We start from the raw sequence: 136450 nt of genomic DNA, 5'->3' as shown, positions 1-136450 counted from the left end.
TTATGTGTCGTAAAAGCGACTCATAACACATCCGCTGTAGTGTTATGTGTCGCTTTTGCGACTCACAAACACTGTTAACGGCGACGGCTCTGGGACTTACTGAATCGGATTGAACTGGATCGAGTTGGGTATCGTTTTTTTCAGCAGATTCAGAGCTTTCTCCTGATGTCTGTTTCTATTCGCTTTTCATTTTAGTTCCGAAAATATTGTAGCAGACAGCTGACTTCCGTATTTGTAAACAGCTTGGTTAACCTCGCACCGATGACTGATGTGTTTTATTACGTTTATAATTTTTTGAGTTTTTAAAAATCAAAAGTAGTGATATACGTGGTGCATTATAAGAAGATTTAAGTGATTTTGAAGGGCTGGTTGATGATCCTGAAGAAGTAGGTAGTGATATTGATGTAAATTATCAGCCAGATTCCTAGCTATGGTTAGGCTATGCATTCTTAGCTAAACGCTATGTACCGAAATCTGTTTTTTTGCCCATAACTTATTTATTTGCAAACCTACTTCCTTATATTATTATATTTTTGGAATCCTCATAAAATTCTGAACAAAGTGGTTATTTTAAAATATTTGTAGAACTATAAATTATAACAATTTATTGAGCGCAAACATAAATTTTTTTCATTTATTTTATAATTTTTGAGAAATATTAACCCCACAAAAATTGTTGAACATTTTTTTGTAATGTTTTTTATGTTACATTGAAGCCCATAATTTTCCAAACAAAATGATATATAAAACAGTATAGGTACTTTACATTGTATTTAAGTTTCTAAGATACATTTTAATAATACCCTGCGATTGCGCAATAAATGGGCGAACATTAAGACCAAAACTAGAGATACTTGGAGGGTTAAATTCGTAATTTTAACCTTCGCTTTACAGCCACTTAGGATTCTCTCCGACAAAAACTGATTGCATTTTCGGATTAAGCGTGAAAAAAATTGTAGGTAGACATCTAATACCCCCGCCGCAGCAAACCTGCAGACTAAGCGAATTTCCATTTGACTGATTGGATTTACACTGAAATGTCTACTTAAAAATATAACATTTTATTCTCTATTTAAATAGAATTAGTTTAACTAGTACTTAGGTTTGCTGCATCAGGGAGAGTAAAACTGTTTTTTTTTTTGTAAAACGTTAATAGTTAGTAAGAAATAAAAACATTTTCCAAATTTGATCAAAATATGTTCATAAACAAGCAAACTACAACAATTTACTTATTCTCTATAAGAATAACATGGGAATTTTAAATTTACAATTTTTTGGAATTTTCTCCGTAACCATTAGGCGCATAATAACGCTTCAATATACTAAATTATTTGTTTTTTTAAGCTCTACAAAATGGTTTGGAAAGAAATTGCTAAATTTTATGTTTTTTGGGTCAAAAATGGGAAAAACCTATTTTTATCCCATAAAACCCCCCGTAAACCCCCGTTCCCATGGTCCGATCATGCTGGATCGCGAACTCGTTCGAATAAACGTAGGTTTACACGTTTGTACCAAATTTCATCAAAATCGGATCATTTTTGCTCGAGTTATCGTGCTGACGGACACATATATATATATATATATAAATATATAAATATATAAATATATAAATATATAAATATATAAATATATAAATATATATATATATATGAATTTGAACGGATGGTGTTTTTGGCCTCTAGGAACCTCAAAATGAAAAAAAAAATCGGTCCCGCGTCCAGGTCTTACCATGAGTACTACGGTAATAGCTTATTCCCTATATGGGAAATTCGCTAAAAATTACATCTTAGGTATCTTATCTCATTGTAGACATATTAAATAATTGCCTTTAAAGGATGTACTTTTACGCCTTTTAGTTTTGAAGAAAATTCAAATCAGAAAATGTAGGTACCTAGGTGAATTCTCTCTAATGTTCTCTCTAGGCTACATCCGGACGTGTACAGTCACCCTTAAATAACTGTTGTGTAGCACTTGGTTTATCTTACATTTAATATTAGAAAAACTTGCTAATATTGTATTGAATTAGGCCTATATATTTGTGTATTAAGAGCGCAAAAGTACGTCATTGCTGCTTGAGAAAACTGTACATGGCCGCATGAAGCTTTAGCTCATAGCTGAATGTGGCCATATATTTCGAGAGCAGCAATGACTATTTGTGCTTGTAATACACACAAGATTTTCCTACCACCATAATTAACTCATCATAACACACAGATTGGGTACACTTCCATATCTGTTGGCACAAACAACCGAATGAGTAATATTGATTAAGCATATTCAATTGTTTAATTTGATATATCGTTTGGTTAGTTAGGTTAGGTTAATCTTACCTAACTAACCAAACAATATGAGGTTAAGGGTGTAGCATAGAGCACAATGGCCTAGATTTTTTAGGATTTTTTGAGAGGATAGCAGGCTTACCTGAATGGGAAAGAGTCCAAACTGGCACAGGAAACACAAAACAAAACTTTACACTATATACACAAAACATTCTAATGTTTTGTGTATATAGTGTAAAGTTTTGTTTTGTGTTTCCTGTGCCAGTTTGGACTCTTTCCCATTCAGGTAAGCCTGCTATCCTCTCAAAAAATCCTAAAAAATAACCAAACAATATATCGAATAATTGATATATTAATCGATATTTTAATTCGGTTGTTTGTGCCAACAGATATGGAAGTGTACCCCACAGATTCACTTTTTAGTTGTAGCCTAGGCCTATATATTTTTGCGTAAACTGTTTACAGGTGTGGCAATATGATAATTTCAATGCATTGGTTGGAAAATATATTTTAGGTTATGCCAAATTATAGGCTAGATAAGTCTAAAAGGCTAAATATTTTTTTATAATAATTTAAAATAACGTATTGTCTAGGAATTTGCATTGTAAGTTAAAAGTAGGTTAATTGTTGATTTGATTTCAGTGCTGATGAGAACATCAAACGTATTCACACCTTGGAATTTTTACGTCGGCCATTTCTGAAGGAAGAGTTTATGCATCAATATGTGAATAGAGTTAAGTCCCATCAACTTGATGACAATTCACCTGAAGTGAAAAGTAAGTCCATCAAGTAGAAAAACCTACTAACCTAGGCCATTATTTTGCCATCCCAGTTTCAAGAGCTTGAATTCAGTTGTATTATATATACGTTTGTTGTTGCCTGGAGTTCTTGTAGGTAAAATATTTACATCACCCCATACATCAAGCCACCTTGCGTGACATCTAAGGTGTTTTCTTTATCACTAATCACTAATCCTACAGTCTAAAAGTTACTGTAGGCTATTTAGAAAAATATTAACTTGCACACCGTCTCACTAGTATTAACTTAAGGTTAGGTTGATTGGACAACACGATGACGGATATGCAGCGGAGTCATGTCCTCCGAGTTTTATTTCTTGGACTAGGGCTGTTGGAATTTGAATTTGGGCCATTCTTTGTTTCAGGGTAGTTTGGACTTTTTTGGTTTATGGTAGGGCAGTCTTTTTTCAGTTGATTTGTAATTCTTAAATAACAAATTATTATTTGATAAATTAGAATGAAAAAAAAATGGGGATAAGTTAACGATGGAATGACAAGAATAACTTATATAGGCCTATGGTTAAAATTATGAAATAAATAAACCATGAAAAAATCATCAGGCGGCATAATCAAGTTAAACGTATCAACAAAAAAAGTAGGCTTTTACCTTCTCAGCACCAAATTTGTAACTGTTGTTACGGCCGTTTCGGCATCACAATGCCAGCATCAGACATGTAAATCTCGGCAGAAGCAGTGTCGTTGAAGTTAAAACAGATAACTCAATCGAATATTTAAATTATAGGCCTAATTAAAAATTACTAAAGCGGACAAGCCTTGTTACACACATACTGGTTGACATTGTCACGATCCAAGCAAAAGGCTAACCGATGGACCTACATCGTCACGGTGTAGTGGCATTAAGTTAGCAGCTGAGCTTTATCCTCCTGGCTTCGATTTCCTTCTCTGATTAAAAATGCTATTGAATATAAAGTGTGACATTTGTACCTACTTTAGTTTATCATTGAATGGGAATATTCCTTACATAAATAGTTTTTCTATTGTAAGTTAGTTGTATACCTCCAGGCCTTTTGTTTTTCTTTTTAGTTACCAATCTATCGATCTGTTACTGTTATAACCATTTTGCTACAAGTTACTGAGCTTTGTGTTTAAATAAGACCTGTTATGTGGAGTTTTTATTTAATTCTGAAAAACTGCTTCAGTTGCCAAGATAACTGTGAAAATAAGGAATCTTCAGATTCACATGGCCCAGTTTCCAAGAGATATAAAAAGTAAAGTATGTTTAAAAGAATTCATCGACAGAAGGCATAAACTGTTGGAGCAACTCAAACATCAAGACTACAAGAAGTACGAATGGATTCTGGACAAACTTGATTTGGAGCACAAAGTGTACAAGTAAGTCTTTTCCTGCAAAAGGCCCATTTTTATATTATTTTCTTGTATCAAAACAGAGTTACCGGTACATTCATGTCAGTATTGACTTTTAGAGGATAACTTTTGTTTGAGGTTCCAGGATATAGATTCCTTACATGATCCATGCCTTATAAAACTAAATAAAACGATCTTTTACAATTTTACCTAACTAAAACCGATATAAAAGTGATCGTGGAGAGAAGACATTTTTGTCTATAAACTTATTACACCTCCGTTCAGACCTCAAAGTTCTAATTATATTTTAATTTTAGTTTATTGACTCATCCTAAGTTTGTTTGCTGTTTGTTTGCCTAAGTGTTCATAGTCCACTAGTTACACAAATTACTATATTATATTGGTATGAATATTGATGGAACAGCTGATATTCAAATAAATTGCTCAACAATGCCATAAAAACTATATACAAAGTATATTAGGCCTAATAAAAAATATATTTCGCTATTTTAAAATAAAACGCTTTGTGGTTTTATGCATCTTGATGAAAAGTATCGTTCACTGTTCGACTCTTCCTATTTCAAGACTAGTAGTGAGATTTTCTAACACAAAAATCTGTTCAAAGGTTTGGCGCCGAAAAGCGTGTGGAGCGGAAGGAATCCCTACGCAGATTGACAGCATTGTACATTGAAAAAGTGAAGGTCGTACGTTTACAAGAATATAAGGAACTGCTAGAGTCTCAACAGGAGGGATTCCTGAAGGAGAAATTGGAGAAGCTTATCTGGATGAAAAAAACAGAAGCCGAGTGTGGTGCGGAACAAACTGTAACAGACGAGGATATTGAATCTGTGCGCAAACAGTTGCAGGAACTGCAAGTGGTCAAACCTAAAGAAATTATGGAATAAATATGTGTACATTGGTTAAACTATTTTTACACTAATTTCTTACTCTCTCACTAAATTAAACTTCTTACTTTTTGAAGTTGTGAACGCGATTGAGAAATTTTTTAATCTAGGACTAGAAAAAGGAGTAGGATTTTTTAGCTTTGTTGATACAAGCTGTTGATTAACTATAGTTCGGCCGCTTAGAAAGCGACCTCCTCCAGCATTGGTTAAGCATTAGCGCGCAGGTTGTTTTCTAAGCGGCCGAACCATAGGATGATGTTTAAAGCTGAAATAACAGCTGAGTCTAATCTGAAGCACAAATAAAAAACTGACTTTATTTTTATTTGAAGGCTAATTTAAGCTTCTTTTTAGCATCATCGGGTACCAATAAGTTATATAATGCAATAAATAATTTGAAGTAAATCAGTTTGATTTTTAAAATTGAAAACGGACTCAAAACGCATAATAAACATTTAGTGAAGAACTGTCTTTAGTAAACATATTAGGGTTAAAATGAGAGTTGGTAAAGATTTGTCGTTTTTGACGATAGAGAAATGCACTGTGCACCATGCAGTGAGCCGTTGGGGGCTAGTGATTTTTACTTTCTCCCCCAATACATAGGAAATGCAGAAAGTATTATTTTCGTCAGGATTTTCGAGTTTGGGTTTTGGGCCCCCCTGAACCAACAAACATTTATGTTTTTTTCCCATCTAAAACACACAACTTTTACCGTTTTTGAGCTATAAACAAAATACCAAGTAACATAGTATAAACCGTAAAAGTTGTACATTATATTATTAATTTGAACGAGTCAATTAATATATCAGATTGTAATTTTATTATTAACTAGCTGTAACCCGCGGGCTTTGCCCCGTTTAACTTCTTAATTTTCAAGATTATCTCGTTCGCATGGCTCAATCACGTCCTGGTTGAAGTTTGTTCGCTACGCTCACTCACCTTTAGGTTGGAGCTCGTTCGCTACGCTCACTCACCTTTAGCTTGGACAGGGTGTCCACATTCTGGAAAGTCAGGGATAGTCATGGAAAGTCATGGAAAAAAATTCTGGTCATTGAAAGTCATGGAAATAGGTAAAAGGTCATGGAAAGTCATGGAAATTCCCCATGATGGATGATTTGAGGGAACTATTCAATGCTCTAGTCCGCCGTAACTCCGACTACTGTAGCATTTTTCAGGATTTTTCACAAATTTTCGACGATTCAATTTATTTCAGTTGTATTATTTTATGATTTTTGAGTTTGTATTAGTTCATTGTTGTACCATTGTACTCCATTGTTGTTTGTTAATACATATTTCAGTAGTTTCTGCGATATCTAGGCAGTTTTATTTGTGTGTGTATGTTATATTATAATTTGAGTAAAGTTCGTGAGTCATGGAAATCGATGGTAAACGGTCATGGATAGTCATGGAAAGTCATGGAGCTCGTTCGCTACGCTAACTCGCCTCCAGGTTTAAGTTCGTTCGCTACGCTCACTCACCTTTTGGTTGCAAATTAGCTGTTGTCATAAATGTAAAAGAAATAATAGTGCTGCACCCTGTTGTTAATCCTTGTAACTTTAATGCTATTGAACATCATAGAACAGAACCAACTTGTTTAATTGAAACAGCGGTTAAGATTCAATAATTCCATTCCTCATAAGGTTAACATGGGAAACTCCAGAGCCACTGGGCGGAGCCAGAAAGGATTTTTGAAATAAGAATATGCCTATATGTTAATCGGGAATGTGAGCTATCATCATGCCAAATTTCAGCCCAATCCGACCAGTATTTTTCGCGTTCACCTGTCACAAACATACATCCATACATCCAAACTTTCTCATTTATAATATTAGTAGGATGTAAATATTGAACTAGGGTGTCCAAGGAAGCATCACTAACAGGATTGTAAAAAGGCGCCGTGCGAGACCAGCCCAGTAATGGCCCTGCAGGTTAGTTGGGGCTGCCTCAAAATAAGGTGGTGAGGAGTATAGACCTATTAGATTGGCAGTTTCTCTATCACATTTTCAAGACGAAACATCAGTCTTATGATGGAACAGTAGTGCTGCCACAAATTAACTGATTTTTGGCATTTAGAACAAACATCGCACCAATGTCAAGTTAAAGTATCTCACTTCAATTCTCCTTCACAACTCGTCTTGATATTGTCAAGGTTCTCCTCACTAGGGATGTTGCGATACTATCGATACCAATAGGTATCGATACTTTTATTGCGATACTGCTGGTATCGGTTGTTCCAATATTTACTTGGTTCATTTTGTTTGAGTTAAGGCTCCGAATCACTGATCAATACATGTACTGGTGAAATTACCTGCTGTCAAGTGATCCTTTTGACCTTGAAAGGCGACCGGTTTTGATCCTCATGGGATCATCTTCAGGCGGACGTCTTCATCGTCTTTTCGTTCTTGCAAACTCATCGTTAAAAAAAAAAACATTGAGATTTACAGTTTTTAACATTTAAAACACTTAACACAAAACACAAAAAATGGCCAATAACTATTATGGTACCGATCGGTGTTGTGGCGGGCGACACAGAAGTTGAGTCTAGACTGCTGTCCAGTCTAGACTGAGATAGAAACCTCTAGTTTGCGTTGTTAGTTTTCTTTTACCAGGACCTTAAAAATGAGGGGTCACTCGATGGGGCTTATCATTTAAAGCTTTTGAGTTTCCCCCAAAATCCCCCATTTTGGGTTTGGGAACCAAGTGGCTATTAGGCTTAAAAAGTACGTCATAACATGCCGAAATAGGTGTGTAGAGTTAAGTTTTCCTAGTGTGAGCAGTTACAAAATTTACAGGGGGTCTCCAGACTTGGAAAGCTGTAAGTTAAATTTAACTTCTGATAATTTCAATTGGCTGCTATTTTATACTGGATTGAGATAGAGACCTCTAATTTGCGTTGTTTGTTTTCTTTTACCAGGACCTTCAAAATGAGGGGTCTTTCCATTAGAAATTTTTGAGTTTCCCTTTCCCTCAAAATCCCCCATTTTGGGGATGTACACCAAGTGGAGGTTAAGCCCAAAAAGTACTTCATAACATGCCATATAGGTGTGCTGAGTTTAGTTTTTCTAGTATGGGCCGTTAAAAAAAAATAACAGGCGGTCTCCACACTTTTTACTAACTCTGTATATAGTAAGTAGTCAACGGTAAAACTTAAGGGTTTGGTTGCAGAGTTATTTTTATTACAAGTCAATGTTAACAACGTTGTGTTAGGCAGATAATATGAAAACATAGACTATTTTACATACAATAAACTAAAAAGAGGGCACTTAAAAAGTTATTTAAGTATTTTTTTTCAATTTAGGCTGATGGTAAACACTACTACTAAAGTTACTACTTTTTCCTGTCGTTTCAAGACAGATATCCCACATTACCGACACTCTCGATATTTTTAGTTGTCTTATTTCAATGTCGACCTTTTGGGATGTCCATAATCTGGACCAGTAACCAAGCTTTCGTAAATAGAAAAATACCATTAGCTGCTTCCAAACAAAACAGCTGTTACAACCACGGCCCTCTTTAACTACAGGCCGCGGCCTGGTAGAATCGGCAACGTCGCAAAGTGGTGTTGTTTAGTGACAGACGTCCCGGATCCATAAGATACCATGGCAGACAGGCGACATCAGCTCATTACTTCGCACTTTATTGATTTAAATTTATGAACTTAAATTTATAAAAATATTGAAAATAAAACATACAGAATTGAAACCCGAAACATGAATTAAAAATCTATATCTGTACATTTTATGCGGGGTGAATATTTTCATAGTCCAGTAACCAATCTTTCAAATACAAAAATACCATTAGCTGCTTCCAAACAAAACAGCTCTTATAACACCACTAACCACTTGCGACGTTGCCACTTCGAAGGCCACGACCTGGAGTTAAAGGTGACCGCGGTTCATCCGTTGCCAACCTTTGGCTTAGGACATTGATTGATGGGCCCAAGCAGAGAAGAGTCACCTGAACCTGAAAAAGGTTTTTATGAAATGGAAGCATTTCATAAAAACCTTTTTTGTTAGTAAGAAACATTGATGTAGTTGTGGTATATCGGTGAGCTTGTAAATTATTTCTAAAAATAGTTATTTGTGTAACTAGTGGTGAAAGTGGCACTTTGCTGCACACGAGAGCAATGTTTACGCACGAGCCGCAGGCGAGTGCGGAATGATCTCGAGTGCAGCAAAGGCCTTTTTCACTCGTGTTACACATTATATTTTTCTTACAGTCACTATAAAGGATATTCATAATTAATCTTTCAAACACTATACAACACGTTTTTAGGTTCAGCTGGCAACACAAATCCTAGAGAAATTAGTACCCGCGGTCCGTATCACTCCGCTATTTTTCCTCGGCAAGAAATGTGCTCCGCGTTTTGAGAATATAGTTCCGTATGTTTTTGTAATTTGAAGTGGTTTCCACGCCTAAAAAAATGCTTTAAAGGTATTTTCTTGTTTATTAAGATCGTAGGAATGTTTTAAAAACGTTTAAAAGAAAAGTCCAGAAAGTTCAGAAATACCGAAACTATAAACACGAAATGACAGGTTAAATCGTAGTTATAATAGTCAATCAGCTGCTCATAGTATTCAGTATTATTATCTTTAAGTGTTGCCAACCTATTTCCAAGCGTACACGGATTACGTGCATAGTAGAACCACACGATCGTGAAGACAGCTATCGCCAGCTAACGGCGGGCGGAGAATTCCATACCCCCACCACCCATTCTGTGTACAGTCTAATAAAACGGAAATAGACCTCAAATTTATTAAAAATTTTAAAACCTTTTTTTAACAATATAACACATAATGTAGCGTTTTCCAGCACATATTAACGATTTAAATGGGGGAAATACTTAAATGCATAACAAATAAAAAAAATATATAAATAAAATGTTAGTTATTTTGAGCTAGAAGTCCAGCTAACGAATTGGCGCTTAGCATACAGACAACCTTCGACGGATAATAAAATTATGTTCCTTATCAATTCCCAAACTTTTTATTGCTGAAATTACTAGAGGTAAATGTAACCTTAAAGTGGACACATGTTAAAAGAAAATAAAAATGGTGGAAATTAGGTTAAAGTTCCCCTAACCATTTACTTACCATTCAATCTGTAGAACTCACTCAACTTCGACGGATAATAAAACTATGTTCCTTATCAATTCCCAAACTTTTTATTGCTAAAATTATTTGAGGTACATGTAATCTAAAAGTGTACATATGTTATAAGAAAATAAAAGTGGTGGAAAATAGGTTAAAGTTACCCTAAACATTTCCATACCGCGTACGCTGAAAAATCCAGTCAACTTTCGACGGATAATAAAATTATGTTCCTTATCAATTCCCAAACTTTTTATTGCTGAAATTATTTGAGGTACATGTAACCTAAAAGTGTACATATGTTATAACAAAATAAAGGTGGTGGAAAATAGGTTAAAGTTACCCTAACCATTTCCATACCGCGTACGCTGAAAAATCCAGTCAACTTTCGACGGATAATAAAATTATGTTCCTTATCAATTCCCAAACTTTTTATTGCTGGAATTAGTTGAAGTACATGTAACCTAAAAGTGTACATATGTTATAACAAAATAAAAGTGGTGGAAAATAGGTTAAAGTTACCCTAATCATTTATATACCGCTCACTCTGGAAAAACGAGAAAACTTTCGACGGATAATAAAATTATGTTACATATCAATTCCCAAACTTTTTATTGCTGAAATTACTAGAGGTACATGTAACCTTAAAGTGGACATATGTTAAAAGAAAATAAAAGTGGTGGAAAATAGGTTAAAGTTCACCTAATCATTTCCATACCGCGTACGCTGAAAAATCCAGTCAACTTTCGACGGATAATAAAATTATGTTCCTTATCAATTCCCAAACTTTTTATTGCTGAAATTAGTTGAGTTACATGTAATCTAAAAGTGTACATATGTTATAACAAAATAAAAGTGGTGGAAAATAGGTTAAAGTTACCCTAACCATTTCCATACCGCGTACGCTGAAAAATCCAGACAACTTTCGACGGATAATAAAATTATGTTCCTTATCAATTCCCAAACTTTTTATTGCTGAAATTACTAGAGGTACATGTAACCTTAAAGTGGACATATGTTAAAAGAAAATAAAAGTGGTGGAAAATAGGTTAAAGTTCACCTAATCATTTCCATACCGCGTACGCTTAAAAATAAAGTCAACTTTCGACGGATAATAAAATTATGTTACATATCAATTCCCAAACTTTTTATTGCTGAAATTAGTTGAGGTACATGTAATCTAAAAGTGTCCACATGTTATAACAAAATAAAAGTGGTGGAAAATAGGTTAAAGTTCACCTAATCATTTCCATACCGCGTACGCTGAAAAATCCAGACAACTTTCGACGGATAATAAAATTATGTTCCTTATCAATTCCCAAACTTTTTATTGCTGAAATTAGTTGAGTTACATGTAATCTAAAAGTGTACATATGTTATAAGAAAATAAAAGTGGTGGAAAATAGGTTAAAGTTACCCTAACCATTTCCATACCGCGTACGCTGAAAAATCCAGACAACTTTCGACGGATAATAAAATTATATTCCTTATCAATTCCCAAACTTTTTATTGCTGAAATTACTAGAGGTACATGTAACCTTAAAGTGGACATATGTTAAAAGAAAATAAAAGTGGTGGAAAATAGGTTAAAGTTCACCTAATCATTTCCATACCGCGTACGCTTAAAAATAAAGTCAACTTTCGACGGATAATAAAATTATGTTACATATCAATTCCCAAACTTTTTATTGCTGAAATTAGTTGAGGTACATGTAATCTAAAAGTGTACACATGTTATAACAAAATAAAAGTGGTGGAAAATAGGTTAAAGTTCACCTAATCATTTCCATACCGCGTACGCTGAAAAATCCAGACAACTTTCGACGGATAATAAAATTATGTTCCTTATCAATTCCCAAACTTTTTATTGCTGAAATTAGTTGAGTTACATGTAATCTAAAAGTGTACATATGTTATAAGAAAATAAAAGTGGTGGAAAATAGGTTAAAGTTACCCTAACCATTTCCATACCGCGTACGCTGAAAAATCCAGACAACTTTCGACGGATAATAAAATTATATTCCTTATCAATTCCCAAACTTTTTATTGCTGAAATTACTAGAGGTACATGTAACCTTAAAGTGGACATATGTTAAAAGAAAATAAAAGTGGTGGAAAATAGGTTAAAGTTCACCTAATCATTTCCATACCGCGTACGCTTAAAAATAAAGTCAACTTTCGACGGATAATAAAATTATGTTACAAATCAATTCCCAAACTTTTTATTGCTGAAATTAGTTGAGGTACATGTAATCTAAAAGTGTACATATGTTATAACAAAATAAAAGTGGTGGAAAATAGGTTAAAGTTCACCTAATCATTTCCATACCGCGTACGCTTAAAAAAAAGTCAACTTTCGACGGATAATAAAATTATGTTCCTTATCAATTCCCAAACTTTTTATTGCTGAAATTAGTTGAGGTACATGTAACCTAAAAGTGTACATATGTTATAACAAAATAAAAGTGGTGGAAAATAGGTTAAAGTTACCCTAACCATTTCCATACCGCGTACGCTGAAAAATCCAGACAACTTTCGACGGATAATAAAATTATGTTCCTTATCAATTCCCAAACTTTTTATTGCTGAAATTAGTAGAGGTACATGTAATCTAAAAGTGTACATATGTTATAACAAAATAAAAGTGGTGGAAAATAGGTTAAAGTTACCCTAACCATTTCCATACCGCGTACGCTGAAAAATCCAGACAACTTTCGACGGATAATAAAATTATGTTCCTTATCAATTCCCAAAATTTTTATTGCTGAAATTAGTAGAGGTACATGTAATCTAAAAGTGTACATATGTTATAACAAAATAAAAGTGGTGGAAAATAGGTTAAAGTTCCCCTAACCATTTACTTACCATTCAATCTGTAGAACTCACTCAACTTTCGACGGATAATAAAATAATGTTCCTTATCAATTCCCAAACTTTTTATTGCTGAAATTGGTTGAGGTACATGTAACCTAAAAGTGTACATATGTTATAACAAAATAAAAGTGGTGGAAAATAGGTTAAAGTTACCCTAACCATTTCCATACCGCGTACGCTGAAAAATCCAGACAACTTTCGACGGATAATATAATAATGTTCCTTATCAATTCCCAAAATTTTTATTGCTGAAATTAGTAGAGGTACATGTAATCTAAAAGTGTACATATGTTATAACAAAATAAAAGTGGTGGAAAATAGGTTAAAGTTCCCCTAACCATTTACTTACCATTCAATCTGTAGAACTCACTCAACTTTCGACGGATAATAAAATAATGTTCCTTATCAATTCCCAAACTTTTTATTGCTGAAATTACTAGAGGTACATGTAACCTTAAAGTGGACATATGTTAAAAGAAAATAAAAGTGGTGGAAAATAGGTTAAAGTTCACCTAATCATTTCCATACCGCGTACGCTTAAAAATAAAGTCAACTTTCGACGGATAATAAAATTATGTTACATATCAATTCCCAAACTTTTTATTGCTGAAATTAGTTGAGGTACATGTAATCTAAAAGTGTACACATGTTATAACAAAATAAAAGTGGTGGAAAATAGGTTAAAGTTCACCTAATCATTTCCATACCGCGTACGCTGAAAAATCCAGACAACTTTCGACGGATAATAAAATTATGTTCCTTATCAATTCCCAAACTTTTTATTGCTGAAATTAGTTGAGTTACATGTAATCTAAAAGTGTACATATGTTATAAGAAAATAAAAGTGGTGGAAAATAGGTTAAAGTTACCCTAACCATTTCCATACCGCGTACGCTGAAAAATCCAGACAACTTTCGACGGATAATAAAATTATATTCCTTATCAATTCCCAAACTTTTTATTGCTGAAATTACTAGAGGTACATGTAACCTTAAAGTGGACATATGTTAAAAGAAAATAAAAGTGGTGGAAAATAGGTTAAAGTTCACCTAATCATTTCCATACCGCGTACGCTTAAAAATAAAGTCAACTTTCGACGGATAATAAAATTATGTTACAAATCAATTCCCAAACTTTTTATTGCTGAAATTAGTTGAGGTACATGTAATCTAAAAGTGTACATATGTTATAACAAAATAAAAGTGGTGGAAAATAGGTTAAAGTTCACCTAATCATTTCCATACCGCGTACGCTTAAAAAAAAGTCAACTTTCGACGGATAATAAAATTATGTTCCTTATCAATTCCCAAACTTTTTATTGCTGAAATTAGTTGAGGTACATGTAACCTAAAAGTGTACATATGTTATAACAAAATAAAAGTGGTGGAAAATAGGTTAAAGTTACCCTAACCATTTCCATACCGCGTACGCTGAAAAATCCAGACAACTTTCGACGGATAATAAAATTATGTTCCTTATCAATTCCCAAACTTTTTATTGCTGAAATTAGTAGAGGTACATGTAATCTAAAAGTGTACATATGTTATAACAAAATAAAAGTGGTGGAAAATAGGTTAAAGTTACCCTAACCATTTCCATACCGCGTACGCTGAAAAATCCAGACAACTTTCGACGGATAATAAAATTATGTTCCTTATCAATTCCCAAAATTTTTATTGCTGAAATTAGTAGAGGTACATGTAATCTAAAAGTGTACATATGTTATAACATAATAAAAGTGGTGGAAAATAGGTTAAAGTTCCCCTAACCATTTACTTACCATTCAATCTGTAGAACTCACTCAACTTTCGACGGATAATAAAATAATGTTCCTTATCAATTCCCAAACTTTTTATTGCTGAAATTGGTTGAGGTACATGTAACCTAAAAGTGTACATATGTTATAACAAAATAAAAGTGGTGGAAAATAGGTTAAAGTTACCCTAACCATTTCCATACCGCGTACGCTGAAAAATCCAGACAACTTTCGACGGATAATATAATAATGTTCCTTATCAATTCCCAAACTTTTTATTGCTGAAATTAGTTGAGGTACATGTAACCTAAAAGTGTACATATGTTATAACAAAATAAAAGTGGTGGAAAATAGGTTAAAGTTCACCTAATCATTTCCATACCGCGTACGCTTAAAAATAAAGTCAACTTTCGACGGATAACAAAATTATGTTCCTTATCAATTCCCAAACTTTTTATTGCTGAAATTACTAGAGGTACATGTAACCTTAAAGTGGACATATGTTATAACAAAATAAAAGTGGTGGAAAATAGGTTAAAGTTACCCTAACCATTTCCATACCGCGTACGCTTAAAAAAAAAGTTAACATTCGACGGATAACAAAATTATGTTCCTTATCAATTCCCAAACTTTTTATTGCTGAAATTAGTTGAGGTACATGTAACCTAAAAGTGTACATATGTTATAACAAAATAAAAGTGGTGGAAAATAGGTTAAAGTTACCCTAACCATTTCCATACCGCGTACGCTGAAAAATCCAGACAACTTTCGACGGATAATAAAATTATGTTCCTTATCAATTCCCAAACTTTTTATTGCTGAAATTACTAGAGGTACATGTAACCTTAAAGTGGACATATGTTATAACAAAATAAAAGTGGTGGAAAATAGGTTAAAGTTACCCTAACCATTTCCATACCGCGTACGCTTAAAAAAAAAGTTAACTTTCGACGGATAACAAAATTATGTTCCTTATCAATTCCCAAACTTTTTATTGCTGAAATTAGTTGAGGTACATGTAACCTAAAAGTGTACATATGTTATAACAAAATAAAAGTGGTGGAAAATAGGTTAAAGTTACCCTAACCATTTCCATACCGCGTACGCTGAAAAATCCAGACAACTTTCGACGGATAATAAAATTATGTTCCTTATCAATTCCCAAACTTTTTATTGCTGAAATTAGTAGAGGTACATGTAATCTAAAAGTGTACATATGTTATAACAAAATAAAAGTGGTGGAAAATAGGTTAAAGTTACCCTAACCATTTCCATACCGCGTACGCTGAAAAATCCAGACAACTTTCGACGGATAATAAAATTATGTTCCTTATCAATTCCCAAACTTTTTATTGCTGAAATTAGTAGAGGTACATGTAATCTAAAAGTGTACATATGTTATAACAAAATAAAAGTGGTGGAAAATAGGTTAAAGTTCCCCTAACCATTTCCATACCGCGTACGCTGAAAAATCCAGACAACATTCGACGGATAATAAAATTATATTCCTTATCAATTCCCAAACTTTTTATTGCTGAAATTACTAGAGGTACATGTAACCTTAAAGTGGACATATGTTAAAAGAAAATAAAAGTGGTGGAAAATAGGTTAAAGTTCACCTAATCATTTCCATACCGCGTACGCTTAAAAATAAAGTCAACTTTCGACGGAGAATAAAGTTATGTTCCTTATCAATTCCCAAACTTTTTATTGCTGAAATTACTAGAGGTACATGTAACCTTAAAGTGGACATATGTTATAACAAAATAAAAGTGGTGGAAAATAGGTTAAAGTTACCCTAATCATTTATATACCGCTCACTCTGGAAAAACGAGAAAACTTTCGACGGATAATAAAATTATGTTACATATCAATTCCCAAACTTTTTATTGCTGAAATTACTAGAGGTACATGTAATCTAAAAGTGTACATATGTTATAACAAAATAAAAGTGGTGGAAAATAGGTTAAAGTTCACCTAATCATTTCCATACCGCGTACGCTTAAAAAAAAGTCAACTTTCGACGGATAACAAAATTATGTTCCTTATCAATTCCCAAACTTTTTATTGCTGAAATTACTAAAAGGTACATGCAACCTTAAAGTGGACTTATGTTATAACAAAATAAAAGTGGTGGAAAATAGGTTAAATATACCCTCACCATTTACATACCGCGTACGCTGAAAAATCCAGACAACTTTCGACGGATAATAAAATTATGTTACATATCAATTCCCAAACTTTTTATTGCTGAAATTAGTTGAGGTACATGTAATCTAAAAGTGTACACATGTTATAACAAAATAAAAGTGGTGGAAAATAGGTTAAAGTTCACCTAATCATTTCCATACCGCGTACGCTGAAAAATCCAGTCAACTTTCGACGGATAATAAAATTATGTTCCTTATCAATTCCCAAACTTTTTATTGCTGAAATTAGTAGAGGTACATGTAACCTTAAAGTGGACATATGTTAAAAGAAAATAAAAGTGGTGGAAAATAGGTTAAAGTTACCCTAACCATTTCCATACTGCGTACGCTGAAAAATCCAGTCAACTTTCGACGGATAATAAAATTATGTTCCCTATCAATTCCCAAACTTTTTATTGCTGAAATTAGTAGAGGTACATGTAACCTTAAAGTGGACATATGTATTTAAAAAAAATGTGGTGGAAAATGATCAAAACTTACTTGAACCATCGATACACCACTTAATCAGTTATTCGAACAGGCAGTTTTTGACGGGGTGGGGACCGCGATCTGTTTGTTAAAATAATTAACACGACAGAACCCTGCATTACAGCCCAAATACAATTATGAATAATAGGAAAAAATTGTATAGTTAAAATTGAAAATTTTTGTTTATTAGGCTGTTATTTTATAAAGAAACTTTGATCAAATTTAAAATTCTGACAAATGAAATAAGGAAAATTGTACAGACAATTGTATTTGAGCTGCCCTCTGCATTGTACACAAAGGAAAATTATTTACAACTACACACACACACATACAGCTTCACTTCGTTTTTGTAAGTAACCTGTAACAAAATAAACTATTTGTTGCCTACAAATCGACCTACAGCAGACAATTGAAACCACCTGAAAGTGCTTCTATGGTTAGCTTAACTCCATAATGGAAATATGGGCATTTGAAGGCCTGCATTACGGACGCCGGGTTTTACCCAGCTCTGTAATCAATACAAAGGGAGTATGTTTAATATCTATGCCAGTACTGATCGATGTCTTGTGGCCGAATACTCCGTTTTGCCAGCCATCAAACACCTTGCCATCATCACCACAGGCCATCACCACACAGCCATCACCACAGGCTTGCCTATGATGTAGGTCTCCCAAGTGCCGTCATCGCTCACAGCATACAATGCTTAGTCCCTGAGAGACAAAGCTAGCCATAGTGCACCTTTAATAATTTAAACTGGCCTGAGTTTATCAAAATAGTACAGTAAATATACAGTTTAGTAATAAGAAGGGGAAAACATTTAGGTACCTTATACACATTAAATAATATTTACTATATTTAGATGTGCTGGTTATGGGTTTCTGGCTCTGACACGAACATTGACTCGATGTAATAATTTACAAACTGGAAAAAGAGTAAAAAAAGTGTTCCAGACATTTTCGAAAGGTTATAAAACATTTTAAAGGCAGTAAACATTGCTTTACTGCTATAAACATAAACAACACATTTACAAGATGGCATTTGTAACAACATTGGTTATGACGGAAAATAGAAGACCATCAGCATCGCTACAGCCCGGTTGCTTGGATGCATCAAGTCTGCGAACCCTACATAATCTTGATCCAAACCAATGAGTTGTACAAACAACTTTTTATATTTACTTGACATACTTATAAATAGTTCCAACTACGAAAATTCTTATCCAAGGTTGCTAAGATTACAAAAAATGCAAGAATACGTCGTACTTAATCTTCTGAGCCGTTCGTAGGTCTGTGACGTTTCCATGCAGAGATAATGAATCCATCTTCCACATTTACAACATTGGCACCACTGATGTCGACGTTGGTCTGAACCATTTCCGCAGGCAAGACAAAGATCTGTAACAGGCAGCGATAATCTGAGGCATCGAAGTTGAAGGTGTTTCCTAAATTCCGAGCTGTCAAATTCCAATTCTATATCTTCAATCTTATTTTTTCCACTGAGAATTGATATGTAAAAAACGACGAACACTCCACAGCTGTTACTATCAATTTGCTTCGGATATCTTATGTTAACAAACTTCATCTCTTCGACGTTGATGGTTTCTTTTTTGGACAGCCGGTATCTTACTCTCAGAAATTCTTTGATTTTGTCGCATTTTTTCTCGTTCTCTAAACAGTTGTCATTCATAGGATCGAGATGAGTGAAAGTCTTATCCTTCATATCTATAACATATAAACTAAAATGATTGCCTAGATTGTAAGGTACAAATATCAATTTCATTTTCTTGAATTCCGTTGTGATAGGTTTGAAGACCGGTGTATACCTTGGTCTTCCTTCTTGAAGGGCGAACGTGGCTTCCCCAACGGCAAAACAAAACTGTCCATCTTTTACATATGTTGCGTTGCAAAAATCTACGATTGTCGAAGTCAACCAGTTGCTGTCTGTCAGGGAAGCAAAATCTTTTTGAGATATCTTATCCAAAAACTTTCCCATATTTTTGTTTCTAAAAAAAGCTACTGTAAATCTCTCTAGACTGGCCTTGTCCTTTAAAGCTAAATTCGTTGCGTCTGGTGTGTAATATGAGGGTATGTCAATCAATCCATTTTGTAATGCCGGGTGAAAGAAACTCTTTTCTGGATCTTCAAGTACCTTCGAACATATTTTCCTGAACTCTTCAATATTAGTTTCATCGATGGTATCATGGCATTTCAATCCTTTTTCAACAACTTTCATCATATAATAAAGGACAAATATTCCGCAGTTATAATTGTCAGATTGCTTTTGATATTTGATTGTCTCTGATCCATCCGTCCATTCAGTCAAATCAATTTTCTCTTGTATTCCTGTTATGGCATTGATGCTGTCTAGAAATTTTAAAACTTTTTCAAGAAGATGCTCATTTTTACCTGCATTCTTAAGGGAATTGAAATCAAAGACTATTTTATTTTTCAAATCTGCAACCAAAACACACCAGTGCGAGTCAGTGTGCATTGACGTAGAATATGGCATTAACAAATATTGACTCTTAACAAATTCTTCAATGTTCAGGAAGCTTGCCTCATAAATTTCTTCTTCTTTTAAGATTCTTGTTCCGATATCAAAAGTAACATAAAAATAGGTCCAATTAGCCTTCAGCCTCAACAAATGTTCTGCAACGGCGTCAATTGCTGCTCCTGTTACCCAATTTCTTTCTCGAAGAGATTCGTAGTCCTCAAGTTGAAGATCAATTTTCAGTGGTCCATATGTGTTTACTTTAATAGTTTTTCTGTCGGATTCGTTCTTTTTAGCCTTTTTACTCTCTTTAATGCATTCGAGTTCTATTTTTCTTTTCTTTATTGTTTGATCTTTCTGGTCGTTTTTTATTTCATGTTCAGTATTATTTTCCCCTGGTTCTACTGGCAACAGTTCATTAGAATATTCTGTTGGAATGTTTTCTACATATCCTTCTCTTGTTGTAGTTTGATTTAAATTGTCACTATGTTCCTGTTTTGCTTGTTGCATGTTCTTGTCTTTCGAAAATTCGGGAAGATTCTTTTGAAAGTACGCCTTCTTCTTCATATGCCTTTTCATCCATTTTTCTTCCACATTTTCATCCCTTCCACTTATTATAGAACTTTTGTCGTCAGCATCATTTACAATATTCTTGCCGCATTTCTTGACTGCTTTTTGTTGCATGCTGCGGTCGGTATGTCCAAGTATATTTCTTTGCAAATTGACTTGATCCTATCTGTCAGCCTTTCTATGAATCGTCCTACTTTCATATGTGTCAACCTATCTAGTACACTTTCTTTTACTAATTTGAACCATCCTTCGACCGGAGCATTGCTAAATCTGGTCTCAATATTCTTTTCCTTAGACGAATGACGAATCAAAAAACCTGACCACAAGGGTGCATACGGCATGTATTTGGTCAGAAACAGATCCCAGAATTTTGTGTTGTATAACACATTGTTTTCAACTCCATCTCTTTCCACCGGACCTTTAATTCCTTTGGGATACGCAGTTTCACAATCAGCTACTAAATTCTTTTTGTCAAATTCATCCTCAATGTTTTTCCCAATTCCGTAAAATGGACTTGATTTGTACACGATCTTTTTCTCGTTTGTTCCTACATTTGACTCATCGATTTTTTCTGCAAGTCCTTCAACAATTTCTACAGCCAACATATCTTCTTCAAACATTACTTTTGCTTTAACCAGTTCAATGTTTCTTGCCTTGCTCTTCGCAATTGTTACCAATGCTTTTACTTTCATTTTGAATTCTTCAAACGTTTTGCAGTTGATCAATGATGCAATACAACACAAGTAAAATTTCTTAGCCTCTTTGTCCATTCCAATTCTTGAAAAATCTCCGGCTGCCATATGCATAAAATGACTGCAGCAAAGGTGAACGGTTACGATTCCCTTAATTTGATATTCCGTTTTTGTGCACAATCTAAACATCTTGATGAGATATGACAGTACTGACATTCTGTTCCATGCTAGGATAACTGCAGGTAAAAGGGCTGTACTAAAGTCTGTGACGATGTGGCTAAAAATCCGCTTGCTCCCAAAGTTCTTTTTTTGAAACTGCACAAACTGAATGAAAAAAGATGTAATAGATGCGACGTCATGCTGACAGCTTATGAAGTCCATGACAGGTAAACGTTTTCCTCCAACGTTAACGCATCCAGAATAATAGTATACCGTCTTCTTGTCTCCCTTCAAAGGTCTAACAACTGATCCTGTGCTATCAATATGTAGAATGCATGTCTTGCCTCTTTTCCCGAGGGAGTGCAGTAGAGTTTTCAACTGAAGTACACTAAACATATACACATGCAACGGTTCTCCGACCTTTTGGATGATTCTCTCCTCATTTTTTCAGCGTACGCGGTATGGAAATGGTTAGGGTAACTTTAACCTATTTTCCACCACTTTTATTTTGTTATAACATATGTACACTTTTAGGTTACATGTACCTCAAATAATTTCAGCAATAAAAAGTTTGGGAATTGATAAGGAACATAATTTTATTATCCGTCGAAAGTTGAGTGAGTTCTACAGATTGAATGGTACGAAAAATGGTTAGGGGAACTTTAACCTATTTTCCACCACTTTTATTTTCTTTTAACATATGTACACTTTTAGGTTACATGTACCTCAACTAATTTCAGCAATAAAAAGTTTGGGAATTGATAAGGAAAATAATTATATTATCCGTCGAAAGTTGACTAGATTTTTCAGCGTACGCGGTATGGAAATGGTTAGGGTAACTTTAACCTATTTTCCACCACTTTTATTTTGTTATAACATGTGTACACTTTTAGATTACATGTAACCCAACTAATTTCAGCAATAAAAAGTTTGGGAATTGGTAAGGAACATAATTTTATAACCCGTCGAAAGTTGACTGGATTTTTCAGCGTACGCGGTATGGAAATGGTTAGGAGAACTTTAACCTATTTTCTACCACTTTTATTGTCTTATCACATATGTCCACCTTAAGGTTACATGTACTTTAACTAATTTCAGCAATAAAAAGTTTGGGAATTGTTAAGGAACATAATTCTATTACCCGTCGAAGGTTGGCTGGATTTTTCAGCATAAGCGGTATGGAAGAGATTAGGGGAACTTTGACCTATTTTCCACCACTTTTTATTTTGTTATAACATATGTACACTTTTAGGTTACATGTACCTCAACTAATTTCAGCAATAAAAAGTTTGGGAATTGATAAGGAACATAATTTTGTTATCCGTCGAAAGTTAACTTTTTTTTAAGCGTACGCGGTATGGAAATGGTTAGGGTAACTTTAACCTATTTTCCACCACTTTTATTTTGTTATAACATATGTCCACTTTAAGGTTACATGTACCTCTAGTAATTTCAGCAATAAAAAGTTTGGGAATTGATAAGGAACATAATTTTGTTATCCGTCGAAAGTTGACTTTTTTTTAAGCGTACGCGGTATGGAAATGATTAGGTGAACTTTAACCTATTTTCCACCACTTTTATTTTGTTGTAACATATGTACACTTTTAGGTTACATGTACCTCAACTAATTTCAGCAATAAAAAGTTTGGGAATTGATAAGGAACATTATTATATTATCCGTCGAAAGTTGTCTGGATTTTTCAGCGTACGCGGTATGGAAATGGTTAGGGTAACTTTAACCTATTTTCCACCACTTTAATTTTGTTATAACATATGTACACTTTTAGGTTACATGTACCTCAACTAATTTCAGCAATAAAAAGTTTGGGAATTGATAAGGAACATTATTTTATTATCCGTCGAAAGTTGAGTGAGTTCTACAGATTGAATGGTAAGTAAATGATTAGGGGAACTTTAACCTATTTTCCACCACTTTTATTTTGTTATAACATATGTACACTTTTAGATTACATGTACCTCTACTAATTTCAGCAATAAAAAGTTTGGGAATTGATAAGGAACATAATTTTATTATCCGTCGAAAGTTGTCTGGATTTTTCAGCATACGCGGTATGGAAATGGTTAGGGTAACTTTAACCTATTTTCCACCACTTTTATTTTGTTATAACATATGTACACTTTTAGGTTACATGTACCTCAACTAATTTCAGCAATAAAAAGTTTGGGAATTGATAAGGAACATAATTTTGTTATCCGTCGAAAGTTAACTTTTTTTTTAAGCGTACGCGGTATGGAAATGGTTAGGGTAACTTTAACCTATTTTCCACCACTTTTATTTTGTTATAACATATGTCCACTTTAAGGTTACATGTACCTCTAGTAATTTCAGCAATAAAAAGTTTGGGAATTGATAAGGAACATAATTTTGTTATCCGTCGAAAGTTGACTTTTTTTTAAGCGTACGCGGTATGGAAATGATTAGGTGAACTTTAACCTATTTTCCACCACTTTTATTTTGTTATAACATATGTACACTTTTAGGTTACATGTACCTCAACTAATTTCAGCAATAAAAAGTTTGGGAATTGATAAGGAACATTATTATATTATCCGTCGAAAGTTGTCTGGATTTTTAAGCGTACGCGGTATGGAAATGGTTAGGGTAACTTTAACCTATTTTCCACCACTTTTATTTTGTTATAACATATGTACACTTTTAGGTTACATGTACCTCTACTAATTTCAGCAATAAAAAGTTTGGGAATTGATAAGGAACTTAATTTTATTATCCGTCGAAAGTTGAGTGAGTTCTACAGATTGAATGGTACGAAAAATGGTTAGGGGAACTTTAACCTATTTTCCACCACTTTTATTTTCTTTTAACATATGTACACTTTTAGGTTACATGTACCTCAACTAATTTCAGCAATAAAAAGTTTGGGAATTGATAAGGAAAATAATTATATTATCCGTCGAAAGTTGACTAGATTTTTCAGCGTACGCGGTATGGAAATGGTTAGGGTAACTTTAACCTATTTTCCACCACTTTTATTTTGTTATAACATGTGTACACTTTTAGATTACATGTAACCCAACTAATTTCAGCAATAAAAAGTTTGGGAATTGGTAAGGAACATAATTTTATAACCCGTCGAAAGTTGACTGGATTTTTCAGCGCACGCGGTATGGAAATGGTTAGGAGAACTTTAACCTATTTTCCACCACTTTTATTGTCTTATCACATATGTCCACCTTAAGGTTACATGTACTTTAACTAATTTCAGCAATAAAAAGTTTGGGAATTGTTAAGGAACATAATTCTATTACCCGTCGAAGGTTGGCTGGATTTTTCAGCATAAGCGGTATGGAAGAGATTAGGGGAACTTTGACCTATTTTCCACCACTTTTTATTTTGTTATAACATATGTACACTTTTAGGTTACAATTTACATTGTTACAATTTAAGTTTACATATATACCTACCTCTATATGTATATAATTAATGTATATAATTAATATAATTATATAATGTATATAATTAATATACATCTATAGATGTATATTAATTATAATATATAATAATATAGTGTATATTGACATTTTGAAATAAAAAATTTATTTATACTGAGTTTTTATAGTTACTTTTATATTTTAAACAGTAGCTTTAGGTAGAAACGAGTCTATACATTATTTAGGTAATATATGTATATTGCGATAAAAGTAAATAACTATATAATTTTCCACTAGTATACTTTGTCGTAATACATTTATTATTTAAGTATATTCACTACTTAATAAATAAGTATAGCGAATTAGTTTTGGTTTGGAAATCTGTAAATTATCCGTAGTAGGTAGTTGCATATGCGAGGTCTTTTTTTTTAACATCGACTGTACTACTCTAAGCTAGGCGGTATCTGATTGGTCGAGAGGGAGAAGAGGGGAAGTCACGATCGTGAAGACAGCTATCGCCAGCTAACGGCGGGCGGAGAATTCCATACCCCCACCACCCATTCTGTGTACAGTTTAATAAAACGGAAATAGACCTCAAATTTATTAAAAATTTTAAAACTTTTTTTTAACAATATAACACATAATGTAGCAATTTCCAGCACATATTAACGATTTAAATGGGGAAATACTTGAATGCATAACAAATAAAAAAAATATATAAATAAAATGTTAGTTATTTTGAGCTAGAAGTCCAGCTAATGAATTGGCGCTTAGCGTACAGACAACCTTCGACGGATAATAAAATTATGTTCCTTATCAATTCCCAAACTTTTTATTGCTGAAATTACTAGAGGTAAATGTAACCTTAAAGTGGACACATGTTAAAAGAAAATAAAAATGGTGGAAATTAGGTTAAAGTTCCCCTAACCATTTACTTACCACTCAATCTGTAGAACTCACTCGACTTTCGACGGGTAATAAAATAATGTTCCTTATCAATTCCCAAACTTTTTATTGCTGAAATTATTTGAGGTACATGTAATTTAAAAGTGTACATATGTTATAACAAAATAAAAGTGGTGGAAAATAGGTTAAAGTTCCCCTAACCATTTACTTACCATTCAATCTGTAGAACTCACTCAACTTCGACGGATAATAAAACTATGTTCCTTATCAATTCCCAAACTTTTTATTGCTGAAATTATTTGAGGTACATGTAATCTAAAAGTGTACATATGTTATAAGAAAATAAAAGTGGTGGAAAATAGGTTAAAGTTACCCTAACCATTTCCATACCGCGTACGCTGAAAAATCCAGTCAACTTTCGACGGATAATAAAATTATGTTCCTTATCAATTCCCAAACTTTTTATTGCTGAAATTATTTGAGGTACATGTAACCTAAAAGTGTACATATGTTATAACAAAATAAAAGTGGTGGAAAATAGGTTAAAGTTACCCTAACCATTTCCATAACGCGTACGCTGAAAAATCCAGTCAACTTTCGACGGATAATAAAATTATGTTCCATAGCAATTCCCAAACTTTTTATTGCTGAAATTAGTTGAGGTACATGTAACCTAAAAGCGTACATATGTTATAACAAAATAAAAGTGGTGGAAAATAGGTTAAAGTTACCCTAATCATTTATATACCGCTCACTCTGGAAAAACGAGAAAACATTCGACGGATAATAAAATTATGTTCCGTATCAATTCCCAAACTTTTTATTGCTGAAATTAGTTGAGGCACATGTAACCTAAATGTGTACATATGTTATAACAAAATAAAAGTGGTGGAAAATAGGTTAAAGTTACCCTAATCATTTATATACCGCTCACTCTGGAAAAACGAGAAAACTTTCGACGGATAATAAAATTATGTTACATATCAATTCCCAAACTTTTTATTGCTGAAATTACTAGAGGTACATGTAACCTTAAAGTGGACATATGTTAAAAGAAAATAAAATTGGTGGAAAATAGGTTAAAGTTCACCTAATCATTTCCATACCGCGTACGCTGAAAAATCCAGTCAACTTTCGACGGATAATAAAATTATGTTCCTTATCAATTCCCAAACTTTTTATTGCTGAAATTAGTAGAGGTACATGTAATCTAAAAGTGTACATATGTTATAACAAAATAAAAGTGGTGGAAAATAGGTTAAAGTTACCCTAACCATTTACTTACCATTCAATCTGTAGAACTCACTCAACTTTCGACGGATAATAAAATAATGTTCCTTATCAATTCCCAAACTTTTTATTGCTGAAATTAGTTGAGGTACATGTAACCTAAAAGTGTACATATGTTATAACAAAATAAAAGTGGTGGAAAATAGGTTAAAGTTCCCCTAACCATTTACTTACCATTCAATCTGTAGAACTCACTCAACTTCGACGGATAATAAAACTATGTTCCTTATCAATTCCCAAACTTTTTATTGCTGAAATTATTTGAGGTACATGTAATCTAAAAGTGTACATATGTTATAAGAAAATAAAAGTGGTGGAAAATAGGTTAAAGTTACCCTAACCGTTTCCATACCGCGTACGCTGAAAAATCCAGTCAACTTTCGACGGATAATAAAATTATGTTCCTTATCAATTCCCAAACTTTTTATTGCTGAAATTAGTAGAGGTACATGTAACCTAAAAGTGGACATATGTTAAAAGAAAATAAAAGTGGTGGAAAATAGGTTAAAGTTCACCTAATCATTTCAATACCGCGTACGCTGAAAAATCCAGTCAACTTTCGACGGATAATATAATAATGTTCCTTATCAATTCCCAAACTTTTTATTGCTGAAATTAGTTGAGGTACATGTAATCTAAAAGTGTACATATGTTATAACAAAATAAAAGTGGTGGAAAATAGGTTAAAGTTACCCTAACCAATTCCATACCACGTACGCTGAAAAATCCAGTCAACTTTCGACGGATAATAAAATTATGTTCCTTAGATTTTTCAGCGTACGCGGTATGGAAATGGTTAGGGTAACTTTAACCTATTTTCCACCACTTTTATTTTGTTATAACATATGTCCACTTTAAGGTTACATGTACCTCTACTAATTTCAGCAATAAAAAGTTTGGGAAGTGATAAGGAACATAATTTTTATTTCCGTCGAAAGTTGAGTGAGTTCTACAGATTGAATGGTACGAAAAATGGTTAGGGGAACTTTAACCTATTTTCCACCACTTTTATTTTGCTATAACATATGTACACTTTTAGGTTACATGTACCTCAACTAATTTCAGCAATAAAAAGTTTGGGAAATGATAAGGAACATAATTTTATTATCCGTCGAAAGTTTTCTCGTTTTTCCAGAGTGAGCGGTATATAAATGATTAGGGTAACTTTAACCTATTTTCCACCACTTTTATTTTGTTATAACATATGTACACTTTTAGGTTACATGTACTTCAACTAATTTCAGCAATAAAAAGTTTGGGAATTGATAAGGAACATAATTTTATTATCCGTCGAAAGTTGACTAGATTTTTCAGCGTACGCGGTATGGAAATGGTTAGGGTAGCTTTAACCTATTTTCCACCACTTTTATTTTGTTATAACATATGTACACTTTTAGGTTACATGTACCTATACTAATTTCAGCAATAAAAAGTTTGGGAATTGATAAGGAACATAATTTTATTATCTTCCTAAAATAAATAAAAGGAGGGGGAGGAGGGGGAAGTCCCTGTTGCTGTTGGAACTGCTAAACTTGTGCTCCTCAGTTTTTGCCATAATTCCATGTTAATCCTGTGTTTTTAACCTAGTGTTTTACATGTAAATGTTCAGTTTGTTTTTCTGTGCTCATGTAAGAATCCGGTTTTTTTGTTTAAGTAACCAGTTGCAGTTATTTTACGATTTATTAAATAAAATTTCAAGGAAAATCAGGTTCGTTAAAATATTTAAGATAAGATGGGTCAAGAGATAAGAGTCCAGTGAAGCAAGGTGCAAGTAGTTGACCTTTGAGCCAGTAGACTGATAGCTCCAGCTCAGTGTTTACAAACATTGATATTTGCAATAATATCAGTACTTATTTTATTTCATTGACAGGTCAAAATATTTTACTTAATAAATTATCATAAAAATTAATTATCAGCATTTTTTAGCTAAACCAGAACCATATATTATTTTTACTGCAAATAGTTATTGCCTTTTAGTTTGTTTGAATTTTTGATCAATCCAGTTTTCCTGGTCAATAGTGTTAATTTTTGACAAAAGAAATGGATAAAAATACAATAGATGGGTGGGTAAGGAAACAGACTACCCGAAAAAAAGGAACAACTAAAGGAAAAGTTGACATTTACTACTATTCTCCTAAGGGAAAAATATTCAGATCTAAATGTCAACTCAAAAAATACATAGATGAAAATAAGCTCAAATTAAATATTGATGACTTTGATTTCAAATCAGTTATAAAATCACCCACTAAATGCAACACTTTGGAAACTCCAAATAACATCACTCACAATGAAAGTGCTATCTCTGCAGACATATTAGATGTTGTATCCAGTACACCTGAGACTAGCTTATGTCAAAATCAAGCTAATGATAAGTCAGTGTTAACATTACACTCGGGACTTGAAGAGGTTTTCTCTAATGAATTCTCAATTGATTTGGAGGATAAATTACATCAGTTAAGTAATTTTTTAAATAAAGCCAACGAGGACATGCTTCAATTGAAATTTGAAAAGGAAAAAGTTGAATCATCACTTCAAGTATTAGAATTTGAGGCAGAGGAAACAGTTCAAAATCTACAACTGAAACTAAACAATTTATCAGAAGAAAATTATACTTTAAAAGGGTTACTGAGTGATAAAAACAAAGAAATTATGTATTTGAAAGAAAACGCATCAGTTGCCAATGTAAATGTACTGATAGAAAAAACTCCCTCAGGAGGGACTAACAATAAAAATGATGTAGTTGAAAGTGAAGAACTACATACACTCAATAAGAGATTAAAATTGCTTCAAACTCAAGTCGACAGCTTAAAAAGACAGAACTTACATCTAATGGAAACCATTCAACCATACCCGTTACCTGACCCTGAACTAATAAGAGAGAATGCAGCATTGAAGAAGAAAATTGCATATATGGAAAGTAAATTTACAGAAGAATCTAACTCTCATAAAGAAATAATAAGACTACTTCAAAGTGATTCTGAAAATTCAAGTCTGCAAAATGAAAAACTAAAAACTGAAATACAGCTTCTGAAAGATGAAAAACTTACAGAAATTACTGATGACAGCTTTGTAGTGCCTAAACATTTTGCTAAATTTGTAGACAGATCACAAGTTGTCACTGACTCAATCAACCTATCTAACAGATATGAATTATTGTCATCTAAAGAAACACCTGTTTTAAAGGAGTTGCCAGTAGATTCAGTTACATCTGAGAGAATGCCTGTTCACACACCTCAACTTTTAGTGAAATTTAATGAAATTGGACTTACTAAGACTATTAAAAACTACAAGCTTGGACTTCAAAGTTCAAAGAAAAATGATTTACTGTTGATTTCCGATAGTCATGGTAGGGATTTGTACAGAAACCTCATTGAAATATGGCCTACTACAAATGTAAATATTTCTGTCATCTACAAGCCAAACGCTCAGCTAAATGGAGTGGTAAACAGCCTTGACAAACTTACTAAAAAGTTTACTAAATCCGACACAGTTATTGTCATTGGAGGTTGCAACGATATTGTAGGTGGTGACAATAAACTAACTGCTAAGTATCAGGAGATTATTGAGAAGACCGCTCACACAAATTTAATTATTGCAGGCTTGCCCTACAGGCATGATGTTCCTGGTTTAAATAACCAAGTAGCCTTAATAAACATGGAACTTGAAAAAATCATTAGCCAAAGTGATCATGCTAAATTTCTCCCCATCAACTTACTACCAAGGCAAATGTACACAAAGCATGGATTGCACTTCAACCGTTCTGGGAAAAAAGAAATTTCAAAAATGATTAAGCTCTGTATTTATGGAAACAACCTAAATCGCCTGAAAAATAGCTCAAACAATCAGGCTGATAAGGTGCCGGTATTCTGTGAGGAGTCTTTTTTTGATATCACCAAAAAGGCAAAGGGGATACAAGTGGTGGAGGCAGATATGTATAAGGTAATTGAGGGGCTAAGGAACGATAATTCTGTAGCCTTCGCCCATACCATCTCCGGCGACTTCCATCACCCAAGAAGAATGACTGCGGGTGTGGCCGTGGCTTTTAGGAAACACTTTGGGAAGCCTGATTTAAAAGATTGCATAACAAACTTTTTGACATGCCAAAGGACCAATCCTAAACAAGCAACGGTATATAGCCTTATAACCAAAGAACACTTCAACGGCAAACCCACACTGGATACTTATAACTCTGCTTTCAAAGATCTTACAGATAACATTAAGACCAAGAGCTTCAGAGTGCTAATCTGCTCCCCAATGGGGTGTGTCCGAGATCTTGTGCAGATTGAGCATTTTGCCATGAAGATAAGCGAGTTTCATGATATCACCGGTGTACCGGTCATAGTTGTCACCAACATGCAACCAGGAGCTCAGCGTGTTCTCCATCATGGACTCTCCCATCCCCAATTCACCCTCAAACTTCGACAAGAATTACAAAAAGTATCACAATCAAGAGAAGTGATTTCACAACATCAATTTCAACTTCAGCTACAATCACCACCTAGCAGCTCTCAACAGCAGTCATCACCGGATCAGCATCCCTCAACACAACAACATCCCTCAACACAACAACATCCCTCTGCAATAGAAGTTCCTGATGTTGGCTCCACAGGCTCCCGAACGGTTCCTGGTCATCTCAACTACAATGAGGTGTTGAAGAGTAAACCATCAGTGTCAAGTGCCAAAAAGCAGAGTAAATGTGTTGTGTCAAGTGGTGAGAGCAATCAGGTGATAGATGTAGATTCCTCCTTAGATAATAGCTTACATTTGTCTTTAAACTAAGATATCCTGACAAAGACCAAATGCCTGCTAAACTAGTTCTAGACAAATTTTATAATCTCAACAGTGTAAAAGCTCAGAGTAATATTAGCTCAGATTCATTAAAATACAGCGATACTTACAGTAAATTTAATTTAGTAATGCACTACAATTGTCAAGGGTTAAATTCTACTAAAATATCAGAGCTCAATTTATTTTTATCACAGTCCAAATTAAATATTAAAGTCATGTCATTAAATGAACTTTGGTTGGATAATGATTCTATTTCTTTACTCAATACAATAGATAATTTTAGAATTGCTGACTCTTATGTAAGAAATAGTAGCCTAAGGGGTGGTTCATGTATATTAGTTGATAATAATTGTAAATACTTAACTGTACAGGAGTTTTCTTATTTAAATGAAGATTTTATTTTTGAATGTTCTGCTATCGAACTTGTAGATTTCAATTCAGTACTTTTTTCCATTTACACAGTGCCAAATTATAATTCAAGTAAATTGTTTTTGGACAAACTTGAAAAGCTGCTTGTTAGTTTACAAAAAAAAACCAAAAGGAAAAATGTTTTTATAACAGGGGATTTTAATATTAACATTTTAAAGGATGATGCAATCACAAGTAGGTTTAAGGAAATTGTTGAATGTAATGGTTTCTGTTTGCAGTTTAATGAGCCAACTAGAATAACTGCCAATTCATTTACTTGTATAGATAACATGATTACAAAAAAAATGTATAAAGTAGACCATAAACTGAATACTGATTTAGGTTTATCTGACCATAACGCCATATTCCTGAGCCTCCCTGGGCAATATAAGAATATTTTGACTACTGGTAATAATAATAACACAAGTTCCTATACCAAAAGAATAATTTCAAATAGAAAAATTGATGAATTTTGTACATATCTAAACCAAAATATTAATTTTACATTTGATCCAGTCCTGAACCCAAATGAAAACTTTAGCAACTTTTTAAGTGATTTTCTTTTGACTTTTAATTCTATATTTCCTCCAAAGTTTCTTAAAAATAATAGTAATAATTCTAAAACCAAGTCTTTCTCTGTAAACTGGATTACTCAAGGTATAAAAATTTCAAGTAAAACAAAACGACAATTGCACATGCAAGCCAAGCTCAGTAATGACCAACAGTTTATTACATATGTTAAGCATTATAAAAACATATTTAACAAAGTTGTAAAAAAAGCAAAATTACTAGCGAATAGCAATTTTATAAAAACATCAGAAAACAAAACTAAGGCAGCTTGGCAAATTGTAAATCAAGAGCTTGGCAATACAAACCAAAAACCAAAAGAAAGAATAGTTTTGAAAGATACAAATGGTTATGAGCTTGGTAATCCTGGAAGTATTGCTAAAGTTTTTAACAATTTTTTTTCGAATACAGTAAGTAACTTAAATGTTCAAAAGGCTACTGTCAATGGAGTCCATGCTTCAGTGAAACATATCTGTAATGATAATGGGATATCATTGTGCAGCCTCAGGCTAACTAATGTGGAGGAAATCAAAAAGATTGTTCTGTCACTAAAAAACAAATCATCCGTTGGCTGGGATGAGATCCCAATTAAATTGATAAAAGCCACTGTTAATATCATTGCTGAACCTTTATCTCAAATTATTAACCAGTGTTTAATACATGGAATTTTTCCGGATAAACTAAAACTTTCCCAAATCTCACCAATATTTAAAAAGGGCCTAAAATCGGATATTAACAATTACCGTCCAATTTCTGTATTGAGTAATTTTTCTAAAATATTTGAGAAGGTCATAAATTTGAGATTGGTTAGTTATTTTGAAAGCAATCATCTATTTTATAACAAACAATTTGGATTCAGGAAAAATTTAAGCACAGGTTCTGCACTAACACAGTTTATAAATGAGGTTACCCAGGCTTTGGACGGGTCTCAGGCTACAGCTGGTGTTTTCTGTGACCTGTCCAAAGCTTTTGACTGTGTTGATCACTCAGTCCTTCAGCTCAAGCTGAGTGATTATGGTATTAGGGGAAGTTGTCACTCTCTATTGAGTTCTTACCTTTCTAATAGAAAACAAAGAACTGTAATAACACTGGATAAGATCAAGTACTATTCGCCATGGGAAAACCTATCGGCAGGTGTGCCCCAAGGTTCAATCTTAGGTCCTCTATTCTTTCTAATTTACATTAATGACCTCCCTAAAGCTATTGATCAGGAACTAATTCTTTTTGCAGATGATACAACAGCCTTGATAAAAAATAATAGTACTTCTGAAATGCTATCTTCTCTTGAAAATGTGGTTCATGACATGGAAGGTTGGTTCTTGAACAATGGATTAAAACTTAATCTTGAAAAAACGCAAACAATAAAATTTTCTGTCAGAAACAATGGTAATAAAATTGAATCCCTTAAATTGGCAACGTCTCATAAATTTCTAGGTGTTTACATAGACGAATCACTTAAATGGGATGTACATCTGAATCAATTAAAAAGTAAACTTAGGTCCATGTCAATTGTATTTCTGCACTTAAGGGACTGTGTTCCTAAAGAAACTCTGAAAATGGTTTATCATGCTTATGTAGAATCAGTATTGAGGTATGGTATAATCTTATGGGGTCAGGCTACCGGAGTCAAATCAATATTCAGGCTACAAAAACGCATTATCCGTATTATGACCAGCTCTCATCCACGTAGTTCATGCAAAAACCTTTTTCGAAATTTAAAAATCCACACCCTAACAGGACTGTACATCTTGGAATCACTAAACTACATTCATTCAGCTAAAAACGACCTCCCAGAATCAATTCAAATCAACCATAGATATAATACTCGAAATGAAAACATTTTTAGATTTCCAAGGCACCATTTGACCCTTTATGAAAAAAGTCCACTATATGCTGGGCTGAGGCTGTACAATGTGCTGCCTGCAAACTATAAATTGCTAAATGAAAATAATTTTAAAGATAAAATAGGTGAACTCTTAATTGACAGAGCCTTTTATTTAATTGCAGATTTTCACAATGCCCCTTTAGTTTAGAATAGTTTTATCATTCAATTTTGTTAATTATATTATCATCTTGATTACTATTTTATTTTTTATATTCTGACAATTCAAACTCTGACAATGCACCTATTCTGTATGTAACACATGTAAAGAATGTTATGTGCAAATAAAATATGTCTATGTCTATGTCTATCTGTCGAAAATTTACTGGATTTTTCAGCGTACGCAGTATGGAAATGGTTAGGGTAACTTTAACCTATTTTCCACCACTTTTATTTTCTTTTAACATATGTCCACTTTAAGGTTACATGTACCTCTACTAATTTCAGCAATAAAAAGTTTGGGAAGTGATAAGGAACATAATTTTTATTTCCGTCGAAAGTTGAGTGAGTTCTACAGATTGAATGGTACGAAAAATGGTTAGGGGAACTTTAACCTATTTTCCACCACTTTTATTTTGCTATAACATATGTACACTTTTAGGTTACATGTACCTCAACTAATTTCAGCAATAAAAAGTTTGGGAATTGATAAGGAACATAATATTATTATCCGTCGGAAGTTGACTGGATTTCTCAGCGTACGCGGTATATAAATTATTAGGGTAACTTTAACCTATTTTCCACCACTTTTATTTTGTTATAACATATGTATAATTTTAGATTACATGTAACTCAACTAATTTCAGCAATAACAAGTTTGGGAATTGATAAGGAACATAATTTTATTATCCGTCGAAAGTTGACTGGATTTTTCAGCGTACGCGGTATGGAAATGATTAGGTGAACTTTAACCTATTTTCCACCAATTTTATCTTCTTTTAACATATGTCCACTTTAAGGTTACATGTACCTCTAGTAATTTCAGCAATAAAAAGTTTGGGAATTGATATGTAACATAATTTTATTATCCGTCGAAAGTTTTCTCGTTTTTCCAGAGTGAGCGGTATATAAATGATTAGGGTAACTTTAACCTATTTTCCACCACTTTTATTTTGTTATAACATATGTACACTTTTAGGTTACATGTACTTCAACTAATTTCAGCAATAAAAAGTTTGGGAATTGATAAGGAACATAATTTTATTATCCGTCGAAAGTTGACTAGATTTTTCAGCGTACGCGGTATGGAAATGGTTAGGGTAGCTTTAACCTATTTTCCACCACTTTTATTTTGTTATAACATATGTACACTTTTAGGTTACATGTACCTATACTAATTTCAGCAATAAAAAGTTTGGGAATTGATAAGGAACATAATTTTATTATCTGTCGAAAATTTACTGGATTTTTCAGCGTACGCAGTATGGAAATGGTTAGGGTAACTTTAACCTATTTTCCACCACTTTTATTTTCTTTTAACATATGTCCACTTTAAGGTTACATGTACCTCTACTAATTTCAGCAATAAAAAGTTTGGGAAGTGATAAGGAACATAATTTTTATTTCCGTCGAAAGTTGAGTGAGTTCTACAGATTGAATGGTACGAAAAATGGTTAGGGGAACTTTAACCTATTTTCCACCACTTTTATTTTGCTATAACATATGTACACTTTTAGGTTACATGTACCTCAACTAATTTCAGCAATAAAAAGTTTGGGAAATGATAAGGAACATAATTTTATTATCCGTCGAAAGTTGACTAGATTTTTCAGCGTACGCGGTATGGAAATGGTTAGGGTAACTTTAACCTATTTTCCACCACTTTTATTTTGTTATAACATATGTCCACTTTAAGGTTACATGTACCTCTACTAATTTCAGCAATAAAAAGTTTGGGAAGTGATAAGGAACATAATTTTTATTTCCGTCGAAAGTTGAGTGAGTTCTACAGATTGAATGGTACGAAAAATGGTTAGGGGAACTTTAACCTATTTTCCACCACTTTTATTTTGCTATAACATATGTACACTTTTAGGTTACATGTACCTCAACTAATTTCAGCAATAAAAAGTTTGGGAAATGATAAGGAACATAATTTTATTATCCGTCGAAAGTTGACTAGATTTTTCAGCGTACGCGGTATGGAAATGGTTAGGGTAACTTTAACCTATTTTCCACCACTTTTATTTTGTTATAACATGTGTACACTTTTAGATTACATGTAACCCAACTAATTTCAGCAATAAAAAGTTTGGGAATTGGTAAGGAACATAATTTTATAACCCGTCGAAAGTTGACTGGATTTTTCAGCGTACGCGGTATGGAAATGGTTAGGAGAACTTTAACCTATTTTCCACCACTTTTATTGTCTTATCACATATGTCCACCTTAAGGTTACATGTACTTTAACTAATTTCAGCAATAAAAAGTTTGGGAATTTTTAAGGAACATAATTCTATTACCCGTCGAAGGTTGGCTGGATTTTTCAGCATAAGCGGTATGGAAGAGATTAGGGGAACTTTGACCTATTTTCCACCACTTTTTATTTTGTTATAACATATGTACACTTTTAGGTTACAATTTACATTGTTACAATTTAAGTTTACATATATACCTACCTGTATATGTATATAATTAATGTATATAATTAATATAATTATATAATGTATATAATTAATATACATCTATAGATGTATATTAATTATAATATATAATAATATAGTGTATATTGACATTTTGAAATAAAAAATTTATTTATACTGAGTTTTTATAGTTACTTTTATATTTTAAACAGTAGCTTTAGGTAGAAATGAGTCTATACATTATTTAGGTAATATATGTATAATGCGATAAAAGTAAATAACTATATAATTTTCCACTAGTATACTTTGTCGTAATACATATATTATTTAAGTATATTCACTACTTAATAAATAAGTATAGCGAATTAGTTTTGGTTTGGAAATCTGTAAATTATCCGTAGTAGGTAGTTGCATATGCGAGGTCTTTTTTTTAACATCGACTGTACTACTCTAAGCTAGGCGGTATCTGATTGGTCGAGAGGGAGAAGAGGGGAAGTCGTTGTGGGAGGGGAAAAAATGTAGGGTCGACAGCTGGCGATAGCTGTCTTCACGGTCGTGGGGAAGTCGTTGTGGGAGGGGAAAAAATGTAGGGTCGACAGCTGGCGATAGCTGTCTTCACGGTCGTTAGAACCACGCTGTTTTGTGTTGTTTCGTTGGAATCCTGATGTGCGGCAAAGTATAAACCGTACGGCAAAGTATAAATATGCAGCAATTAGCAGCTTTCTGTACTATAAACAGTACAAGGAAGCCAACTTTGTCGGGTGACTGTAGGAAAAGGTACGTTTTCTAATGGACAACCACAGAGAACATTGAGATCTCATGGGTAAAAAAAACCAGACCACCAATTCGGCAATAGGAAAAAATTTGTTTGTTCTCGGTCTCCCTCCAATCCAAATACTCCAATCTCCAATCTCTCCTCTGTTGTCTCGTTGCGTTGTCTGTTCTCTGTTGTCTTTGTCTGTCTCTGTTTCCTAGTAAGTTTTTGTTCTGTGTTCTGTCCTGTGGATGCTGTGTGGTGGTTCAATGATCCTTCTTGTTTTCAATTTTATGTGGAGTGTTAACAGGTATTCACGATTACTAGAAAACAACACACAGTTACCAACCAGGTAACTTAATTGCACTAGGCCGAGGCTACTGTACTAGAGAAATATTTTAACCTAGGCTTAGGCTAGTTAACCAGATGTAACTTAAGTTAGGCCTATACTAGAGGCCTCCGGGAAAAGTTCCTGCCTACTCTATAGTAAAAAGGGCATGTTTGTTGTTTAAGTTTTTCATTGTAGGCCCTATGCGTTTATTGTTTGGTTGGTGATTGATGGCTGATCGATCTTGAGCTTAAGGTAGGGTTGTCATGTGGTAAAATTTGTAAAACTGATTTTAGCTGGCGGCTCCTACTTCAGTAGGCCTAAATAAAAGTTTACGGGCTAGCAAAATTGTTAGCTTGATTGTGAAGGACAAGTTTTATATAGGTCGATATACCTATATAGCACAAATACTATAACAGAAATGGTATGGGTGGGGTCATAAAAAAAATATGTCCAACTGTCAAAAAACGTCCAAACCAGTTGTTACGGCTATTAATAGCCTAGGCCTACAGTATTAATTGACATTGGGGCCAGTTACGTAATTTGTTTCTGTCTATTAATCCATACTGTGTAGGGCCTAGGCCTATGTTCAATATGCGTGCTACAATGTCAGTATTCAAATTATGGTACGCGAAACCATAGGCTAAAATATGCATCTTGCTTGTCACATCCCACTAAAATTAACGACTAATGTAAACAAAAGTTCTCTGTCTGCTAGACTTGGTTCGGCTTTGGTATTGAACACGGATAAGTTACTTTTGGACTTCAGACTGTCCGGCAGACACGATTTAAAGGACTGGGATTAATGGAAGAAATGATAGGGCCTACCTAAACTAAGGACGCTGCTGGCCAAAGTGAAACTAACAAGGAATAAAAAAAAACTTTAAGTTAGTAGAATAGCCTACTAAGTTAGCGTTGCATTTTTCAGTCATTGCATAAATGTAGGCCTAACAATATTTCCAAACACAAACATTTAGGCCTATTTTATTCCAAAAGTGCCGTTTACAATGTATTTTAATAGAGAGTAAAAAAGGAGATTTCTCACTATTTGCAGAAATCCACAAGAGCTAAATTTTGAACATCAAAATCCAGTAGCCTAAGTAATATCTGGGGAAAACCGGGAATATGGCAACCCTAGCCTATCTTTTTCTGTAATTCGCTAAAAAATGAAGGATAGGCCTAATATTAGTAGGTAACTTATAGGTACCTTCTCCAAACAAATTTTTTATTTCGACATCTTAATTTATAGTTTTTTACCTCCTGAATTCAAATATAGACTACCATTATTTTTCACAGCAAAGGAAATATTAGGTAGGTACAGTAGAATCCCGCAAACTCGGCACTCGATAACCCGGCAGTCTGGATAACTCGGCCATCATCTGGCTCAGAAAATTAGTGATTTTTTGAGTCTGAGTTAAACATGGACTCAAGCCAGCTCAAGTCAAATCATTCGCAACTCATACCAAGGGTTTGTTGTACTATATCTGATGACTTAATACTGACGTGTAATATAGCCTAAATATAAATAAAAAAGGCAGTTAAAAAGCTTAAAAATGTTATTGTTCTTATTTTTAACCCTAGTTCCTGATAACCCGGCATTTCACAAACTCGGCACCCTTCCAGTCCACATTACGCTGAGTTTGCGGGACTCTACTGTACTGAATATAGCTGTTCAAATCAACAATAACCAAACAAACAAGGGTATAGGCTAAGTTAACTTGAGGCAAAATACCTTTAACTTACCGTACAAGTGGAATCCTGATATAGGTAGGCCTAATAAGTAGGCCTATTCTGGTCGAGTGTCCGGTAACAGTCATTTCGGATGAGTCACGAATGGTACCGGTAGGCCTACTTTTCATCATATGTAAAAAAAAAAAAAAAAATTAAAAAAGGGTACTATGGTGTATTATTTATTAATATGTATATATATATACATATGTATAGATTTATATATAAGTTATGTGTCCTTGAACGCGATAACTTGAGTAATTTTTGTCCGATTTTGATGAAATTTGGTTTAAAGGTGTAAAGCAGGATAAACTTGAATGAGTTCGCGAACCAGCTTGATCGGACTATGGGTACGGGGGTTTATGGGGGGTTTTATGGGGTAAAAATAGGGTTTTCCCATTTTTGACCCTAAAAACACAAAATTCCACAATTACTTTCAAAACCATTATGTAGAGCTTAGAGAAACAAATAATTTAGTATATTGAAGCGTTAAATGCGCCTAAGGGTTACGGAAAATTAAAAAAAATTGTAATTTTAAAATTCCCATGTTATTCTTATGGAGAATAAGTCAACTGTTGTAGTTTGCTTATTTATGAATATATTTTTATCAAATTTGGAAAATACTATAATTTCTTACTAAACTAAAGCACCTATTAACATTTTACATTAAAAAACTTTTTTTTACCCTCCCTGTTGCAGCAAACCTAAGTAGGCCTACTCGTTAAACTAATTCTATTGAAGTAGGGAATAAATGTGATATAGCCTATTTAAGGAGACATTTTAGTGTAAATCCAATGAGGCAAATGGAAATTCGCTAAGTCTGCAGGTTTGCTGCGGCGGGGGTATTTTACTTCCTCCCCCTATACATTAGTATATGGAGAAAGTATTGTTTTCGTAAATTTTTTGAGTTTGAGTGGATATATCCATTTTGGGTCTCCCTGAACCAAAAAAGTGGCTTTCAAAGTGATTTCTGTGTGTGTGTGTCTGTATGTCTGGATGTGTACAGAGCTACAGACCACACCTGTCCTACTAGTTTTTTTTTCTTTTTTTTAATAGTCAGATTTTGATGAAATTTGGTATGTAGGTAAGGTACTAATCCATGGTATCTCCAGGCAATTATTACATTTTTTTAAAACGTTGATTTGTTGATTTTTCCACAAAACCCATCAAATAAGCAAAAATCGGATTTTCTTAAAAATGGCCCGAACGATTTTGAACAAAATGGTACAACTCCCATTTCCATAAGAATTACGATTCAATCGTTATTGTAAATTATGTTATTTTCCCATAAAAACCCATACTTAACTTAAAATAAGAGAAAATCGTATTTAAAAAAAACCGGTTTTTGATTGAAATTAGTATATTGTGATAATCCTTATAATTCTTAACAGCAAATTACGACCCCCCATTGTTGTAAAAATTGGGCTTCAAAAGTTATTGTGGCATATTTTCCCATAAAAAACGGGAAAAAGGTTTTTTTGGAAAAAACGCCGATTTTGGTTTAAATTTGTTTGTTAAATTTGTTATGGTCCTTATAATTCTAAACAAAATATTGCAACCCCCCATTCCTGTAAAAATTACGGTTCAAAAGCTAATGAAACTTTTGTGATTTTACATATTAAATATCATAATTAGAGTTATTAAAGTTATTCTCATCGCTAACCAATGATAAAGTTTGTTGACAAGCTAATGGGAGAAAGTGTTTCAGATTGCTGATACCGTTTATTACTATTTTTAACTTTAGTTTTACCATTAGGCCCTACAGTTTTCACGACCCATCTGGTAATGGCTAGTTTCTATCACAGGCGAGAGTATTTGAACAATAGTTCAGTGCGATGGTATGATGAAAAATTCCTAACTTATTAACTTAGGCTAACATTCTTTTTTTCCTACACCATTTTACATTTTAAGCATATGTTTTGGGTGGCCAAAAGATGAGACGACAAATTATGTAGGGCCTAGACAAATAACAGAGATAAAAATTGAATATAAAACAAGCATTGAATACAAATTAATATGAACACAAGAACATAGAAACAAATCCAAACTAATGCCTAAATTTATTACATAGCGGTATTTGAATAGTTATGAAAACAAAATAACTTAGGCTAAGTTCTGATATTGGTTCTAATATCTGATCATATTCAAATTAATTTTTATTCTGTTCCAGATTGATTTCTCGGCTAGATCAACGTTACCTATTTATTTAAACAATGTCACAATCAACAAAAAACCCCAAAAGAAAAAAAGAAAAACTGCCTCAAAAAAATAATCTAGACCGCTACTTTTCTGCTTCCAAAACCTGCCTTGATACCAAGCACCAAGTTAATGAAAATGAAAGAAATTTACCAAATGTAACTCTAGGTTTTAAAAGGAAAAACAAATCAGAAAATAACAACTGTGTAAAATTTCAAAAAGTTGAAGAAAACTCCAATATAAACAGTAAGGCAAAAATAGCTAATGTTACTGATACAAGACTTTGCTTAGTTTCACTACGTAGAATCGATGATTCAAACAGACTACCAATTACAAAAAATGGCCAGTGTAATGTGGCTTTATTACCTGCTAATTGTAAACTTGCAAACTTGGATGAAGAAAGTACAAAGTCTGTTGATAAATCACCAAAGAAAAGGGGTAGGCCTAAAAAGATAAGTATGGTCAAAATGGTAACACAATTGAATGTAAGTGAAAAATCAACTTCATTAATACGTTCTTCGATAAACGGTTCTGTTATTGCTGAGAGCATAAACACTCCAAATCGAACCTCCAATGTGAAAAGAGATCCTTTATCAAAAGAAACAGATCAAGTGAATTCAGATAAAAGTGCAAGTATGGTTAAACTCAAGTCTTTTCCTCTTACCACTGATAAACCACCAGCAATGTCTGGAACCCCAAGAAAAGTAGGTAGGCCTAAAAACGTTGATGATTTGATACAATTGAATGGAAATGAACCATCATTTTCATTACTCCATTCTTCGTTAAATGATTCTGTTATTATTGATAGCATAAACACTCCAAAACAAACCTCTGATATAAAGGAAGGTCCCTCGTCAAAAGAAACAGATAATGACCAATCAGACAGTAAAAACAGGATATCTTCATCAAGTATGGTCAATGTTGAGTCTAATTCTCTCTCCACTGATAAACAACCCGAGAATTGTCAGAGGAAACAGGTATCAGCGTCGTCCTTCCTGGATATTGCTTACAGTCAGTTTCACAATGATTTCTGCAAAACTTATAAACTGGGGTTTGTCAGGCTACCAGAATGCCTTGACCTTGAAAAATGCAAAGCTCTGCACAAGGTAAGTCTATTGTTTTAGAATTGGCTACAGTACTTCATTAACCTCACTACCACCATAGATGAAGTAATATGCTACCACTATGTTTTTCAAGTAAAAATCTTGCAATTACCTACAAATCTTGTTCAGGAGGTTATTTTAGGTTGGATTGGATAAGGTGAAGTTGAAGTTAGAACCGAGATATAGACCTAATTTTAAACATCAATTTTATATGATAGGGGAATTAAGTCATTTAGTGGTAGTAAAGTAACGGAAAAGTTTCTAATGTTAATTGATAATATTGATGTAAGGTTAATGATATTTTTCTGAAGTATACATTGTGCTAATTACTGCAGCTAAGCACAGCAAACTCTTCATAGCGTTTTAGAAAATACTTTCTCTGTAAATCACGAACTCCACAAAAAAGCTAATGCACCTTTTTTATTTCCAAATATACTCTAAACTGTGAACTTGGATGAAAAATGTTGTACAATTTCGTTGCAGGACACACAACCCAAAGAAATAAACAGTTACCAGTACGGACATGTGTTCAATATCTTTGATTGCCCTTTTCCGGATTGGCATTACGATATACTGCCTGCCGTCTCCATGATTTTGAATGGAGAACAACACCTTAGGGGAGATATGATAAGAATGCTGTTTGACTACATCTTGGTAAGTTTTTGTCATAGAAATAAACCTTGACAGTACACAACCCATTGAAAATTAGTTTGGAATGGGAAATAATGACAACCTTACTAGTGACACCTAGATAGACGGAAATTAAGATTAAACTGGTTTTGTCGTCTAGGAATGTGAAACTAATGGCAAAACTAGACATTCCATCCTCGTGTTAAAGCTGTCACCGTTTCTTAATTCAAAATGGACGTAGAAGAATTGATCCACCGACAGATTGAGTTGATTTTAATTACTGATTTCTGTCAAACATATATATACTTAAACTAAGTCATTAATATTGATGAAGCATTTCCTTGTTGTGAACCTTTATCTGAACACATTCAAAAGTGTTGAGATAATTCCAACACTCCATATAAATTTTGACTCAAATTAATGCCATTTTACAACTTGTGACATAGAATTAAAATAATATATTAATGATTCTAAAAAAGGATAAATTACAAACAAAGTTGGTGGAATTAAATTAAGTTGCATTAACTCAGTGATTACCGTATAGTGCTAGCCAAGTGATGAGAAAGTAGCTGGTTTGACCCTCAGTTAGTAGATATTTTAAGATTGAAACTAGACCCAGCTGTGTTTAATCATTGTGATTTAAAATCACAGTTAAAGTCAATCTAAATAAAGTCAAATAAAGTCTAAATAAGGTCTAATAAAGTCAATCTTCAGCAGATCTTGGTCAGTAACAAAGCAACCATCTTATTCGTTCATAATCATCTTAACCTTAAAATACACAACATTGTGTGCCTCAGAGCGACATTCACACTCACTTTTTCTTGACAGCTAAACCATGTGTGATGTTGATCTTTTCAGAATGGTCCCAATGAAGACTTACTGTGGCAGGTCAAAACAATCCTGGTCACCCATTGGTTCATGCATCCCGCGTGTACCGACTATATGCATGAATTCTACTTGGAGTTGTTAGACAGAAAATACCGCCGTGAGAGCTTTGTAAGTGGCTTCAATTATATCTACTCTTATCTCAAGCACTCGTGTTTTCTTTGAACTTACTCATATACATAGCGTTTGGTATTTGTCAAAATTTCCGTTTTGGTTGAAAATATCAATTTTTGGTGCCCCTAAACTGAACGCAAAAAAGTAATATATGTGGATGCATACAAAGCTATACTGTACACCCTACTGTTGTCTGATTTTGATGGAAATTTGTATCTAGGTCTATGGTATCTCAAGGTGTTGTTTTTTAAATTAGATTTTGAATAGTGAGCTTTGTATAAAAATACATAAAATAACAGGATGCAATCAAGTTGTATGGTTTCAGTCAGTGAAACTTTTGAGTAGGGCTTTGTCTTCAGAATTTATGAAAAAGATTTATTTCTAAAATTAGTTAAGTAACTGGTAGGTATCTAGACAATTTATCGATTCATATTAAGTGTAGACATCAAAGCAATTTTATAATTCCTAATCAGAATTCATTCATACAACTAAAAATTTTATTTTGTCACATAAATCTGTAATGGGAGTAAATATTTTTTGAACCCTTTCTATTACAAAATCCCTGCAGTAAAATTTTTAATTTACAGTTCCAAACAAAACTAACAGATTCTGGAGTTTTGACATACATCATGGATCAGATGGAAAATATTTTGAAACCGCAGATAAATGAAATGAAGATCAATGAGGAAAACAACCCAAGTGAGGCGGATAGCACAGACAATAATGAACAGAATTTGAATTACGAAGTGTTGGAAGAAAGATTCATTAACCATCAGCCACTTATTGATGAAGAAGAACAAGAGGTAACATATTTCCATTATAGTACCTAATCTTATATATATGTTTCTGCTTAATTTTCTTACTGTAGAGTTAATTATTTTTCTACAAGTAGATTTGTAGCTACCTATAGATTTTTTATTTTTTTCGATTGGCAAGCAGGATGCACGCAAAAACCCTTCTCCCATAGGTGTTTTTTATTATTTTGTACAGAAATGTGAACTATTAATTGCGGTTGGATTAATTTAATACCACTCTAGCATCTTGTGATATGACCATCGCAGGGGACGAGCTGGTCTTGTGACAAGAGCTTCGGTCCCCGAGGTCTCAGGTTCAAATCCTGCCAATCACTAATGGATCTTTGTGATATTGCTACAAGCTTCGAGGAATACCCTGAGCCAATGTGAAAAACAGTTCAGGGCTAGATCCAAGCATCCTGGGACATATTAGAGTTGTTGGGAGTCTTCCCCATGTCCCTCACTACTAGCCATCCTGATTGACATGATCTTTACCCTGGGCAGTCATGATGGCAACTTCTTTAAAACCAACTTCACAGATTTATCGATAAATGTTAACTGGTTCAAATTTCAAATTTACTCACACTAAACAAACTTATAGGCTAGATTCAAAATTGGCAGAATTCTTATTTTGCATGCTACAAAATGTGTAGACTACACACAACAGCGAGTTTTATAGTGGTGTAAGTTTATCCGTCTCAACTTACAGTTGCAGTGCATGGGTAATGCTACGATTACAGCGTTGCCAAGGGAAAACTTTCTTTCCGAACATACCAAATAGAATGATTGAATTAAACTGTTGCTTGTTCAGTAGGCTATTTATTACCAAGCAATCATAAAATACCAAAAAAGCGTTTTGTTCAATGTAAATTTTACTTCCAGGTGATAGAAACCATCGAAGACCTATTTACTAATTTATCTCAAGGCCAGCAAGATATTGAAGATGCAAACAACCCTAAATATCTGAGAAGATTGACGATAGCCTTAGAAATCATACTTGATCTTCTGGAGATGGACTTTGCGGTAATAAAGTTTTCAACAATTATTTTTCTATTGTCAACTGCTGTAGATTAACTCCAAACTTGTCGATCAATTATCAATTAATTAATTATCAATTAATTAATTATCAATTATCGTCCAGTTTCACTACTATCAAATTTTTCTAAAATTTTTGAAAAAGTTGTGTAAGATCAATTAGTAGATTTTTAGAGATAAACTAGCTGTGTGCCCGTTCTACGCACGGGGATCTTATCATAGTCAGTTAAAACCTACTTATATAAAGCACAGCAGTTGGTTTGCATACTTTCAGATATGCTGACAAAACTATTCCTTCGCAAATACAGTATCTGACAGTTTCAAGCCAAAACTAATGCTTCGCAATTAAATGTCACCCGGATCTTGTTGGTCCATAAGTTATATCCAATGATTAAACTAAATAAACGGTATCAGCATTCTGACACATACTTTCTCCCATAAGTTTGTCAACAACCTTTATCATGTGTAAGCGGTGAGAGTAAATATACGGAAATGGGATTTGTACAATTTTGTTCAGAATTTAAAGGACTATAACATAATGGTTAAAAGTATTTAAGGTACTACCTCAACCTCTTAATTTAACACTTTATTCGGGTTGACATTTTCATTATCAAGGCGCTCTTGTCCTTTCCGTGAAACATTGAGAAACAAGGACATTAATGCGTTACCATCATACATACACACAAAAATACCAAACTTAATTAGGGAATCTGCTACGCTTTAAGCATAAAAAGGTACATATAAAATTAGTACTTGAAATCTTTGTTAATGCCATAAAATTTGATCATAACAATTTATATTTGCTTGGACCGGAGATGACTCGAAATTCTGTCGAAATGCTATCTGAATCGGTTTGCTATATGAAATGAAGTACAGTAGGCCTACTATAGACGATTTAGATTGGTAATTTGTAATAAAAATTACCAAAATAGGCCATGAACTATTGATACATAAACAACGTTCAAAGTGTTTGAACAATTCATGATGGTTTGCTGAATAAATGTTTTACTAAAATGCGTTATAGTTTTCTTAGCATAACATTTTGGAATCCAGACAGAAAAAGCAAAAATTATACAGTTAAGACATCAATTAAATTGAATAGGCCTACGCCTGTAATAAATAAGGTGCAACACCAACGATAACTAATTTGTAAATTACTTTGATGTGTTGGTACGTAAAAATGATTCTTGCTGCTACTAAAGGTTAAAAGGAAAAGAACCAGTACCGTACCAAAAACCAACGTTTACAGTTAAGAACTGTAGTACAGCCGACCAATTATATGCGTTAATCAAGGTTATTGATCTCTTGGTTTTGGATTTTCTCATAAAAAGTTATCGGCAATCAAAGTTATTTCCCATTAATTGCTTTATTTGTACACAACTCTTAATGTAAACTTATCGGTGTCAGTTTGAAAAAAAAACCTTATACAACATAACTTTCTGTTATTTAATAGATTACGTGTTCTCTAAACAATGGTTGCTGGTATATATATTAACATTATAAGGAGATGTGACAAAAATCACACAACGTTAGGTTTTTGGACGTTTATAATTTTATTTCTTAAGTACCTAGGTAGTATGTACTATGTTCTATGTTCCCTAGGAAAGATATACACAAGTACACATGGACATCCCCTAATGGAACCACTAGAAATCAAATAGACCATGTCCTAGTAGACCAACGTCACAAAAGTAGCATAACAGATATAAAAAGTATAAGGGGAGCAGAATGCGGAACAGATCACTCTTTAATGTTAGTTAAGGTAGCCCAAAGAATCGCAATACATAAAAGAAAGGAAGAAATATATAATTTACATATTGACACAGAAAAGCTAGAAGACAAACAGGTAACAAGAGAATTCAAGCTGAAACTAGAAAACAGATTCCAAGCTTTACAAAACCTCCAAGTAGAAGAGGATGTAAATAAAAACTGGAGTGTGTTTAAGGAAAGCATAATAAAAACAGCGAAAGAAGTGTGTGGGAAAAAGAAAAGAACCAACAAAAAACCCTGGTTTGATGAGGAATGTGAAACAAAGGTAATAGAGCGAAAGGAGAAGAAAAGGGCATGGTTGTGCAGCCAGTCCACAGAAGATAAACAACAATACAATGAAATAAGTAGAGAAACAAACAGAATATTGAGACAGAAGAAAAGAAGGTACATAAATAGTCTGATTGAAAAAGCAGAAGAAGAGAGCACAGCAAATAATGCAAGAGATTTTTACAAAAAAGTAAGGTTTTTCAAAAAAGGTTACACTCCAAACCCTTATGGAGTGAAAAACAAAGAAGGCATTGTTGTTACAGAAACCCAACAGGTTTTAGAATGATGGAGAGAATATTTCTGCGACTTACTAAATGTAGATGGTGTGGACTTTGCACCAGAAGAAGATAACGATGACGTATACTATCACGTTCAACCAAAGGTTGAGGCACCAACCAGAGAAGAAGTCGAAGCAGCAGTCAAAGCTCTGAAGAGCAATAAAGCCCCGGGCAGAGATGGGATAGCAGCAGAAATACTGAAGAAGGGAGGGGGAGTAGTAATAGGAAAGCTTTGGGAACTGATTAAAATAATCTGGGAGAGAGAAGAAATTCCAGAAGAATGGAGGGAAGCAATAGTAGTCCCCATTCACAAGAAAGGAGAGAAAGAAGAATGTAGTAATTTTAGAGGCATATCACTCCTTAGCATACCGTACAAAGTTTTATCAAAGATAGTATTAAATCGGATCGAAGAATATACAAATGAACTAATCCTAGATCATCAGGCTGGTTTCATGAAAGGCAGGTCCACAATGAATCAAATATTTATCCTTAAAGAAGTCATATCGAAGTACTGGGAGTATAATAGGGAGTTTTTTGCAATATTTATTGATTTCCAAAAAGCGTATGATAGCATAAATAGAGAGAAACTGTGGAAAAAGATGGACAAATTTGGAATCCCAACCAAACTTATAAACCTTGCTAGAACAACTGTAGCAAATTCCACATGTTCAGTCAAAGTAAACGGGAGAGTCTCGGAGCCCTTTACAGTAAATGCAGGGGTAAGGCAAGGGGATGGGGTCTCCCCAATCCTCTTCAACTTAGCAATAGAAGAAGCTCTACAAGAAGTGACAACAATAGATAAGGGAATTTCAATTGGCTCCAGAATTAACATATTAGCGTTTGCAGACGATGTCGTCATTTTTGCAGAAACTTTAGAGGACCTACGCCAACTAACAAAAATATTTATGGACAAAACAGGACAATTAGGATTAAAAGTAAATGATGGGAAAACCAAATATATGCAATTTTCAAGAAATCAAGGTATAGCCCAAGACCCACTGCAGGTAGATGACCATACATTTGAAAAAGTAGAACATTTTAAGTACTTAGGGGTTATCTTATCCAGGGAAAACAAAGAAGAAATAGAAATTCAAAATAGACTAAATCTGGCAAACAGATGTTTCTACGCTTGCAACAGACTGATGTCCTCTAAGTTACTGTCTAAAAACACCAAAGTTAGAATTTATAAGACAATAATCAGCCCAGTATTATTATACGGAGCTGAAACATGGAAACCAAATAAAAAAGAAGAAAAGAAGTTAATCACATTCGAAAATAAGATTTTAAGAAAAATTTATGGACCAATTTATGAAGGTGGTGAATGGAGGAAGAGACACAACAGAGAACTGAGAGAACTCTACAGAGATCCAGATGTGGTGTGTGAATTTAAGTGTAGAAGAGTTAGATGGGCTGGACATGTTTTACGAAGAGAGGAGCAAAATAAGTTAAAATTAGTTTTACTAAGAAATCCCGAAGGAAGACGACCGAGAGGAAGGCCAAAACAAAAATGATGGAGCCAAGTAAAGAAAGACATTGAGCAACTAGGAGCAACTGAGGAGGATGCAGAGGATAGAGCAAGATGGAGAGGCTTTGTTGGTGCGGCCAAATATCTTCTTAGATATGCATGGCCCTGGGAGTAAAGAGTAAAGTAAAGAGTAAGTACCTAGGTAGGCCGTGTATTCTATGGAAAAGTACCGGTATCAAGGATCGTTGTCGAAAGGGTTGTTATAAAAAATTGGGTAAGCATACGTACCACACGTACCCAAGAGAAGGGCTATGGGCCTATTGGCTGTATGGTCCAGCGATTGCATCACACGGTGAGTAGGAACTATTGACTTTATATAGTCAATGGTAGGAACAGAAAGTGACACATTGGAAAATCGAGTTCAGCATCATCCGTAAACCTCTGTTACAATCACCCACTGCAGTTGTAATTTTTTGCTTTACACTTTACACAACCTTCATTGAAGAGCCGTCAATGAGTGGAACATTGTTTCTAAGCTATTGGCGACGGTCATTAGTAAATTTAAGTTTCCCAGCCGTATACAACACTGATTCAATCTTGATTCAATGTCTTCTTTCTGGTTATCAAAACTCCAAAACAATTTTATACACATATTTCTGGTTCCTGACCTGGATGATGCCTAGTTATTTAATTTACGGTTTCACTATATTATTCCACTTGCGATTAATTAAATCCTTTATGTAATAAAAACGTTTTTAATCTCACTTGGATGGGATTTGCCTTCAAAACGTGATCGGAAATGGTTGTGGTGTTTGTAAACATTTCAGTGACAGCTAGAAAAAATAATCTTGATCCGAACAGCTGTTCGTTGTTTCATAGATGATTATGTGATACAAATTGGAAGGAAACTTGACAAAAATCGCACAAAACTGCATTTTTGAACGGCCGTAATTTTAATTACAAAGTAGTGAGACCATATTTTAATGGCTAAAGACACTCTCGCCAATCCAGTGAATACATTAAAATGACTTGGGTCTTGATAGGTACTCTCGTTTTCCTGGAGAAGATTGCGTAAAATGCCATCTTGAGTGTGTCAGACAGACAGAAATTTAGATGAGACTTGTTTCGGCTTCTTTAATGTATAAAACGTAAAAATAACCTAAAAATGTATGATTCTGAGCAATGTACAGACAAAACTCTAATTTTATTTATATAGATAAATTATTTGATGAAGATCAGCATGGGTTTAGGGCTGGAAGGTCGACGACAACCGCTAGTGTAGTAGATTTTGTGACATCAATAATTGAAAGTATAGATTAAAAAAAATAAAACTTTGGGGATTTTTCTAGATCTTACTCGCGCTTTTGATAGTGTAAATCATTCAGAATAAAAACATTTTTATTTTATATTATAGAAAACAAACACAGTGTATAGAAGCCTTAGATATATACATTTTTTACCTAAAGATATAAAAAATGAATGTTATAGTAGGAAATTTTACTTTCCTTAGTAAATTTTACTAAAATTCTTAGTAGAAAAAGCAATTTACTCCTTTGAGGAATTTTACAATTTAAAATATTGTGAATAGACAATAAGTGACTCACTGACTCTATTCATTGTACTTGAACATTTATGAATAAAGGAGATTTTGATTTGATTTGTATACTTTTTATTAAGGATTTTTTTGTATCTTAACATGAAGTGTTATTAAGGAAGTAAACAAATTAAATATTTTATTTCTTTGTAAAAATTTGTATGGCACTGTAGAATTTTGATTTGTCATGACAAAACACTTATTACAGGTTGTAGATCTACCAAATGGTAGTCAGTTTCAATATGTTTCCACTAGTTTAATCTAAATGTTTGTGTATTCCGTATTCGTACCATTTCATTGTTTTTTGTGTTTGTGTTATAATAGTATTTTTGACGAGTTGCAAAATTTAAAAAGCTTGTCTTCGCAACAAAACATGTAAGCTGATGAGCAATATTAATTGTTGGACTATTTGACGGTGGTATGTAAAACCTATTATTGTCTTAACAATACAGTCCAGGGGCCAGAAACATAAATTTTGACTGAGGCTATTTATACTGTTTGTGATTGATGATAAAATAAGTATTGTTGTTGATAAAAATGTGTTTTGCTCTTTCAGATTTGTGTTTCGAGATTGAAGAGTTCATTAAAAAACGAATGTGATATCAGAGAACCTTTGGTAAAACAATTATTGGACGATTGCTTCCAATCCAGAGTGTTAAAATTCTACTTAAGAACAACGGACTCAAACACTTGGACACAGCTTTCTGTAAGCAAATTAGATTTGATAGAGTGGTTTTAAAATAATTGACGTAACATATTTCCAATTAACACCCGTAACATAAAATTTTCAGTAAACCAAATTTTTTTCAGAGGCTTATTGGTATGATGGCAGAAACGGTTCACCTATTTAGTAGTTCTAGAAGAACTTCATGGAAATATCCAGAAATAAATGAGGACTGTGAAGAATTTGCTCGTATCGTCTTTGAAAATTTTACTAAAGGTAAGATGTTTTTGTGTTTTAGCTAAGTTTATGAATTCCGTCAAAAGATGATTGGTACAGTTCTTGTCAAATGGAGGTTGGTATTCTAAACTTTTTATTTACTCTTGAAGTCCTCTGAAGTAGGCCGATACCGATGAATTGCTATTACCTTAGGCATAGTATTTGATTTAATCTAACACAATCAATCACTGCGAGACTTCAACATATGTTATATGAAGTTTTACTTTGCTAACTGCTTCTCCTCACTTCTGATGCCAACTAAACAAAACAAAATTGCAATATGAGAGAAAAACAAAATGTTTAGAAATTAGATGTTTTGAGACTAATGCAAGTGGACCAAATGCCACTCTGTAATTGTACACAACAGAGGTTTTACAGGATCCTTACTGAACTGCAACCATATCTCATGTTGACAGGTGGTTGGGACGAGAACGAGTGTTTGTCGAGACTACATTCACTGCAACCTACATGGTTACAACAGAGAGTTGCACTCAATGTCGTCAATTCTCATCTTAATTTGGTCTTGGGAACCGGCATACAGGCAGTGGTAAGTCTCAAAACTGCATATTTAATTGCTTGGTCTTTTCAACAATTTTGGAGTGCATTATGGTGTTGCATATTTAACTTTTTTTCTTTTCAGGTGGATATTATTCATTCTCATGTTGTAAGCCCTGTGAAACTAAAAGAAGATTTAAAAATGGTAAGTAGGCCTACTTTTTAAATAGAATAGTATATTATGTTACTAGTCCTGATAATAAGTGTGTACCGGACGAGTGTGGCCGTTCCCGGGATTACCATACGAGTCCAGTACACACATTTTGGACGAGTTACATACGATAGTTTACGCCTTACTACTTAATCCGTACAAATCATTATTTATTTCCACCAACTAAAGGACTAAAAATCACTAGTCAGAACCTCTAAGTGAGGCTATATTTTTGTTTATAACCACTCATTGCCACGCAAATACAAGTATAAACAGCTGATTGGTGTCCGGTAAAACTCATTGCAGAACAGTAGTACGCAATGAAACCCCATTTGAATAACCTGGCGGCAAACAGCTGTTTTCTGGACTAGATCCTTGCGTGGGAAGTTCATCAAAATAATGTAGTGTGGCGTAAATATTTCTTTTATCAGTTTTTTTTTTCAAATTTATAATGCTCTAACGGCTCTCAATGTGCTATTTACTGTCTACATTTCCTAAATGCTACAAAATACATTGTTCAAATTGGATATTCACAAAACTATATCTGTGGGTGTTTCTTGGCCAAGACCAAAGCATGTAGCATCCCAATCAATCTGTTAAAGATGACCTCTAAATCGTGTGACGATTAAAAATATTTTGAATTATATTTTTTTTGTCTTTGATTTCTTTTGTTTTAAAATCACCTGTTTTTTAAATCTTGTAACTTAATCAATGTTATTTCATTTGACAATGTCCATTGCTAATAATTTGTAATTTGCCAAACAACTGAGTAAATGCCTTATTACTACAATAGGAGGATTTGAATTGTAAAGATAAAGTGCTGGGAAATGTTGTATTAGTGTGCCCTGACGTTTTTAAACAATAACAATTACTTTTTGCCTCCTAGTAACATGAAAAAATCACATGCCACCTTAAAGTTTTGGATTTTTCTACTTAAGTTGCTTTTAGCGAATTTCCCTATAGGGAAGTAGTTATTACTGTAGGTGGCACGGTAAGACCTAGACCCGGGACCGATTTACTTTTTCATTTTGATGTCCCCAGAGGCCAAAAACACTATTCGTTCAAATTTTTATATATGTATTTATATATATATATATATATAGACTTATATATATATTAGCGAATTTCCCATATAGGGAATAAGCTATTACCGTAGGTCTCATGGTCAGACCTAGACCCGGGACCGATTTACTTTTTTGTTTTGAGGTCCCCAGAGGCCAAAAACACCATCCGTTCAAATTCATATATATATATATATATATACACGGCCGCGCCCGGGAAGCCAGTCACATAAAATATACACTGGAAGTCAGTCAGTTGCACCCCCCAATATATTTCAAGACTATGATATATATATAATATATATTGGTAAATATCTTAAGCCTAGACATATCTGAACGTATATATCTCATTTTTTCTTAAAAATACTAAAATATAATTACGTAAAAAATGCTATGCTAATGCAGTCACCACCGCATTTGCATGGGAAAGCCAGTCACGTAAAATTTGTGCTGCTAAGCCAGTCACTATATATTTTACCGCATAACACTGGAATCCAGTCACTGAGAATCCACCGGGTATCCTGTCACTTCAGTCACTTTCACCCCTGCCCTTCTACTTTGTGATATTTATTTGTTCTACAAGCTTGAAAATTCGCTTCTCAAACAAACGGATTATGCTTCAGGCATTGAGCACTCTCATAACCCATCTTTCGCACTTCATTTTAATAAGTTGTCTTCCAGATTACTTAACAATTACTATTCTACAGATTAAATACCTAAATGTCAATGTAATCTTTGGTCGTCTTAATAGTCGTCCTGGCAACTGTGGATACAAATATGTACCGAACTAATTCGCAAGCACAAGGTGGGAAGTAATTGCTTTATAGTCGCACAATTAGGCCTATTGTGTTGAGTCCTTGGAGGCAAGCGGCCATCTTGGATAGTTTCAAATAGCTGCAAAATTTATCGTCCAAAAATATTTTTCAAACACCAAAGTGTTTATAATTTAAATAGCTAGTATACTGTGGGATTAGAAATGTTCTTTGTAGTTTTGAATTATTCTCCAAGGGAGTCCATAAAATAAGTTAACGGTCACGGTCATCTTGAAAAAAGGCCAACTAATACGAAAACAATATCCTGTGTTGCGCGGGCCGTAGCACACAAATAGTTTTCCCGCCTCAAACAATCAAAGGCGCGTGGAACAAGGCAAAATTCTGGGTCTCTTGCGGCGAGAGGTCGGGGCGGGCCTAACGGGTTTCATTGATACCTGGTTACCGACCGACCTGGGGTAGCGACTAGCGAGCCAGTGGATGGTTAAGGGTTCTGCCGGTTATTTCCATCTTATTGCTGGTTCTCGAGCTTTTTGAGCTCGTTGTACAGTGAAATCTTACTTCCCTATTTTATATAGCCACAATCAAAGCGATTTTTACAAGAAAGAATGAAGATATAGACTCAGTGATGTGTGGTTACTTAATTAAATCATGTTCCTTGATTGTTTACCATTTTGTAAGTGCCAATAATCAATAAACTTATATTTCTTTATTTTTCGATTTATTATCTATATCAATTCAAGAGGTAGCCCTGTACCTGGTTAACAAATATACCGATTACATTTAACGTGTTTTCTTTGAGTTACGCCCCATGGGATTCCAAAGTTTCACAATGTTTACATTTTTGAAGAATTTAGATAACAGAATGTTTAACGAAGTCAGCTGTAAATGCTGTCAATGCAGTGCTTTGATTTTGCGGTCCAAAAGGTAGAAACGATTCGATTTGTGAAACTTTTAACTTTTGCTACGGGCCTGTTAATTGGAGATTGTGACTTTCTTAATTTAAGGAAGTAAACGTATTAACATGTCGTGTTTGGAGTGGAATTTGAAATATGTGACGTGTATCAAACTTTTTCTCTTCAAAATCCTCTCCGATGTAAAACACAGATACGGCAGCTAGGTTTATTAGAATTCAAAAGTTTTTTAATTGCCCTCCAATGTTTAGAAATTATTTTTCGATCAAGTTGTTTAATGAATAAATAATTGTTTTGCCAAATTATGTTTCGAAACCAGGAACTAAAAATAGATCAGGAAATAGATATTTTAGTTCAGAAAACAAAGCCAATCAAATAGGCCTACGTACTTTTTAAATAAAAACACTGGTCGGATGGTTTTTAACTTTGCTGTTTATTTACTTCAATAAATTTCTAATAACAATCACCACAGGTACTAATCTATATAAATAAAATTAGAGTTTTTTCTGTACATTGCTCAGAATCATCAATTTTTAGATTATTTTTACGTTTTAAACATTCAAGAATCCGAAAAAAGTTTCATCTCAATTCCGTTATTATCTCAATCATCAATTATTATCTCAATTCCGTTGTTGTCTATCTTCCGTCTGTCACGGTCCAAAGCCCATTTTACGCGGCCTTCTCCTGAAAAACGAGAGTACCTATCAAGATCCTCGAATCATTTTAATGTATTCACTGGATTGGCGAAAGTGTCTTTAGCTATTAAAATATGGCCTCACTACTTTGTAAAAAAAACTTACGGACGTTTAAAACCCAATTTTGTGCGATTTTTGTCAAGTTTTCTCACAATGTTTATCACATAATCATCATATGAAATAGCGAACAGCTGTTCGGATCAAGATTATTTTTTTGATATGTTTACATTGAGTATTGTTTACAAATACCGCAATCATTTCAGATCAAGTTTCAAAAGCAAATCCAAACCAAGTTGGATTAAAACCGTTTTTCCTTACATAACGGATTTAATTAATCGCAAGTGCAATAATGTGTAGGGTAACCGTAAATGAAAATAGAGCTTCTTTGTGTATACAATTTCTATTGAGTTTTGTGTTGATAACCGGGGAAAAGACATTAACTCAGTGTTCTATATATGCCTGGGAAATTTACATTTTTTACTTAAGCGTTACCAATAGCTTACATATAAGGTTTCAACTCGTGGTTTCAACTCGTTGACGGCACTTCAGTGGTGGTTGTGTAAAGTGTTTAGAGACAACTGCAGTGGGTGATTGTAACAGAGGTTTACGGATTATGCTCAAATCGTATTTCTAATGTATCTTCTCAACGCTATGTGCTGCTCGCTGGACCATACGTCCAACAGACCAATTATCCATCTCTTGGGTTCGTAGGCTTAAACAATTATTCATAAGTTGGTAGCGCATATTACTCAGTGTTCCGTACGGACAGGACAAGAGCACCTTTGATAGTGAAATTTCCAACCTGAATGTTTAATGGCGAGGTTGAGGTATAGTATTTTAACTATATATCGTTTGGTTAGTTAGGTAAGGTTAACCTAACCTAACTAACCAAACGATTTATAGAATTAAACAATCGAATAATCAATATTACTCATTTAGTTGTTTGTGCCAACAGATATGGAAGTGTACCCCTCATAGATCTATTACGCATTTTTTTTTTTTACTTGAAACTGTCAGATACTGTATTTGTTTGTATATAATAGTTTGGCCAGCATATCTGAAAATATGCAAACCAATAGTTTTTCTTTATTAAGGAAGGTTTCAACTGACCACTAGAGGATCCCCGTGCACACAGAACAGGCACACAGCTAGTAATTAATATTTAATTAATACATCTTATCTTACTAATATTATAAATGTGAAAGTTTGTGTGTTTGTTTGAAGTTCAATCACGCAATAACTACTGGCACAGAAAATATACTGTTTTTGATTTATAAATAATTTGTCATATTGTGCGAATCTTTGGTGATTTGCTTTTTTCTGCTGTTATTAGGTGCAGTGGTAGAACATTATTATGGATATGGTAGATGTTTTATACTATATTATACCGTAAATTAAAGAAAACCCAAATGTTCTCAATACGTGTCCTCCAACGTTGAATTTTTTTACGGTTTGAGGCCGTTTGCTGGTTACAATATTTAATTGTTTTGTCCAATGTCCGAAATGTAAAAACATGACATCCCACACGTCAACTTTTCGTGTCCTTTTTTGGACAAATACTAGATAGAGGGTTAACTATATAAAATTAAGTGTGATTTGAAATTTAAACAAAACTAGCGGACTCGTGCTGCTACGCAGCTTTAAAATAACATAGCATATCCTAGAAATAATCAAATTTATGATACAACAGGACTGACGATAACGTTTTGACGTAGAAACCTAGGTCTCCACTAAAAGATATGCCTTCGATTTATGTCAAATTTAAGATTTTTTCATCGAGTAATACAGTATTTTGGACTTAACTGTTTCAAAAGATTATTAGTTAAAATTAAAGCCAAAGATTAATAGCTCAAATTAATATAATTCACGGATTATTTTAAATCTAAAACATAAATAACAGTGGAACTATTGGTTTTTAACCATAGAAAAACCTTATGAAAAATAAGTTTTATTTTGGTTATTCATCTTGTGTTTGCTTGAAACTCGTCCGATTTCAATAACTAATAGCTTGAGTTATAGCCGGTATTTCACTGGAGGTTCTTAGACCAAAATATATAGGATTAGATAAAATTGTAACTGGTGAAATGCATCTTAAATCGAAGTAGAAATTTAAAAAAAATCAAATATATATTTTTGGTGGGGTAATACATTAGATAAATATTGCCGATACTTTATGTGAAATCTCTGCGTGCATACCTTCAATTTGAGGCTTCAATCATGAAAATCGGTCGGGTGGAAGAGCCAAACGAACTCGAAAAAAAAACCAAAACTCCCATAGGCACATGGGAGTAAATTTAGTTTACGTATAAACTGAGTGATACAATTCGCTAAAAGATCCTGTAGGCCAAACATATCTTGAAAAATCCTATTTTTGATTATCTACCAACTATAGCAGGCAAGATAAGTTTTAAAATGTGATACTTTTTTAATATTAATCACTACCCTACTAACAGTGAAATACCACCGCCGAAGCAAACCTGCAGAATTTGATGGTTCGTTTTTTTATTTAAAAAGTAGCGAGGCCATATTTTAATAGCCAAACTCACTATAACCAATCCAGTGAATGCAGGAAAAGGATTTGAATCATAATCGGTAACATAGTTTTCTCGGAGTAGGCAGCTTAAATTTACATTTTGTCGGTACAGACAGAATGACAGAAAGACAGACAGACAGAAATTGAGATGAGACTCGTTTGAGCCTTCATAGCCTAGAAACGTAAAAATAACCAAAAACTGCATGATTCTACGCAATGGACAGATAAAACTGTAATTTTATTTCTATAGAAGAAGACTACATTTGCACAGTTTCAAGCACTCGACAGAGTTGCTCGACAAGCTGGTCTGAATCTGACACCATTGAATCACTGCAAGGGATGTGCGCAGAGGTAGAGGAACATTCAGATGACTTCTGAGAATTTCAACTTTCTCGTTTTGCAATGTGCCGTTATAGCCTTACTTGGAAGAGGGGGATTTTTGGACCACGAATGAGTTTGTTATGTTTAGTTTTAAATAAATCCGACCTGAATATAAAATAGCAAATGCAAGTCCGCAGTAACAAAAACGTTTATTTTTACGGAATAACTAAGTTCTGGGTCAAAAATAAGTTCTAGACCAGTGGTATAGCCAGGAAAATTCTATTTTCACCATAATATGAGTACAAACTTTTGAAAATTTAACATGGGCCTTATGAGAAAACATTCCGCCATTATTGTCATTTGTTTACATTTTAAGACATAACTCGGTGTTCTGTACCCACGGGCACCTCAGCTTGCGCATGCGCAGAAAGCTCTTGAAGCACTTTCCGAGGTAACTGTTGTACGTCTGATGTGTATTAGCTTCTGACATACAATTTTGTCAACTAGAGACAGAGAGAAAGAGGACGACTCGACTTTGCTCCACTTCATTAAATAGATTGATGTATAAGAATTTGTATTACATTATAAAACTTTCCAGAGTAATGAGTTTCTAATCCATTAAAAGACTATTGTTACATTATCCTCAGCTGTATTACTGTTTATTTAATACTTTTGCCAATATAAACGAGCGATACATTTTATTTTTAACGCTTTTTATAATAATTATTATCACTAAATCACTCTTTTCGTCAGTTATCGAGTCGTGTCGTTGTCAATAATGTCGTCTGATTCTGACTGATGTCAGATGTTACACTGAATCGGTCACAGGGATAATAATTAGTTGTAACCTACCAACGCTTTTTATAATAATTATTATCACTAAATTACTCTTTTCGTCAGTTATCGAGTCGTGTCCTTGTCAGTAATGTAGTTTGATTCTGACTGATGTCAGATGTTACACTGAATCGGTCACAGGGATAATAATTAGTTGTAACCTACCACTAGCTTACCTAATTAAGTTTGAGTGTTTCTATTTGCAGTGTCGGATGATTGCACTGGACAGTTTAGCTATCTATTTCAGAAAAATAAAGTTTAAAATAAATCAAATTCTAGGATCTTTTAAATCTGGCTGTTAAATTCTTCTGTTAAGTTGTGGCCGTTTTGAGATGGATGCTTTCAGAGCTCAGTTTAGCCTAGCCTGAACAACTAGATTAGTAGCTTGACTTAGTGGTTCATCCATGTTTAGTTTATAAACACTAATCAATGCCTAATCTAGATTATACGTGCCTTATTCTACTCCGTTTTAAAACTAATATACATAGGCATAAGCTTTAATTTTTGTATTAAATACTGGGTGCATCATTAAGGTAACTCCGTTAGGTTGCTTTTTATAAATAAATAATTTCATAAATCACTGATACCATATATCATCTAAGTGTGTTCAGTACATAATGACACTCTCTCAAAGAAGTACTAATCCTAACCCAAAAAAATATAGATAGGTAGCTTTAGGCCTACCGAGGATAAGTGTTTATATTTATATCACTTATATTTATATCTCTGTGGTTAGGTTTTGGTTATGTTTGCCCTAAGATGGCTATAAGCTTAGGACTAGATATAAAATAAACTCCCAATTAACTTATAGTGCAGCCTAGCCCTAATTTGTCAGTGTCAATGAAATAGTGCAATATCAAGGACAACCAAACTTGGATATACAACCATGTTTATACTTAAGGTTCCTTTTTGGTACTCACCAACAAGGATCAACCGTAATTGTTTTCAGTCAGAAAGTGTCCTGAGTTTCCAGAAAATTGTAACTTATTACATTTTAAAAATTAAGGGTAAATTAAACGTTTCGGTTCTGGTTTTGGAGCGAGTCCAAGTTCTTGCAGACTAATACTTCAAAGGAAGGAAGGTGGGGAGATTTTCATACTGCTAATAGCCTTCTTTGAATTCAGCGTGAAAAATACTGGGTAATTTCTATAGTTTGGGCCATTTAGGGGAACCAAACAAATTTTTAAAAACTCTTCTATCTCATCATTTCAATAAACTATGATATTATTATTTGAATAGAAGTTAAATGTCAAGAAAAAAAATACCGCAAATTATTATTTTTGGGATAGAATTACATTGACCAAGGAATACTCTCAAAGTGTAGTGTAGTGATAAAGTTTCCCGAACAAAGCTCGGTCCCCAGCTACTTGTTGTCAAACAACGCAATAATGTACGTTATTTCATAAAATTTGTACCTGAGAAATTTACAAATGGAAAATGCATTTCTCGTAAGTGTAAGCAAATCTTAAAATGATAGGATTTGTAATGATACGATCTTAAAACGAGCAATTCAGTATTCTTATTCAAAACACCAAACACCCGCCACTGGATCAAAATATGCCCGCACGGCGCAACCCGGCACGGTGGGAAGCCCCTCTCGTACAATTTAAATTACGTACATAAGCCAAAAATTAAAAAATATGATTTAGAACATTTTACTTTTTGTATACAGAATCCACTGTTTTTAAACTTACCTGACCAAAAAATAAAATAAAATAGTAGCCGACAAAAAAAGTTCCGTGGAAATTTGCCATGTCACGTTTCATAAAACATTTAAAATAATCGACTTTATTTGAATATTTCAAATGAAAAGTACCGGGGGAACGAGCCGTGGCTCAGTATGTTTATTTCTATTGTAAAAGATATATAAAGGAAACTCGTGTTTTATTTATAACTAATTTCTGCTTTTATTGTTAAAGTTTCACTGGAATTTTAATTTACTATGATGTAACTTTAAATGGACAATGCAACACATTAATTTATTTTAATCTTACACATTTATGTTATTGTAAATAAATTTTCTATGATTTATTAAAAAAAAATAAAAGTAGTATTTTTTTAAATACGTTCCTAATGAAGGAATTAATATGCGATCACAGGTTAATACAGTAGCAATCAACTACACAACATTAAAACAGCACAGTGTATGTAAGGGGTGTGATTTATTTCTTGGTACTAAATTAAGTCATTCTTCAAGTATAAGTAAAACTTCAGCATGGGCATACTCTCTAACGTACTATCATATGATGGATTAGCTGAAGGCAGATAAGTTCGATTCAAGCTTATATTGCTTACTATAAAGATTGTTGTAATACAATTAACGTTAACTAGTGGTCGTCCAGTGGTCGAAAACTCGACCAAAAATATGTAATGTACAGGTTTCAAATGATTTAGGCCTAAAACCTTTTTTTCCCCTGTGTGAGTAACTAAGGACTTCTGGATAATTTAAATATGATATTTATATGTTTCTTACTCAGGAACAATGCCGTTCCGGGACACTATATAAATGGACGTTAACGTGATTATAAATTTGCATTTTACATAGTCAAAATACAATAGGTATTGCGCAACCGTGATATGTTAAGTCATTAACCTTGGTTCACTAATAAAAACTACACCGTATGCTTACTCAAACAAAACAAAACTTGCTTACTGTACAGCAATAAATCACGTAAAGAACAAAACAAAAGAAAATGTAGACTAGAAGGCTACTGATACCGTAGTCATCCTAGGCTACTACTACATGATGTTTCAGAACAGAAGTATGGGGATAAAAATATTAAATAACTCATAAAACACCATAAAATCATAGTACTGTACTTAAGTCTTTCTGGTAATAATAACAATGATAAAAATAAGATAAAGACAACAATGATGTAAAACACCTCTTATTATTTCTCTTTGTTCTATTCTTTCTTTGGTTTCTCTCCATCCACAAGTTGTCATGGTTACTAATCACCCAACGACCCAACCACAAAATATTGTAGTGTTGTGACAGCAGACAGGAGCAGACGATTGTCAGTATGTCAGTGTCAGTGCAAGGTTGTCAGTCTGTAGGTGCGAGCGTATAGGTTGACCTTGACGCTACTGATCGATATTTCTCCGTCTTGCTTCCATGTTATTTTTGTCAAATGAACTGTAATATTTCAATAATTGGGAACCTACTGCACATAAAAATTACCGTAAATAGTTAAATATATCGTTCATATCGAAATAATAGACTGAAAAACACAGTTCATAAAACATTTTCTTGGGATTTGTGAGGTTATATAATATATAGGCATCATGATGATGCGACTCCAGTTAAGCGAGGTTCTACTGTATTTGCAAGTTAAAGCTACAAATAGAAAACCCATTATGGTTTGTATTCAATGACTGATGTATTAAACAAAATTAATTATAACTTATTTTGATATTAATCAGAAGCATTTATTACAGCTTGCAGCACTTATTGGTATATATAAATATCCCAGTTACTATTGCTTAAAAAAAAAAATAAAACACGAAATTGTGTGGCCATTCAATTTTTATAAACACAGTGTTAAACATTTGACTCTGCAGAATACCGGATGGTAAGGAGTGTTTGGTTTCAAGAAAATAAAATAAAAAATAGTTTAACCAGCTTTACTATTTATTTTGAAAAATAATAGATAGGAAACCATAAGGATAGGTATGGGATTGAACTGAAATAATTGCAGGAAAACTTAAATCGTAAAGTCCACAATCTGTACATCGTTAGAGAGAGAGAGAGAGAGAGATTTGATAAGGAATCTGAATAGTAAACAAATAATCGTTTCTGGCGTTTGTTATATTGTACCCCCTCTACCCGCATTTGCACTCGTGACCACTTTTTGTTGCTTCCTTAATATTCATCCGACCCAAAATAGAATTCCAGTAATAGTTTGTTTGTAAAATTAAAATTATTATAAAAATCTTTTATCTTTCGAGTGTAGTTTCATGGTTATTCTTATCAGATAGAATAATATCGTTGTCATATGTAATAGTTACTCCTTCGCGTTACGCAATTGCGTAAAAAAACAGTTCCTGTATCTCGGACAAGATTCACGTATATTTCTCGAGATAAAGAAAATCCGTATAGTTCCCGGTCCATGGAAACACTGTAAATATTGTACTAGGATATAAAATATTGTATAAAGGAGAAGTTGACTAAAATTTCAACTGAAGGTAAAAAAAATTAAAATAACCTAAAATATGAGATGATGAACGGGTAGGATCAAGATTCAACCAATTATAATTAATTAATATTCAACGATCCTTATTAGAGGTGCATCATATTTATTTGGAGTATGAACATGTTTAAACATTAACACGTAGTTAATCACTATCCCAACATAAATAGTAACAAGGAGTAAACGAAGGTTACAGACCGCTGGGTGTTACCGCTACAAAGTAGGGTAGGGTGCCGTACTTGGTTACACTACTCCACGATAGAACTAGAACACACGATGAGACAGTATCCGCATTGGTATTGCAGTTACGCTTTTCGACACAGGCAGCAGCACCGGTTTGCTGTTTTCATACGTATAAAGTGCACGGGAAGCCATACCTGACTGGCTTATGGGAGAGCTGACTGGCTTTCGGGCGGGTGACTGCCATACCGAGTAAATTACCAGCGCACTGACTGCCAAACCGGGTGGGCACAAAAGTATATATTTATATATATATATATTTATATATGTGTCCGTTAGCGCGATAACTCGAGCAAAATTGATCCGATTTTGATGAAATTTGGTACAAACGTGTAAACCTACATTAATTCGAACGAGTTCGCGAACCAGCATAATCGGACCATGGGATCAGGGGTTTATGGGGGGTTTTATGGGGTAAAAATGGGTTTTTCTCGTTTTTGACCCTAAAAACTTTAAATTTCTAAATTTCTCTCTAGACCATTTTGAAGAGCTTAAAAAAACAAATAATTTAGTATATTGAAGTGTTTTTGAATGTTCATTGACTACGGAGAAAATTAAAAAAATTGTAAATTTAAAATTCCCATGTTATTCTTATGGAGAATAAATAAACTGTTCTAGTTTGCTTGTTTATGGATATATTTTAATCAAATTTGGCAATTTGGTTTATTTCATACTAAGCTATCAATATTTCAATTGAAAACACACACCTCAACATCTTCCCCGTAGCAGCAAACCTAACTACTCACTAAAATAATGTTATTTAAATAGGAAATAAATCTGAAAATTTATAGGGAATATTTTAGTAGAAATCAAGCCGGGTAAATGGAAATTCGCTTAGTATGCAGGTTTGCTGCGACGGGGGTATATATATATATATATACGTCCGTGAACGCGATAACTTGAGTAATTTTTGTCCGATTTTGATGAAATTTGGTTTAAAGGTGTAAAGCGGGATAAACTTGAATGAGTTCGCGAACCAGCACGATCGGACCATGGGAACGGGGCTTTACGGGGGGTTTTATGGGGTAAAAATTGGTTTTTCTCACTTTTGCCCCTCAAAACACAAAATTTTCCAATTTCTGTTTAGACCTTTTTAAAGAGCTTAAAAAAACAAATAATTTAGTATATAAAAGTATTTTTGTTCAATTATTAGTAACGGAGAAAATTTAAAAAATTGTAAATTTAAAATTCCCATGTTATTCTTATGGAGAATATTGTCAAATGTTGTAGTTTGCTTGTTTATGAATATATTTTGATCAAACTTGTCAAATTTATTTATTTTGTACTAAGCTATCAATATTTTACTCAAAAACACACTTTATTTGTTTCCTTGTAGCAGCAAACCTAGGTACTCGTTAAACCTAATGTTTAACATAATGTTAAAATATAATTTAACTGAAAATCAATTCAGACAAATGGAAATTCGCTTAGTCGGCAGGTTTGCTGCGGCGGGGGTATTTTTACTTGTACTGGTGAAATTACCTGCTGTCAAGTGATCCTTGTGACCTTGAAAGGCAACCCGTTTCGATCCTCACGGGATCATCTTCAGGCGGACGTCGTCACCGTCTTTTCATTCTTGCGGACACGGTGTTTTTAAAAAAAACATTGAGATTAACAGTTTTACAACACTTAATACACTTAACATAAAACACGAAAAATAGCCAATACTATTATGGTACAGATCGGTCGTGAGCTTATTTTTTGCATCTACTAACTTCATGGATACCAAGACACTAATGGCACATTCATGTACAATTTTTAGGAATGTTTAGTACATAGGATTGATTAATTGAACCACAGTTATTTTTTTATGAACCTCAGGAATGAAATTGAAATTTGTTTATGGTCGATCATTAACTCAATTTCTCAGCTCAAAACTTATTTTAATGCAATTTTTACAATACCAGTTTTAACAGAAACGCCCAACTTATAAAAATTTACTAAAGACAGCGTAACTCAACGGGTTCACCAACCTTTTCTAATATCCTATCAGATTAATCAATTTATAATAAAATGAACAGTCTTGTTTGAGATTTAGGTCATGCTACACAAAGTCCTGCCATTTCAGTCTACTAATAGTTTCACAAGCACATCGAGTAACTAAGCTTTCATTTAAAGATTACATTTTTCATTTTTCAAAATCAATTTGATTACCAACTAATTACTAGATCTACCTTAAAGCTGTTGTGGTCCTGAGGAGTTTTCATAAACTCTGTACATTTATGTTACAGATTGAGCTAAATTTGGAAGCGTTAAACAAAGAAGCTGAGAAGTTTTCGAAGGCTTCAAGGAAGAGGAACAAATATGGTAAGAATGATAAAATTTACTTTGTTCAATCAAGTGGTTCACTTGTTTATGACATTTAATATGTTTTTGAGCTTCTTTTCTGAATTTTGACTCCAGAGACTCTCCAGTCTCCGCATCTCTTATATCCATTACAATGCAGAATGTAATATTATTCTCTATAATATTTGGGACAGGACAGGACAGAATTTTCATTTTCTTCTCAATCTTTTGGACTAGAACAAAACAGGAACTTTCTTAGTTGCTTCACCCGTCCATCCCTACTGTACTTTTCTATTTTTTCTAGATCATTTTATTCTTCATATGTTTTTGTAATGTACTACCGGTACCAAATAGCTAAAGTTTCCTTTGGGACCCTAATTAGACAAAGTGTCTTAAGGTACTTTTGAGCGTTGACATCTATGGAAGTATTTATTTATATCCATAAATAGAATCTACGTACATTTTATATTTTATTTGTGGAAAGTTTAGCGGTTAGCACAAAGCCACTGTAGCCTGAGATTACTCTGATTCCTCAAGCTGTTAAATCATTGCCACAAGCCACGTGACAGTATTTAAATTACATGTTTGGTATTTGGTGTAGGTACTAAAATCCTGCAAACTTGACTCCCCATATCAATTTTCTCGGCACCAGATTCTCGCTAACCACCGCATTTCTTGGTGAACCCGTAGAGAATATCTACCTAAGTGCCACAGAATTCCATCAGTTTTATTTACAATCATGTGAGTAACCATGGTGACATACTACAAAGTTCAGCAGCTTCAATATTTACACGTTACATGAACGTGCAGATCGATATAACTGTGCTTGGTTTTGTAAGTAAAAAGTTTTCCAAAGGATCATTGGTAATAAACTGTATAATGTTTCAGGTGAATCCCTCCTCCTCAGAGTGTGTAAGAGTGCCAAGTTCTCTGTCAGAGATGTAGAGTGTGTCTTGGCCATGGCTGACACCAATGTCAATGAGAAGGACAACCACGGCTGGACTCCACTGCATGAAGCAGTCAACGCTGGATGTATCCCTAAGGTTCAGACTTTACTGCAGTTCGTGCCTCCTCCAGGTTAGACAAACTCTCAAGTTTTTTCATTGTTTAGGATTGGAGGTGTTTTATGATTACATAAAGTGTTATTACAAGCTGTAGTGGAGACGGGTTAATGGACGCATCTTTATTTTTCTTGGTTAGCGGCTTAAAGGGTTTCCCGGTTTTCACCTGCTGAAAACTACCTCTTTATTTTATATAGATTCCATATAATGACATAGTGTGTCAACCAGTGATTTATTCACAGATTTCAAAGCCTTATATGTTGATCAGAAAAAAAAACAAAAATAACTAGCAAGTTTTATTTTTTCATTCATTTAAAGTGGAATCAACATACAAAAACAAAAAAAAAACCAGTAGTATTTTTAATTATTTATTTGTTAATAAAAGAGGTTGGCGGCTTCTTTCAACCTTACTTTTGCCCTTCTACATTGACCTAGATACAATAGTATTAGTTTTATTAATTTTATTCTTCACCATACAAATTGCAATATTGTTACAATTTGTATGGTAAAATATCACTGAAAAGTCATTGGTTGAGATTATTGTTACAGGAACTAGTATTGATACCTAGTACCATGAACTGGTAATGTATTATACAAATAGCTGGGTAGCTGAGAGGTTGTAGTGTTCATTTAACAATCAAAAAGGTCACCTGATCCTGATCAGTATCATCAAAACTGGGCCCAGCTGTCCTGCATCATTGGGCTTGGCTAGAGAAACAGTAACAAAGCTACACAGATCATCTCGCTCCATTCTACACTCTCTTGCATTCATTTAGCTTAAATTCCGTACCTAGGTGTGTATCACTCCCTCAAAGTAATGATAATTACTTCCCAGTCAGGAAGATTTAAGAGTGATTGTTTTGAGGGAAATGAGCCAACAAAGTCCCAGTTAGTTTTAGTGTTGGTTAAGAATGTGTTGTTGCTTCAGGGAAGGAAGCGGTAGATGTCGGTGTACAAAACAACGAAGGAATCTCTCCTCTTCACGAGGCCGTAGGAAATGGTAACCTGGATATTTGTAAACTTCTAGTTGAACATGGAGGTGAGTTGAAACCCAGCTTTAAAAGAATTACTCCTGCTGCAGAAAACCTGCAGGATAAGCAAAGGTCTATTTACCTGATAAGATTTTTACTAAAATTACTCCTATAAAAAAACTCATTTCTAATTCTAAGTGTATTTTTAGGAATTTGCCTCTTAAGGAAGAAAGACAGCAAAGGCGTTACACCTCTAATGCTGGCTAAAGGTCGAGACGAGATAGAACACTTTTTCAAACAAGCAATTAGAACTCAAGAAGAACTGAACTTGAACTCAAATTCCGTCTTGAAACTTTCAGACACAATGATCAGGCTGTGTATGTTGGTGTGTGAAGCCTTCATCTCCGACCACCACACGTGGGAAATCTACCAAATAATTAAATACAACAAGAGTTATGTTAAATTTGAGCAAAAGAGCTACGTCTCAGGGGCCGACAAAAACAATCTAATAAATACAAAAAGGGAACAAACCCATTTTAGAAAGCTCAGGAAGATAATTCAAAAACTCGCAGAGAACCCAGACAACAGTCACCTGGTTAGGATTTGGAGTGACAGATTTCTCTACAAAGAACCGGATGCAGAAGAAATAGAGACCTTGTTTGGTTTTGAAGTGGAAAATCTTTTTAGGTTGGATAGTGATATTCGAAAATAGTTTGTTCAGCTTCAGAACAATAGATTCCAAAAGGGTGTGTTTGCTGGAAATACAATAGAACTCCTCATATTCGACCATTATGGGACAAGGCCCCTGGTTAAAGATTTGGCCGGATTGCAGTTAAATTCTTACTCAAGTAATAAGGAACCAATTTTTTTTTTAATTTTATAACAACTTGTATGTAATTAATTAGTAAGAAATAAAACAAAAACCCAGGGGACACGTGGAAAAAACTCCTCAACATAACCACACTTACTAACTCGCATTTTAGATTGAACATCAGGGAAGGTTGGGTTTAAACATTGGTTTGGGGAAATCGAGGAATGTGGTGTGTCAAAGTAGAGAGCCGGACACGACTGGCGACACCAATTAGGTATGTTTTTTATGTCAAAACCGTAACGTGTGGAGCTTAGCGCCTTCTAGAGGGTTAATGACATCAGAACACACATACCACTGTTAAATAAAGATGAAAGTAAATAAGATTTTCCATTAAATAAGCTTCAAATATTATAAGACCTTAAAATAACCATAATTTTCTGCTGAGCTTTCTTGTCTGTTGTTTTTACGAAATAAAACAGTGACTGTTTTTGACTAACCCCACTGGAAATAATCAACCAACTGTTAAGAAGTTAGGCCTACTAGCTCAACTCAGTAGTGCACACAGTAAAATGTCAACAAACAGATATTATAAGAGTGCTTAAGTTGCAGAGGTTACTCTGTGCAACTCCGTACTCTGTGCCATGTGGTAAATGCATTTTGATTTTGGCTTTCGAAAACTTACCAGATAAATTGAGGACCGGTGAAACCGAGGCCGGAAATGAGGAGTTCTACTGCAATTCAAACTTCAAACAGTTACCTCATTTGGCTTTAAACAGTATGATAAAAAAGTTATACAAATAAGTCCATATTTGTTGTAAAAACGACGAAATATCTAACAGTATAACTTGGTTAAAGCGACATTGAGTTAAATTTTAGAGATTCGAGAATAAGATTAAGATGTTTAATACTTTCTAGTCATTGTACAAAATAGTAATACAATATATTTTAGTAGTAAAAAAATAATACCTCACTAATTGTTCCTACATCATAATTAACAAGTACAAAGTGGTAGAAAAATAGGGGTTTAGTGTTTAGTGTTTTAAATTTAAATAATGTTAAAATCTTAATTGTTACTATTATAGTCATCACTCAAATAAAATAACAAAGAGTACAAATTGAAACCGGAGCTTTCTTTTGAATTTTTAAACGAAAAGAGACGACGTCGCATTTCACACAGCAACACTTACGACTCTGTGAAAGAAGGTTCCCTTAGAGAACAAAATTGATACAAGGTTACATTTAGTCTACATAAATTAAAGACCTTGTTTTACTACAAAATAGTAAAAAATTGTTGGTTGCTGAAACTATTTGTAAAATTACTGTTTGTTTTTGTTAAAACATTAGCTAGTATTAAAATCTAGGAAAGGTAGTAAACCTAATGTTTTTGCTTGGAAAATTCCATTGTAAAAGTTTAAAATTGCTTTCTTTTGATATTTAACTGTTAAATTGCACAGATGTGTAAGTTACTGATTTGTAAACTAAATTTATTTTTTAATCACCACATTTTTCCTTCTGATTTAAGGAAAAGCATGAACATTTTCATGTGAATGCCAACTTAGTGTGATTTTTATTGCATCTAAAACTAGAGAAAATCTAGCAATGAACAGCTAACAGCTTGAGGCATTTTTCGTGTCATTATTAGCTAAAAGTTAAATTATTGAAGAAAAAACTAACAATGTTTGTTAACAGGATGTTTTTAGCAATTTGTGTATTAAGAATATTTGCCTGTGTGATTAGTGAGGTTATTGTAAATAGTTCATTTTACTAAATGTATATGTTGTTGTAATTGTACATTTTGTAAAGAATTGTGTCTATTCACACTTGAAAAATATACTTTTTTTGATAAAATATCTTAATTATTACTTTTGACCTTGCAAATACACCCAGTATTGTAGCTGCTTAATGCAGCATTGCAACTTTTTCTCTATTTTGACAGGATTTTTATTTTTTATGGTATTCATATTTTTATATTTGTTGTTATACTCGCCTTGATCAATTTTGTAGTGAGCTTGAATTTGTACTTCCACCCCATATTCTTATTGGTGTTTCTAAATTTTTTTTTTAGTAATTAACTGTAATTAATCTTGTTCACAGAGCATCTGTCCTGTAAATATAGAAGTGAATTATTCACTTTTTTGTGATCAAAATCATATTAAACCACATCAAGAATTTAATTCGTTCACATATTAATTTGGAATGTGTTTTTTTAATCCCTTAAAGGCTCATAGAAGTGGGTCATGTATAAATTAATGTTTAAGTATATTTTTGAGGTTACTAGACATGTTTCACTTACTTGTTTGTTGTTGTGTTAATTGTTTGTATTGTTTCACTTACTTTAAGTATATTTTATATTTATTAGGATTGAATAAGTAATTTGTTTGTGGCGTGAACTTTGCTATTTAAACTCCAGTAGCCAGAAGGATGTGAAAATTTATATCTTGTCGACACTAACTTTACAAAATCCTTGTTTAGAATATGGAACGTCACTACCCTACTACATGTGTAACCTGCATTTTCAAACTGTGTCAATATTTTAGTAACAATTGTACTTTTGTACTTTTATATGCATTTGTAACTTGAAAGTGGCATTAAACGTTATCAGCGATCAGAGATATTCTTTCTATTTTATGGGTAAAATCAGAAAAGTTGTAATAACTATTTAACCGCAACTTTCACAGCAATAGGGGTTGTACACTTTTCTTCAGAATAAAAATTTCTATAACAATCAAAAAAGTTCATAGCGTGTTTGTGGAAATCCCATCTCCCCCTTATTTTATGGGTTACCCATGGGGATACCATAGATACCCTCACAGTGAATTATAATCAAAATCCTCCATGGTTAGTCAATGTCACAGTACTGTATATTACAACGCCAATATATATACGTCCGTAAACGCGATAACTTGAGTAATTTTTGTCCGATTTTGATGAAATATGGTTTAAAGGTGTAAAGCAGGATAAACTTAAATGAGTTCGCGAACCAGCATGATCGGACCATGGGAACGGGGCTTTTATGGGGTAAAAACTGGTTTTTCTAATTTTTGACCCTCAAAACACAAAAGTCCTCAATTTCTCTCTAGACCTTGTTAAAGAGCTTAAAAAAACAAATAGTTTAGTATATCAAAGTGTTTTTGTACGGTTATTGGTAACGGAGAATATTGTAAAATGATGTAGTTTGCTTGTTTATTGATATATTTGGATCAAACTTGGCAAATTTATTTATTTTATTTATACTAAGCTATTAATATTTTACTAAAAAACTCTCTTAATTAGTTTCCTTGTAGCAGCAAACCTAGGTACTCGTTAAACCTAATGTTATTTAAATAGATTTGATTGAAAATCAGTTCAAACAAATGGAAATTCGCTTAGTCGGCAGGTATGCTGCGGTGGGGGTATTTAAGTATAATCTTGTTTTGTCTGGCGAATGTGTTTCTACAATCTAGTTGAAATCATGCGTTTGGTTTCTCCGATGTAAACTTTGCCACAGGAACAATGAATCTTGTATACACCCCGTGCTCTTAGGGGTAATTTGTCATTTACCCGGTGCGCCTAGGGGTAATTTGTCTTTTCCATTGGGTAGGATTCCAGGCGTACACCGATGACATAAACCCAGCTTTAAGTATACCTGGACGGACTTCTGTGACTTAGTATCAGCCTAGCCACTGAGGATGCCACTTCATAGTAAGGGCGAAACGTTTGGCAGTGAAATACAACTGACGACGCGGTTGACGCCGAAAACCATCAATATGGATTTCAATGACACCGGCCGCAAAAGCCTACGCTATAACCATAACCTCTATGGTTAGTCAATGTCACAGTACTGTACATTACGACATCGATAACCTCTATGGTTAGTCAATGTCACAGTACTCTATATTACGACATCAATAACCTCTGTGGTTAGTCAATGTCACAGTATTCCATATTACGATGTCAATATCCTCTATAGTTAGTCAATGTCACAGTACTGTACATTATGACATCAATAACCTCTGTGGTTAGTTAATGTCACAGTATTCCATATTACGATGTCAATATCCTCTATAGTTAGTCAATGTCACAGTACTGTACATTATGACATCGATAACCTTTATGGTTAGTCAATGTCACAGTATCATTTATTACGACATCAAATAACCTCTATGGTTAGTCAATGTCACAGTACCTACCTACTGTATATTACGACGTCAATAACCTTTATGGTTATGCAATGTCACAGTATATGCCTTATAATTTTATTTAAAAAAAAATATTTTTTTAAATTCTTGACTCGTTGATTGAATTTTGAATCAAAATCTTTTCTTAGGATTCGGTGGATTCAAGATTCAGATTCGACACATCCCTACTTTCTACATATACTACGTATATGAGGAGAAAGTTCCTAATAAATGGTCCTGACTATGGACACTGCTTATCTAAGTCAGTAACAAAGCTACATAGATAATTCATTTGACCCTCATTTTGCATTCACATTGAGCCTAAAATATTTGTACCAAAATAATAACTAAATTGGGGTGCCCTAAAGGAAGAAATTCGCAAAGATAACTATTTACTTATTTATTCTTTAATCTTTATTAAATAAAAGACTATAAATTTCTCACAATTTCATAACACTACTCACTACATACAGGAAAATTGGGAAAATGAACTTTGTTCTTGAGCTTTTAAAAGTATATTAGTTATGATTGGGACTACTAAAACAATATTTTATACAGAAAATTGTCATTTGTTTTTACAAGAGATTGCACCTCTAAAGTTTTATTCATAATTTAGGTCAATTTGTATTCCTAAATATATAGTATTAATATTTCTAACAATGAACAGGTAGTTATACTATTATTTTGTCATACGATGCTAATTAATATCTCCGATTAAAAAAAGTACAATAGTGACTTAAATGCAAAACTAATATAATTACATTCATTTTTCTGTGCTATAAAAATACTTCTATCAGAATTGTTCAGTCCAAAATATTCATAATGGACTATTAATATTTACACATACACACGCTTATTATCGGTAGATTATTTTATAATCACGCTACACCTCATAACTAATAACTATATTTGACAGAGATTCTATTTTTAGTACCTTAGTTACTACAATTAAATCAGATCCTAGTGTTCTCAACACAAACATAAGCTATAATGACATTCAAATCATAGTATTGATTGGCAAAGTAGATAAAGGAACCAGCAACAATCAATATGAATCAATTGACCTAAGGTGTCAAGAGATGAAAAGACAGCAATTGTGATGTATCTGAAGTCTTGCTGAGTTCAAACATAGACTTCTTATCCTAAAGTAAAATTTTATTTTTCAGACAACCTATTCAAACATTTTTTTTGGCAAAGGGATGAAAAGAAAGTAACTTATTCCTTTTTCTACGTTCCAAGCAGATAGTTTTACTCATAGTAGGCCTATTGTTCCAATAAAGAGATCAATTAAAGATAGTTAGCCTAATATCAATAAAGAAAGATAATAAAGAATGAGCGTAAGGCAAAATACCTATATAGAGAAAACTTATACATAATACAACATATAACTAGGGATGGACGAGATTGGATTTTTAGTTCGAGACGAGACCAGATTTTTTATTTCTCATAAAATTTCGAGACGAGATCGAGACGGGATTTCCCTTCTCATACACAAAGGGAAATGCACGTTCACAATTTTTACCTGATTTTGTAACATTGTTAGATGACTGTTTAAATACAAAAATAATGATAATTAATAGGCAAGAATATTTACAATCTTTTATTAAAAACATCAGCATAACATTTTTTTATGAATCACGTCTAACTTATTAAAAATGCCTACGATTAGGAAACATAGTGATATCAGTTAGGATAGAGTTCAACTTATCCTAAAATTAAATAAATCATAAAATAAAAGCAATATTAATTTTTATAAAATAGTTACTTTGTTTGACTTTTTATAGTAATAAAACATTCCTCACACTGCTTACACTCAACAAAACTTCTCAAATGTTATTAAAGTAATATTATTAAGATAATTAAAGTAATATTTACATTTAAAGAATTAATTAAATAAGAACGCCTTCGCAAAGGAAACGCAACTACAACACGCTCCTGTATTGCGGGTATTGCATTGACTTTCTGCAGGTGTTTTTATTTATTTTTTTTTATTCTCGTCTCGATTAAAATCTCGGTCAAAAAGAAATCTCGTCTCGTGTAACGAGATTTAAATTTTCCCGAAAATTCGAGACTTGACCATCCCTACATATAACATACAATAACTAAAGTTTTAGAAAATATTAGTAAAGTATCAAGAAAATCAATGGACTACCAGTACTTTTATAACAATGATTTGTAAATTACAAATAAATTCATACTAAGAAAGCAGTTACTCATTACTACCAACATAAATCAACAACATATATCATTTATATTTCATGGGAATATATTAAGTAAACTATTAACACTACAAATAAACCTATAACAACACAAAATAACAGCCGGCTATGGTGGAATAGATCATACTTAAACGTCCAAAATAGTTAAAATAGTTTACAATGTAGATTTGAAAATCTACATTGCAAATCAATGAAACAAAAGCCAAAATGATATTAAACATCCTACAGTGAGCAAAATCTTTTGTATATAGTGGTAGTTTCTGGGTATATCTGTACTCAATGAGTATTGGAATTCATTCACTACTTAAATTAATTTCTAGATTACTGAATGATATCAATAAATGCAAACAATTTTTAGTTCATCCATTTACATAATTTCATTAATTTAATGATTTAGAACATACCAGTGCTAACTACAGAACACAAAGTAAAACAAAAAGTATAAAAAACAAATAAAATACCTGGTGTGTGGGTTCTAATTATGTCTTTCATTCCAATAGAATTGTGAGATACTGTACCAATTTCAGTTAGTCTTCATTGAACCAATTCAGTTTGATAGTAAGTCTATACTCTATACGTTGAATTTTATTTTATATGTGTATCATATCAACTGACTAATCAGAACTGTAGAATAGTTCGGTTTTATATGTACATTTGTTTTACCCATTATTATTTTCTATTTGTGGTTTATAAACCCATACAAATTAATAGGAATGTAGAGAAATTTTAACTGACTACCACTATTTCTACATTTGATCATATTTTGATTGAAAATCCAGACAGACTACGTCAGACAGTGTGTGAAAGACTTAGATGGTTGTCATGTTTACCAAATAATGTAGGCCTAATACTTTTTGCTTACAAAATTATAAGCCTACTTAAAAAACCTAGCTACCCAATCTGTGCCAATTGTTTGCACTTTCCATGTGTAGAAACTAACCTATTCACTCCTACGAGTGGGGATGAACTCTTTGAACCATTAAAAAAAAACTCTGGAAAATCAGATTGTCCAATAATAACTAATAACTCAACAGATTGTCTTTTTTCACGTCTATTCAAAAATTGTACTGCACTTTAACCTCAACTCTTCATAACTATTATCATATGATAAGAAACTCTTAGATACCGATACCCTCTTTTTAAGATACCAAAATCTACAATTTTACTGACCAATTAATTATTGAAATATATTTGAAAATTAATCTTTCACACACTGCCTTGAAATAAGAATCGTAAAACTTACAAATCTTGACCACGTTGTGATCCCATAGGCCTATCACACATTATATACTAACGAGAAGATGTAGTCTTCCGAGACATTCAGGTGCCACTCTGAAGGTCTATAGGAACTTGAGGGTACGTCGGAAACTCAACTGCTTCTACGACGTCTTCCACCTACGACAGACCAAATGTTGCACATTACACTTTACACGATAGGATTAGAGGTTGAATTATACACCGTTAAGACGTCAGCAGTATTTTGTTTCAGAAAATGACAAAGAACATAGTATCCGATCTTACCTCATCCCTATTAGGTCGGACAATCGAGACAAGACTGCAATAAAAAGGATATCTATTTTACAATCTTGTGAAGACTTACACAAACAGTCAAGAATGTCTGCTATAAAGTACCCAACCTCGCCTGTAAGCATGTGCACTTGAATTTTATAAATAACGTTGCAGCACATAAAATATAGCACGATTTGATAGCACGAGTGAAGCCAGACTGACAACATTTCTAACAAGTAGGGGCCTAAAAGATACAACTAAATTTGATAAATTACCGTGAACACAGATTTTACATTTCATCCTTAACTGCATTAACAATTTATACATTCATTAAAAGACAAATTATTCATAGTGATGAGTTAAAGAAACATTCCTTACTTGCTTAATGCTTACATGTATTTTTAAAGTTTGTAAATGGGATTTTTTTACTTGAATAGGAGGTACAATATGTAGGCTACTTTCCTGTGATGTTTTAACAACACTACATAGTACCTTTTGGGTGGTAAGGAAACTCTTCATCAAGTGACCATACATTTAGCTTCCTAATTGACCTAATTAGGATCTATGGTGACATGAAAAAGAGAGAGTTTCCTTTTCTCCCAAAACGTAGTGTACGACACAAAAAGTCCCATATTTTACTTTCAAATCAAAAACATTCTCCTACATGTTTAACCATAGACTGAATCTTTTAATCCATAACTACAAACCAATCACGATTAGACAACCTAAAACTACTGGGATGTAATTAAACGCAATCAAGCAACCTAACTTTAACTCACCTTAAAGGAAGGGTAAAGACCAATCTGATTGGTGCGCAGGTTGCGTCCTTTACTGTACCCGTCCCAGTGGTTACCTGCGACCCCCACCATCTCTCCTACGTTGAGATCCATCTGGTCTAGGCCTCGAGACTTGTGGTCCAGAATAGCCTTCCGCCTGAAAACCAAAGTCTAGTTGAGAACTGGAGCAAAGAGGAGACAAGGAGCAGCAGATTGAGATTACAGGATGTGACGTGATTGAAAGTTTCAGAGGGCATCACCCAGTCCACTGAGGGCTGTTATAGGAATTCGTTTATCTCTTGTCTCTTGAATTATTCTCCCAAGTGGAGGTGTTTAGGGATAATCTAAGCAAAACTACGACGAAAAACGAATTTAAACTATAAAATAATCAAATGTATTTCTTATTAATGTTTTCATGACAAGGAACAATATTGGACAACAAAACAGACAGCTGATAGTAAAAACAACATTCATATCATCTGTATGACTATTACAAATAAATAGAAAAGGCAGGCATTTTCAACACTTTCCCTTATTTGCATAGTCACTCCGAGAGTACAAGATTTTCTTGCAGGAATTGAAGTCTTGGTTGAGGTATAGGGTTCGTTTCGTTTCAGTCTGACTAGTCGCTGTGACTAATCCGTCATCAACATAGAGTGCAACAATGATTTTTCCAGCAGGGGTAGGACAAATATAGACGCAGGGATCTTCACGGCTCTGTCGAAATCCTAAGCCTTTCATGAAGTCGTCAAACCGTTTATTCCAGCATCGAGGTGCCTGTTTCAGGCCGTATAAGCTGCGTTTGAGACAACAAACACGATTTGTCCCATCTGAATATCCTTCAGGCTGCTTCATAAAAATTTCTTCTTCAACGTCTCCGTACAAGAACGCAGTTGAGACGTCAAACTGCCGTAGAACCATCTTCTCAACAGCTGCGATGGACAATATTGATCGAACGACCTCCAGACGAGCAACCGGGCTGAAGGTTTCGGCATAATCAATACCAGGTCTTTGCGCACATCCTTTGATGACCAATCTCGCTCGATATTTGTCAACACTTCCATCAGGATTGCGCTTTAATCGGTAGACCCACTTGTTGTTGATAGTCTTCTTTCCCGGAGGGAGTTCGGTCAATTCCCATGCACCGTGTTTATGCATGGACCCCATTTCTTTGTCCATTGCTGTTTTCCATTCAGCACTATCTTCTGAACTGATGGCTTCAGTGTACGACTTAGGTTCATCGTCAACAAGAAGAACTTCGACAAAGTTAGACGAGACGTAATCGTTTAGCCACTCTGGTCGCCTTCTTTCCCGAGTCGAGTGCCGGGTTGCAGGATCGTTGGATAACTCTGCATCTTCACTATCACTGCTACTTGACGTGTCCTCAGTTGGTATAGGCTCATCATCACCCTTCACTGGAGAACTAGGCTCGTCAATAGTCTCTTTAACTTCTTGCCAATCTTCTTCGACGTCATTGGTTTTCTCAATCTTTATGGGCCACTCAACTTTCTTGTCACAGTCTCCAACGATTTCTTGAAAAATGACATCACGAGAGACTACGATATCTCTTCTCTCTGGGACGTAGATTCGATATCGTTCATCACCATCGTATCCAACCAGGTAACCAACCACAGCTTTCTTGTCCATTTTTCGCCTCCTCTGAACAGGAACATGGACGTAGCACTTTGAGCTGACCACTCGCAGATGTTTGATCCTCGACTTTTGACCAAACCAGAGCTCAAAGGGTGATTTGTTGGCAACTGCTGACTTTCCCACTCGGTTCAAAACGTAGCCAGCAGTGATGACAAGTTCCGCCCAGATCGCTGCAGGAAATGTTACATTTGGATTGGCGTACTTGAAGGTCCGGGCCATTTCGACGATCGTTCTGTTCTCTCTCTCCACAGCACCATTTTGTTCGGGTGTATACGGTGCTGTCAGACGTTGGTTAACACCATATTCTCTGAGAATTTGACGAACTTCAGCGTTGTCAAACTCACCACCGTTGTCGCTGAGGAACTCTTTGACGTGATGACCAATTGTGCGTGCTTTAGACAACACTTCACGCAACGCTTCCTTCACAGCAGATTTTTCCCTTGCGACAAAACAGTATCGGTACCTTGAAAAGTGGTCTTTTATGACGATCAAGTATCGGCGACCTCCGAAGGATGGGTCAAACGGGCCGCAAACATCACCGGATAACAACTCACCGGGGGCTGAGGGGCGTTCTCGTGTTCCGAATGGTAGACGGTGTGCCTTTCCGAACTGACTCGGTTCGCAGATCTCGTAGTTGGCTGGCACTTTGATACCCATTTCGGATTCGAGCTTCGATCGGACGTAACGTTTATCCATGTGACCCCAGCGCTCATGATATAACTGCAGTATTCGATTGTCTTCTGCTGCATTAGCGCAAACCTCAGATGGTTGAACTGTGTGAAATGAGGCACGATACAAAGTTCCACCACAGTTTCGAGTACCTTTGAATACAGTTTTTTCGTTAATTGTGAACCGACACTCGGTATTAGTCGATTCAAACCTGCTATTAGGGTTTCGATCATGAGCTGCGAGAATGGACACTAAGTTCCGAGAAACGTCAGGAACATACCATACATCGTTGAGTGTGAACGTTTCCAGTTTTCCATTTTCATAGTTCGCTACTTCAACGACTCCACTGCCAAGAGCTTTTATAAATTCCTTTCCCGCCGCCTTTACTGTTGCGTTTGAGTTTGCAGGAAAAGGTTTGTACTCCGTGAACCAACTCAGATTTGACGTAATGTGCCGCGTAGCGCCATTGTCGATCCACCACTGGTCGTTCGTGGTCACGATATTCGTGTCACTGCTGATGGAAATCAGCGCACTTCGGTTGTCGGTCACGTTAACTTGCGAGCCCATTGTTCTCTTCTTATCAGTGTCACTCGTTTTCGAGCTAGTGCTAATGCCGTTAGCTCGAGCTGGATACGCAGGCTTGCCGTCAGCTTTCCATTTAGAACACTGGCGAATCCAATGACCTTTCCCCGAACAGTATTTGCACGAAGTGTCACCTTTTGGTTTCCTATTCTTCTGACCACCGCTGTTTGTGGCACTAAGAATGTCACCGGCTTTTGACGTAGGAGCAACATTACGCTCATGAAGGATCAATGCAGATGAAAAATCTTCAAGTTTCTTGCTCTCGTTTGCCTTCATAAGTAAGTAGCTAGACTTGAACGATTCAAAACGCTTCGGCAAAATATGTAACACTTTTGACACAAACAGGAGCTCAAGAAAATCTTCGACTGTTTGGATGTTACGCGTTTTGAGGCCAGCTGCAAATTCGCGGTTTTGATTCTTCAATCTTGAAAGCACGGTCGGGGCATCCTCGGTATCATCCCATTCCATACTGAAGAAATCCAAACACTGACGAAACAACTGATCTTCTGCCTTGTTATCGAACTGCTCGATCAAAATGTCCCACGCTTCCTTAGCTGATAATCTTCCGGAAATACGTTGATGTAGATCATCACTAACGCAATGAGAAATAACTATGTTTGCCTGAGTCGTGGATTTGTTGAATTTCTGAAGTTCTTCCTTTTCGGCTTTAGTCGGAGGCTCAGAGAGGGTAGGCTTTTCTCTCTTTCCCTCGAAGATATCAACCGCGTCGAACAACTCTAGAACGTCCAACACTCGATCTTTCCACGTCGGCCAATCTTCTGCCCCTTTCAATGGTTTTATACCTTTCACGTATTCCATTTGTAGAGCTGGACGAACTCGATCGAAAGATATACCAAAGAAATAATACTCTTGAGACAGAAAAATACGTCAGTATAAATTGTTCTTACCGTGTACGTAGTAGACTAGATTTCCCAACACTGTTATGTACATAAAACGATGCTGGCGACCATAACCTCTTGAATTATTCTCCCAAGTGGAGGTGTTTAGGGATAATCTAAGCAAAACTACGACGAAAAACGAATTTAAACTATAAAATAATCAAATGTATTTCTTATTAATGTTTTCATGACAAGGAACAATATTGGACAACAAAACAGACAGCTGATAGTAAAAACAACATTCATATCATCTGTCTGTTTTGTTGTCCAATATTGTTCCTTGTCATGAAAACATTAATAAGAAATACATTTGATTATTTTATAGTTTAAATTCGTTTTTCGTCGTAGTTTTGCTTAGATTATCCCTAAACACCTCCACTTGGGAGAATAATTCAAGAGGTTTGGTGTTAAGGGATAATCTAAGTAAAACTACGACGAAAAACGAATTTAAACTATAAAATAATCAAATGTATTTCTCATTAATGTTTTCATGACAAGGAACAATATTGGACAACAAAACAGACAGCTGATAGTAAAAACAACATTCATATAATCTGTATGACTATTACAAATAAATAGAAAAGGCAGGCATTTTCAACATTGTCTTTTTGTAGAATGAAGAACTTTCTGGCTTCCGACAGGATGGGGGGATAGGTTTGAGAAAAGACAGAAAAGTCAGGAAAAATAATTGAGGAAAATATTGCTTAGTGAAAAAAATTAACCAAGATGAACTATTGTCAAGTTATAGGAAAACAGAAAGGAAAACCTTTTAAAAGGTTGAACTGGCATGGTCGGAAATGGGAGGTGACGGGAACAGAAGGGGGAAGGATTGACAAATAAGGAAAATCATTCTGAAAATTAACAGGAAAAAGAAAAAATATGAAACATATTACACTTGAATAAAGGTCAAATCAGGGTTGAGTGAAGTTAAAGTTCCGCCCTCACCTGTGTATTTGTTGACCTCCAAAATAATAAATGTCGTCAAGGGAACGAAATCTGTCTGCAGCATCTGGGTAGAGAGTCTGCATGATCTCATAGGCCACACGACACACCTAATACAGAACAGCAACCACTACAGACCTTGACTTTACAGACTTTGACAATCAAAGCAAATAAATTAATTTACCTAACCCGCCATGTTAAACTTCCCTATCCCAAGCGTGATGTATATAACTTCGTTACTTCTCGAGTGATGTAAAGTTGAAAAAAACTCACTCGGTGATGTAATGAAACCCATTTAAATAACATTGAGTGCTTAACTTAAAAAATATACCTCTATGGAGCCAACGACGTTCAACGCTAGAAATCAGCTGTGCGCTTGAATTTTATTGTTATGTTTTGAAGAATTTTCCTAACCTAGCTTTTGTTTGTAAATGAACGTTACTGTTAGAAGATGAGTGAAATGGATAATGAAAAATATTGTTCGTAACCTCCTGTATATTGTCGGGTCAGGTAAAATCTTGTACGTTACACGTTACGCAAGAGCGTGTTTATATCACTTCGGTAAATTATGCCACTCGCTTCCGCTCGTTGCACAACATTCACCTGCGTGATGTAAAAACGCTCTTACTACACTTGTAAGGTAAATAGCTATTACACTTTTAACTTTTCCTTGATATGTAGTATTCTTGTGGTAAGTGGGGAAATATTTTAATATTGTTTTGTTTTGAACTTTGCTGGATCTTTTTCATTTCTAATTTATTTGTTTCAGACAAAAGTTGTTCTTAAAGGCAGTTTTAAACTATAAACACACTTTCAGACTAATAAAAGGCATTTCTAGTGATTTAGATGGGCTGAGACCTTTTTTAGATGAGATTATCCATTGAGTCTGAAAAAAATGATTAAAAATTACTGAAGGAAGAACGCCAAAAGGAAGTATACAGCAGAGGAAATGCTTGGATCAAAATGAAGGTAGATTTTGAGAGGATAGGAGCAAATAAAGGAACAAAAAAATTTAGGGCTTCCAAAAAACGCACACATTTTCCCCCATACAAAATCATGTATATTTCTTGAACTTTTTGCAGCCTGCTAAAAATTCACTTTCAAATCATAGAGACCAAAAAATCAAATCTGCTGGACACTAGCCAAAAAACTGCATGACAGGTGTTGTAAGTACATAGTCAATATAACAGTTTCGGGGCTAAACAATGAATTGATCATCACTTACTTGTGAGGAGAACGTGCAGACCAGGTGGTCGCTGAGAGATAGGAAGTGGATGTCCATGACGATGCCGTTGAGTGATGAGTCAGAATACCTAGTGGCGACAGCAGCCCCCTTGGCTACAGCCGGATCCCCCAAAACCTCATAGTCCGGGTACCTGAGCAAATAAATTTGACGAATTCGATAGAGATATATTTATAGACAAGCAAATTAAAACAGTTAAACAAGACATATTTAATATGGGAATTTTAAATGTACAGTTTTTTTCAATTTTCTCCTCAAATATTAAACGTACAACAACGCTTCAATGTACTCAATTATTTGTCTTTTCAGATTTACAAAATAGTGTAGAAAGAATTTTGCGATTCCCAAAGTCCGAGCATGTTGGTTCATGTTTTAACTGAATTTTTTCAAGATCAAATCATACTTTTGATTTGATTCTTATTCGAGTTATTATGGAAAAATACACACACATGTACACAGATTTGAACAGATGGTGAACTTGACTTCTAGAGACATCAATACAAAAAACTGATCACAGGTTCTAAGTCTTACCATGATACAAAGCTAGGGCAATAGTGTATTCCCAGTATAATTACAAGTCTTATAAAATAATTCTCATGAGAGACTTGTTATTACTACACAATTTTCAACTTACTTTTTCTTGATCTCCGAGAAGACCTTGGGATCATCTGAGGCCAGGTAGATTCTTTTGACGTCAACGTTCTTCGTCATGCTGAGCTGTTGGTAATACTCTTCAACGGCCAGCATGTATTCCTCCACAGGATGAAAAGCAGCTTCAGTGCCGACCTTGTCAGTGCGCCGGATGTGAACTCTGTAAACAATAAATTTGATTCCACTCTACTTGTAAAGCAAATGAAGATGGAAACTTAACTCTTTGGAATCTGAAAATGTAGATCAAGTTTCAATATTTTACTACAAAAAAATTGTGCATGCCTCCATTAGGTACAGAATAATATCGTACAAATATTCACGTTTGAGTGTGAGGAGGAGTCACTGGATGACATTTTCTACTTTTTGACTTAACTGAAGCAAAAATCATAAAAAAAAAAAAAAAAAACAGAAACTTAGATCACTTAAAAATGCCAATGGCAATACAAGCAGGAGATCACTAACCCAACAATGGGTTTCTGGAAGTCGAAGCGCTCGGCGGCTGTGCGCAGGAAGTTAGCCAGGTTAGGTTGTGGACGTAGAAGATACTTGAGCAGCTGTCCGACCCACCACACGATTGGATCCCCGTGGAGACGAGCAATGCGAGGTGCTAGATCCTGGGGAACGGCCAACGGTAGATAGGGCGGCCGAGGAGAGATGGAGTCTATGATCGGCAAAACAACTACCTGAGTGGATGATGTGCCTGGAACCAAACGTTGCGTTAAAGCATCACAAATGAATTTTTAGTATACTATAAAGACCGTCCAAAGAAAATAATTACTTGTAAATGATATAGAAAATTGATGCAATAATTTAACTGATAAAATGCTTGCAAGTTTTAAAATGTCATTCAATAAAACCCACTACTTCACTATAGTTTGTACGTAAACACACACTAATCTAAGGTTTAGGTTATGCCTTAGTTCTGACCTAAACTAACCCATCTTAAGATAACATATCTCCAAACGGGATTTGAAGATAATTATTACATTGTAACCTTAAAAAAATATGAAGGTAGTGAAAATAGAGAAAAATCCAACTTTATAACCTGGGATATCTCATAACAAGCGGGGTTTGTCAAACCGTAGCCACGGTTTTTTACAAATGAGGAAGGCTTGTCGAACCACTGTAAAAATTAAGTTCTATAAGTATAGCCTAATCAAGGATAGCTGTCTAGTTTTGATGCAACCAATTTCCGATACTCCATACCTGGCCAGTTGCTGGTAGAGGTAGCTCCAGTAGTCTCCATACACGTATCACTCACAGGCTTAAACACCTCTTCCCATCCGTTACGATGGTACCTCCATCCTTTAGACTTGAGTATCATAGTGCGCTGGGTGCCGTATGCCACTAGTAGACAGTAAACAGCATGGTGTAGCTGGCATCCGTAGCCACAACCCTGGAATGTATAAGAATGAAGATTTATAACCAATATTTATAAGCAAAAACAATTTTTAAAAGTATTAACATTAACCAAATAAAATTATCTAGGCCTATTAATAAACTCTTGTTGTTCCACTTGAATTAAACCAAAGAGTAAATCACCAATCTTATAATGGAGAAAATCATTTAGTTACTATTTGGTGAAGTCAAACATTAACTTACATCAAACACACATGAACAAAGTTTTCAGAATTCAGATTTTACTATAAGAAAAAAATTAAATTTACAATGAATACGCCAATGGATAAAAAGCACTATTTAAATAAAATGAAAATGCCTCTAGGCTTAGTTAGATACAGGCTAGACCAATGAATACAAACCCTTTATGAAGCAAAATGCTCATGGAGAATAGTCAGACTGGAATTTTGCCACCGAAATGAGCTTTGCGCAGCTGCCACTACGAACCCTCGCGCGGCAGCTGCGCTACTCTTTCTCTCTCTCTCTTTCTAAGCAAATTCTTTGTCTCACTCAGTCAGCTGACTTGCCGCACGCTCTCGATAGTCTACCAGGCGGCCGCTGAGGGAACTATTGAAAATTCAAATACTTCCAGAATGTACTTTTTACAAAGACATTGCGCTTCTTAAAGGGATTGTATTCATTGTATAGGCTACACATCAGGTTGCGTGGTTAAGGGTGTGAATGTTTTAAAGATGAATAATCCTTGTTTGTAGATCGTCCTGGATCTTTGCTAGAATCTTTTTATAAATTATCACTGACAACTATATCTATTTTCTTTGTAGGCCTATTAGAAAAGTGCTACAAACTATCTCAGTAAGAATTCAGCAATCTTTGCACAGTACAGACCTGCTAATCTGGCACATTCAATAATCTAACATTAAAGGCTAGGTATACAGTAATATTGTGTTGATCAAACAAAACAATTTAAACACAATCTAACTAATTGTCGCAACAAATTATCTGACCTTGTTTAAATTACAGACAAGCTTTTTTGCAGTATTGCAGTCCGCTGGGTTCTGAAGGTAATAGAGTCTTCTTTGCACCAAATCTGACAAATCTGCTGCTTCTTTTAGCCTCCAGCCCGAGTATCCGTCTAGTTCTCCGATTGAAGCGATATCTTTCAGTAATGCTCTACAAACACATTGAATTAAAATACTTAAGAATATTTCAGTTGCCTCAAGATGAAAAATTAATTTAATTATGATACTCAAGATTTCCTGTAGGTTTCTATCTGGATGGTTCCAAATTCATTTTCCTAAAATAAATACTTGTTGTAAAACTACAATGATAACTGAGGCCTAAACAGAGAACTTACCTCTTATGCTCTATCCCTTCATCGAGCAACTTTGTCAGTCGTGCTGTCAGTCTCATGGAGTCGGTTCCCTCTCGTTGCGCCAGCCGAACTTGAGCACTCACAAAGTACCACAGTTCTTCAACTTCGGACTTCAATCTACGTCGCAACTTCTCATATTCTAAGCTGGGCTGTTCTTTGTTTCCTGTAATATTATATTATGCTTGTATCTCAGTGATCGACAATTCTTTTACTAATCATTTTTGAAGATATACCACGGATTAAAAATATAGATATAGGTTCTAACTTAAACTTAGTTAGCCTACGAATTCAAAAATTTAATTCATAGAGTGAATAACTTTAATAGGCTATTTTACTTTTACCTTAATAGTGAGCATAGTTAAGGTTGATTCATGTACACATCAGTCCAGTGGGGCACAGTTCAGTCTCAGTTACATCCGCAATTCCTCGGTCAACTGTCCATCAGTTGGTTTCAGTCAGCTTCCTTCAGTTTATTTACAGTTTATTTATGTTGCAGTGAAGAATTTTTGTATTAAAACACAATAGGTATTCTAACAACTTATCATCGTCTATCTTGACGATTGCTAAAAAGAGTGGGTTACCTACTTTAAATATAAACACAATCATTTAAATAACAAAAACACTATTTTTCAAGGTCAAACACATAAGAACCAGTCCGTCAGGCGTCCGAACATTTCCAACATATTGGTTGGAAGAAATCTGAAATTGACTGACGGGCACTGGCAGAGCGACTTACGGACCTGCCTCAAAACTGCACCGAATGAGTGTAGAAACTGTAGCGCAAAATATAATCCATTAAAGTATACATTTTTTTAATGATGTGCCTGAACCGGGGTGCACTGGAATTGATGTGTGTGAATCAACCTTTACACTCGTAATTTCTCTGAATTGTAGCCTAAGTGTTGAAAACCTCCTGCATAACATAGCATAGCCTATTTAACTTAGATAAACTATTTAAATCTGCCTTTTTGTGGTACCTATTTAAAATTATTACTGCAACTCACCGAGTGTGAATTCACTTGGTTGCTCATTTTCAAGTTCTGAATGTGCAACTCGTGCCAGTCTGTCTTGGTATGATTTGAAAAGGGCCTCCTTTTCATCTTGTTTCATTGATGGATTCCTTCACAAAACACGAAAAACTAACTTAACTTAATGTAAGATAACTTTCAAACTAATATCCTTGTATTCATAGTGGAATGGACTTTTGAGTGGAAATAGTTCTATGCTAACATGCCACACAAAATGCTTGAATTGACAAAACGGGGAAGGAAAACTGATCATATCATTAAGTTATTAGTGGGCTTACAAAATAATTTCCGGTAAATATGCATTTTAGGGTTTGCACGCGATTTTTGAAATTTTTTTTTTTTTCTACTCGAAATTTAACGCTGATTCCGAAAATGACGTTCTTTTTCCGCGGAAAACGACCATAACGCGGAAAAACGACCAAAACGACCAAAAACTCTTTTTTTACCAAAACACGTCATGTGGGTACTCAAATTAACCGTAATATTAAGCAGATCACGACTATGCAAGAATTTTTTGGATCCGAGGTCAAATAAGCGAGATTTTCACGTAAATATGCGATGCTATTTTGGATTTTTGCTCTAACTTTTGTCTGTGTTAAAATACCAGCTGATCAGGATCAACTGGTCATTATTTTATTATAATTGTTTATGTTTTAATTTAACAGGTAAAAGGGATGATGCTAAGTTATGCATAACCTAACTTAACCTAACCTACCCTAACCTAACCAACCTAACCAAACCTAACCTAACCTAACCAACCTAACCTAATCAACCTAACCTAACCAAACTAACCTAACCTAACTTAACCTAACCTAACCTAACCTAATCAACCTAACCAAACTAACCTAACCAACCTAACCTAACCTAACCAAATCAACCTAACCAACCTAACCTAACCTAACCTAACCTAACCAACCTAACCTAACCAACCTAACCTAACCTAACCTAACCTAACGAGCAACATGGCAGTGCTACTACAACCAATGAATAGGTTGGTACTGAAAAATTTCCCAATTTCAAGCATATCTGCCATAATTCTCCCGACTAATTACCCATTATTTTTTACACATTAAATTACAACGATAAACCACGTTAGATGTCTCCCCCACCCAAAACCCCGAATTCCCACCTGTCCCCTAGTGACTTGGAGTTATTGCTGGTAGTATCACGTTTTCGTGAATATCTCGCTTATTTGACCTCGGATCCAAAAAATTCTTGCATAGTCGTGATCTGCTAAATATTCCGGTTAATTTGAGTACCCACATGACGTGTTTTGGTAAAAAAAGAGTTTTTGGTCGTTTTGGTCGTTTTTCCGCGTTATGGTCGTTTTCCGCGAAAAAAGAACGTCATTTTCGGAATCAGCGTTAAATTTCGAGTAGAATGAAAAAAAAATTTCAAAAATCGCGTGCAAACCCTAAAATGCATATTAACCAGAACTTATTTAAAATAGGCTATCTCATCTCTGACACTGAAACAACCTCTATCCTCGGATTTTTTTTTCTATCGATAATAAGTTAATATGATGGAGTTTGAGAAGTACAGCTAACCTACTGTAAGTTCTAAGCAAAGTTTTGCAACATTTTCTCAGCTAAGCTTTTTAATTTATAACTAACCTATCTTACAACTTATCTATGCTAACTAGGCCTCTATGTACATCAGTTAAGCCTACCCATTGATGTAGATTTCCAAAAGTTGGTTAACTTCTGATCTCTGTTGTTGTAGCAGCTGAAGTTCTTTCAAGGCTTGATTAATTCTTTGAGCTGTTTGGGGATCGTTGTCATGTTTCAGAAGTCCAAATGATATTATGATAAAAATGAACCATACCACTAATAATACTCCTAATGCTCTACCCCATCCCATTTGACGAAAAACTTTAGTTTTGATCATAGTGGACTTTTGACAGAACACTAACTTAAGCTATTTATTAAATGCACGCCTATAGCTCACAGTTATTGCAATACATATCTAGCGCAAAAGACGTAGGACCTGTGTAGAGAGCTTTATAAACCTTAAATCTACCACGTAAAATAAACTACAATATACAGCTAAATACTTAAGTAACAACTTAGTTATTGTTGTTACTGTTAACTTTGAGGTTAACTAACAGTGTAATCGTCTTGATTGGAATGACAGCAGAGTCAGCAGACAGCTGATTCGTCTCAAGGCAGGCTGAAAAATATGCCATGTAACTTAATCACGCTGTTTTTTCCTTATTACAAAAAAGGAATAAGGGAATGTTCTAATTTTTCATTTTCAGAAAGTAGTAGGTTGTTACTTTTGAATTTTGTTTATCTTCCTCTTATAATAAAGCTTTTAGGAATAACAATAATCTTCTTCTCAGAGGTTTGACCGTTGACTTAATAAAGTTGTTTTACAAACTTTAGGCACTACAAAAACGCCTTGAAGTTGTGCAAACAAATAAAAATAAACAAATAAAAAGAATAAATTAAATTTATCTCAGTGCTATTAGTCAATAAATTTTCATTGAAAGGAAACACTACTTTGTTACTACTTAAATAACAACACTACATAGACAATTAGGAAATTTATTCAGTATATTATTATCAAATTAATTGTGTATTTGTATATTACAAATTACCTATAATTTCCTCGTCAATTGGCTGGACTGAAAGACTGATTATAAAATAAAATAAATCAGATAAGCCTGCAACTTATATTTGCAATGACGTCACGGCTATGTCAAGAAGCAGTGGAACCTAGATAAAAAGTCACCCTTGATAACAAGTGTCATTTTCAAATCCCCTTGAATTTATTTTACCCCAAATCACATGTCATTGCAAACCTCAATAAGGAGTCAACCTTGATAACAAGTATAATTTAATCATTCCCTCGAGAGTCTTGTTATCAAGACTGTAGTTTGATCCAATTTAAAGGTGTAAATGACAAATCTGTCAATCTGTGCAATACAGTTACCTCAACCTGTGGATTGACTTAAGCATTGTTACAGTTTACAGTTTATTGAAAATACACAGTCAAGGGATTAACGAATATTATTTTATAGTACATTCTAGAAAAGTGGAAACTTTTTTCAGTTAACTTGTTTTAACACGAAAAGCGAAACGCGCAAAGGCTTTAAAATGATGATAGGTTTCACAGATATAAAAACAGAAACTAGCTACTGTAACATCTAGTACTGTTTTACAGTTAGATGTTGAAAATTTGATGTTGAAACATCTTTTACTTTGCATGATTGACCTATGTAAAGATTTTGCATAATTGTACAATGCCCATCTCATCTCAATGTATTTGATCAACGGCAATAAATATTCTCATTTCTGATTTCTAAAGTACTATTCAATGAAATGACAACATGTATACTAATTGGCCATGTTTTTTTACACGATTAATTAATTAATTACGTATATTTATAATTGACATTCCAATTACAACCAAAGTCTATCCAATCCTTTGGTAATCAATACTATAGGCTATTATTGATTCTCTCTCGTCTCGAGGGTCATTACAAACATTTTAAAATCTTATAACCAAGAGAAAAAAATGCTCACTCTAAAATTGACCTCAAAACCAAAGAGAAAAGTCAATATAAGCGCACTACTGAAACGTAGATGGTCATAAACCTTACATCAAAACAGGTTCAAGATTTTACCACATGGTAAAGAACCTATACACTCAATGCTCCGCAGCGTTGAAATAAATATCATATCCGATAAATAATCAAATTTATGATTTTAAAATAGATAATACAGTATCTTGAACTTGACTGATTCAAACGATCAATAGCTCAAATTAAAGCCTATAATTTACTGATTATCTTGAATCTAAAACACACAAAACAACATAAACAATACTGGAGCTATTAAATTTTTAACCATAGAAAACCCTTATAAAAAATCTTTTATGTTGGTTGTTCACCTTGCGTTTGCTTGAAACTCGTCCGATTTGAGTAACTAATAGAATAGCTTTAATGAAAGCCGGTATTTCACTGATGAAGGTTCTTAGACCAAAATAATATATAGGATAATATAATTATAACTAGTGAAATACATCTTAAATTGAAGTAAAAATTCTAAACAAATTAAATTTATGTTTTTGGACGAGTAATAAAGTACAAAAATATATATGCCGATGCTTGATGTGAAATCTGTGCGTGCATACCTTCAATTTGAGACCCCAATCATGAAAATCGGTCGGGTAGAAGAGCCAAACGAACACGGAAAAGAAAACCCCAATATAACTCCCATAAGAAATACATGGGGAGCAAATTTAGTTTACGTATAAGCCGAGTGGGACTGTAGATAAATATATGCCAATGCTTGATGTGAAATCTGTGCGTGCATACCTTCAATTTGAGACCCCAATCATGAAAATCGGTCGGGTAGAAGAGCCAAACGAACACGGAAAAGAAAACCCCAATATAACTCCCATAAGAAATACATGGGGAGCAAATTTAGTTTACGTATAAGCCGAGTGGGACTGTAGATAAATATATGCCGATGCTTGATGTGAAATCTGTGCGTGCATACCTTCAATTTGAGACCCCAATCATGAAAATCGGTCGGATAGAAGAGTCAAACGAACACGGAAAAGAAAACTCAAATTTAACTCCCATAAGAAATACATGTGGGGATAATTTAGTTTAAGTATAAGTCGTGTGGTACCGTAGATAACAATATTCCAATAGTTGATGTGAAATCTATGCTTGCATATACTGTACCTTCAATTTGAGACCTCAATCATGAAAATCGGTCGGGTAGACGAGGCAAACGAACTCGGAAAAGAAAACCCAAATTTAACTCCCATAAGAAATACATGGGGAGCAAATTTAGTTTACGTATAAGCCGAGTGGGACTGTAGATAAATATATGCCGATGCTTGATGTGAAATCTGTGCGTGCATATCTTCAATTTTAGGCCCCAATCATGAAAATTGGTCGAGCAGAAGAGGCAAACGAACTCGGAAAAGAAAACCCAAATTTAACTCCCATAAGAAATACATGTGGAGTAAATTTAGTTTACGTATAAGCCGCGTGGTACCGTAGATAAATATATTCCGATAGTTGATGTGAAATCTGTGCGTGCATATACTGTACCTTCAATTTGAGACCTCAATCATGAAAATCGATCGGCTAAAAGAGGCAAACAAACTCGGAAAAGAAAAACCAAATTTTTATAAGATAAACAGGTAAATAGTAAACAACAAAACGTCATCAACGTATATCGCGAATAAATGTATACCACAAACGTGTCTTCAGCTGATCCTCAAGAGTTCTAGAGGCTATGCTTTCACATTGTTAAGCCACGTTAAACAATAGTTTATATAAAATACAATCGTAATAATTAGCGAGTATTCATCCAAGTATGAATCACATTTCGAAAGAAGGATATTATTGGACTGAGTTGTACAAAGTGGTGCATTTGTTTATGGTCCATTGGAAAATTGCGTTTCCAACCACAACAATGGGCATGCGGTATTGAATAACGGCGGGCCTCAGTTTTGCTATAAAGCCAGACCCTTTCGCCGCCAGACCAGTCAACATGATAGCTGTTTTCGAGGTAAGTGTTAGAGTGTTTAGAATTTTACTTTTTTTTAAACAATGTTTTCTAAGTAAATAACTAATAATAAGTAGATTATAATAACGTTCATTATACTTCGTTCACAATATTTAGGTAGTTTTAGGAGAAGAAACATATTCCCTCCATTCTATTTTTACCTTTAAAATAATAGCTTAACAGCTGATTAAGCAACATACAAGTACAAACAAGTGGAATTGCCCTCAAACCACCTAAATAATGTGAACCGACTATAGGTTGTAAGACTATGTTAATGACTGATGTTAACGTAGTTATTGCGGTTCTGTCAATTTTCTGAAAATTGTTTATTCATATTCTCTTTGAAATCAAAGTTTTTTATTTGGATTTTTAATGCTGAAGTATACATTCTATCTATAGCCTAATAACAAATTGGGATATTTGATAGTAATCGATTATTATTTACAACAGCTCGCTCTGATAATATAACTACGACCATTTTCATTCTAAATTTGGCTATCTCCATAAAATGTATAACATATAAACATGCTCAGTTTTAATTAAAACAAACAGTGTGTAGTGTAGAGATTAAAACAAATAATATTGCATAAGTATTGAAGCGTTATTGTTAACATAAAAACACACATCCTTCCCTTTAGCAGCAAACCTAGATACTAGATAAATGTAATTTTATTTTGAAATTGAATAGATCTTTAGCAGCAAACCTAGATACTAGTTAAATGTAATTTTTATTTGGAATTGAATAAATCTGATCAGTGTGAGGATATATTTGGGTAAAAATTCAATCAGAAAAATGGAAATTCGTAGTGTACAGGTTTAATGCGGCGGGATATTTTTAAGTTAGATCAACCGTAACATGGAAATGGGTCTAGCTCGATTCAATGACAACAGTTGCAGCAAATAACTAACTTTTAAAGCCCTTTGTAAAACCATCTTTTAAAAAGGGACAGATAACGTAAATGCCTAAACATATTTTCAAAATACCAACCTTAAGATTAAACAATCGAAGTTGGAACAGCATTATGTTTGGGTTTTAGATCAAAGTCCCTCAATAAAGCTTTTTATCCAGTACTAAAACACGAAGATTTTTGGTAAAGTCTAGTTGCAATAAAAAATCTATAACATTTAATTTTTTATCATTTTTTTAACCTTAGCCTGCTTTACAGCTTCTACTAGTAACCGGAGCCTTAGCAGTTAGAGCTCCTTCCTATGACTATGACTCAGACTCCAGTCTCGCTCTAAACTCCCCCCGGCCCTCACCTAAGTATGGGGTGGACCATCAAGACTCCCCTAGGCCATTTAGGGCTTCGCCCTCAGGATACCAGTTCAGCAGCTTCCGTGGTCCTGTGTCTGGGAACATAGAGGAGATAGAGGTACCCTTCGAGCTGCCGCAGGGGGCGACCAACCCCTACGGTGACTCCAGAAACCCCATGCCTTCGAAGGCGGTGGACTATGTGGTGAGTTTAGAGTTTCGCGATGGAGATTTTGATTTGTGTTACCCTATATGAATTGTTACGATTTTTTAATGGAACTATTCAAACCACAAATATTATAACACAAAGGGTATGTATAATAAACATAAAAAAATTATGTAACTGGCCGGAAAAAAATTCTATTAATATTTAAGTGGAACTGTGAAGAAATGTCCAACCAGATTTTAAGACTATTAGTAAATTCTTTTTCAACACACTATGATTTTCTTTAGCTGTTTTACATACGTTAATTAATTGGTGGCTGAAAGTTACGTTTTGCTGGCCGTGTCAGCTGGTTTCGTCATTTGGGGACCGAGCAGGTTTTTACATCCCTCCCTAGGGCTGCAAAATCAGCTGACCGCTTACTAATACCTACACAACAGTATCCATAGCATTGCAATAGAATTGTTTTATTGTCACCACTGCCTAGCAAATATTTATTATTATTTTTCCTGATTCCTCAAATAATTTCTTTACATGACCTTGTAGTTGTGTACATGAAGTTGTAGTTGTGTTGACTACCAGTGTGCATTATTTTTGTGGTGAATAGTGGTAATACTGTAGTGTATTGTGTGGTAAAAATAGCGTTCGTACCACGGACCGAAATGGTTTTGCAGCACTCGATCGTTTGTTCTCGACTTCGTCTTGAACTTAAAAATTGTCTCGAGCCGGCAAAACCTCATTTTTGGCCCTAGGTACGAAATATACTATTTGTCTATGTTAGTATACAAATTCGGGCCAATAACGTAATTCGTTTCTGTTTATGATCCATACCTTTTCTGTTCTAATATTTGTGGTCCAAACCAAGTAAAGGTTTATATTAGGCTGACGTTGCGGTTGTACTGATAGACACACTAAAACAAAACACTAAATCAGCTGTTAATGTTATACAGCTGTTCCATACACAACCTGTCACCAGTCTAAATCGCTCCACACCTTGCAATTGATTTCTCGGGCGGCTCGTGAAAGAGTTGAGTTTTATGCAACTGACCATAACAGTTGGACATCAGGACAGCCGATGGTTGATGTTTAACAATGCGCAGTAAACGTTGCTTTCTAGCGCAGTTTCATAACGCGGAGGTATGCATTGCGCGCGCCGGACCATTTAGTGTACATTTACACACCAAACCCGTGAAATGGATCCCAAACGGTCCATTTGACAAGTAAAATCAGTCAACTGGGACCCATGGGAGAATATAACGCAATAGTGTGAAGGTGGTAGTGTTGTGGTTGGTCGGTGATTGGTTTGGTCAATTTGGTGTTTGTGTAGTTGTGAGCGATAGAGATTTCGTAGGGGTTATATACATACATATAGGTTTTAGTATGCAATATAGTGTACCTACTGAAAAGTGAAAACGGTCGTAGTGTTGCGATTGATTAGTAATTAGTTGAAGATTCAGTTTTTTTAGGATTCAAGTGTTTTGGGGTGGTGTAAAGATTTTAGAGAATGAAGTTAATCTTAATGAAGACAAAGGACACATAGCTGTGTTAGTAAATATTACGTAGCTACTGTGATTTTAATGGCGTTAAACAAATCAGATAACCTTGAAAAAATAAACATTTTGATGATATAATAAAATATGTTTATTAAAGCAATATTTTTTTTGAAATTTGTTAATCTCTAATTGACGATATATTGTACTCCTCCCAGACACAGATTTTAAACCATACCAAGCAATTAGTGTACTTATAAATATTGAAAAGGTACTATGTAGCTTCCTCAAGCTAGCTATATTCTAATAAAGATATAGTTCTAAGATACTGTATAAAAATAATTAGTATTCAAAAATAAAGTTTAAATCCAGATATCTTGTAGGAATTTGGCAAATGAAATTGTCTAGTATAAAACTTTCATTATAATAGACAATATTACACAGAAGAAACTAATCGAAAAATTTTCCACAAGCTCGTGGTTGTTAAATAGATTACAAAGGCAGAACATTCCAGGAAACGTTGTAAGCATAAACATCAGGGAGTTGTACAACTTAAGCTATTTTACTGACCACAGTATTAACTTCAACCCCGAGCCTCAGGGACCGAGATGAACTTTTATGCGAGAGGATTTATTTCCACAAGTTCACCAACCACTTGTAGCCTTTTTTACTCGTCATTCCAGTAATATTAGGAATATAAGATCTTATAGAAAGGTTATATATGGCTAAAATGATTTGAATATATGAGATCAGCGAGTTAAACATCGTGGTTTTTAATTCTTTGCTACACTTCTTTAAATTAGTAATAACATGCCCGTTTCTTTAGAGATTCTAATGGAATGAGCTATACATGGGTATACATTGATGTACGTGTTGTATTATTGTTGTAGGCCAAGCCTGACTACTCGTTCACCTACGGGATGCACGATCCTGAGAGTGGCGTGGCACAGGCCCAGGCAGAGGCGAGGGAAGGAGACACGGTCAAGGGAGAATACAGTGTCATGGAGCCTGACGGTACCCTTCGTACAGTCACCTATGTAGCCGACCCTGTACATGGGTTCCAGGTGGGTGGTAGGAGAAACTAGGGTAAAAGATAGTAAACTTTGCCAGCGTATGAGATGACCCTGTAAAGGTTATGTGGTGGGAGGCTTCACTTTCCGGATTCCCTTGGAGGTTAAAAAAAGTCACTGGTATTTAAATTCATTATATACAATAGACTAGATCATGTTTAGTATGATACTGGTCTAAGTATTCTGCTAACTATTTAAACAATACCATAATCACTCTGTCATTCAAACACATTCAAAGCAAACACCAGTTCTTTACTTATCTGATTTACTTGACCGCTTTGCAGGCCAGTGTGAAGTACGGTCCCTCTGGATTGCCGCCTCCACCACCCCCAACTCCTACCCCAACCTCAGGGTACACGGGTCCCGCCGCCCACCCCCAGGGTCCTCCTAGGGTACCCCAGCCGCTGCCTCACAGGTTCAAGGCTCCACGACCCGCGACCGCCCCCAGACCCGCCCCCAGGCCTGTCTACAGGAGCTACCAGGAGTACGAGGACGTGTAGAGTACCCATACCTGGAGTACCACGAGGATATAAGTTACCATAAGAATACCTGAAGTATGGATGTATAAATGTGTAGTTGTTTAAAGATTAGCACCGTTGTCGTGTGGTTCAATTGCAATGGTAATTTTCTTTGCCTGAACTACTACTGTTGTAACCACTCAAGGTCGTAATGTTTGGAAGACTAACGGGTCAAATATGTTTATGTTCCATACTAGGTTTGAAATAATTTGAGTTAATCGTCATTAAATTTATTGAAGGTTGTTATAAATAAGTTTGGACGTATATAAATGTTAACACTGACAAAACTATGTAGTTTTACGGCCACAAGGAAAAGCATAAGTATATTAAGATGTATTAAAAAAACTTCACAGAAAAGTTAAAATCCAACACATTTGCAAAGTGTAGAATTAAAAGAGAAATGTGAACTCTATGGTACTAAGCTAAATCGTCTACACCTGATGACAAGTAATTAATTAACTGTTGTAAGTTTTTTTTTCGGTAATGAGTTTAATGAAATATTGAATAATTATCATGTAATTAATTTATAATTCCGTTATTTTATCGTTATTACTAAGTGGTGTGGCAGTGTCATTACTTTAGTGCTAAGTAATTGTGGTAATAACAAATTATTGCAATTTTATAGTCTCTAAAATAGACCCTGCGTAGCAATAATTTGGTATTGTAAAAACCTCTGACAAATATCCACATAGACGATAAAACTGTGCCACTGAAAAAAGAAACTAATTAGTACACATAAAAAATCATTGATTAAACACACTATATTGAGGGTTTTAATGTACAATTTGTTGCCTCGCTGAATCCAAGCGTTAACAAAGTTTGTTGTTAATGTTGTTATTTGTTGATTGTTAAACTACGTTTGTTGGTTTTCTTTTTATTGTTACATTATTTGTTTTACATGTGGGTGTTTTGGAATGTTATATCTTTGTTTACGTTATTATTGAAAACATGGGATATACTTTACAGATATTTCTTGATAACTGCTTTAATGTTTACTGGTTCTACTTTACAATGATGTAGCTTTGGTTTTTGATAAGTATTTCAACTTGGCAGTTAAGTAATAACAGTTAGTAATAACAATTACAATTGTAATTATGTGTTCTTTTCTTTATGTGATTTTTATTGTTCTTATTGTAATTCAATTACAACAAAAGATTGTAATCGTCCGATTTACTATTACAATTTCTCAATCTATGATGTCTATAATCTATTAAACCCTTTTAAAATCAATCACCATTTTCTAGACAGTTAATTTTCATAAACGTAATTAATATTTTAATCTTGAATAGTGATAGGCCAAGTAATTAGATAATAGTATAATAATGGTAGCGATAATTAATAGTAACTTTTGATGGACATTGGTGTTTACAAACTTCTCCTTTGATTTGTGTATTTGTTTGGTACAGTATTTTTCAAATTTTTATTTCTGAACCGAATTATAACACCCTTTTACCATAGACTAACCAACACAAGCTTTTACTCTATTGGCAAAATGTCAATGAGGTAAATATTTAGTTTCTATGTTGTGTATTGACAAACACTGATTTGTTTTTTAATAAAAAGGAAAAAAGTAAAATTTATTTGGTGTTCACTGCTATTGTATTATAATTGTACTCCAATCATCTACCACGGTTGGTATTTTGGCAAAGAGTGAAGAACAAGTGTTAAATGAATTGCTTTGTTCCGGTGCTTTCGTTAGAGCTCAAACGCGTTGGACCATTAGACAATAAGCCTAATAATCAAGTTAAGTTGAGTCCAGTTTCAAACCAATTATAAATATAAAATAATTATAATAATTATTTTAATGAATTTTTAATAATTTTAATGAATGATTTTTAAATAATAATTATTTATAAAATAATTGAGTGTTATAAATATAAATATAAATATAAAAGGAACGAACCAGTGATCGCCTGATTACTAGACGACTATTATCATCTATAACCACTCAGTTATCCAGCTAATGTTACTTAATTTTAGAATCAACAAAGTTGGCTGTCATGTCAACGAATAATTAGTCGAAAATGGTTTATTGCTCTAAATTAAAGCTTTGCAGAATTTTAATCGCCAAAGAACCGTGATAAGTGGTACCGAAACACGCACAGTGGAAGTGTATGCAAAAATGTGGTGATTTTGTTTGTTATTTCCCCATTGCCTTTGTTATTTCCCCAGTGACTTTGTTATTTTCCATAGCTTAACGCATATTATGATGCTTCATGGAATTTAAAGTGACGTAATGACTTTAGCAATGCCTTTATCTGCCAATTGAGTATATTTCTATGCCAATCCAATTAATGTAGCCATAATTACTTCTCAATATTGATGGGTAGTCATTATAACATTAAAAAGTCCAATTAAATCAATAAATTGTCATTTTTAACTGAGAATTACAGTTAAAAAAGGAACATCGTTAAACGTCAAAAGATTAGAACTTGAATGAATGTCCATTGTCTATTGTTAGTAGGCGTTTGCTTAACCTTCTAAATTAAATCATAATAACAAATAATAATTCTTCTGGTTTATATACTATGTGAAACAAAGATTAACTATATAAGAGTACTCAATGCTCATACTAGTACTCAATTCGTCAATACTCATGGATTTTCTGATAAACCAACGTACAGTACTTTGATATTTAAAATGTTGGTTATCGTATTCAAGTACAAAGATAACAGGTAACATTGGACATTGTACAAAAAAGTCATTTGGCAACAGTTCATCCAGCTGACAACTCAATTCAACCAAGTTTCCATTAAAGCTAAAATTTTTTACCACTTGGGAATGGAATGTAAACTAAATACAATTAGAACAGTGTGCCTGAAGGAATATCGTAAAATGAGTGGCTTAACTAAGACTAGAGCGGAATACAAACTTATTTAAATTATATTTCAAAATCGGATTCCTTGCCTAGCAATGTGAGAAATGCTTCCCGGTATCTCGTCATCGACATGCTCTTTAAGAAAGCGGAGAATTAACATACCTCTCAATTGCATTGTGTTTTATAAGTCTTTGGAATCCAACCGGGTGTTACTCGCTTTGTGCGCGGATTAAACTTACTTTTATATATATTTGTTAGTCTCCTTGTAGAAGAAGTCGAAAATGCTATGTTTTAGGGTATTTCCATGTCCGGTTTGTGTTAAGAGTGTTTTGTTGTTTACGGTTTATTTAGTTTTATTAAACCGATTTGAAAACTATTTTAGCTAATGAAACGGTCACATGTCTCCAAATACTAAAACTGCAAATTAAGGACCCATTTTTAAATCTACACAAAATAAGAGAGACAACACCATTAGCGTATTCTAACGTTACTAAACTGAAACATACAATCCCACAATAAATGATACTTTGACAATACAGTAACTTCTCAAAAACACAACATTCACCATCTTTGCACTCATCTTTAACAATAGGAATGTTGACAAATTCAATCCCTGAAAACACCACGATAAATTCTACTTACAAAATAATGTGAAAAACCAAGCGTTTACAATCGTCTCACTCTTCTTTAAAATTAAGAATGTCCAGTTTTTTTTGCCAAGACCTTCCAAAATCCACAAAAAAAACCAAGACTCGTGCCACAGACACACTTGCTCTGTACCAGACACACCCATGAATCGCGCCCAAACTAGGTTAGAATCCCAGAGTGTAGCAATCGTGGAGGCTATCACTGTTGCTTGTTGATTTTCAATACGTGTTATTTATACTCAGACGCCTATAAGAGGACATAAATCAACAACGGTTGTAGTTACGCAAGCTGAAGTCACGAGTGCTTCGCTTACACTCGCAGGACATCAGGACATTCAGGACACAGGACGGTTCCGGCGCCTCCCCGACCTAGTTCCCACTCTATCTAGAGTCTCCTGTCTCTTATAAACTCGGCTGTAACGTCCATGCGGTGTTTACATTCCCCGACGATTCTCTTAATTTAATAGACTCTAGCAGTCCTACCAATGCTTCTTCATGTGAATAGCTAAGAACGCGATACGGAAGAATGTTGCTTTGGATATTGTATCCCATCTATGAGGATCCTACTCGTATTGTTAAATGCTAATGTGTCAGTTGTGCTCTAAGTTTGGCCTAGATTAAAAGAGGCACTCAAAAGATATAAGTAAACTACATCAGCATATTCTGTCGGTGGTTAAGCTAAGTACGTCAAGTTTTATCAACCCAACGACTACAGCAACATTTTGATTGGGTGTCTGCTTCTACCAATATCCAAAGATTAAATGAAATGATATTCATCAGACATTCGTCTACTCTTTTCGGTTGACTCTTGACCGTTATCGTGGAATTATCACTAAAGTGATCGGTGATCAGCTGGATGTGAACCCGTTCCGCCTGGATTGAAGGACTGCGCTCTGACCTCGCCTTGAACGTGTAAGGCGTCATTGTGTCATGTGTTTTACATTGACCAAACTCAACTTCAGCTGTGTATGTAGTGTACAGTGACAACACACCAGCTGAGACAATCAATTCAGACAAGTTTCCATTCTTGTTTCACACAGTGATCACCTAACAACCAAACCTATCTCTACGGCTGTATCCGTGCACATAGTACCAATAGTGAGAATGAGAATGGTCTCCCGTGCAAAGCTCTGCGCATGCGTGAAGCGGCTACCCATAATGCAACGTCAGAACACAGCCAGCTTAGAAGACAACAATGCTGCATTGCTGTATTGCTGTAATAACTACACTAATGAATATCATAGGACTTGCAATGGATCCGAATAGATCCGATGATAGCTGCACGCTGCACGTTTTAGATTAATCTGAAGAGTCATCACAAGCTAATATTTATACAAAGAAAATTATGTACTAGAGTTCATTGACGGTTCAGCCTCAACAGCCGTTATAAACAATAACTTGACATTCATTTTTTGTCCTCTAACTGAATTTGACGTGCAAATCGTATCAACTCGATACCATCCTGCTTACTAATCATATGGTCTGCATTTACAATTTCAGGCCTGCGCATGCCTATTGAAGCGGCTACCCATGATGCAACACGTCAAACAGCAAGCTAAGGGGACAACAATGCTGTAATCACAGCTGTAAACATTAGATCCAGAAACGTTTGATGTCCGTCTGTATGTCTGTCGCAACTCGTGGTCCTCTTACGCAACAGGGAAGTCATAAAGACGTATTAAAACTGGGTTAGTCATCCTTATTTTGCTTCGTGAGCTTCGAATTTATCCGAAAGAGGAATTTGTCGTGCGTGTCTGTCTGCTCGGCGACAACGGTCTGCTCTTAGCCGAGCTGACTGAGCGTTTGTGCAGATGTGGGAATGTCGGGACTGTTGTAGGGAAAGCGGAATACGCTTTTATTCAAAGTACAATAATAGTATAGGTTTGTATACAGATTTTTCCATAACGTATTTAATATTATATTTTTCATTGTGCTATCAATAATGATGCTATGTAACAATAGGTCTTCTTTTGATTGTAGCACAGGTTGGACCCTTTCGTTACAAAAACAACAAAATGTCAACGGCGTTACACAAAACGGCGCACAAAAAAGCTATTTTTATCGACCTTGATGGTTGTCGTGACAATGATTTAATCAGGAAAGAACAAAATTTAATATGACTTTATTTAAACCTATCTTTTGTAAGCATTCAAAAACAATAACAATATTTGTTTACATCATAATCGAAATAAAACACATGTTTTATTTGCAGTCTTTATGAAACGGAATACAGTAATAACCATTGTACGAGTTTATTGGTAACTTTTATACAGGAACAGCGTTGTATTAATAGCAGTTAAAGTAAACGATGAATACCTCAAAAACTTTTAAAATTACTAGAACAGTCTGGACCAACTTAAACTAATGATAACGATGCGTTAACAAGACAATCCGAAAGCCTATCGAAAACACGATGTGTTGATCACCGTACTACAGTATGTGCAATCCATAACTAAATGGGGCTTCAAGACAAAACCCCTTTAGAATACAAGGGACAAGATAACCTTTTGATAATGTAATCTGAAACTATTGTAATATTAAACATTTCCAGTCAGTATTTGTATTAAACAAGATGTAAATTATCTGATATTTTCAATAAATTTATGTTAAATGAAAGATGCCATAATATTATTTTAAACTAATGAAAAAAGTCTCCCTGGGGAGTTGTGTTTGCAAATTGCAATTTGAATTGTTTGCCTTTTAGCGGGTATTTCAACCTGTTTAATATTATTTGGCGATCCGTAGGCTAACGTCTACAATGAAGTATTTTTATGTTTGTATTTTACGCAAATGCACACCTTCATATGTCCAAATCCTAAAACGAGTTTTCTATGCAATTCATTTTCACAAATATCAGTATAGCAATACAAGAATCGAGGGCTTTATGAAAATTGTAGACATTTACTTCAACAAAGAATGTAAATAAGCTAATTAATAAACAAGTGAATTTTGACTCCACTTATACAAACTTATTGGCTGGTACTTCCGGTAACCAATATATAAGTGACGCCATTGAGAGATTCTTCTCATTTGCCTATTGGGTCTGATGATTGGAGTATCTAATCGAAATCGACCACCACTTACCGTCTTATAGGTGTATTTACCGTCTTGTCAGTCAACAGTATAAGTGTAAATATATTATTACAAGTGCTATAAGACATATATCTTTTGTTTTTCATGCAAAAAATCAAACAAACATCTATTGCAGAGCATGTACCAATTTTTCCACATTCCCTAAATCACTCACTTTTCTAACTCTACCAATAGTTTCCTACTCTCGTTTCACCGCCCTCATATCAACTCCGACCCTGATACAGTTACGTCATTGGTTTAGATAACTGTTGAACCAAACTAATTAATTATCCTCTGACTTGTAGTGCAATATCAGCTGAAGACAACGAGGTAGTTGTCGCCATATACACGGGACGAGTACAGCTCAATAAAACTACTATGTTAGGAACTCGCGCGATCTGATAGCATTCCCGCGCAAACGGTAACATTCCCTCCATAATGTCGTCGTCTGATTGGTCTGCTGCGTAATACAAGTGTCTCGCTGTTTTCGTACAGAGAATTCCTGTTTGGGAGGTTCTACACGTGTGGAAATGGGGTGAAAAGATTAGAGTAAAGAGCGTCTTTAACAGTTGCACGATTCTTAAGATTGTTTGGATTGTTTTTGTGTATTCTTTATTCATTTATTTATATGAACGGATAAAATACACCATTTGCAAAATAATACATGTTTTAGGCACAAGAGCAGAAAAATTATCTAATTGAATTACATCAAAAGAAATTCATCAAGCATTGCCAAAAAAAGCATTGCAACAAAAAATGACGACAAGAAAATTGAATTGAAACAAAAAAAAAATAAAAATCTACGTAATTCAACAAGTACAGATAATAACAACAAAAAATATTCCCCCAATATGTAACAATATTAAACTATAGATAACAAAAATTTCTGAGACAATACAACAATTCCAAACAACACACAACAATAAATTCTGTTTGCTTTTTGAGTTTTTGAAGTAGTTGAGTCATATGCCTTCTCAGTACGAATTATCAAACACATAAATGTACATTCAGATCCATGATATCTCCATGACATATCTTTTTAGAAAGACGTGAAAATGAAAAAAAAGTACTTATTTGTTTGGTTGTTGGGTCAAAATAGAGTAACTGTACACATTTGTAGGTATACACACTACAAAGCATCTTGCTATTACCTAGAGATATGGCAAACCTTAAACATTCTAAAAGCAAGACTAACTTATGAGGAAAGGGAAAGGTTCATGTATATTATATAGAATACATAAAAGTTTAAAATTTCCAAGATATACAATGTAAAGTAACTTTTAAAACTATCAGGGACAACAAGGACAAAGATATTTTCCAAAAACATTGAAGATATACCAATAGACAGCACACAAAATATATTTTAAATCATTTTTAAATGTGAAAATTGTGGGAAACAAAATGAAAAACTTAAAGGTAGCTGTTTTACGCCAATATTAATCCTAACTGTATTAATGTCAGCGTTGACGCATGGCCTTTGCGGATTAATCAATGCTAATCATTGTTAGCCTCAACTAGTAAAGGTTGTAAATTGGATGTAAAAGATTTGACTGCAAGTAAACAATCATGCAGATAATTATTCATTTTAATGTACAAGCTGTAGCCATTTTTTTTACATTTAAGGCGTTCCTTTACTTAAAGTAAACTGAGTTGATAAAGGATTTAATTACCTCAACCAATATAAGTTACTTATCATTCTTTATACACATATTCATAATCATACCAGACTATACAGACAACTTATGTATACTATAACACATTTCATGTACCATCTCAGCTAACTATGAATGCTCTACCGTGCACCCACACAAACATTCTAAACTAACCTCAAGGTCAAAGAACAACATTTTGACATGATCTCCACGTTGGTCATCAAGTTTAGTCAAGAAAAGAAGAGGGAAGAAATGACGAATTGGATGATGGGGATCCATCGCACTTGTTACATTGCTTAAAAAAATAATATAGGCACGCTTACTTAATAATACAAGCACTAGAAATTACAGTATAAAATAAGTTAAATCACAGTATGCGGCAAATTTGATTAAATAATAATACATAATACGAGTCAGACCTGTTTTTATTAATAACTAAGGTACTTTGATGTGTTAGTATTTGTATTACTATAATTAGTTGTTTTATACATATCTATAAACTTAATACAATAAGGGGTTTATCTGTTACATAATTTTTTCATCCATTCCACTTACCCTATTTATGATTGAGGTTTCATAGTAAATATAATGACGAATGGCAACTAAAAAGAGTATTTTCTTTAGGTTTTCTCAATTCATTTATTTCTAGAGTTTGTTTTCAAAGATCCATTGATGCTGAACTTTCTTTGGGTTTTAAAAATGTAAATTATTTTAATTTAACAGCTGATCCTGCAGTTAAATGTTTAACCACAATTGGAAGATTGTAAACAAGAGACGAAACAATTTATGAAAAAATTGACTTTAAACAGACTACTCAAACTTTAATTAGGTAAGTAAGTGCATCTTTATGGATTAGATATATTAAATAGCTAGCAGAATACCCGTCCTTCGTACGCGGTTGGCATATAGAGACGTATAAAAGGTTTATTGCAGTTATACTCAAGCTTTGCGTTTTCAATCGGGGAGGACACAGTTTGATAAAATTTGCTTCTTTAAATTTACGGTTTACTATAGTATTACACATCTTCCATAGCCATTATGTTCTACCAATTCACCTTAACAATAGAGAAAAATAAATTATAAAAAATTCACAAAATATCACAAAAATTATTCATAAAATTAAAAACATAAACAGAACTGTAAACAATCCTATTTTGACAGAACTCATTGCATAGTTTTTTTGTTATTAGCTGTTTTCATAAATGCAAAAAATAACTGTGCTGCACCCTGTTGGTAAATCTTATAACTTTTAAATGCTTTTGCATATCATAGAACCAACTTTTTTAGTTGAAACAGCTGACTAAATTCTTTAATTCCCTTTATATGAATACTCATACGGTTAACATACAGAGCCTCTGGGGCGGAGCCCGAAAAAATTTTTGAGATAAAAATATGCATATATGTTAATCGGAAGTGAGCTATCATCATGCAAAATTTCAGTCCAATCTGTCCAGTAGTTAATGCGTGATTGAACTTCAAACAAGTAAAAAAACAAACAAACAAACAAACACACAAACTTTCACATTTATAATATTAGTAAAATAAGATTATTTTATTCTAAATTAGTAGTTTTATTCACTTAATACCTGTCTGAAACGAATCTAATCTTTGAAAGGTATAAAGGTATTGTATTTTTTGTTTTGTCTTTCAAACAAGTTTTAGACCCTATACGCAATTTGCGCCTGAGTCACCTCGTATTATGTATTTTCAGATCCATTTTACAAAGAGAAAACAAAAAGAACACCTGATAACAAGAATATCTGATCTTAATCAGTAACAAAGCTAAACATATCCTCAATCCAATGTAATCTTGCATTCATATCCAGCTTAAATAAATAAAGTTATAATCAAATGAGCAGATAGTACAGATTTGTTACAGAACACCCCTGCTAACTACATACTGTCTGTATATGGCGATGAGTAGTAGGGAGAGGAACCCAGTATATAACCTGGGAGGAGCGAAGAGTCAGTACCATCATGGCTCTCGTACAGGTGAGTTATATATCTAGGAATGAGTTGACTGAGTTATCTGTGTTGTGAGGAATGAGTTAACAAAGTTATCTGTGTTGTGAGGAATGAGCTAACTATCTTTGTAGTGAGGAAGGGTTGTAATATGTGGGGATATATTTTTTGTTATGTTGGCTACACTACTGAATCACGTTCTTTCATTGTTTCTGTTGATATCCCATTTATGGATCAGCTGTTGCCAGTTTAAAAAATCTAAATAAACATTGTTGCATTGAGCTAGTAATAATTTTTTTATGTTGTAGATTGTTATCAATGCTTATTGGGACTTAATGCTGACGAGGTTAGAGTCGCCCTTTCAGTTTTTACGTTCGAAACATTTTAATCACTTGTTCAAATGCAGTAGTTTACATCTTATGCACTTAAAAATTTATCTATTTATCTAGCTAGACGGTAAATATCTAAAACCATAATTTCGTCTATGGTTTTATTTTAGGCTTATACTTTCATTGGAAGCATATTTATCCAACTTGCATTTATTTGTGAATCAAGAGATGGACTATTTATTATTTACTTTGTATTGTAAGTGACTTAGCCTATTGCTTTTGCTTGGTGTCCAAATAAATCAATGAATCATTGAATCATTGAAAAGCAGAGAATTATTCACATTAAATTTTTTGAAATCAACATTAAACCTTTTGATCATATTGGAGCTAAGTCGTACTAGCGTGTCCAACTAAAATTGTTAATTTAAAAAAATCTTAATTTGACGAAATTACTGTTGTACTGGCGTACATACAAGTTAAACTTAACTTTTGTTACATGACTATGAATAAAACACATTAGTGAAATCGATATTTGAAACGGGGAAAATTTTACAAGAGTCATGCACCAATTTATCAATGGACAAAGGGGTATAGGTATACACTTATTTTATAGTGTCCGAGTTTAAATTAAAAAATTACTGAACTGAATACGTTTCTAGTTAGTTAGCTAATAAAGTTAGTTAATGAACAATACACTTTTAAATGGCCGATTTATACTTATACAACAATCAAATATAATTATTGATGTTTGAAGAATTTAAGTTTGTATACAGTGGAATGGTTTCAGTAAAATTATAAAAAATACTTAAACTAAACAATTGTTGAATGCAAATTAATTGCCTTATGTGAAATGTAATAAAAATAAATGATTTACCGTCAAAAGGTAGTTCAGCGGAACATTATTAATAAAGCATTCCAATTTGTTTTAAAAGCCACAAGGCAATTAAAGATTGTTTTATGTACAGTTATGAATGTCCGTTTCATTATTATTTTCAATACAAATGCTATTAGTGAAAATAATGGTATTTACAGTGCGTTGAAATTTATTTTGTAGCCATAAAATCAGATAGCTTACATTATTAGTTTATATATTTAAAAAAGATTAATACATTTTTTATACGTTGGTAACCAAACAAAATTTTTTCTAGTTTGCAATCTTTGTAATGTATATGGGTTTTTATTATATTTTTTTCTGGCAAATATGATACAAACGTAATTGTAATAAATCTCGTGATTGTATCGTGGGTGATACATCTTGTCTCAACAAGATGTATCACCAAGTTATTGTATACCAAGATGTATACCAACGTTGAACTCAATAAACTCAGGTGTATTAAGTTCAACTTTGGTACGAGCTTCGTACAATATTTAAAATTTATCAGATGAGAGTGAGATGTTTTTGAAAACGTCGCTGTTCTAAATGTATATGAATGAACCATTTCAAAGAAAAGTATTTAAAAGTACAAGTATTTAAACTATCAATCATTGAATTGAGGACGCCACGCATACTTTTATTTTAAATTCTTGAGTAAGGCCTACATGATTAAATTAAAACTATAACATTGTCTTTGATTTACTCTCAATGCCTTCGCTCTCTGTAGACAATCTTGACAGTTAGGTGTTATAAAGATTTTTGTAATACTTTTCTTCATAAGTCAACCAAGAAAAAATATGTTTACTACTTTTTATCAAATAAATACGATTGATATGAAAATGCTTACATTTATAACATAATAATCTTTCTTTGTTTACTTAACTGGACGAATGAACCTTTGTTTGTTATTTTGACGACGTTATCTACAGAATAGTTACAACTTGCTGGATAGCTGAGTGTTTATAGTGCTCGCCTGGTATTCAAAAGGTCGCCGGTTCGATCCTGAGAAAAATCAGTAGTTGATTGATGGTTGGAAACTGAACCCAGCTGTCCCTGATCATTGGCAAAATAATTGAACCTGGCCAATGAACCTGTCTATTTTCACAGAAGTCAATTACAAAACTCAAAAATAACTAGGGTTGCTTTCAGAGAAGTGAAAGCCAGTTGAGCGGAACAAACGTGATTTGATATTTGTATAAGTAACTAAATGTACAAAAGTCAATAGATGTACTAATGCTGGTTTTACAACTTTTCACATTTCATAAATTATATGTTAGTTTTGCTATGGTCAAAGGTCTAAATCCAAATTTTCTTTTCATTTGGTTTTTATGTAGTAATTTGCTAGAATCATTGAGAAAGTCAATGCTAGAATACAGTAAATTGTTTGTTAAGATCATATGCAAACATTTTTGAAATCGTTTCCCCGTTTAACCAACTATTCCAAAAGATAAAAATTATATGGTGCAACATAAATAAACGACTCGATCACCTACCTATAACCTACACTTTACCTCCCTAATCTAACCTTACTTCAAAACACTTAATGTAGTCACGAATACTCATAAACCCCGACCTACCTTCCCGACATGCCTAAATTAGATCAGTGTTCAATCTGCGTTTTATTAATAAGTGTAATAACTTACTGCACCGTTGATGTAATTCAACATAATATAACCTGTGATGTATTATCCGATTAAATATCGATTTCGATGCGGTTCGATATATCGCTTATTAAATCCTGATTTCTAACATTGGCTGTTTCTAATCAGCTGGCAACACAAATATAGGTTCCCAAGAAAGTAGTCACTGGTCCGTATCCCTCCGCTCCTTGTTTATGCTCCGCGCATTGAAAAAGTAGTTCCGTATATTTTCTCGATTTTCAGTGAATTCCTTGCCTTAAAAAATGTTTTAACGGCATTTTCTTGTTTATTACAATCATAGGAATGGTTTAAAAACGTTTAAAAGAAAAGTCTAGAAACTTCAGAAACACGTTATGATTCTCTTGTTTACATTATTCTTGTAAACAAAAAACTGTCATAAGGCTACTTTAGTCCCATAAGCCTAATGTTAAAATTTGAAAATTTTAAGTTCGTTTTAAATTGCATTAGCATTATCTAATTGAAATTTGTTTGTTTATTAACCATCTCACTATTAGTCAATCTTGTTAAGTTTAGCTGAAATGTGTTCTGCCGTTATTGAGTGATGTTGCTTTATTTGTTGCATTGAAGTTGATCCCAAAGAGCTACGCTCGCTTCGCTCGCTCCGCTCAATAACTCACTCCATTGTAAACTCATCTTCATTCATTTTTGGATAAAATACTCGTATGCTAGGAGGCGTCCCATATCAATTGATAATGATAATAATAATTATCAAGGACAGCCGAGTCTAGTTTCTAGCCATCAAAACACCAAATTAGGCAACCTATTAGTAATTCTTGCAGTTGCAAGCTCAAATAATTGATAGGAACACGTAAATTTAATTATAAGCGTTAATCATTTCATTTTGAAACACCCTGTATATAGGCAGAACAATTCGTTGACAAAAGATAAGTTCGGTTCAATGTCAGAGGTAATTATTGTCAACAGACAACTTGAGAACGTGTGAACTAAAATACAATGACATCTGATAATCTAATTTCCGTTTCCTGTTATGAAACTAATTAAATGGAAAATCGTGTTAAGATATACAGTAAGATTAATTAGCAATTCACTACTAGCACTTGTACACGAATAACAATCTTTCCAACAAAAGTTGTACTGCGAAAATTCGATAAACAGATAAAGTAAAGTATTAACTAAAAAATAAATAATTCGAAAAAACCTTTGCAATTTTGGATATTTAACATATTTTATTTTGGGCTAAAACTTTACTTTTACCACATGTAAATTTACATATACCTTAAATCTCCTGTAATTTTTAATGAAAATTGGAATCGAAGAATATTTATCAGAATGTAAACAAGCATAAGCGATAATAACATAATCCAATAAAACAAGTCATTCATTTTTTGAATGTTTTATTAACATTTAAATAGTATTAAATATGAGTATTAAATAGTAGTCATAGTGATTGAATCTTGATAATCCGACCCAAACTGGATGTGGCGAGAAAGTCGAATAACACAGAGAGTAATAGAAACAAAACCATTGTAATCGTGTTTACAACATACTGTATGGTAGAATATCCAAAGATGCTCTATTGTATGTTTCGTAGTGCAGTAACTTGTGGAATGAAAGTTAGTAAGCAAACTAAATTATATTTTGGAGTATGTAATCAACATGTAAGTATTAAAAACCTGTTTTCGCAAAATTTTGAAACTGAAAGAGTTAAAAAAGTAATATTCATCACTCCTCTCGAAAATGTCAAAAACACTCCGCGCCGGGACGTTTTGCCGACGTTATTTTCCAACATTGAAAGTTAAAACATTTTTCATGGTGTAACTAAAAGACAGAACTCAGGACAATGTCAAGAATAGCCTTTTCCAAGATAAAAACTATTTAAAAGTGGGCATATTAGATTAATGATATACTTGGTTATTATCAGATTCAAATAGAAACCAATGAGTAAGTGCTTCAGTATATGGTTCTGAATCTAGCTGCAATTTGTCATCGAACTGTTGATAAATAGTGCTTTCTAACAAAAGAACAACTTCAACGTAGGCCTTTGCAAAAAACATTTCAAATTACAAACAGTATAGATTATGCCGGTTGAATGTGTATGTAAGTGACGAATTGGGGTTTTTATTTGTAGTATAGGCTAGTACTTACCAAGACCAGTTTAGATATTCTTCAGCTACGGTTGTTTAGTAGGATGGTTATGGATAAAGAACAGTTACGTTAAATTTAAATAATTCATACTGTACTCAAAACAAAGCCAATCAAAACTATAGTTATAGATGTGAGTTAATGTATTACTCACTTATATTCTTTCCTGAAAAGTTGGAGGAATTTTGAATCTAACGTTGTTCCAAACTTACCCTTTACTCAAATATTGGTTAAAATGTAGAGCATTTGCGTCGCTGTCTCAGTATGGTAAAATGATAAAATTACGCACGCTTGTAATTGTTTTAGATAACTTTTAGCGCAATGGATCGGTGACACATTATTCTGATAAAAATCTTTGTAACTTTTAAATAAGATTGAATTGCAACCTGGAAAATAAATGTCTTAGTTTAGAATGCAGTAATAGTTGTTTATTCATCTAGGCTTTTTAGCAAAATGATTTAACAGCTGGATTAAATTTTGAATCATCAACAGCTGTTGACATTTACAGAATCGAACCAACAATCTTCTGAATAATAGGGTATAACCACTGAACCACCCCTTCGTAACCTTACCTCTCAGTCTCCTTTGGAATCCATGGTGCAATTTACATTCCTAGCTCTTCTATAAAGACGACTGAGTTATATGATTACGGAACGGTACAAGCGGTCTCGTGTAAATGAACCTTACGTTGCGACACGGGAACTATCGACAGCGACATCTAGTGCGACATTGCGACATTCTCCCGTTAGTCGAGCAGATGAACCCTCTAGGACAACCACGACACACGGGCATCCAGGAAGTGATGTCAGGCTCACATCCACGTCCAGGGGGACAGATACGTCGAGGGCGTGATCATCACGATGGCTCTGAGTTGTTGGTGTGTTTTGAACCAGCAAACAACAGGGCTCGAATTATACTCAGAAGGTTCTCGGTTTGATCATGAGTAAAGTCTAAAGTCTCTAAGTTTTTACGTGATGCCCGAGGGGAAAGTGATATTTGCGCTTAGACCACCTCACGTGAGTTTGAACAACATTTAGATTGGAAAACGAGAAGTATGACCATCCGGAATATCACTTGACAAGAAAAGAAACAATAATGATTTAAACTTATCTTTTACTCTTCAAACGTGGGTGTAGCTCATGTCTAATACTAAAACTCGAGACAAAAATCTTACATAAAAAGTCTGTTAGATATTAGACGATGTTTATTTCTGAATTAATACATATTTTGTAAATCTCAGTCGGCATACACGTACAATGACACAAACCACATGTAAAATATACGTAAAGTACAAATATATGATAGGCCCTAAAGCATACATACAAAACTATAACTCGGCTAAGGATGTACCCTCGGAGGCCACACAACTCTCAATGTATTAAAAACCCACAAATCGGTTCGTAATTGAAGCGGTTGCCAAACGATATGAGTATTTAATACTAAGCGGCCTACTCAGAGAGCACGTAATAGAAATTGTGCTCTCAAGCTATTCAACCAAGTAGTGTCGATCCTTGTGGGACCCGCATCGTACTGTCGCAACAAGTAAAAAAAGTCACAGTTACTCAATTCCTTCATTTAAATTTAACTGGTTGCTATACCCGTGCCTCGTATTGGATGACTTACACGAAAACTATGGTTATTGATCTGTAATAAACAGATCCTCCTAAAATTTGTAACGACCCAGCTCAGTTTCAATAATTTAGTTTTCAAATCATTTTCTTTGGTTGCAACAATGTTGCAGCTGTGTGCAAGAATAAAATTATTAATAATATCAAAAAGTAAGCAGTATATGTTTATGTTAAGTATAAGTATATGTTAATAATCTAAATCAATTCATTCTTACAGCATTTTGTGTTTTGGTATAGAGATAAACTTCTAACATTCACCTGAATTGAATACGTATAGAAACGTTTAACGTCTTATGGGCGTGGCCTGAGGGAACTTAGAAAAAGAAGCCTATGTTTGGACCTGGTTCATTATCTGTGTGTTTTGGCTGCTTGGATAATTTGTTTTTTGGTCAAAAGGAACAAACACACATACATGCATAAAACCAATGTATGTTATGTATTATAAGGTAAATTAGAAATTGCAACCACCTTTCGCAGTTTCACTACCATTTAGCAATCACTTTCCTCGAGCTGCCAAAACCGGTGCAGTTTGTAATAGCTTTGACACTCGCTAGTTAAACAAGAGCAACTTTCGTTTTATGGAACCACTTTCAAAGAGACATTTAACCCAAAGACAGAACGGCGGATGGGACAAACGTGACAATAATGTAACTGGATTCACGAGAGTGAAAGTGAGGAACTGCTACTGGATAACTGGAACCGGTTGCAGACCTGGAACTGGTTGCGGAAATATAACTGATTGTTACACTAGGTCATGGTTCCCCGGAACGACCTTGTGTTATAAAAACAGTTACGGATACAGTTGTTTTAAATTCGTTCCTTTTTTAATGGAATTACAATTTTAAACCGATCGAAATTACATAACCTCGATTTGGATGGTCTTTCTGTTGTAAAAGTGTGATTTATTTAACAATCACTATTTACAACCAGTTGTTGCAACCGAATCTCCTGTTACAGGATTCTAACGCTCAGAAGAGTGGGACGTTAGAAGGTACCCCATTCTTTTTACTTTCTCCCCCTGAGCCCCAAAAAGGGGATCAACCCATAAAACTATCTAAGTAGCTACAACATTTGAATTTGTCACAATATTAATCAGTAAGATATTTTCAGATAACAGCATTGCTGGCTTGTATGGCCAGTACCCTCGCCATAGACTATGGGGGCTATGGTGGTTTGCCAGGATACTCGGCACAGCTATATCATGCCTCGGCACCGCTATATCATGCCCCAGCACCTGTATATCATGCCCCAGCACCTGTATATCATGCCCCAGCTCCTGTCTATCATGCCCCAGTGTATGCCCCAGTCAAAGAGGACTACTATGTGAGTATTTGAACAATTTTAATCTCCAGTACTTTTATTTTAGTTCCTCATCTAATCCTAGGACGCTAGGCGTTAGCGCAGAACCATTTTACTCATTACTTCAGGCCTCTACTAAAGGCCTCGAGGTTGGCGGCATTATCAATTAGATAAAATCCATTGGCGATTGGTGGAATTTGAACCCGGGATCTCGGAACCCGGGCTCCACTGATAGCTCCCTCCCCTAAATACTCGTATACACGGTAAGGCTCTTATGACAGTCATTGGTGGGGGTTTTAAGTCTGCTAAATTGGTTTAATAGATTTCTAAAACTCGTATAATATTATGTGATTTCAGGTTTAGGTCAATCGGTATTTTCCTTTTGATTTACCTTTGATATAATCCTCCTTCTTTCAATCAATCAATGTTTTGTTATAGGCTCACTTGTTGTTTTCTTAGGATTAAATGGTAAAGCAAATATTTTCGCAGTAATCAAAATAAAATACTGAAATGGTAAAATGGTACGATACGCGTTTTCTGCATAATTCAACAGATTTTCCAATGCCATTTTAAAAGTTCGTTTTTTCGATATTAAGTTAGATTTATCCTAATTGAAACAGAGTGTATCTTAGCTGATTTAGTCAGTTTATGTTTATCAAAATTGAAAATACAGGTTTCAGCCAATTGTGTATTTCGAGTCTCGTATGTATGAATATTTCCTAGATAACAAACTTATTGTTCAGTTAACACGTAGTTAATTCCCAGATTGAAAAAAAAGATTTTTAGCTACCATCACCACCAATCAAAGTTTGTATTTTGATTCAAACAATATGAGTTATTGATACGTCACTTTCTATCAGTTATCTTTACTCTTAAATAAGATCGTGAAATCAATAAATGGAGAAAGTAAATGCATGGGTAATTTACAATCCAACTGCTTTAATTGATTGCTTCCTTGATTACTTCTTCTTATCTCTTCCTCATCGTTTAGAGCGGGAAGATTCGTTACACAATGTCACCTGTTATTCATTGCCTGTTATCTGTAACCTGTTCCAACGTAACTGTTACCGCAACCCGTTCTTAAGTATCTGGTTGGATAACGGTTAATCTGTGTTGATGCTCTAATTTTCTTTCTTATTCATGGGGATTTCTTTCTTCGCCCAAATGTGATTTATACTTAGTTGATGATTAGGTTTTATGACTTTAAATTAACGTTTACTTTATTTTCTTGATCTAATGTCATGACAGTCCCAAGGGTCCCCTTTCTCAGTTTTCTTCTGAATTTTCTTCAGACTGTCTACACTCCCTACTATATCTGTATTATAGGTACACAAGCTATAGCTTGTTAATTTACATAAGTGCTGTATGAAGAGCCCTCACCTAAACTATGTGAGTAATAAATAACCCACACCAGTGATAGAAAATTTCAATATAAAAACAAAAACCTGGATTTCGAGTGAGTAATATCACGTAGGGAAGAAAATCTGAGTGGATCAGTGTGAAAGTAGTCTTCCTATGATGGATCACTGAAGGGATTTCTAATCTTTTACCGTAGTCTTTCTTAAAAGTTTACTTCTTCTCAACTTGTGGTGTCACTCGTTACTCACACACAGTTTTGGTTGTCATCGGGTTTGAACAACACAAGAAACAGTCCGATTTTGGCTTTAGTTGCGATCATACGGTTGTCATTGGTATACAGTTTGCACCGAATGATCATGAATACTACAGTGGTGCAGATACTCTTTAGATACTGGAGTAGACATCCCATCTGTATACACTGTTCACGTTTTTATTCACACAAAAAGTCACATAGAGTGTGCTTCTTTCACAATCCTTATTTATTCGTTGTTACTGTGATATTTTATGATACATCAAATATAGCATAGTGTATCGGTCTGGTTTAAAAGTTGAAGTGACTGGCACAAATAAGCAACTCACATCAACTCTGTTCTTTTATTCTGAAAATGGGATGTTCTATTAATAGTCAAAGGTCGTATGCTTTACATGTGTTTTAACTCTCGGAATTGCAATTTCCCGTATTAATAACTAAACCATTGTTTCCAGGCTTACCCCAGGTACGCGTTCAACTACGGAGTGAAGGACCCTCACACGGGGGACATCAAGCACCAATCCGAACAAAGGGACGGTGACGTAGTCAAAGGACAGTACTCTCTGGTGGAGCCGGACGGAACTACAAGAACAGTAAACTACAGTGCAGACGCTCACAGTGGGTTCAACGCGGTGGTCACCAAAAGTGGCAAAGCGGTACACCCTGTATCTGCCCCTAAGTACCACCCTCCTGTGTACCACGCACCTGTGTACCACCCCCCGGCGTACGTGTCACCCCACTACCCTCTGTACCACGGGTAACTTAGTCACTAGGTCAATGGTTGTCGTCGAACAGTTGAGAAAGTCATTGAAATTGTGTTGGATTTTAAGTGTTTTTGTAAGTCTCACCTTTGGTGGATAGAACTTAGAAACTCATCATGTTGTCGCTAGTTTTTCAAATTGCAATGGACGTAGTTCAAATGAGCCAAGAAATGTTGTTTTATCGAGGATGCATTTATTTGAGGAATGGATATCACAATGTCGACTTCAACCATGATCTAATCAATTAGATATAGCCTGCCTGCCATGTAAATATGTACCTGTGTTTTATGTGTTCGTATGTTATAAGACCATTTTGTATTTCAAGACTACCTTTTGTATTATATTTATGTTGTGTTGATGTGTTATGATGAAATAAAGTTTATTTCTTTCTTACAGAGTACTTTTCCTAATGATCCAAACTGAAAGGATAGTTTATAGTTTGGGATACCAACCTTCACTACCCCATCGAGTTTCATAGTTTAAATAACTAGACAACAATTCGAATTTCAATGCAAATTATATGCAAGTCTCATTTGATATTTTTTGTAAAAGCTGGTTTGTTATGAATATAATGTATGTTTTAGAATAAAAGGTTAATGTTACTACTTAACATTGCGTATTTCTATTTTAAGATTTATTGAATTGGTAATAAGACGATGCAAATATTGAAAAAGTAGGCCTACACAACTTTTCTACGTTTAAGTAATCAAGTAAGTAGTAAGTAGTTAAGTAATCAAAAGCCTTTTTTGGTTGATTTTATAAATAGGCTACATATTAGTATGATTTTTTAGTAAATTGTCAGTAGATAAACCTTACTAAACATTGAAACAAAATTAACCACAAGGATATTAACTGCATTTATTCTAACTGGAGTGTTGATTCGTGTTTGAGAAATAAGTAGGAAAAATATTAATGAGCGCAGAACACATAGAAGTAATTAAAGTTTACGCCTGTAAAAACTGTCAACCCGAAAATAAAAATTCCTTGAACTCACGAAAATGTCTTCCGTTCTGAGTCGAGGTTTAGCTTCGGTCATCAAGTTAAACGTTTATTTAATCTTTGTTTTCCGCCAGTCATGTATGAGCTTTCTTACTTTCTCCACTTTAGTCATCAGCAGAATGCTGCAGCACTAATACTGTAATGCTGAGTATTAATGCTGAAATGTTGCTGTAGTTATGTACCTATTGATGCTGGGAATATTGCTGTGATATGATAATAGCTGACACTAGAAAGTATTAGAATGTATGATTAGAAATATTAATTTTATAAAAACGTAAACTACCTATACTATTGACCAAATTGGTTCAATGATCTAAAGACAAATCAATTGCCGTTATGGTAGAGATCACATATGGTCAAGCTAGTTATGACTGAAATAATAAGATATTGGTGATTGGTCTTGATCAATCAATGCTTGGCTCATCATTCCAGGTTGAAACTACTAGGCCCTACCATCTTCCCAAGTTATGCTAATTATGAAAAAAAAAACTCAAGTATGGTCTTTTGTTGAGGGATTTTATTAATACTGATAAATTTATCCTTGCCCAAAAGACCCTCATGTTTTACTTCATCCCATAAAGTACATAAGGAGAAAGTATTATTTTGTCATTTTTGTTGGGAATTTTCGTTTTGGGTCCCTCTGACCCGAAAAGGTGGTTTTTGAGGGGAGAAAATAATTTTAGTGACTAACTGTCGTCGACAACTACAACGTCCACGGTTTTTGAGACTTTGTTACTTAGTGACTTAGTTTTTCTTTTGAGACTCTGAGCTCAAAAATGCTGAATAATGTTTTGCTGTAAAATACTCTACGTATTCAACGTAGTATGTAATATGTATTCTATTGCTTGGTAGCATTATTGACATTAATGTATTCACAAAGTTAGGAACTGAGTAAAATAATAAATTGAATTTAGTAGGTGACAATAATAATACTTTAGTTTGTTGATTGCTCCCGTAATTGCGTGTTAACAAGAACAGTTTTTCCTTTTGTATTGTTGAATTAATTTAAATAATATTATATAATACTACATTAAATTATATACGATATTTTGTAGAGCATTAAAACGTTTGCTAGTAAACTAACCAAATCCTTATTTCACTGTCAGCTGATCAGCTGATCAGCAATTCCTCTACTCGCATGTATGTTTCTTATTAGGCCCCTGAATATATGGTTTGACCTAGAAATAATTAGAACACAGATGAAACCATTGTTGTTCGATAGTGAAAAGTATTGTGAATAACATATCAAAAGTCTCTAAAAATATCTTTGCTGGAACACCACTATTTTTCCAAAATGGCTGCCAAATCCAGTACTTTTTCGCTTTTTAATGAAATTCTGACTTTCCAGTCAATATTGGTGAAAAGTCGTCAATACATTTAATGTTCCTACTGAAATTACCTTTAAAATGATACCAAATACATGTACCTACAACAAAAAATAAACCCCGTAGAAATAATAAAATATTTCAAATAAAAATATTTGTTATAAATTAATGTAATAGTCCAAGCAAACTAAAAAAAAACAGACACAGGGATCGTATAAAAATTTGCAAGTAAACATTTTATGGTTTTATTTTTATTGTTGTGGTGTGCAAAGTGACATACCAAAAGTTGCAAAAAATCAGTCCACGTTAAACCCCTAAATTAAGGGAAAAAATGGCGGCTTTTCCCAATATTGGACAAATTTTGCAACAAAAGATATCACATGTTTTTTGCACATTTTTCGAGATATTGACTTGGAACCACGACCGATATTTATTGGATAGTCCGTACTTAATTTCAATAGGGGACGCATTTTGGGCCGCCATCTTGGATCAGCCATATTGGATATAAATATTTTTTAATGTAATTATAGTGTTGTGATACATCATTATGAACTAGATTTCCACGCTGATTTCAATGCTGTAATCCGTTTTAAAATAAGTTTTTTCGTTGCTTAAGATATATTAAAACGAAAAGTCTCCCCTATACATCACTTATGGACGTATCGTACTTTGAAAAAGTGTTTGGATTATTTTTCTCCATGTATTATTAATGCTTGCATTTCGTTCTAGCCTTAAAATATTCAGTGATAAAAGAGCTTTCATTTTAGTTAGCTTTCATTTTGTTTTATTTATATTTAAAACAGACTAGTTATAGACGAGGTACAAACCCCAACACAAAATTAAACTAAACTTTTTTATCAGTTTTTGTTAAAAGATTTATATCTCGGGTTGTTAATATGTTAACAAGTTCGTTCTGGTATCAAAGTACTCAGTAAATGTTTGGCTTTAATTTTATTGATTATCAAATGACACATGACAAATTTAAAACGGATCATGTAGGCCTACCTTAAATGAACTATTGAATGAATTATTGTTATTTTGAAATTTGTCTTTAGTTAAAGACATTTATCCCCAATTCTAAATAACTTCCAATAAGGAATCCATAGCAAAAATAAAAGTCAATACTTGAACGAATAGCTATGACGAGTTTTCCCGTTTTCACTCTGCACAACTCTACAGAATAAAACCATAAAACGTTTTGTTGAAATTTTTTAAAGGCCATATCCTATATTTATCTAAATATAATTTCCAAGTTACACAGTTAAAGTTATTTATAAGTACAGTTATTTATAAGTAAGTTAGTCAAATGTACCATCAGTCAAACACCACTCCCAATCTGTTGGATCTGCTGGTGAACTATTTCCACGCCATACTTGAACCTGATGGTACAACCTTAGGCTGAGGTAGTTTTCAATGAGTTTTAAAATTGTCAAAGTACGAAACGTCCATAAGAAATGTATGGGGGAGAGTTTTCGTTTTTATATATCTTAAAATCGTAAAACGCTATTTAAAAACTGATTTCAGCATTGAAATCAGCGTGGAAATCTAGTTCATAATGATGTGTCACAACACTATAATTACATTAAAATATATATATTTCCAATATGGCAGATCCAATATGGCTGATCCAAGATGGCGGCCCAAAAAGCGTCCCCTATTGAAATTAAGTACGGACTATCCGAAAAATATCGGTCGTGGTTCCAAGTCAATATCTCGAAAAATGTGCAAAAAACTTGGTGATTTTGTTTTGCAAAATTTGTCCAATATTGGGAATGCCGCCATTTTTTCCTTAATTTAGGGGCTTCACGTGGACTGATTTTTTGCAACTTTTGGTATGCCACTTTGCACACCACAACAATAAAAATAAAACCATAAAATGTTTACTTGCAAATTTTTAAACGATCCCTGTGTCTGTTTTTTTTAGTTTGCTTGGACTATTACATTAATTTATAACAAATATTTTTATTTGAAATATTTTATTATTTCTACGGGGTTTATTTTTTGTTGTAGGTACATGTATTTGGTATCATTTTAAAGGTAATTTCAGGAGGAACATTAAATGTATTGACGACTTTTCACCAATATTGACTGGAAAGTCAGAATTTCATTAAAAAGCGAAAAAGTACTGGATTTGGCCGCCATTTTGGAAAAATAGTGGTGTTCCACCAAAGATATTTTTGGAGACTTTTGATATGTTATTCACAATACTTTTCACTATCGAACAACAATGGTTTCATCTGTGTTCTAATTATTTCTAGGTTTTGCTATTTATTTTCTTATTTTAAGGCGCCTATATAGGTTATTGTTGTCTTGTAAATGTAGTTGTACGGTACGAGGTTTTTTCATAAAAATGTGCCGCTTAGTGAGTGTTAGTATCTATATAGTTTGGTGTTGTTGAGTGTGTATTGTGTTTAAGCAGACACTTAAAAGTGTTAGTGCCAAGTGACTTAACAGTGCTATTGTTTACGCAGATTTTCCTGTCACGACATACATCATGGTAAGTATTTTCAATTACCATTATAACCAAGCTCTTCAAAAAAATTAACCAACGTTGATTACGGGATATTCCAATGTTACTTGCTAATATCTTAGTTTATGTCTACATTAAAATGATCAAACCATAGTTCTATAGCGTATTTTGTCTTAGAAAATGATCATTGTTCGTTGAACTAGTGCTTTTTTACTGAAACTGAATTAAATGTTGATAGCGGTACTTATAATAATACAATAATTGATGTATGTATTAAATTAACAAACCGTTACAATCATTTTTTTCTTTTGATGAAACATCTACATTATTTTTGTAATATATAACAATACCATTCAAACGCATAAATAAAAAGTTGGGTCCGCAGGTTAGTGCTTGCAGTCGTAGTACGGGTAAGAATATATGTTTGTGGGTGCATGGTGTTCTAGTCGACATTTCCTATATACAGGCTTCCCTAGGTTAACTCAACGAAGTTATGTTGATTTAAAACACTTTATACATCATTAAACGCACTCGAAATAAAATAAAGTAGGTAGATTCTATTTCAACCGCTTGAAGAAGTTTTTGACAGTTACCGTTGTTGTTTAGTTAACAAAAATTAGCAGAAAGGAGACTATCGAAAAACTCATGCGAAACTCGACAGTGCGACGCCTTCAAATTTCAGGCGTCAAAAACAGAACAGTTCTGTTCTGAGCATTGCATTGCGGCGTTGGAAGGTAGTGACAATATCTACTTATGGCAAAGCACAGCATACAATACAGAAGAGTAAATTACATAACCTCAGCTGAATGTGTGTAAGTCAAGTGTGCACAATTTGATACCATCTCTCTCCTATCGGTTTGGTATAGTGAACTGTACAACTCAAAATACTATTTCTACCCACTAAAAGACAACATAGGTAAATGAGCCTATTGAGATTATGTACTTTTTTAATATAAAATATGAACAAGTTTTCTAAAAATAGCTTAAAAATATATTATCTGTTTAGTTTAATGCGCTTTGAAAATTGACTTAAAATAAAGTAAAAGGCATTGTTTGAACTAGATTTATTTCAAAATGGCTCCAGCCTGATGGAAACAATACGTCTCAATTATTGTGAAACTGTATTCAAAGGTGTATTTAACGTGTCATATGGTATTTTATTAACAACTCCTATTAATTACATCGCTACAATAAGGTTCGTGTCTTAAGTCATAAGTTTAAAATGATTGATTGTAAGATAAGGATTGTTTATTGAATGACACCCTCACGCAATTGGGGTCGATAATTGAATAGACGAGAGCAAAATAAAAGTCCATGGTATTGAAATCATGTGATATTAGCATACATTATTAAAATCAATGAATCGTAAATAAATTTATTAAAATGAACCTATGTGTAACGCAAATATTTAGATAAATCTAAATATTCAACCATGAAATAATGCATTTGTCTCTAAATGATATAAAAACGTGTGGTTTGATCAAAACAGTGAAATGGTAGATACTAATACTGAAATTAATTCAGCGAATATTAACGATACATTATTGGCGAGTTAGAACACACGAAATGATTGTTCTATTCGAAGTCTTTTATCAGCTGATCAGCTGTTTATTTAATTGTTGTTGCCAGTTTGATTATTATGCAACCTGTTTATGTTTGTGCTTTGAAACAAATTACAAAATATTTAACTGTCAGATTTACCTTTTATTGAGGTTTAGTTTGAATTAATATTTTGTTTGTATTAATTTACTATAACGTGGTCAATGATATAATTGTTCATTATCCTCGGTATAGTTCTTATGCTTAGTTCTGTAATGAACATTCTTAGGTCATATTTATATCAGTTTACAATAAAATGCTTGAAACATTTGGTACAGTTGTGTTAAAACTGGCGTAAACGTGGTTTTGGGGCCGAACTAACATGAATTGCAGAATTCAGCCATAGCTTTGCAACTGTCTGGTCTATATTTCTAATTGTATATTTTTTTTATCAGACTTAATTTTGTATAAGTAATGATCACTTTCAATTCAAGTTGGGTGTATACAATCAGGACTACCACATAATACGTTTTACAGCCTAATATTTAATTTGGGAAAATTTACTGTTGCATTTTGTTTAGCAGGGATGAAATATGACGTGTTATAGAGGATTTTCACATTTCATTCACCGTCAAAAATAAAACGATAAATTTTCCCAAATGAAATATTAAACAGTAAAAGGTACGCTGCTGTATCAGATAACACAGATTCACTGCAGGGAGTTGCCATGTATCTAGTCTGTGTAAAGATATCTTCGAGTTTTAATATTTTAGTTTTTGTTAGCACATGAATTAAACGTAAAGAGATATTATGCGGAACAAACATGTGTTGTGTGTATTTAATGTCAAGTTTATAGCACTTTATACAGAACAAAATATGGTTTTGAGGCGAATAAGGAATATTACATTTGACATTACAACGGGATAGTTTTACTCCTAAAACATGAATATTATTCGTGATTTTAATTTATTGCAGTACACTATCTTTAGGTTGATTCAGTTGTAAAAAAGTGTTGCCACAATCTGGAATTTCTCCTCGTATGTTTAAAAAAATATAATAAATTAATAGCAAGGCTAGTTAAAGAAACAATGTCAAATTTAAATGTGAAAACACAAAACAAAGTCATTAGCATCAAAATTATAACTACAAGTTTGGCCCAAATATTCAATGAACTGTCAAATAATTGATTGTCTTGTAATCCATAGAAAGGAAATATAGCAAGGCGCAGGTAGGCAATCCGCGTACAGAATCCTTGTATATAGATTGCATACCCCTGCGCCGTTGCAAACAGCACTCAATCCCGGAACCGCTCTTCACATTCGTTTGCATTGCTTACATTTAAAAAAAATATTTTTGTACAAGATTAGTATCTCAGGATAATTTGTAACTATTTGTAAAAAAAATTCACAATGGAAACGTACAGCTTCAGTACTGTTTGTACTAAATAGAGTATATTCATAAAATGTAACAGTTGGTGATCTTTACATAAACAGCTAGAGGTCAAAAATGTAAGTTCCTATTAGATAAGTAGTAAAAGGATGGAACACATAATAATGATAAATTGTACAATGTACCATAGTGGTAAATTAAGCAATTAGTGTAAATTAATTAATATTTAAAAATATGAAGGTTTTGTAATCCTGAAAATTATATTGGTTCCCAGTCTTGCATTTTATGAACAACCGCAGCAGAACATATTTGTGTATATTTCCTTTCATTGAAATTTCCCAAAAATATCTAATTAAATAGAGTGTCTCTGTCATGTTAGCAATTTTCACACACCCTTTTATTAAAATTCTTTTTAAGTTGTTTTGCACTAGGGTCGTATTAAAAGTACCGCAGTGCATACATATCCCCACTAAACGCACCAGTCCACAGTATTAAGCCCAGGAATGGTTCTCAAGTATCCAATGTGTGAGTCAAGTCTCAATGATGGGAGGTTCACGTCTTTATTGGAATTGTTGAGACGTTCACCGCCTCCTAAATTCTTCACATAGTCTTAAAGGTGATCCCATAACCATAACCACTCGTCTTGTACACATTGTTTCCCTTTGAATGTGAATGAATTTAGTTCTGTTATCTCAAGTAGGTCTATCACTTCTGAAACCACTTTCGGTTTTATAGTTGTATTTTCGCTAGCGTTTCTTTGACTATTTAAATCGTTTCTTTGACCAGAATGTTAATGTAAATGTTGCTAGGCCTTTATCAAATAAAGTGGTTAAATACCTATAAAAGTTAAATTAGTTACAGGTGTATATCCATAAATAAATTTTTACACGCTTAATTAGTAGCTAACTAGAATTTCGTGTTATTTAACAGCTGATATGAAGGACGAAAAGGTGTTTTCGGGAAATAGTGACGTCACAAGATAATCAGCTTATCCCAAGTCCTGAGGGATGAGGCGGGATAAGGGAGTAAACAGAGCTTAACACTCACAGACTGAGTTTATAATTTAATAAATTTTATTAAATTGGCATGGGGCTTAGGCTATCTTAGTAAAAAGTTTAAATGTGAGTGTAGTTCAGTTGGAGTTCAAACATGTTTTAATACCTAATATATAAATTAGTATTACGTAAAGCAAGGTAAATGTATATGGTTCATGCATTGTTAGTAATAGGGATTATAAAGAAATCCATCTGAAGAGTTGAATAATAGGTTTCCTTTGCAAAGTATGGTAGAAGATAACGACAACGATTAAAATTAACAAATATTAGAGGAAGAGTAGCCTATAAAGTTTCAAATATAAGTTAGAATACCATGAACAATGTTTTGCTACCAGTACAGGATTTTGAAAATCATAAATATATCATAATATAATTGGATATACCAAAACTTTGGGCAATTGCCAACAAATAGGCATGTGCTTTTGTTACAATAATTGACAAAAACAATGAATGATGTGATATGGCAAGGGACAAATGTATTTTTACAAAATGTTCATAGCATTAAAAAAAAAAACACTTGTTAAAGGATATAGATTTAGATATGTTATAGGTTAGGGCCTAGTAAAGGTATACACTAAATTCATAGTTGACCTATTGGTATGTGAACATGCACTTGGGAATATACTCTTGTATTTTTGTGGAAGACCAAAATAGAATCAAGAATCCACAGCGGGTTCACGTATCTGTCAAGGACTTATTGGAATTGTTGGGAGGCTCCAAACTTCCAAGTGTGAGATGGGCTTTGAAAGCTTTACTGCATTTTGTAATTTTATTGGACGTAGAAAATTTAATTCAGGCGATGTTATGGAACTAAATAACTGCTTGATCAGCATCGAATGTGTTTTTAATTTACCCGAAAGCACAAAGATACGTCAAATAACACTTATAATAATATATTTATACCTCTTTACTCACAAGACGGTAAATACCTATACAAGATAGTAAATGATGATCAATATATTATTATTATTATGAGTTATTATTATTATGAGTGTTATTTGACGTATCTTTTGTGCTTTCATGTTATGGAATACAAATTATATAATTATTCATCGTTAAACAATCAGGTTTTATAGTTAATATTCCTAAGAAATCATAATTATTTTGTCTAATAAATTCAAAAGATTTTAGTTTTGAAGATGTACCAACCATATAAGTTATATATTTTGGCACCTATACATGTACCTAGGACAGAAATAATTAATTCGAAAATCTAGATTTAATCCAAGTATCATAAAAAGCTAAATGTAAACCAACAATGTACTCTCACCAAATTAGGTACTTTATTAATTTACGTCTTGGTATACCTCTATGTTAATAGTTCCGATTAATTCTTGGTCGTTTAGAGAAAACTGATGAATTATTCGATCGATCTAAAACTATTTCAACCTTATAAGAAGTTTTAAAAATATTTAAATATTGCAAATTCGTATGACGCGAAACATAGAAATATCAATATTAAATTTTAATCAATGCAGAACTACAACTAAGACTAATTGATACTATAGAACTGTTTATAACTAGGTAAAAAAATCACGTTTTGCACAAGGGTTGATATTTATTCCCAAGTGAACTGCAGATAGTTAAGTGGTATACACTGGTTTAAGTAATAAAGTTCAAGGCTTTATGATGGCGTTGTTTTCTGAATCAAGGTAGATAAGAAACATAATATGTTACAATGCCTTAATCTGCCGTATGACCCTACTTCATCTTATTGGCTTACCTGTTTTGATGCTATTTTTGCAATATTATCTTCCTATCCTACAAAAACATCTTTAATACGCGTAAACTATTTTAAGAACTATATTATTATGCGGAAAAGTTAGAAATAATGTCTACGATATTTATTTAAAGTAACGTTCTTGAATCGATTAAAATTTATAAAATAAAAATGTATCAACATTTCCTATCATAGATTATCTTACTTAAAATTGTGGATGTATATAAAATTGTAAGCCAATTTTAGAGATTTACATTGGAACCTCAATTATTAATTTACAAATTAACACACTTATTTCAACATGAATAATTTTTGTAGTAACAACTACAAGATTCATTAAAATTAAACTCTCTTTTTATATACTTTTAGTTATCTTAACTATTGTATACACAGTATGTGAAGCAAACTGAAGGATTTAACAAATATATTATGTAAACAACTCGTACAGAATTTATCTCTAAAATCACAGCAATCTAATGTAAACTATCCAACCTTGTACAAACAGAACCCTTTAATCGGATCAGCTGACCATAATCCTGGGATTGGTAATAATATTGGTTTACCTCGGGTATATTATACACCTAGCCTACATTTGTGAATATTCAATACTAACCTCCGATTTATGATGACAATTTGTAACTTTTAGTTGATAACATACCTTGTTTTCTGCTTATAGGTACACTTATTGTACAAGGTTATTTTCATTTTTAGTTTTTTTCCTGTACAAACGGTGAATAAAAAAAAGTAGTTTTTTAACAAATTTTTTACGTAAACGAAATTTTTTGACCTGATTTAAAAAGCACAATCAATTTGTACATTTTAAAATAAGATAGTTAATTATCGAATGTTGTCGTGATTCACCGAGGTTTAACTTTAAAAGCCTGACGAACAACTTTTAAATCCTATAAACATTTGTCATAAAATATTAATGTATTTATATCATAAAAATACATAAAAGAACTTTACCATAGTTGAGGTTTTAAAATAAATCATTGTATTTTTAGACTCAAATCGTTGTATTCAAGTTTAGCAATAACTCCTTTAAAGACCTTACATTGCCTATATTTTTATGAGCGTTAAACCTGAATTATCTTAAATTGGCCTTGTTTTCCCATTAATGGAACCCAACGAGAAAGCATTTGCGTGTCGTTGATAACGGAAGTCCCACAAAAAGTCCACTAAAAACTAAATAAAATGAATCCAAGCTGATCTTACGTATGTTTACATTTTGTTGAAAGTAGTCTAAATTATGCATATTATTTTGGTTTAAAAACCATTTACTTAATATTTTTATCTTAAATAAACACCTAAGTACATGTAAAGAAACTAGGTTAGGACAACCTAGGCATTTTATATAAACTAGTTTTGGTAAAAAATATGCTTATAATAGAAAATAATATGTTAAAATATGTCTTTAATACTTCTGACCCTTAATTAGGAAAATATTAGGCTTACATTTATTATAAAAACAAAATATTTTTATAAATTACTGAATGTACTAATGTATTTGTTGCTGTGTGATTTGAATTTTCTACTTAAAAGGGTTATTCAATTAGGGGGGTTCAATTAGTCTAAACTAAAAGGTTAAAACGTAAAATCCACTTAAACAAATCATAGCAAATTATTAAGTACAAAAGAAATAAAACTAACTAAGGCCAGCAAGTAGCATCAAGGGGCGCTCCGCTACAACGCCCGAGAGTAATAATCTTGAATTATGATGTCAGTTTTAAGTCCGCCTACACTGGTATGAATAATATTCATTCTCAGAGCTTGAGGTATGAATAAATATTTTGAGATAGACAACAATGGGTCTTAAAATATACAAAGTTATATCAAGGCAAGAAAGGATTGTGCGATTTTAAACCTTATGTATTTCTCTCTCGTTCGTTTCATCGGTATAATTCCAATATTAATAAAACACAATATCAAATGGACATTTTCATCGATCTATTTAAAATAAACGCAATATTTACTTAGAAATATCATATATAGGCCTATAAAAAAATCACACTAAAAGTTATGGGGGAAAAAACTTATAAATAGTATTAACTGTGCTGTTAAAATTTGAGTTATAGTTGAACAAATAGTAAATCGGCAGTTGTTTGAAAGATAATTATAGCTTGTAGCAAACAATTGTCTGTGGTTTTACACCCAAATGCACCCGAGGATTCGATAATACGACAGTAGACATAACATCCCCGAGGTTTATATGTCTTTTCACGGATATTTGTATTATTTTCTGACGTGTCCATTGGGTTTATCAAACTTTATTTCATTATATTTAGGTTCAAACTTTAGATTGAAAAAATACACAATTTAGAATTACCTAGATGGGTTTCAATCATCTTTTTTATGGTTACGAGGTTAAGACATGGTTCATGGTTTTACTTTATGTGCATCAGTACTTTCCACATTGTCATTTTAACTTCCATACATCTTCTCCTTTGTTGTTCGTTGACACCTAAAGTTTGGTGAAAGATTTATGATCATCTGAACTTAGTTCAGACACGATACATAATCTTCAATGGTATTCTTAGTGGATAAAAATATTCTTATGCCCAACTAAAAGTATGAAATCACGTTTTTGCTGATAAATGTCGTACACTTAGACTTTTTTGCCCTCACCTCTTATCTGTTCCACTAATATGACTGTTTCGTTTTGATTAAACCTGAAAATTTGACAGTTTGAAAACTTCATCATTTTACAAAGTTCACTATTAAAAATAGAGCTGTATAAACTATATCATTTCATGTATAAAATCGGTTCATATGTGAAATGTCTTAAACCGATATACTATTTACTGCAATTTTGAAAGGTTCAATACATTTTCATTTGATGTATAATTTTGCCTTGCGATGAAATGAAATTAGTTAGGTCAACAACAAATCAACTACAGTTACAATGGAGTAACAGTAGAACGATTCTGATGAATTAAACTCCCAACTTCTGATACGGTTGGGCTGCAGTGCGTGAATACCCCAACTGTTACTTCGTTCTTTAAATCAGATTTTTTCAACAAAGTTTCATTTACAAAGAAAGACTATAAATGAAACCAGAAAATGAATAAACAGTAATGGAAACAAGCCAGAAGTTTATTTCAAACCTAAATATAATTTGCATTTACTTTATAAGTACATTCCTCTTTTTTATTAGATATTGTATGATATTAAAAGTACCGCAGTGCATACATATCTCCACTAAACGCACCAGTCCACAGTATTAAGCCCAGGAATGGTTCTCAAGTATCCAATGTGTGAGCCAAGTCTCAATGATGGGAGGTTCACGTCTTAATTGGAATTGTTGAGACGTTCACCGCCTCCTTAACTATTTACACTATTCTTGGTATGCTTAAGTCTGGCCTAAGAGTATGGAAAGGATTTTTTTTTCAACTTTGTTTTATTAGTATTGGATAGTTTCCATGTTATTACATAAGCTGGGCTGTGCTAAGTGCCCAGTAGGTTTATTGGATCGATTCTGAGATAGCTGAAAATATTTTTTATAGGTCGGAAATAAACCCATCTGTCTCTATCATCGGGATTGTTTAAGAACCAGCTGTTTTTAGTAACACATTTTCTATCTCATCAGTTATCTTTAGCTTATTTTTATTGTAAAATACTCACCATAGTGCGTTGGAGTCGTGGAAATATAACCATCTACTATTAACTTCATTCATACAAGGTAGTATTTTATCTTTAATAATGACAATGACAACGCTAAAAGCTACGAAATTAGAAACAACTCCTGAAATGTTTACTAAAAGAGCTTAAAACTTGATAGAAAGTTACCCGAGTTTCTATTTTAACGTTAACTCAGTAGAAGCAAGGTATTCATTTTGAGAGGATCTCTCATTAAATTAAATCCTTCCAAGATAAATTTAGTTTGAATAACAATCAAAAATCATATCCAATGGCTTAAAGATAACATTTAAGTCTATTTTAAAATGCTTAAGCGTTGTAGATAATATTAGAAGGTTACAAAACCTATCAAAAAAGGCTTAGCGATTGATTACCTTTTGCCCAAACTTTACCAAAAATAACTTATGTGAAAGAAATATTTCTTGGCTAGAAAAGTTTGTTTTGAAATTGTTACTTGTTATAATGATTCAGTACTGATTGATTATCACCCTATACTCTAAGTTTGTTAACAGCTGATCGGAAACAGTGCGAACAGATGTTTACAGGATAAAGTGACGTCACAAGATAATCCATTTATTCCAAGTCCCGTGGGACAAGGTGGTATAAAGGTGTAAACAGTGCTTAACACTTTTACACTAAGGAGATTAGCATGCACTTACTAAGGTTGAACTGTGCATTTGATGTACATGCAATATCTGCATAATCTTTTAACTGACTAATGAATTGTTTAAAAAACTTCTTTAAAAAGCTTAATTGTGATATTCAATATACATTTTTAGCGAATTTCCCGTATAAGACCTGGACCCGGGACCGATTTACTTTTTAGTTTTGAGGTCCCTAGAGGCCAAAAACACCATCCGTTCAAATTCATATATATATTTATATATATATTTATATTTATATATTTATAGATATATATATTTATATATGTGTCCGTTAGCGCGATAACTCGAGCAAAACTCATCCGATTTTGATGAAATTTGGTACAAACGTGTAAACCTACGTTTATTCGAACGAGTTCGCGAACCAGCATGATCCGACTATGGGAACAGGTGTTTATGGGGGGTTTTATGGGGTAAAAATTGGTTTTTCCCATGTTTAACCCTAAAAACTTAAAATTTAACATTTTCTTTCCAAACCATTTTGTAGAGCTTAAAAAAACAAATAATTTGCTGAAGCGTTATTATGCGCCTAATGGTTACGGAGAAAATTCCAAAAAACTGTAAATTTAAAATATCCATGTTATTCTTATGGAGAATAAGTAAACTGTTGTAGTTTGCTTGTTTATGAACATATTTTGATCAAATTTGGAAAATGCATTTATTTCATTCTAAACTAATAACATTTTACAAAAAAAAAACACATTTTTACTCTCCCTGTTGCAGCAAACCTGAGTACTCGTTAAATTAATGTTATTTAAATAGGGAATATTTTTAGGGTGATATTTTTAAGGACACATTTTTCTGTAAATCCAATCAAGCAAATGGAAATTCACTTAATCTGCAGGTTTGCTGCGGCAGGGGTATTGTACCCTATAAGATATTATAAAAAAAGTAATAATTTCTTTTCTGCAAGACATGAAATGAATCCATGGATATTTAAACGCTTACTCACAAGTTAAAGTATTAAATCACTCTTCAACACGTAGAATCTAGGTAAGAGTAAATTTACTTTCGCAATTATGATGTTAACTTAAAACCAACATAAATATTAGTCCCGAGACACTTGTTAACGGGGAATATTGTGTGAGGGATAAACAAGAGTGTGATACATTTTTCTTTACGTTAAAAGAAACAAAAAACCGTGAACTTAAAGAGTTTGGCATAGAATAATACTATTATAGAGTTTTTTTAGTATTTTTTTTATGTTCTGACAATAAAATAACACATTTCTTCTCTGAAGTGAGCTTAGTCGAAAATTAAGACAATGGCAGAAATTACTAAAGCATTAAAAAATGATGACCTGGTCGATTTCAGATGGTGTACGCATTTTCTTGGCTGTGTTTTTATAGAAGAATATAATATAATGAAGAATCCAAGGCAGGTTCACGTAGTTGTCGTGATCTTATTGGGATTGTTGGGAGGTTCACCAACTACCA

The 136450-nt window shown here is 33.8% G+C and overlaps 5 protein-coding genes across 8 annotated transcripts in view; 4 read left to right on the top strand and 1 right to left on the bottom strand.

Moving 5' to 3' along the window:
* LOC128987857 (28S ribosomal protein S15, mitochondrial) overlaps positions 1 to 5327 on the top strand; it is a 12863-nt gene extending 7536 nt beyond the window's left edge. Inside the window, exons 2-4 of the mRNA XM_054408911.1 lie at positions 2922 to 3055; positions 4237 to 4429; positions 5028 to 5327. Of these exons, the coding sequence (XP_054264886.1) occupies positions 2922 to 3055; positions 4237 to 4429; positions 5028 to 5307 (607 nt within the window). The 3' untranslated portion in view covers positions 5308 to 5327. The remainder of the gene's footprint in view (positions 1 to 2921; positions 3056 to 4236; positions 4430 to 5027) is intronic.
* A 32806-nt stretch (positions 5328 to 38133) lies between these two features.
* LOC128986100 (uncharacterized) lies at positions 38134 to 73432 on the top strand. Of its 4 annotated transcripts, none has more exons than XM_054406233.1 (14): positions 38134 to 38224; positions 42428 to 43559; positions 44040 to 44210; positions 45045 to 45182; positions 45773 to 45988; positions 46862 to 47002; positions 52945 to 53094; positions 53199 to 53328; positions 53745 to 53875; positions 53969 to 54028; positions 67824 to 67899; positions 68767 to 68955; positions 69868 to 69978; positions 70120 to 73432. In XM_054406233.1, the coding sequence occupies exons 2-14, from the start codon at positions 42471 to 42473 to the stop codon at positions 70620 to 70622; spliced, it is 3105 nt and encodes a 1034-aa protein (XP_054262208.1). In that variant the 5' UTR covers positions 38134 to 38224; positions 42428 to 42470; the 3' UTR covers positions 70623 to 73432. The 4 variants fall into 4 exon arrangements, with proteins under 4 accessions (XP_054262208.1, XP_054262205.1, XP_054262206.1 ...); XM_054406230.1 differs by lacking the exon at positions 38134 to 38224 and adding an exon at positions 38400 to 38553; XM_054406231.1 differs by lacking the exon at positions 38134 to 38224 and adding an exon at positions 38449 to 38511.
* A 1835-nt stretch (positions 73433 to 75267) lies between these two features.
* LOC128986169 (alpha-(1,6)-fucosyltransferase) lies at positions 75268 to 91869 on the bottom strand. Its single transcript, XM_054406353.1, has 11 exons — positions 91450 to 91869; positions 89757 to 89872; positions 88735 to 88915; positions 88385 to 88550; positions 87228 to 87417; positions 86484 to 86721; positions 86005 to 86181; positions 85353 to 85503; positions 84131 to 84237; positions 79386 to 79539; positions 75268 to 78492 (listed from the first exon to the last, which is right to left on the bottom strand). Exons 1-11 carry the CDS (start codon positions 91665 to 91667, stop codon positions 78418 to 78420), a joined length of 1773 nt encoding a protein of 590 aa, XP_054262328.1. The 5' UTR covers positions 91668 to 91869; the 3' UTR covers positions 75268 to 78417.
* Positions 91870 to 95296: 3427 nt separating this feature from the next.
* Positions 95297 to 100897, top strand: LOC128984827 (cuticle protein 18.6-like). The gene is made up of 4 exons (XM_054404195.1): positions 95297 to 95314; positions 96478 to 96768; positions 99107 to 99280; positions 99571 to 100897. The coding sequence occupies exons 1-4, from the start codon at positions 95297 to 95299 to the stop codon at positions 99784 to 99786; spliced, it is 699 nt and encodes a 232-aa protein (XP_054260170.1). The 3' UTR covers positions 99787 to 100897.
* A 16766-nt stretch (positions 100898 to 117663) lies between these two features.
* LOC128986327 (cuticle protein 19-like) lies at positions 117664 to 120612 on the top strand. Its single transcript, XM_054406647.1, has 2 exons — positions 117664 to 117873; positions 119914 to 120612. Exons 1-2 carry the CDS (start codon positions 117682 to 117684, stop codon positions 120217 to 120219), a joined length of 498 nt encoding a protein of 165 aa, XP_054262622.1. The 5' UTR covers positions 117664 to 117681; the 3' UTR covers positions 120220 to 120612.
* Positions 120613 to 136450: the final 15838 nt, after the last annotated feature.

Source organism: Macrosteles quadrilineatus, unplaced genomic scaffold, assembly GCF_028750875.1.
Source record: "Macrosteles quadrilineatus isolate MER2022 unplaced genomic scaffold, UCM_ALF_1.0 Scaffold_2__2_contigs__length_208266976, whole genome shotgun sequence".
Classification (NCBI taxonomy): Eukaryota; Metazoa; Arthropoda; class Insecta; order Hemiptera; family Cicadellidae; genus Macrosteles; species Macrosteles quadrilineatus.
Note: the sequence above shows the minus strand (reverse complement) of the source record. Positions and strands in the feature narration are given on the sequence as shown.

What these genes read in the sequence shown, in the direction of transcription:
- LOC128984827 (XM_054404195.1), top strand. An exon ending in CGAAGGCGGTGGACTATGTG is followed by an intron (nt 96,769 to 99,106) that starts GTGAGTTTAGAG and finishes TTATTGTTGTAG; the next exon opens with GCCAAGCCTGACTACTCGTT. An exon ending in ACCCTGTACATGGGTTCCAG is followed by an intron (nt 99,281 to 99,570) that starts GTGGGTGGTAGG and finishes ACCGCTTTGCAG; the next exon opens with GCCAGTGTGAAGTACGGTCC.
- LOC128986100 (XM_054406233.1), top strand. Translation starts at nt 42,471, where the DNA reads ATGTCACAATCAACAAAAAACCCCAAAAGAAAAAAAGAAAAACTGCCT. An exon ending in TTGATGAAGAAGAACAAGAG is followed by an intron (nt 45,989 to 46,861) that starts GTAACATATTTC and finishes TTTTACTTCCAG; the next exon opens with GTGATAGAAACCATCGAAGA. An exon ending in ACTTCTAGTTGAACATGGAG is followed by an intron (nt 69,979 to 70,119) that starts GTGAGTTGAAAC and finishes GTGTATTTTTAG; the next exon opens with GAATTTGCCTCTTAAGGAAG.
- LOC128986327 (XM_054406647.1), top strand. Translation starts at nt 117,682, where the DNA reads ATGGCCAGTACCCTCGCCATAGACTATGGGGGCTATGGTGGTTTGCCA. An exon ending in CAGTCAAAGAGGACTACTAT is followed by an intron (nt 117,874 to 119,913) that starts GTGAGTATTTGA and finishes CATTGTTTCCAG; the next exon opens with GCTTACCCCAGGTACGCGTT.
- LOC128986169 (XM_054406353.1), bottom strand. Translation starts at nt 91,667, where the DNA reads ATGATCAAAACTAAAGTTTTTCGTCAAATGGGATGGGGTAGAGCATTA. An exon ending in CTCTACCAGCAACTGGCCAG is followed by an intron (nt 86,722 to 87,227) that starts GTATGGAGTATC and finishes GTTTGGTTCCAG; the next exon opens with GCACATCATCCACTCAGGTA. An exon ending in GTCTTTACCCTTCCTTTAAG is followed by an intron (nt 78,493 to 79,385) that starts GTGAGTTAAAGT and finishes GGTCTGTCGTAG; the next exon opens with GTGGAAGACGTCGTAGAAGC.